The following is a 144,179-nucleotide window of genomic DNA, read 5'->3' on the forward strand; positions in this document are numbered from 1 at the left end:
CTTGAATAAGATTTGTCTCATTTCACACAAATTTTCAACCATTGCATGATTAAAATTTAATGAATGTCAAGTTTTTCTATTTTATAAAATTCCAAGAAAAAAAATGAAAATTATGATAAATTGACTGAATGTTTGCTAAGTTATCTTCTTGTAATAATTGTCAAAGTGGACCAACCATACATCACACCTCCCAAAAAAAAATTAAATATACTAGACTATAGTATTTTTGTAAAAAAAAAAAAAAAAAAGTTAAGACATACATTGTCCTATTTCATGTGAATATTTAAGTTAAAGTTTTTGTTCAATGATAATAATGATGGCGACGATTGATGATAATGATAGATAAGATATAATGGTGATTGTCATTTATTATGTTATGATAATAAGGATAGTAAATGATGTTTGATATGAAAATCTTAATAATTAGAATTCAGGTTCATAAGTTGAAAAACAAATGAAATGATTAAATTTAAGATCAAGTTTTCTTATTCTCTTTTTTGTATCACTTTTATTCCAATGTTGTGCAGCAAATTGTAGTGACAATGATAATAATCTTCACAAATGATTGTGATTTGTGAAAGGCCTTTGTAATGATCCCAACTTCCAAATGTGTCTGTCGCATTTGCCAATTGTGATAGAATTTTGCACTTCAACAACAAATCTGTCGCTACTCATTTCTCAATTGAATATTCCATTTGTTTCATTATATATTTTTTTTTCTTAGACATCAACTTTTATATTAATTAATCTTTACCTTGTTTTGGACCTCTTAGGAAAATCTATCGCAATATTTTTTAAATGGTCATTGAATAAATTCGCTCTTATACAATAGTTTGCAATCATACTTAAAAGGACAAATCATAATAAATAAGTACGATCCGAAGAGGATGATTAAAAATGCGTCAGTACGAGGGATCCATTTTTGGGCTAACTAGATATATTTAAGATAACAAAAATCAAATCTTCTTTATTAGTACCAACATGGGTTGTGATACAGTGGGTGAGGCTTTAGGCCTTTTAACTCCTCAAATTGACGTTAGATAGAGAAAATTTAGTGCGTTTTAGACACTTTGAAAACAACATTTGATGTCTGAAAAAAAAATCTTACGAAAAAAAAAAGGTATTTAATAAACGGGCATCCAACGATAAATAATAATTTAATGATATTAGAAAACTATATTAAGCATCAAATGTATACCAAATGTATGGAGATTCGGACGAACCCCTAGCTATAAGGTGGCTCCGCCCCCGCTTGCAAGCATGGGTGGAGCTAGAGGTATCATGTAGTTGAAAAGTTACAATATATATAATGTTAAATCTATTATATATTTTAAATTGTGGCTCGATTTTTTTTAAAATTTCACATGTAGAAGAGCTTTATTGTACTTAACTATCCTAATTTCGTCATAATATACCGATTCTAAACGGTTAAAGTTGGTGTATGACGTTGGCTTGTATTAAATAGCGTGCCGCGCATGCCTCTTGTTCACTTTTATAGTTTTGTTTGTATTTTTAGACATTGAGGGAGGATGCCAGTTGCCAAGTTTCCTGTACTTTTTGCTAACTACTTATTTATTTGCCAAGTTTTCTACGTAACATCCAAATTGTCCATGGCATTTTTGTCTCAAGGGTAGTGAGAATGTCATGCTACCCCACAAATATGATTGTGAAAGGCCTTTGTCATCATCACAACTTTCCAGGTGTTTCGTTTCATTTGGCAAATTTTGAATGCCAATCATACATCTTTTGCACTTTCAACTAATCTATATATTAATCCAAGATTGTTACTTACACCACTTCTTAACCACTACTCTTTATGAGATTATCTTCTTCTTCTCCCCCCCCCTTAGTAACTTTTCTATACAATAGAAGGAGTGGTTTCAGCGTATCACTTATTTGACATTAAATTAAAAAATAAAAATATTAAGGTCCTTAAAGAAAATTGTAAACTCTTATTGAAATAAATTGTGTGCTTCTTTTTATGGACCTATCAAAATTTTTAAAACAAAATCCACTTTTTTCACATTAATTACAGAAAATATCATTTAAAAAATTTACATAAATGCCATCACATATGGCTTTTAGCCTTGCATTCATTTCCATAGGTAGGCCCTCATCTATCATATTTCTTTCATAAAAATTGTATTTTTCATTATATTTAGGATGAATGTGGGTACCTACATGCTACTTTTATTTAGGTTATATAACATAAAATTATTTCAAATATATTATGTATAAACAAATTTATTAATAAGATAATAATTTATTATAATACTTAATATGATAAATATAATTAAATACATTTTATTCCTTATTTACATTTCATATCAAACATATAATTTGCTTTCTTCCTTATTTGTTACATGAAATACAAGTTTGCCTAATTTAAATTTTTAATAAATGTTTTTTTTAGATTTGTGCCAAGTCAATATATACCAACAAAAAGAAATTAAAGAAAAATACCTAATAATAAGGATAATTAGTTATTTTTATATATGCAAATCATATAATCCGTATTGGATTAAACATACTATTCCTACGAGTTAATAATTTTTTTTAATTAAAACTTTGAACATTAATTACTTGTTGGATTGTAGTTATTTCAACCACCTCAAACCCAAACCAAAAGTTTTAATATTTTATTTTAAAAAAAACTTAATATGTAAAATGTATTTTACTCATATAACTTATTTGATTAATTTGATATTTTCTCGATTTATCTAAAACCTATCGAATTATGATTTTAACTAAATAAACCTGATAATTAGTGTTCCTTTGATTTTTAAAATATCACCAACATTCCTATATCACCCTTGATTAATTATTATTATTATTATAATTCATTTATATATTTAAAAATTAATAATATTTAATTAAAAATAAAATAAACAGTTATAACATGTCTGCTTTAATCGTAATTTTACTATATAACCTCTAATTAATTATTATAAATCATTTATATATTGAGCAATTAATAATATCCGATCCGTAATTTTATCATACCACCTCCAATTAATTATTATAAGTGATTTATGTATTAAAAAAATAGTAAATCCTCCGTTTAAAAAAGAATGACCTACTTTTCTTTTTAGTCCGTTCTATAAAAAATGACCCCCTTCTTTTTTTGACAATACTTTAATTTCAATTTTCCACATTACATGTTCAAAACCACAAGATTAAAGAGCATTTTGGTACACATTTGATTCAACTTTAATTTAAGGTCACATGATTCAAAAGTCTTCTTTATTTTCTTAAACTTTGTAAGGAGTAATACTTAATTAAAAAATGTAAAATAAACATCTATGACATATCTGTTTTTGTTGCTTCCATCGTGATTTTACTATATTATCCCTAAGTAATTATTATAAGTCATTTATGTATTAAAAAATTAATAATATTTAAGTAAAAAAAGTAAAATACACATTTATGACATGTCTGCTTCAGTTGCTTCCACCATAGTTTTACTAAACATCACCCCTAATAAATTATTATAAGTTATTTAAGTATTCAAAAATTAATAATAATTAATAAAAAGGTAAAATAGATATAAAAATGACAAATTAACTCTTGATGTTTTAAATTAATTTGACATCCTATATGAGATCCACTTAAATTTTTCACGGGTATTTTTATAGTAATTTTGCTATGTCATTTATGATTAATCGTTGTACGTTATTTAAGACATTCGTGCGGCGCTGCTCAATCGTGATTTTATTATATTACCCCTGATTAATTATTATTGTCGTATAAGCATTGTGCCACTTAAATTTAAATAAAGAAATATTATAGAGCATCATAACTAAAAATTTAAATTATTTAAAAAAATATAATTGGCTATCAAACAAAACTCTGGACAAAGAGAGTAACATATATTATTCATAAAAAGTATTATAAATTACAATAGTTAACAACTTAAAATATCTAAAAATAATTTAATTTGTTATATGTTTTAAAAAACTATGTAAAAATACGATAAATCACAATAATCAACAACTTAAAAAATTTTAAAATATAAAATATTTGGTTGACTCTCGAAATTATATTAGTGCCACTTAAATTGGAACAGAAGAAAAGTGTTATAAATCACAATAAGTAAAAAACTAAATTATTTTTAAAATATAATTGACTATTAATTTCACAAAAGTTTAGACAAGAAAAGTAATGCATATTATTTGAAAATTAAATAAAAAAATTATAAATTACAATAGTTAACAACTCAAACTATCTAACTACATATTAAACGTATGATTGATTATCAAAATTATATTTGTTTCACCTAAATTGAGACAAATATACCATATATTTAACCCGTGTTAAATCTCGGATGAATCTTAGAATGTATAGGCAATCCTTTTTTTCAAAAAAATCTTTATTTAAATATATCAAAATTGAAAAAACAAGTTATAATACAACACATCAAATAGTATATAAGAAATAATATTAGTATAAATACTACCAGCAATATTACTAATACACGCATTATTAATGCTAACATTACTAATACATTCTATTCAAAATTATTTTTATACACTCTAACAAATGACTCTTACGTTTCAATGAAAGGAACATATACAAAAGCAAAGTTCGATAAAACATTTATAGAAGTATGTTTATCGTGTTCTCAAAGTGAAATAACTTAAATTAATACGACAAATTATAACTTATAGTTTTTTTTTTTTATAATTTTCAAAACATTTAAAATTTAAATTTTAAATATTAATTTGATTTATCTTTAAAGAATAAGTTAACAAATAAAAGAAAGAAGAAATGAAAGCAAATGATGTTTATGTAGGTTTAGTAGGGAATACATTTCAATTTTGGGCTATTAATTGCAACCACATGTGATATAATATGTAATGACTAGATAATCCTTTATCTTTTTCAATAATTATTCTCTATTTAATACAATAGATATCAAGTCTTATGTATCAATTTTAATCTCATATTGTATACTTAATGTATCAAATTTCAGTTGTATGATTAAAGATCTGAACTTCAAAATTGCATTGAATTTTGTTATTTATATGAGTAAGTCATACATAATTATCTTCTGAAATAATTTGGGTCCTTGAAAAATAACTATCAAATAGTTAATATATTTTGTGAATTCATGTTTTATAATTCATATTGACATCAATCTAACTTATCGTACATAATCAAATATATCTTAATGTTGGGCACGGGTCATGCTATTCTAGTTTTATAAGTAGCGCTAGTCCACCCTACAGTAATAATAGTGAGACGATCACATTGACAATAAGTATTTAGATATACGTTGTTAAAAAGTAGGCTGGAGAAAATCAAACTACAGATGTGATATCTGAAGTTATATATAAATGAAGTTCAATCATTTCTATTTAAAGTTCGTTAGATGTGAAGTTGATGCATGTATGAATGAAGTTCTGGAAAATGCTATAGTCAAATTAAAATGGCTTTACCTTTATTCATAAATTATTAAGGTTATTAAAGTAAAAATAACTAAACTTTGATCATGTATAAATGACCTTCAGTGTATGAAATTTTACCCCCAATTTTGTTAAGATTAACTTTAAACTTGCATCTAAGTGGATACATATGTAAAAGAAAATTTAAAACAAATACAAATAAAATAACGATATCAAAATCGGCTACATGTACAACTTGGTTAGTTAGTCCCAATTCTTTTGTTTTTTCTTTGTTTTCTTGGACTTGAAAGAGACAAAATGGGCCAGGGCCCATTTCTACAGAATCTATCTCAGGACTAGCTGGCCCCAGTAGATTGCTGCGGGCCCCATTTAACCTATTTGATATTCCTTGCCCCAAATTTTCAGATCGCCCCATTGGTTGATTCGGCCTGCTACTGAATATTTAAACAAGATTCCCCTATCTCCTCAAATTTTACACCATACCCAACTGGCCCAACAATACATTAAGCCTACTTGCCTACGGCCGGCCATATTTTAGTTTAAATAAAAAAAATCAAAAAATTAAATTAAAATTTAATTTTAGTTTTTCGGATTGATTTTAATTTCAAATTTTAGAAATTCGATTAAACAATTTAGTTTTCAATTTTTTTTTAAAAATGGATAAATCAAAATAAAATAAAATTATATAAATAATATATTATAATTTATATATATTAATTATTATTATTATTATATATGTAAATATACTAAAAATATAATATAATCTGATACTTCCTCGGTCACAAATTACCTGTCCTAAATTTCTTAATTTGATTTTCTCATTTTACTTGTCTTTTTTCATTAATCAATAAGAGACAATTTTTTTTTTTTTTAATATTTTACCCTTTGCATTAATTACTTTTTCTTCAAATTAAAATGTAAGCAGCATTTAATAGAGGTATTATGGTAAACTAGTCATGTTATTAATTATATTTCTTAATCAGTGTACCATATCAATTTGGGACGGAGGAAGTATAACATATAAATATATAAATTATAATCATTTAGTAACCCTAAATTCTAATATACTGATTTGCTTTAAACCTTAACAATAACGTGAAGGCTACAGTGGCGCTCAATCATCCTCATTTCGTCAGTTCATTTGAAATTTCAACATCGCCAAAGACAGTCGACAGTCGTTTACTCAGTTCATCACTACCATCAGGAGTCGCTGCCGAGTGCGGCCACTGCTGTCACGCCAACGACAACCAATTTAAAATACTTACCACTTTAATCTTTAAAATCTAAATAAAAATTCGAAATAATTGAACCCCATTTATAAAAATCGAACCAAATCGAAACAATTTTGATTTGGTTATCGTTGTGATTTTCGTCAATTCGAAAATCGAAAAATCGAACCGATATTCAACAATCAAACCGAACAAACCGATTACCCACCCCTAATTATGGAGCAAAGGCCCAAAATCATACATTATCTTTGATTTAGACACAAAACAATACATATTCTTTCAACTGGTGCACTAATAGTCCTTTATGTTTAAAAAGTGGAGCATTTTTAGTCATGACCCTAACACCGTTAATTTTTGTAATAGTAACCGTTAGTAAATTCCAGTACATTGATTAATAAACTGAGTTTTTTCTCACATTTAATCAAATCATCTACCCTTGCTCATGAGCGTTATAACATAAACAACTTTCTATACCAGTTGTAAAAGGTATCCCTCTTCAAAAACTTCATGAATGCATAATCCACCACTGTACTCCTTCATGCAGTCTTTTTTACAACACTTCATACGAAAAGTGAATTTCACCCATAGGTTCAAACGCTTAAACTAAGCAAGATGTGCAATGTCTACGATTTCGATGAGAGACATTTAACTGCTCCGCTAAAACATAGTGAACATTTAACTACTCTTTCTTGCTTATTCAGCGAAACCCATGAATTCTACTCCCTACTCCTATTCCATGTGATGGTGTTTGACTGGTTGGGGAGTTTAAAGAAATGACAATGAGGAAGTGCGGTGCGAGTTTTTTCATAGCTCGCAAATTAGATAGCTGCACCACATATCTTTTAAACCTGCATAAATCCACCCCACACACATATCCATGTGCACCTGCACCGCACCGCACTGCATTTTTTTAAAAAAATTTGTGACAGAGGGAATAGAATGACTTATTGCATCTGTGCAGTTATTCAAGATTGTGTTGTGTTGTGTAGTGAAAAAATGTCAATTATGAAACTGAAATGCACACCAAATTGTGTTTGTTTTCCCTTTTTGTTTTCATTTCTAGCTTGTTGTTAATTTCTTTCATTATTACCTTCTTGTTGCAATATGAAAATTAGTTACACTAGCATTATATCTGCTGAGAGACCTTAGCGACATCATTTTCTTTTAACGCCTTTCCAGACCAACAAGAACCAAAAGAGGTGCCAAGAAATGGAGAAAATATGTCATCTGTTGAGGCTTCTTCAAGCAGTGGTTGGGATTTGACACTATTTGAAGTAACTCCACAAACAAAATCAGGACAGCGCATGGCTAGTGTTGCTTTTAACGATATTAACAGCTTCAATGCCTCCACATTGCCATTACCATCTTTAAGTACCTTTCCAGAAAGGTAAGAACCAGAACAAGTATCAAGAAATGATGCAATTAATGGTTTGGATATGGTATTATTTGAAGCAATCCCACAATCACAAGCATCACAACATATGCCTACTACCCCTCACAACGTTAACAACTTCTATTTTTCCTATTTGGACGAATTGTATATATAATCAAAGTTCATCACGTTGTTTTTCGGATACTGTCCTAAAACCAATGCCTAATATGATCAACAATTATAATCAAATTCCAGTAATGAAACCAGCCAGCCATTGTAATCCTTTTCTACAAGGCACATCAACAGAGCAGTATGCAATGCCAAACATGCATAGTAACATAGCTACAAGCATGTTCTCCTCCACACCTTTGCCTACACAGGATATAAGAAATTATACAATCTTATCTGGTGTTTCATCTTTTAGCCCACAAAACAGATGTTTCTATGTTTCTAAGTAGCAAAAGTGTGGTTACTTGAATAATTTAGCAATTCAATGCCATGATCAAATGTATGGTAATTTACTAACGGTTACTGTTAAAAAAGTTAACGGTGTTAGGGTTATGACTAAAAATGCACCACTTTTTAAACACAAAGGACTATTAGTGCATCAGTTGAAAGAATGTGTATTATTTTGTGTCTAAATCAAAGATAATGTATAATTTTAGGCCTTTACTCCCTAATTATGCCCCTCCAATTTTTGATGAGTTTGGGTAATACATATATACAATACGAATATTTTAAGCCAATTGATTAAAGAAATCATTTACGTTATTATCGTAATAATCTCGTACCCATTATTTAGGTGTATATGTCAAGGATATAGTCAATGAATAATTTGTAGGAATAATGGTGACGTATATGTTTGCAACAAAATTTAAATTCATGAAAAATAAATTTTAACCACAAACAAAAATATGAAGAAACAAGAATTTTTTATTGATAAACGATTGTGGTTACAAATTTGTTCCTCCTTTGATTCTTCTCTCTTGAATTCGAGGGGAGATCTGATATTTTTACGAAAATTCATCAGTTTATGGGATATTCAAGATGCGAACATGTTTCCCTTTAAATAAGCGAGATTTAGGGTAAAGTAGCCTTCTAAAACTCTAACAGAATTTGAATTCTTATTGAAGACTACATAAATTTTAGATGTCTATAGTATACTCTGCTTTCATTAATCTCATTTTAGATGTCTATAGTATACTCTGCTTTCATTAATCTCTGCTTTTGAGACAGTACTAGATTTATTATTTTTGTTTTGAACTTTGTTAAAATTGCTACATAGTGTAAAAACCAAAATGTAACTCTCAACTTTAGTACCTTTTTAATGTTCATATGGATGCAACACATTATTATAACGCCAAATATATATTCAAACATCATAAAAGTAATGATCACGAACATTGTCCGTAGAGATTTCTCAAAGTTATAATAATAAGGCGATAGATCAATAATGAAAGTTGTCCCAATTCACTAATATAATTTTTTATTTTTTTTTGTAGGGCATGCCGTTAAAAGTAATTGAATGAAACTATTTTATGCTTATAGAAGTTACTAATAGGTCATTTGTGCAAATCCCCATCAGTAGGTGAATCCACAAGGCATCAATGCTAAAAATATATTCACATTCAATACCTACATTAAATCAATAGATATATAATTTGTCTTTGTAATTTTTTTTTTTTTTTCACATTCGATATCTACATTAAATCACTTTCTTTTACCACTTATTTTTAACCAATTTCGTAATGCCCATTGCAACAAGAAAGCCCTAACGGAAATCCTCTACGTAAGAGAATGTTTTGTTTTCTAATGTGAGACTTTTCGATACAAATTTAAATTTAACTGAACCCTAATGATGATACTGAACATCAAGTTGAAAATCATTCAACAAGAAATAAAATGAAAAAAAATTAAAGGCAGCCCAAGTTGCGTGTAATTGTCATGTGGACATTCTTCAAAAGGTTCATAGGAAAGCCGTGAAAGACTCGGGGTGTATTTGGTAAGAAGGAAAATGTTTTTCGTGGAAAATAATTTCCTAGAAAATGTTTTCCTGGAAAATAAGTTGATTTCTTGCTTGTTTTCTTATGTTTAGTTGGTAGATGAGAAATATTTTTCGGAAAATATTAGTATTTGATTGGTGAATGAATTTTTTTTTCTTTAAAAAATACATTTTAGTGTTTAAATAAAGCATAAAAATATATTTTAGAATTCTTTTTTAAAAAATAAATTTAAAAAATTAAATTCTTTTTTGAGAAGGGGTTGGTAGGCGGATGGGCGGGGGTGTCAAAATAGGTAGTAGGGGTGGGGTAAGAAAAATTTTTGAATTCTTTTTGTGAAAAAAAAATTTAAAAATTTGGTCGGGGGGTGGGGTGGAGGGGGGTTAGTAGGAGCTGGGGGTCAAGGTAGGGGAGTGAGGGGTAAGGGAGAAGAAAAAATTGAAATTTTTAAAAAAATAAATATATTTATTTTTTTAGGTTGGGCGGGGGGAAGGATGAGAGAGGGGGCAGTAAGGGGAGAAAGGGAGGGTGGGCGGTAAGAGAAAAATTTGAATTTTTTAATAAAATGTACATATTGTTTTGTAAGGAGCGCTGGTAGGGGTAGGGCTGGGGTGAGGGTAAGAGATGGACTAAGAAAAATTTGGAAATACTTTCTAAGACAATTGAATATTGAGGGTGGGGTAGGGGTAGGGGTGGTTTCGGGGTGATTGGGTATTCGAGGCGGGGGGCGGGGTAGATGATTTTCAGAATTGTATGAACATTTTAACTTTAAAGTGAGATTGAAAGAGAGTTTTGAAAAATATTGTCTTTACTTTTTGAAAGGAAGTCATTTTCCTTAAATTTAAGAAAAATAAGTTGATTTTGAGAAATATTTTTCAAAACACATGAGCCAACCAAACATAAGAAAATTGAAAACATTTTGTGAAAAATGTTTTCCTTCGGTACCAAACACACCCTGAAAGGCGTCACAAAGTCAAAACTCAAGTTACGTTAGCAAACTGAAAAATGAAAAAATATGAAAATGAAGAGTAGATGGGAAACAATAACTGGCCGTTTAGGTTGGCCAGCTGCCACCACATCCCCAATCAAATCTTATCACCTATTACCAATAACTACCATATTACAAATCAAATCTTATTATAATTAACAAATATAATAATACTATAATTATGGAATGAGGATATATGCACATTAATTAATTACGAAAATATAAACTCACAGTAATATTTGTTGGATTTTTTCTAATATAAAATATGATTGTTGATTGGATTATCATCTTAATCCAATTGGATAAACATGACCACCAACTGGATATACAGAAGCAAGTGAAGACAAGCTGAGTAATAAAGTTTCAAATAAATTTTCTTGGAAAAATAGCCATCCATTTCATTATCAAAGTCAAACGCTCCCTACTTCTTGACATTATCGTCAATATTTGAGCAAAAATTATTAGTATAATTAGGACTCTCAAATAATAGAATTATGGAAAATAAAATCACGCATACAGTAAGATATAAATCTGTAACATACCAATATTTCCAAGAATATATTTGCCCATTAAACTAAAAAATCATTGTTATCTTCGCAGTCCTTTTTTATGTTATTACTCCACAAAAAACCGGCTTCCACACTTATGTAGTCCTATTCTGACTTTTTCCCCTTAAGCATAAGTTTCCTTTTTACACTGTTGTTTTCAATTTTTCTGTGATTCATTCTAAGAAAAACAAGAATGTCTGGTGCAGATGTGTTCATTGGTTCCCTTGATCAAGGAACCACCAGTACTAGATTCATCATCTATGATCGTTTTGCTAGTGCTGTTGGGTCTCACCAGGTTGAATTCACTCAGTTTTATCCACAAGCAGGGTAATTAATCATCACTAATCACTCATATTTTACTTTTCTTTGTATTAAAGGTTTGATCTTTTTTCGATTTTGATCAATGGGTTTCTTGATTTTTATGCTTTTTTGATTAGAAATTTGAATCTTTTTTGGATTTTGATCATTGGGTTTCTTGATGTTTATGCACTTTTGATTAAAGATTTGATCTTCTTTTTGTGATGTTGATCATTGGGTTTGTTGATTTTGTCATGTACATGTAGATGGGTGGAGCATGATCCAATGGAAATTGTGGAGAGTGTGAGGATCTGTATGGCGAGGGCTCTTGATAAGGCTACTGCCGAAGGCCATAATGTGGACAATGGACTGAAAGCCATTGGTCTTACAAATCAGAGAGAGACCACTGTTGTATGGAGCAAATCCACTGGCCTTCCTCTTTACAATGCCATTGTTTGGATGGATGTCCGTACCAGTTCTATTTGCAGGTCTTATATCTGTTCCCTACCTTTTCTGTTTCTTGATTTTAAATCAAAATTGAAATCCTCTTTCGTTGCAGAATCAATATCAGTTTGTTTTTCCTTTAAATACTGTAATCCCACAAGTGGAGTCGTGGGAGGGTGATGTGTATGCATCCTTACCTCTACCTTGCCTGTTGAATTGTATGATGAAAATTACTCAAATGGAGCAGATTAAACAGAATTTTCGTAAAGGCAAGCAACCTAATTAGTTTGGGATTAATTATAGTACACAGTCAGACTTCTCTATGATAGCCATCCTCAATAACAATTTCTATAAGGGCCAGGTTTCTCCTCTAAACCATTTTTCATGTTATGTTGTACTGTATGTTATCTACAATTGCATTTCGCTATAGCAGCCAAAAAGATTACTGTAGCTGTTTCTTGTGTACATATTCACGCACATACTTTTTTAAGCAGTGTATTTCTCCGACGAAATTCTAAATGGACTTGTTTACTCTTTTGGAGTTTACTATAGTGCAATAGTTTCAGGCTGAGGTGTTAGTTTTTGTATGTTGACTGTGAGATGCGTCTCCACAGTTGTTTGCGTTCTCACTGATCACTCTTTTGGAGTTTTCCTCCTAATTCTTGAGATTTGAACTAATTGTGTTTGTTACTGTTAAAATCAAAGCATGTTAACTTTTGTATCAATGATTTGTCTGGTATCAGAAAATTGGAGAAAGAATTGTCAGGGGGACGTACTCATTTTGTTGAGAGTTGTGGTTTGCCTATAAGCACTTATTTCAGTGCATTGAAGCTGCTGTGGCTGTTGGATAATGTGGAGGGGTTAAATGAAGCTGTTAAAAAGGGGGATGCCATTTTTGGAACTATCGATACTTGGTTAATTTGGAACCTAACAGGAGGTGTGAAGAATGGTTTACATGTCACTGATCTCTCCAATGCATCGAGAACTATGCTGATGAATCTTAAAACTCTTGACTGGGATAAATCCACACTTGACACCTTAGGAATTCCGGCAAAGATGCTGCCAAAAATTATTAGCAATTCTGAGATTATTGGAAACATTGCTAAAGGATGGCCAATCACAGGGATCCCTATCTCGGGATGTCTTGGTGATCAGCATGCAGCAATGGTGGGGCAAGCTTGTCGAAAAGGTGAGGCTAAAAGCACATATGGAACAGGAGCTTTCATACTTCTGAACACAGGTGAAGAGGTGATTAAGTCGGACCATGGGCTGCTAAGCACAGTAGCCTTTAAGCTGGGGCCAAAAGCACCTGTCAATTACGCTTTAGAAGGCTCCATTGCCATTGCTGGTGCTGCAGTTCAGTGGCTTAGAGACAGTCTAGGCATTATCAGCAGTGCTAGTGAAATTGAGGAGTTGGCATCAAAAGTTACCTCTACTGGAGGAGTGTATTTTGTTCCTGCATTTAATGGATTGTTTGCTCCATGGTGGCGTGATGATGCTCGTGGGGTTTGCATTGGTATAACTAGATTTACCAACAAGTCTCACATTGCTCGAGCGGTACTTGAAAGCATGTGTTTTCAGGTAAAAGATGTGCTTGATTCCATGCACAAAGATGCTGGAAAGAAAGGTGAAGCTAAGAGCGAGGGAAAAGAGTTCTTACTCCGCGTGGATGGTGGTGCTACAGTCAACAACCTTTTGATGCAAATTCAGGTTTGATTACTTTTCGCCTTTAATGCGTTATTCTTCTTCTGCAGCCCCTTCAAGTGATTTTGGATATCTCTCAAAGATTTATTGGCCTTTCGAATGTGAAATTGGAGTAGCAGGATATCCAACTCATTATGAACATCTAGATATGTAATTTTGTAGTAGAATATAGTACTGTATTTTTTACTGAAAATTTAAACTGGGTAAGAGTTTTGATTCAGTTAACTCTAGTACATTATTTCCTTAAACTCATACAACAACATACCCATTGTTGTCCCATAAGTGGGGTCTGGGTAGGATGGTGTATACGCAGATAGAGAGACTGTTGTCGATAAAGTGAAGTCTGATTGTACTTGGTCCTTTGTGTCTGGGTACAATACCGAGCACCCCATGCATCTTAAAATAATGTGTGCCATTATAATTGTCAAGAAATTTCCATTGAACAGCTCATCCTACAACCCTTTCCAGGGAAGTAATGATTGGATACTCTCTTAGTCATCTTTTATCTTCATTTTTCATTCATCTAGATTTTGAATCCAAATTAGAAGGATTTACTGTTTTATTTCAATAGATTACCCTTGCTGTTACATGTTAAAACAACAGCTGATTTCCTTTGGAATCCATGTATAATTTTATGTTTTATGTAATGTAGGCTGACTTGTTGGGTAGTCCAGTTGTAAGACCAGCTGATATAGAAACAACAGCTCTTGGGGCAGCCTATGCTGCCGGATTAGCTGTTGGAGTCTATAAGGAGAATGAGATATTTGCTTCCGGGGAAAATATGAAGCAGGCGTCAATATTCAAACCTGTGTTAGAAGAAGAATTGAGGAAAAAGAAGGTGGATTCTTGGTGTCGAGCTGTTTCAAGATCGTTTGATCTGGCTGATCTATCTCTATAAGTCACTCCGATCTAACTCTTGAACTACCTTCATATCGTTGATGTTTTAGGTTCTTTTCCTTGTTTTTAAATACTAGTGTTGCTTGATTTTAATAAATACTCTTGGAGGAGATAACCGTGAGTTCCTTATATACACACTGTCTTCTTCTTTCTAATGTACTTAACTGGTAGCCACATTATGGTATGAAGTTGATAGAAAAATAAGGTTAGCCATTTGTACTTGACTGTTTTTAACTGTTTTCTTCATTTCCTGGTTGTTCTGTTCGCCATGCTATGAGAAAGGTTTCCTTTTTGATGATAGTTACTAGTGTCGATCGCGTTCTTATCAGTTCAAATTACAACAACATACCCATTATAGTCTCACAAAGTGGGGTCTGGAGCGTTCTTATCAGTTCAAATTACAACAACATAGCCATTGTAGTCTCACAAAGTGGGGTCGGGAGAAAATAATGTGTACACATACCTTACATCTACCTCATAAAGTGAGGTAGAGAGTTTGTAGAGCGTGATCAAGAAATGGACATTAAGTTTTGCTCAACCTCAAAAGCCAACTCATGGACATTAAGTTTTGCTCAACCTCAAAAGCTAACTCATGAGGAAAGTATTGCGCAAGACTATGTAAGGAGACCAAGGATGTTTATAATTGTTGTCACTGTAGAATAAGATCTTAAGAGCTGTGATATTATTCCAAGAATGGAAAGTTATTTTCTCGTTTTTAAGGAGCTTGTCTTCTTAAAAAAAAAAAAATATTTTTTCAAAAAAATTGATCATTTTAACTTCTACAAGAAAAAATGTAGACAGTGACCTTTTTTTTCAATTTTACGGCTGGAAAGCGGCCATGCGGCGTTAATTACTGCTCCAAATGTTGGAGTTGGACATAATGCATGGCCCAATGGACTATTCCTTGACCTTTACGGCTTTCTGAATGGGCTGTTTGGGCTCGGCCGAAGCCCAGTTACTCCGTCCCCACAAGACTAATAATAATAGGAAATAAACCAAAATAAGTGAGTCACTTGACTAAAAGTAGAAAAATACTGAAATCTGATTTTCTAGGTGATATGACCCTGTTTGGCCATGAATATTAGTACTTTTTTTCGGAGTTGGAGTTGGAGTATTCATGGCCAAACGCCGTGTGTTTTCACTTTTTTCACTAAAGTGAAATAATTTTTCAGAAAAAAAAGAAATAATTTTCATGACCAAACGGCTACTTACTAATAACCTTTGTAAATTAAATTATGACTCCACTTGTAAATTCAATAATTGCTGGTAAAAAATGAGTAGGTAGCTAATTTAACAAATCAAAAGCAGTAAACAATAATTACTGAATCAAAAGTGTAATTCAACAATTAAATTACTACTCCACTGAATTGATCTTCTAAAAGACATGCATTTGAAGAAGCTTAACACTGAGTTAGCAATCAAAACAATGAAATGGACCAACAGAATGAGTTAACTGTCTGCTTATATAATTTTAAGCAATCTTTGTATGTATATGGTATCAACGTTAGACTCATATTATGTTATTCACGCTAGCTCCACATGCTCATTCTTGAACATTCAGGGTTATTCAAGTTTCTCGTATCAAACCAACTTTTGGAGTTAAGTTAAACTAGACCCTTTATTTTCTTAACAACAAATTTTTGTTTGTCATAAAAGACCAATAATAATTATTTACTATCGCTAATAAAATTTACTCCTAACTAAATAAAATTTGAGACGAGACAAGTACTCGTAATGACAATAATTTTAGGATAAAATTTAGAATTAATAATAGCTCGTATTTATTTAAGATATTAATCAATTTTTGAAATTATTTTATCTTATTATTTATACTAAAATGTCGGAACTACTACTCCGCACAAAAAGTGAAATGGAACTCTCAGCAATTCTTTTCTTCAAATTAATTTTATTATTATAACAAATAGACGGTGCATGGTACTACAAATATGTACTAAATAGTAGAATATATAGAAGACGGTGTGGCTAACATTAGGATATAATATGATATGAAATACATTGTTCAAACTGTAAGGTAGAGTGTATTGAAAATGTGTATTGTTAATACCTTATTTGGTAGACTTTTGCATTCTATGTATAATTAATGTTTGTATTAGTTATACACTCTATTGTGTATTAAAGTGTGTATTACTAATACCTCAAAATTCATGGTATTAGTAATGCAATGGATCCAATACATGCATTAATATGATTAAAGACACTATTATCCCTAAAAAAAAATTCACATCTTTTCTAACATATATATGGAGGATATTTTTATAAAAAGAAAATAAAAAAATTAAAGAAATTATTTAATTAATATTATTTTTAATACATCAAACCAAACACTTCATAAAAAAAAGACAAATATAACTAATACAAGTACAGCTAACACAATCATTACTAACACACTATATTTTACGTTATTCTTATATAATCTACCAAACCACCCTAAAAATGTATGAACAATAATTAATTCTGCCGCTTTACCCTTAAAAGTCAATGTAGCTTCCTTCTCAAGTCCACCAAATAATAATTGTTTAATAGTAGTGTATCTCAAATTGAATTTATATTTGTTCTCAAATTAAAGAAAAAGTTATCCATAGTGGAGAACAGGAAACACAGTTGGTTCAATAGTTCATCAATTTGTGATTAACCAATGTGTTTGATTTAGCCATAAACGCGTTATTTAAAATGAGGATTAACTTTTTAAGCACAAATCATATGTGTTTAGGGTTAGTTAAATGTTCCATCGAATAGTGATTGGAAACGTAGTCTACTGTGCTATGATTTTGTCGTCCACACATGATTCTCATGATTATTAAAGTGTTTTTTATTATCAATTCTCAAATATTCAACGTCAACGTTTTCATAAAGTTGATGGCCCATAACTTTGTTACACAAGTTTAGTTGATAAAATATATTTTTGTTGATACACGTCTCAATTTCAAACTAGGTGAAATCGACCGTAATGCATCAGTCACCGAGTTAAAATTTTCACTACATGAAATTTGAAATATAAAAGTAAAAGCATGAAGAGCTCTAAGAGAATTCAACATGTAATATATATATGTAAAAATAATTTTAATTATATATAAATATTGTAATTTTCTGTCAAAAAAATTTGGATGAACCTCTCTAGACCCTTGCTAGCTCCGCCCTATGGTGCACTATGTCAACCCCCCCTCCCCCAATAAAAAAGAATCATATCTAGACGTGTATTAATTTTCTTTTGTTCGGGAGAGTGCCAATCCAAGTTAGGGTTCTTTTGTCCTAAACATTTATACTAGTATTTTAATATTTATAATACTAAATATGTTATGGAATAAACATCAAGAAATGAGAGAATTTTAGTTGTACTTTTATTTTACTATTTTTATATATCAATAAAAATGTATAAAGGATGACTATCTATAGACCATCAAACTTAGTCCTTAAAGTTGTTAAACTTACATCAACTTGACAAGTTGATCAATTATTTAGTTATTTAAATTCAAATTAAATAATTAATTTTTTATCTTCAAATCCAACTTGATTACTAACTATTATTTTTAATAAATGACATTTCACACATATACATGTCACATGACATTCATATTATATAACAAAATATTAATTATTAGTACCATTTGCAAATATTTATGCGTTATGAATATTTACAAACACTACAATCTGATCTTCATTGTTTAAACTTCAAGTGATATATTAAATCAATAACTTCACAATATATTTTAAGGAATCACACACGTGTCTTCGAATTTCACACAATTTTTTTCCCAATGATTTTTACAAAACTTTTATCAAATTACATATTCAATTTTAACTTTTTCTCAGCTTCAACTAATTAAAATAGACCGATTCACAGAGTGACGTGTGGATTCATCAAAAGTTAATAACTTTAATTTTGTTTGTATTTTATATATTAATATATTTTTGTTTGAATGTTAATTTAACTGTTGTCATATACTTATAATCATTACATAAAAATCTATATAAACTACAAATTGTAGATTCGAAGATTATGTATGATTAAACATTTATTTTATTTTTTAGGCCAAACTTATTGATAGCTCTCTGAACTTGACATAATCTTTTACTTTGACATCTTTAATGGACCTTGTTCACTGTGTCATTTTAATTTGAGAAATATTTTCATAATTTTTTTATCTTCCTTCTCTTTCTTCCTCGTTGTTTCTCCTTTTTCCACCATTTTTTTTTCTTTACAAGCTTCCATTGTTGAGGAATTTATTTTCTTGATATTAATGGATTTTCTCCTTCATTCCTCAAACTTTTGATAAATTTTTCATACAATTTAATTTCCTGCACAACCAAACACCAAAAAGAAAAAAAAAAAGATTTTTCATAAAAAAACAAAGTATTCAACATGCCAAGAATAATAGCACAAATTAGTAGGGAAACAACTTAAATTGATTCCAAAGATTTCATTTTTTCTGTGTAAATGGGAAGTGTGTGACGAAACATGGACACAAGCCATGATGCCCAAAATTGCCTTTTATCCTAGTTTTGTTTTGCAATTAATTGGTGAATTTGGGACTGATTCAAAGACAAAATTATCAGGAAAGCAATGACCATTTCTTGTCACCCTCAATACAGCACTGTTATTGCCATTGTTGAAGGAGATGATTTTTTTTTTTGAATTTTTTTCTGGACGAAGATGATTTTGTTGTTGGGAAGCACATATTGCAGCGTTGAGAAGATGATTTGGGGGTGGTGAGGGTGGGAGGGGGCTGGGGTGTTTGGAGAAGATGATGGGGCGTGGGGTGGGGGTGGGGGTGTTTGGAGAAGACGGTTTGTTGGGGGTGGGGTTGATTTTGTTTTTTATTTAAATTATATTATTTAAAAATTATTTGGATAAAAATGACAAATGTCATGTCATTTTTAATATTTATAACTCACTTTTTTCTATTTTAATTAAAAATAGATATTTAATATTTAATTTGGAGAAAAATAATAAATGTCATAATATTATTGATCACTTTCTATGTTATCGGCGCTGTAATACATGTACATGGTATAATTTTGTTGATTCAACAAAAAGTATTAAAATAATACACTTTAAGACTACTTAAGATGTCAATAACGAACAAATTCACTTAAGATACCTAAATGAAAGATCGTAACAACTTTAGAGGAATACCATGGATTCAGCCTACTTTTTATATTGTCTGCAGTGACATGATTGATATTTGAAAACTCCTTTTGACATTTGAAGCACAATGGGTAAAGTTCATTCATGATTTGTCTTTTCGATTATTCTAAAATTGGATGAGCCTACGTTTCCTTTGCCATTAGCCGTATTCCAACCAAACTCTTCTCTTTTTCTCCTGTCAATCGAACATGTGTTGCCATTTTGAAACATGAATCCCTCATGGGATCCATATAACATATTTAAATAAATAAATTATTAAATTTTAACACACAGATTAAGAAAAAATATTAAAGATATAAACTTAAAATGACTTTTCATTTTTACCTTTAAAAAAAAAAAAAATTGACCTTGTAATACTTTTTCAAAAGTTAATTGGTTGTCAAATTATAAGGGTAAATTTATAAAAAAAATTCAATGATTCACTTATTTTGAAACATCAATAAATACCCTAACAATTCACTTATTTCGAAATGAAGGGAGTGCATTCAACTTTCAATTTTATTTTTTTTTGTTTGATTTTGATTTCGCACAACATTTAAAAAAGTATAGAAAATTTTTAAATATTGTGGTCTTAAATTAAACATAATATTTACAATGCATTAAACTGTCATTTAATCTCATAATTTTATATGTATGAAAAGTTAAGAATTGTCAAAAAAAAAAAAAAAAAGGCATCTTTTTGAGACAGATGAAGAAAAAAATAAAACCAAGACAAACTAATTGAAACAAAGGAAGTAAGTATATATGCATAATATGCATGCACATGTCGAGCTGATATTATTTCATAAATATTTTTTATATGTTTTTTATGAAAAAGAAAAAGAAAGTACATATAAAATATAATTGGAATTGGATCGTGACATTATATTGATTTTAAAAGCTCGACAAAAAGATACTTAACCACACTCAATGTCGATGTGTATACCACATCAAAAGATTATCCTAACTTAAAAATTTTAATAGCCATAATAGTCCTACCCTAAAAAGGCTCAATTATAGGTCACGCATCTATTACATATAATATAGGAGAGAATCAACCCATTCTACGTTGCGATTCAAAATTAATCTCATGTGCTCGAGGACATGATAGTGTAGTGGACGCGAATTAGAATAGAAGGTTATGAGGTTGGGGTGTGTTCATGCTAGTAGGTAGGACTGTTGTCTTTCTTGAGGGCCTACGCTTGTAGTTTTTCGTTTTTGAATTCTTGTGAATAAATGTTATTTCCGGTAGATCGCTTATAGTATTATTTCGTGGTAATTAATATGTTTTGTTATTCTTTATTGTCTTTTGTACCCCTTTTACACCTTTTTCTTGGACTGTATTTTGTCTTGAGCATCATATATTTTACCTTTCCCTGACTTCACTGTATGGGAACATACTGGGTATATTGTTGTTGTTGGTGCTGTTGTATATATCAAGAATTACATTAATTTCATACTTTATAATTAATCATTTGGAGAAGTATCTTTCCTCAATAGACCATTTAGCCACTGTATAGAAGATTGTATTATGTCACATGATGTATATCTATACTAATGATACGTCTGGTTTCAATATAAAAGAAAAAGAATATTGTAGAGGAAGCAAAATGGAAGCTGGCACCCATTGAAGAAAGAGTAGTAAATTGATTCGAAAAAAACAAAACAAAAAGAGAAAGGCTAGCCCGCAAAGCAACCAAAGAAGAAAACCTAAGTGTAGAAAAGCAAAGAAACTACGCCATTAATTAGTTACAATAACCAAATATTATACTCCAACAAACTTCAATTCTAACTTGTACTCATACTCTACGGTCTAATAAAAATACTTTATCATGTGTTTAGATATTCAATCGAAATAAGATATTAACCTTAATTGGAACACGTCTAAGGTTTTACGTTTTATTAAGATTACTGAACATAATTAATCAAGCGACATAATTTACATAAAGAGAGTTTTCGAAGTTTGAGTGGAAGCGACTAATAGAAATACTTTATCATGTGTTTAGTCGAAATAAGATATTTTTTGAATATCTAAATGAAACGTAGTGATAAACTTAAGAAATTATTGATATGTTCCACCTTAATATAAGAAACTAACAAAGTAAAAGGAATAAAAAAGCAAAGTGAAACTTAACAGAAAAAACGCTTTTATGTCCCAAGTTAACGTAATCTAAGGGGAAAGGTGCATTTTAAGACAAACAATCCTTTTTCAAACCCATATTCTATTATTTATTTCAAGTATAAACTCTTCAAGTAAAATAATTTTTCCTTCTGAATTTTATTTTTGAATTTCACATACAGACATAGTGTAATTCTTTTCTATGTTATTAATATATTCTCAATACGATATAACAAATTAGTAGCCTTTTTTTCCAAGTTACTAAAGCTATGTAACTAATTTTTATTCTTCCTATTATTAAGAAAGAAAAGGAGATTCAAACAACAAATTTATGGAGAAAAAACAAAGGGAGTCTACTTGACTACTTTTATGGGTTGTTTGGTAAAGTGTATAAGAATAATGTAAAATATGGTGTATTAGTAATGCTTGTGTTAGCTATCTGATATTATCGCATTAGTTATGCTTGAATTTTTCCTGTGCAGTTTTTGTTCGATATATTAAAAATAACAAGAATTACAAAATTTCTAATTTTTTATTTTTCTTACGTAATACCCTTAATATATATGTTGGAGAGGATGCGGAAATTTTTTTGAGGGATAATAGTGTCTTCAAGCATGTTAATACATGCATTAGATCCATTGATTACTAATGCCATGGATTTTGAGAGATAGTAATACATACCTCAATACACAATAGAGTGTATATTTTAACTAATGTTTGCATTACTTATACATAGGGTAAAAAGCTATACCAAACAAGGTACTAGTAATATAGATTAAACTAATGCATGCATTAACTTTTCAATACACTCTATCAAACGATCCCTTATAAATATAAATAAATAATACTACTGTACATATAGCTTCTATTGAGTAAAATATTTTTTTTCTCACTACGAAAGGTGGTGTGAAGTAATATCATACAATATCTGTTCATCTTTAATTAGTAAAGTTTCAGTTTCGAGTCTTAAAAGTGCAATCGTCTTTAATATCTTTCAAAGCGAAACTTTTTTGGTACTGAAAAATAAAAAATAGGAAAAAAAATTATACTGATATCTTTTTAAAAAAAAAAATTAAAGAAAGAAAAAACGGAGGGGAGTTTACTTGTATTATTGGTGTGGTGCCAAAAAGGTTCCTCGTTTCCCGTTACAAAAATCTGTCATGATTCATCATTCATAATATTTCATAATAATAACAATAAATAATATATCTGCCAGCTCTTTCCCATTTATTGCTCCCTCTTCCCTCTTCAAATTTCAAACTTTTCAACTCCGTAACATCCATTATATGCACCTAGCTTAATAACTTTTCTGTATTACAGTAAATTTTATTTAATGCAACATTTCAACATTCAAGATAATGTCAATGAATTCATATATATATATATATATATATATATTATTCGTTTCTGAGTATGAATGTTTTGATCAGCTGATATTTTATCTGTCTTGATCTGTATATTACACTGAATGTTACTTTCATCGTAAAACTTTAAAAAATTTATAAGATAAAGTAAGATTTCATGGAATATTTGACCAATTTTATAGAGGTATAGTTAATTTAAAGAGTAGAAGATGTTGGTTATTCTTTTGGTGAAACTAAGTTTTTCAAACTTTTAGGTAGAGCTGTAAGAAAGCTCCAAATTTGAAGTTAACAATCGAGACAGATCCTTGAATTTAATGATTCAAATTTGAGATTCTATCATAGTGTATCAAGTTTGAAATAAATTATTTATATTTATTTGCTGAAATTTTATCATACCTTAGTATGTCTTTATCTCTAAATCGGCCTTGTCACTATTCAACTAGCTATAGCCAATATATAATAATCACTTCGACATTGACTTACATCTTTCTTTTATTTAAGTTTAAAAAGAGGTGTGGAACCCGCATGGAATTTTTGAGACGAAGTGGAATAGGTTTTTAACGTGCGGAGTGGAAATATCAACTTTAGTAAATTCGTCAAAACGTATTACAGTTATAAATACTTCCTCTCCCACCAAAGAATCTACTGTTATTTCGAAAAATAATGTATCTCAAATTATTTGTTAGATATTCACTATTTAAAGATAAAATTAATTATTTTTTCTCATTTATCCTCTGTAATAATTGTTTTTGGAGATTACAAACTGACAAGAAAAGTAAATACTTCAATAAATAGAGATCACCCATTTTAACATATAAATAAGGTAAATTAGTCAAACACCTCTTCTAATTAATATTCGTTCTTGGAACTTTGGTGATGCATGTTGTCGGCAATATCGATTGTAATGGTGATATTATTTTGTACATAATATGTTTTGTTTTTTACCATCGGTTGTATTATTACTATCTATTATTTCTTTCACTTCTATTTATTTTTTTAATAATTGTTTTTAACTTTAATCGAAATGTAGCAGAAACATCATATCTGACCGCGTCAATATAATTTTAAAAGTGGGAGAGTATATATTTGTGCTGGTTGGTGTCCCTATATGGCTCAAAGCCTACTCGTTGGAGTATCTGACAATTTTACAATCCTCGATAAGATGCTCTAAACCAGCAAACACACAAAATAAAAGCACAACACAACATTACCAATTTTCTTACGCAAACAGAAAAAAAAGAAAAAAGTAACACCTTTTATGCCTTAATTTCTTCCCGCATTTCTTTTTCTTTCCTTTCTCCCTTCTTCTTCTTCATCTATCACCATGGCTGACCCGAATTCATCATCACCCAATACCACTTTCGTTCAAGCCGACCCGTCTAACTTCCGGGCCGTTGTCCAAAGGCTCACCGGAGCAACCCAAGATTCTTCCACCTTGAAGCTCCCTGTAACTGGGCCTGGGCCGGCTGGGCCACGGCGGCCCACTTTCAAGCTCCATGAGAGGAGGCAAAGTGCGAGAAAGCTTGAGATCATGCTCAACAATGGAGGTGGTAGTGGTAGCTTTAATGGGACTAATATGGTGGGCCCACTTTCTTCTTCGCCTTCATCAACTAGGAAGAGGAGTTTTTTGGCTTCCCCAATTTCACCATTGGAAATGCTGACACGTGGAAGTCCGAGATCGCCGATGGAGGAAGAAGAGAAAGCTATTGCTGAGAAAGGATTTTATTTGCATCCAAGTCCATTAAGTACTCCGAGAGGATCTGAACCACCTGAACTATTGCCTTTGTTTCCACTTCAGTCCCCAACTGCTAGAAACGATTCATCGTCTACTTAATTAATCAGTAATTAGTGCTGTGTTATTTATGAATATATTTAATTATATGAAAGACATTGATCATGAATGTGGAGAATGATCTTGGTACAGACTTGATGTGATCAGATGTTTTGAAATTATATGTGTGGTACGTACCAGTTATGTCTCTCTCTCTCTCTCTCTAACGTGCCGTAAAATGTATGCAAATGTTTAAATTCCTTAGTAATTTTTCTCAAACGGCTTAAGTTTTGATGAGCAGAGGTCTATTAGTCAAAGTACGTGGAAGAAATATTTACATGTTTATGGAATTATATAATTTGAATCTACCTTTAACTCTAAATCCCGAGTTACTCCAAGTAATTACGATTGAAGAACTGGATTTGGGTTGCTATATTCAAGCTAAGCTTCTGCATTATTGATTGCACGTTTGAAGCAACGATAATTATTAATTATTCTATATTGCCTGTTTGGGATAAGCTTATCCAATGTGTCCCGACACTGGCGAAACTATAGAATTTTAGTAAATCATGTTAGATCAACTATTACTACTTTAATAACTGTTGTGTCGTTTGTTTGTCTCCGTACTTTCAGATCAAGTTTGTAGGCACAAAGCTCTTTGATTTTTGCGTTGGTACATAGTAACAAATAGTGACATGTATGTATAATTCGATGAAATAGTTAATCAGAATATGTATCTATTGGTAAGAACATCACCATTAACAAGAAAATATCTGGAAAAAGGAGGATAATATAAAGGGAGAACGAATAACGAAAGAAATAATGCAAGACATGGATTTTCCCACCAATAGGAGTTGAAAAATACTCACACCTCAATTTATGCGACACACACTTATATTACAACAAGTGCAAGCAGATCCGGATTCAAAATTTATCTTACGAACTTTAAGTTAATGATATAACTATAACTGAATTCATATAGGACTCAAAAAAAGAAGCTATTAAATTTACGTGAAGCGCAGGGGCGGACCTATGTAGGATTTTGAGGTGCTCCGGCACCCACTAAATTCGATGCAGAATAGGTATAATTACATAGAAAATATAAGAAAATAAGTATAAAACATATAAAAGCTCCCACTGTAATAAAAAGTTGGTTGGATCGACATTTAAGTTGATCTTAACGTCTTTCATTAGAAGGAAGCCCTGGGTTTGAATCTTATTGTGGTGATTTTTTTTATTTTTTTTACTTTTTAAATTTTTTAAGCACTCACTATCCTTAAATTCTGAGTCCGCCATTGGTTGAAGCGGTAACTAATATTGTAGATCCGGCGTTGAGTGCGAATTAGCCAAAGGTCTGTTATGGCCAGTGCAACGGCTAGCTAGGATCCGTGTGTTTGCATTGAATTAGGGGTGTTTGGTATCTTGAAAGCTTCTGAAATTAAATTTATTGCAAAAATCTATTGCTTACACTTGACTCTAGGTTTTTCAATTTATTACACAAACTTCAGTACATTACGAATTCAAAATGAAACAGCAAAGTACAGATCATAGAGTTGCCCAAATTTAATTTCCTGCACACCAATTCAAATTTATAAGAAGTCAACTTGCTCAGTAAATAGCTACTTACAAGTTACATGTATAGCTGAACCAAAACACAAATTGGCAAAATGAATGATCATGCAATTGTCTTCAGAGTGACAGTAATGGTTGTAACCAGCCATTGTCATCCAGGGCTTACAGGTGTATCGTTATTCGGGGATGACAAAATTAGCTCATGAAAATATGATTCCTTCAAGTCTGAAAGGGGTCAACTCAATCTATTTTAACCTGTTCAGTTGACATCTCCAAATTCACTAAATTTGACTTTATTATTTTTAAGTTACTACTATTATTTTATGTTTGAGTTCATACGAACAAATTTAAAATTCTAAATTCATTTTATGCACAATAGTGTATGTTACTGTGTGAAAACTTATTCATTACCTTTCATCCAATGGTATCAATGTTCCATTTGCTATTTTGTTTTTCTTTACTTGTTGAGTCCATTGTAATAATGCTACTGAGATTTTGAATTTCCACTAAATCAAGCACGAGAGAAAAAAAAAAAAACATAATGAAAAGTACCTAAACTTTACTACATAATAATTTGCAATTTGACCTATATGACCATTTTCTTTGGTGTACGTGTATGTATAGGGTTCGCCAAACTCATTAGCTTCCCTTCGAACTTTATCTTTATCTTAATGAATTTATTTTTTTATGTCGAAATTCTTAATTTAGAATACAGTAATAGCTTGAACCTCAAACCCGGAATTGCTAATGTAGATGTGCATAAGCTTCTTGTTTAAAATGCATATTTACTTATGGCCACGTAAAGAGTAAGAACATTAATTTACCTTAGGGAAGACACTACACATAACGTCATCCCAAGTTAGATGACAAACTAGACTTACAAGAAAAGGGCAATCTATACGGTTCGTAAATTCTGCATGTTTTTTGTAATGGTTAGTTTGCACTTGAAGGAACATGATGGAATTCAAATTAAATCAAGAAAGTACAGCTGGGAAGAGGGAGAGAAGTTGCAGACTTTCTATAATCTTTAGTTAGGAAAATTGAGAAGAAAATGCAATCAGTGTTTGTAACTCCAAAGACAAAAATTACACGTCATACGATTCAACTTATTATCGCTTAACCAATACATTATTCATTCTAACTAATTTATTGTACCACTTAATCATGATAAAAAAAATTGATGTGATTTGATGTTAATATGGGATGCAATGGATCATTCTCCGGTGCTTCACGTTTCAAAAATCAAAATCCAAAATCAAATTTTTTGCCCATGATCTATATTTCAATTCGGAAAATAAGCGAGTTTAGCAAGTTGAAACTTAATAATTAAAGTTTTTGAAATCATGATTTTCAAACATGTATTTTAGTTGGAAAAAAATTGAAGCTTTGTGAGTAAAAGTAGTTTTAGGACTTGAAAAACTCTGAGAAAAATATGATTAAAAAATCTCAAACGAAACATATTTCTTTTCTTTTAAAAAATCTTTGTATCTTAACCAACATGCACCCACTTTGTACATTGTCTATCAAGCTAAAACATATGAAAAGAAATCACGTGCTGCTTTATTTTGTCTCTATGGAAATATGATTTGACATCTCACCTTATGATTCTCAATCAGTTCATTGATCACCCGGCCACACTTTAATCTAACAAAACAGATAATTAAAGATAATTTTTTTGAGTTTGATATAAAAATTATAATGAAACGCTAGTTTTTGTGAAAAGAACATTGAGTGAATGATCAATTGAGTTGGTCGTTGAAGACTAATTTATACTACTTTTTATATCTCCAATTTCTTCCTCTCATTTGTTTATAATACTAGTGTTCTAGCATTCGCAAAATCACAAATAAGAGTTGTGAGGAAGTGATAAATATTCTTTTATTTTTACTATTCATTGAACACTGCGTAAAAAATATATTTTTTTTTTTTTGCAAAATCTATATCAAATACAATTTTATAAATTAAAATAAAACAAAAAATATATAAAATTTATGATCAAACACTAGTTAAATTTGAAATTTGAAAGCAGTACGAGTTGATTGGCTTTTTATTACTATATTTTCAATTAAATTTTCTTGAAAACCACTTGCAAGTTTCAACTCTGACACAAAACCCTTGGAGAGAGAAAGCGCGCGAAACTCCATTACAGCTCGAAGATGCCAGAGCTTCCGGAGGTAGAGGCAGCCCGAAGAGCCATTGAGGAGAATTGCATAGGCAAGAAGATTGTGAAAGCTATCATCGCCGACGATTCCAAGGTCATCGACGGCGTGTCTTCCGATGATTTCAAAGCTTCTCTTGAGGGCAAAACAATCTTAGCTGCTAATCGTAAAGGAAAGAACATGTGGATTCAGCTAGATTCCCCTCCTTTTCCTACTTTCCAGTTCGGTTAGTACTACTCTTCCTTTGTTGATAAAACCTTCACTGCTTCTCAAAAATTGACGATTTTTGTTCCCAATTCCCAATGTTGTAGTAAAAATTCCATTACTAAGAAACTTTGCTCTATAAAAATGTTAAAAAGTTGCATATTGTATTATTTCATATTGTATTGTATTGTAATGTTTCGTACTGTATTTTTTTTTTAATAACCGCGGTGTCTGGCCAGCTTTTGCGCTCCTCGACTAAATTCACCGGATACTTGCACCTCCAACCAACAATAGATATGAGGTAACTCTGTCCACCAAGGCTACGACAAATGGAAAGAAGCACTTGGTGTTTTTGTCTCTTCTGGGAGTCGAACTTGAGACCTCACACATCAACAATTTGAAGGATAAACCCACAAGAAAAGTAGGGTATGGGATACATCTAGAATTAAAAGATAGGGTAAATGACAGAATAAGATTATTAAATAATAAGGAAAGACAGAATGAGGATAAAAAAGGTAACGATGCAATTACACCAAATTGGTTGTATTATGAAATGAGACTTTTTGTCGTTAACTAATGATGGATTTAACGATACGATACAATGAAATTGCAAGTAACAATCAAAACAAACATTGTATTTAAACTAATATAATATGATAGTTTTATTTTGTAAAAGTATGAGATTCACCAGTTTGGTGCTGAATGACCCTAGTTATGGTTATCTTATACTGCTGTCTTGTGGATTTAGTTATCCTTGGTATGCAAAAAGGACAGGTTGAAGGAGTACTTGAAGAAATGGCTCCATGTATCCCTTTTATTGTGATTGTGTTTTTCTATAATGCGGGGGAAGAGGCAAGGTGTTGGGACTTGGGAGATTATTTGACATCATCTTACTTAATGCGGATTCTTCTGTGGTAACTGCCAATTAAGAACCGTCTGGGCAGATCTGCAGAAAGGACCAAGCATATAGGTTACTAATTTTGTCATGTCAAGGAAGATGCCTGTAAAACCAGTGAACTATCCTTCAATTATTCCAAATCTTAGGTAGTGTACGTGACATGCCTATGATTTGCTTGGTTTTATTTTTCGCCCTCCCTATGAGCTCTCACCTTTTTGCTCCCTTTGGTGACTCGAATCACAACCTTGGGGATGGAGGTGGAAGGTGCTTACCACATGACCAACCCCCTCTTGTCTATGATTTCCTTGCTGATTGGTTTGGTATGATCTTCTTTTAGTCCCAAAAGTTATTTTGTGGTTGTCACTGCAAGTTCCTTTTAAGGAGGACAGGATCTAAGACGGGTAGCTTAATGACATATCTCTAGGCAACTCATAAACCATAGTTGTGTGCTATATGCTTTTGCTCAAATCAAATTGCTCTCATGCACAAATATCTTTTAGCATTAAGCTATTGATGACATTCTCATAGTCATTTCTTGCATATTTTAACTCTGCCTTTCCTCAGAGGTATTCTAGGTTTTAACGACAGAATAGATCGTTAAGCTATCATATTGGAAATTATAACATTTCTGTTGCTTAATTTGTATATTTGATCTCTAATATTATATGATCAGGAATGGCGGGTGCTATATATATCAAGGGCGTTGCAGTTACAAAATATAAACGGTGAGCTTTACTGTCATGTTGTGCTGGTCAAGTATGTAGAGTTATTCGGTTTACAAACTGATGAACAATAATGGTTAAGCGTCACAAGTATCTACCCAAATTATGGAAAGTTTCTCATTTAGTTATCCTAAAAAATTGTTTTCAAAAAGGTTAATTAATGGACTGCTTTAAAAAATGCCAATGTCAAATTTGCTGCTCATCTAGTGTGTGATTAGTTCAAAGAAAAGAATGAATTCATCTTTATCACTTATCACAATTGTAATATTGTTCTAGGTCTGCTGTGAAAGACGATGACGAGTGGCCTTCCAAGTATTCAAAGGTTTTCCTTGAGGTAAGTTTCCTTTTTATAACAAGTTAATGTGTCAGCCTGTCTTCTTTTTTTCAATTGCTAATAATGTTAACAGTAGATTCATATAAGGATATTGGTGTCAGGTAGTTTTTTGGCTCAGATGGAATTTGTGAAGGAAGATATGGATGTAGAAGCATGTTTGCATCCTTTGTAAACGACGACATATGAAATTCCTCAATGCACAAAATTTAGAACCATTTTCTGTTTGTATGAGGCAGTTTTAACCTTCCCAACCCCTCTTGAAATACAAAAGATCATCCATACACAGCATGGTCCAAGCAAACCCACTTAAAATCTTTATTGTAATATGAATAGCTATCATATGGGCAAATTAACGTAGCTTTCTCGTAAGTCAGTTTCCCTTATTACTTCGGACTAGTGACATTAAAATCAACCACCTTGTATTAGTTATTTGCTCCATTTAACTGGAAAAGGGGACTAGATGGACTATGAAAACTAATTTTGCATTTTCTGGATCCTACTTCTGTATGTTAAAGAAAAGTGGATTGAAGCCTTTGGTTGTGAATGGAAATAACTTGTGACAAGGCTGAGGTGGCGATGACATTTTAATGGTGATTATGTCATAATATGTTTGCTGTTGATTGCATTCGTTCTCTTTGCAGTTAGAATACTAAATATTGATGATTTCAGAATCATCTGCCGTTTCTCCATTTGTAGTTGGACGATGGTTTGGAGCTTTCATTTACTGATAAGAGGCGGTTTGCCAGGGTTCGTTTACTGGAGAATGTAAGATGATATTATCATTCATCACCAATCCATGGATACTTCCCCTTGAAAACAAATGCTGAATATTATCTCCCAATGAATTTGTCATCGCAGCCTGTTTCTGGGCCTCCAATATCTGAGCTTGGTCCTGATGCACTGTTGGAGCCAATGACTGCGGATGAGTTCTCTAAAGCTTTGAGCAAGAAAAAGATTGGCATTAAGGCTTTATTACTTGACCAGGTTAGAAACCATTTTTTACTTCTCTGTGACAAGCTTATGAACTTTTGGAAATGGTCAAAAAGAAATTCTCAAAAATCTGGGCTTGTTTTGTAGGATAGCTGCATCCGAATTTCAGGTGCAAGCACAATGCTTATAACTTGATTCATATCACTACCTACTTTAAAGTTAATTCAGAGAAAAGAGGCAATAGAAAGTCATTTGGATTTGGAACTGGGGAAGATATGTTGACAGAAATTTGGGCTTGTTTTGTAGGATAGCTACATCAAAATTTCATGGCAAGCACAATGCTTATAACTTCATATCACTACCTGCTAGCTATGTTGCTCGGTTTTTTTAAAAATGTCGACAGGTGAGTGTTGGATCCTCCAAAAATAGTGTATTTTTGAAGGATCCATCACGGGTAAGACAACAATTTTGGAGAGTCCGAGCAACTTAGTCTGCTAGTATAAAGTTATTTGTGTATCAGCTGCTTAAAAGATTCTGCATATCTGAATGGTGACATCTATCTGTGAATGCTTTAATGCATGAAAAGATATCTATATTTCTGTTGCTTTCCTACTCTTATCAACCAACTGTTATCCATTAAACATTAGGAGCCAGCATGTGGTAACAGTTAGATCCAGTAACATATTATTGAAACTCCCTTGCTGTATAAGAAGAGTTTAATAAACAGTACTTTTTAATAAGGAAGGAGAAAAATTCATGTCACCCTTAAATTCATTAGGAGTTTTAGCCATTTTTCTAGTAGGCATTGTAAAACTTTTTCTTTCTGTTGCTTCTGCAGAGTTTTATTTCAGGAATTGGCAACTGGATTGCAGATGAAGTGCTATATCAGGTGCGTGTGACTCTTGGCCATAATACAAGAATCTTGAGGTTCTTAGTTGTATGTTTTACTGCAAGTTACAAATTTTGTTTACTTATTTATTCATTCAAACTCAAGTTATACTGTTTTTTTTTTTTCTAGTATGGACAAATTTGTGTCTTCATTTTCGCTGTAATCAATTCAAGGTGTTTGGATACAGACTGATGTTGCTAGCAGATTTTTGCTTCTCTTGCAAAGTTGACCAAATAAAGAAAGCTCCAACTCGAAATATCTGGCTTTTGTGACCAAGTTTGTCAAGTTTGTTTTGGCAGGCAAGACTCCATCCTATGCAGTCTGCTTCAAGCATATCCAAAGAGCACTGTGCAACATTGCTGAAGTGCATTAATGAGGTAGGTCGTCTTTCTTAAACTGGATGTTGCGATCAGTTATCATCTGTATAAGAATGCTTTCCTCATAGCTAGCCATCGGAGATGATACTTCTAGGTTACAGAATTTGCGGTTCAAGTGGATGCCGATTGCAGCCGCTTCCCTTCTGAATGGTTGTTTCATTACCGTTGGGGCAAAAAGCCTGGAAAAGTTAATGGTGAGATAGTTTTCTGTGTGCATCCTCATTTTGACACAGAATGTACGTACACAGGTCATCCAAAAAGCTGTTGAAGTTGGGGCAGATAGTAGTCAGTATCCTACCAGTTGGATTTTCCATTCCCGGGAAAAGAAACCTGGCAAGGCCTTTGTTGATGGTTTGGCTCCTCACCTTTAAGCTACTCCTGGTTGGGTTCTGGTTATCTCATCATTCTTGCTCATTATATCGACATTGTTGTGAAGTAGATATATTCTGCTTTCTTTTGTAACCGCCAGATGATATGTGCTCATTGTTCTGCCGTGATTTTAGATAAAAGTTTTGCAGCTTTTTATATGCTTATATTAGTTTCTCTACATGAATAACATTGACAGAAAATTATGTATTTTGCAGGGAAGAAAATAGAATTTATCACAGCAGGTGGCAGGGTATGGTTCTCTAACACTATTTTCTGGTTAACCGTGTCAAGTGTAGCTAGATAACACATTCTTTTTCTCTAATCCTAGACATCAGCCTTTGTGCCAGACCTACAAAAGAATACGGGAGCTGAATCTGCCAAAGTAGCAGGTAAACGGCAACAGTCCAAAGTTCAGAAAGTCGAGCATAACAATAGTGATGGTCAAGATGAAGAGGCAGAAGCTGGGAAGTCAAAGGTGAAGCAGCGTGGGTCAAATGCTGAGAGAGCTTCTGCTAAAAAGAAGTCGAAGGAGAGCAGCAGTGATAGTGATGAAAATGATAGTGATGAATATCTAAAGAAGTCTTCTGTAAAAGCAAAACAAAACAGGAGCTCCAAGGGAAAAAAAGATGGTGATCAAAAGAAGAAAACTAGAGGAACAAATACGGCTGCTAAAAGAAAACTAGAGGAAAGTGATGATGAAGATGATGACTATAATGATGCTAGTGGGAGTGATGATGATTATGAACAGGGCAATGATCACAAGCTCTCTAGTAGAACACAATCAAAGGGGAAGAAGACCACCAAGCCAGCGGCTGAACCCAGGCAGACTAGGAATAAGCCGTCCAAGAAGCAGAAATAATTTTTCATCGAAGTATCAAGTGTGCAATCTTGTAAAATTAGAGGAAGTGGCAGATGTTGTAGCTTTTTGTTTGGATCACAAGTTTGTAATCGCCCGTGAATAGCTACTAAAACAGTACGGTGACATGACTCTACTATTTCATCAATGGTTTAGGCCTAAGCTAAGGTTCACTGTGGGATGTATGTTGCAAACTTCTGTAACTTCCCTCAAGAAAACATTAATTAAGTCATCACTGTTAGTTTCTCCCGTACAGACATGGTTCCATCATCGCTGTACCTGAACCTGAATTTCTGACCGGAGAATCCATCTCTGGAGCCACCTTGACGCCTTCTTTAGCCAATTGTTTGGTCCACAACTTTATTCCATCGCCTCATCTTAACATTCCAGTGTAAACGAAGCAGTTTTATCACGATTTTGGGCAGTTTGATGGAGCACCATGGAGGTTATAATTTTCACATAAAGAGTCATGTATCATGAATCAGGTTCTTTATATTGGTATCCAGATTTAATACACAACAAACTGTTGAACTTTGTTATTACTTTTCTACCTGATAAGAAATTAGAATTAGCCAGTAGCAAAGGATTTCCACCTGGATGGAAATTGTGAAGCAAACCATTCTCGGTAGAGAATTGCAGGCAAGTCAAATGAGGAGTGTCGTTAATTTTAAATTTTAATAGAAGACGCAGAGTTTTTTTTTCCTAACAAAAGTGTATGCAGAATTAATTAAACAACTGATTATATTAAGGAGGCAAAATTAGTCGTATTTCAATTTTTTAAATTAATAATGGGCTGGTTAAATGAATTATTACAAAAATTCAAAATTAGGGAGATGTTAGTAATATCGAAAATCACAAATGAAGTCAAACTTGAAATGGGGTATCTAATTTATGTTACATATTTTTTTCGGTTCGTAAAAAAAATGTTATTTAATTGAATAATTTAACTTTAAAACTATCCAAATAATTTATAGTCATACAAATGGTCAAAGTGTGTTTTAGATCACAAATTTCATTTTTTTAAAACTTTATTATCAAATCAAATGGTGCCACATGAATTGTGACCAAGGGAGGAAAGCATTAATCCATTGCTTGGCAAGTAGATTTGAAAAAAGTACAGAGTAATAATAAGAAACAAACACTGAAAAAGAAATATGACAGTAAAAGCTTGAGAATCTAGCAATAACGACAATTTGATGTCTTATACAAAAGATAAATCAATAATTACGATCAAAGTTACAATCTAATGCTTTCACATTGACTAACTAAAAGAAATAGTTGATGTAAATTTTAAATGTTATCAGTGACGTCATTTTGAACGTCAATAAAACATTCAAAATTCCATCATATTTACAAAATTATATTGGACAAGTAAAGTAAAGAATTAATGAATGTACAAAAAAACACTTACTAGAAGTACATTATTATATGAAGACAAGAAGGTAAGTGAAATAATAACGACATATACTTAAGGGTAAAAAATACCTTAAAAATACTGACATTCAAATTTTAACGTCAACTCAAGTAGATCGTTCTACTATAACTTGATAGCTAATTTAATTCAAGTTGATCCAAATTAAAAATAGTTGAAAAATTTTGCCTATAAATAGAGATCGCTTTATGAGTGTCTTAGGAAAAATATAGAGAAAAGAGGGTTGTGAGATAGTATTTGAGAATTTAAAAATTATTTTGTGTGAAACTTTACTTGGAGTTTATAAGCCAATTCCATTTATAAAGAGTTTTTTTTTTTTTTTTTGGTTAAGTAAATTGCATCAAATTAGATTCAATGCTAGGGGTAGAATGCTTTGCCCGATTGACGGGTGAGATTTACAAATTTTGGGAGATCGTGAATTTTCATCTTCAGCCATTCGACAATTAGCCATTAGGGCATCACATTTAGTTCGAGCATTGAATTCTACAAGAATTACTTTATTCGGCATAAGTTCTTTAGGAATTAAGTTATTAAACATAAATTGTACAGTATATTTAATTTGCTCGGCATAAGTTTGGAGAACTTTTATTTTATCCGTCCGACGTAAGTAATAAATTATAATTTATAAAATATAACTTGTGCGAATAACTCCTATTTTATGAGTTCTGTATATTTATCGACATGAATAATGTAGGAAGTAAATTATAATTTATAAAACATAACTTGTGCGAATAATCCCCTACTATATTTTATGAGTATTCACACTTAAAAATATGGAAGAGCAAAAATTAAAAGGAAACTAAATTTAAGGGACAACCGTCGGGCCCCAAAATAAGGACATTTCTGCAGATGACCCCAAAGCCCAAGTTCTCCTCGAGGCTTTCGAAGCCCCAAAATCACCAAATGACCCGGATTCGATAGATTTCGACCCGCAATTCAAATAGCGCCGGAGTAGTTTCATTTGCTGACTGTAATTTCACCTCTCCGGCGAAATTGATTTGTAAGTTCCCACCTACTGGTTACTTGATAATCAAAGTATCGCCTTTGACTTGTTATACTTCTTCCAATATAAACATTATTCAAATGTATATGTAATAATTAAATTTGTTTACTATCTGATTACTACACACACTGAGTTTTGCATTTGAGAGAATTTTGTTTAAGAAACCCTGTGGAATTTCAGATTATGAGATATTGGTGTTTTTAGTTAGTAAATTAGGGAACTTGATGATTGATCTCTCTAACAGCTAATAATTAGAGTGGACCACATTGGCCCTTTGAGTTTAAGTTAGATTATTAGAAAACATGATTGTTAATTTGTTGTTTCTTTTGATAATCGTGGTTTTCAGGACAGCCTCGACTAATTTCTCGTGATACCTGCCACCTCCCACCAGCAGCAACAGGTACAAGGTAAGGTAAGGTAACTGTGTTAACCAAGTGTAGGACAGATGGGAAGAAATCACCGAGTATTTTTGTCTCTGATTGGATTTGAATCTTTGTAATAGCTAATAATTATAGAGTGCACCGCCTTATTCTGAAATTTGAATTTTTAAGTTTGAAGTTGATGACAGTTTTTGAAATGTCTCTTAGTGAACTATTGACTTGATTGGGGTAGTATTTTTTAATTGAACAGTTAGATGTTCTTACATTTTCCTTTATATTCGTAGTTTCCCTTCTGTGAGCAAAATCAACTGTTACTGGGGGTTTCAAATGTCATGAATGTGTGGTTCTATTTTGTATTCTGGTGTCATAATTATATTCGGTGTGTCTACATGTGAAGGGGTTGGAATCTTTCCGTCTTGTACTTCTTGTTTTACTGTTTAACTGAAATCATTTTCAAATTCAAATCATTGGAGGAAATGCTGCTTATTTACCATGTTTGCTTAGTGTGCTAGTATTATATACTACGTTTTGTCCCCAAAACTACTAATATATAGTTATATACTACACTGAAGGTGCTTCTTAGTGTTTATATCTCCAGTGAATGTCTGAATGAAGGCCAAGCTAAAACAGTGATAGTTAGAGCCTTAAAGGATGTCACTTACATTTGGTTGGATTTAAACTTTGACAAAGTAGAACAAAATCACAATTACTTTTAAAGCTGTTAATCGATCATTTTCAATCATTGGGCAGCTGGAAGCATTGTAGTCTGCTCATTCAACGAGAGTTTAGTTGAGAGTTGTTTTGCTGTATAATGTTCTGCAGAGAATGGTCAAGTAATGCCATATAGGAAAACCGATTATGCACTGTTTAACGGGGCTTGACATTCTGCTGTCACTTTCCTCTATCTATTAGTTCATCCTATGTTGAGTGACAACAGTTAGCTGTCAGTTGCTTTTATTACGAGATAACCGCTGAGACAATGCGTTTGCAATCTTAGATTTAAGCCTAGGTACGTAATCAAAATCCATGTAGTGCTACTTGATAAAAAGTTTGAGATTGCTTGTGATATAACCAAGTTCTGTACTATTACAAGTGGATAATCTGGCCAACCTTTATGTGATTTTGCTCTCTAAGTAGAAGTTTAGTTTGGTAATGTGTCTAATTTATTGAATGCATCTCAATTTCAGATGGAAGAAGCTTCTCTTGATAGTGTGCAAGATATTACTGTGCAAGACAGGAGGAAATTTCAAGAAATAGAGTCAGATGGGTTAGATGACCAGAACAGTGATCAAATTGAATCGGATGAATTATTTGTTCAAAATGGTGCGGAAATGGAGTCAGATGACCAAAATTGTGTTACTGATGGGCAGAAGGAATTTGTTGCCCCAGCGGTAGGAATGGAGTTTGAATCGTATGATGATGCTTACAACTACTATAATTGTTATGCCAGGGAGGTTGGTTTTCGTGTTAGAGTAAAAAATTCTTGGTTCAAAAGAAATAGCAGGGAGAAGTATGGTGCAGTACTATGCTGCAGTAGCCAGGGTTTCAAGAGGATTAAAGATGTAAACCGGCTGCGCAAGGAAACTAGAACTGGTTGTCCTGCAATGATGAGGATGAGAATGGTGGACTCCAAAAGATGGAGAGTACTTGAAGTTACTCTTGAACACAATCATTCCTTAGGTGCAAAAGTATACAAGTCTATCAAGAAAACAGGTGTTGGAAACAAGATGAAGTTGGATTCGAACTGTAATGCTGAAGTGCGAACAATCAAGTTATACCGGGCACTTGTGATTGATGCAGGTGCAAATAGGAATGCCAATTTTAGCGCAAGCCGGTGCAAATCTTCGTCTGATTGCCACAATAAGCTAAACTTAAGAAAAGGAGACGCACAAGCCATGTATAATTATTTCTGCCGCATGCAATTGACAAACCCAAACTTCTTTTACTTGATGGATCTGAATGATGAAGGGCAGTTGAGGAACGTGTTCTGGATTGATGCCAGGTCAAGGGCGGCATTTGCTTACTTTGTTGATGTGATCTACATTGATAATTTATATTTGTCCAATAAATATGAGATCCCTCTTGTGGCATTTGTGGGCACAAATCACCATGGTCAATCAATGCTGCTGGCCTGTGGCCTGCTTGCTGGTGAGACTAAGGCCTCTTATGCTTGGTTGTTTAAAGCTTGGCTCACCTGTTCTCTTGGACGTTTCCCTCAAACAATTATTACAGAAAGATGCAATGTTTTGGAAACTGCAATCAGTGAGGTGTTCCCGAGGTCTCTTCATCGTTTTGCTTTATCACACATCATGAGGAAAGTTCCAGAAAAGTTGGGAGGATTGCGTAACTACGATGTTATTCGGAAGGCATTGATTAAAACAATATATGAGAGTCTAAAGCCATTTGATTTCGAAGCAGCATGGAGATTTATGATCCAAAGATTTGGAGTGGGTGATCACGAGTGGCTTTGTTCATTGTACAATGACCGAGCTAAATGGGCTCCAGTTTATCTGAAAGATACTTTCTTTGCTGGGATGGCCACTGCCAGATCGAATGAAACATTGACTGCTTTTTTCGATAAATACGTGCACAAGCAAACTCCTTTAAAAGAGTTTCTTGACAAATATGAATTAGCTTTGCAGAAAAAGTTCAAGGAAGAAGCGCTTGCAGATGTAGAGTCGAGAAACTCGAACCCTGAACTCAAAACAAGATGTTCATTTGAGTTGCAGCTTTCAAATGCGTACACCAGAGAGATCTTCAAAAGATTTCAGTTAGAGGTAGAGGAGATGTATTCTTGTTTTAGTACAACACAGTTGCATGTTGATGGGCAGGTGATAATATTTTTGGTGAAGGAGCGTGTTCTGGAAGAGGGAAATAGGAGAGAGATACGGGACTATGAAGTTCTGTACAACAAAGCAGCAGCCGAAGTTCGTTGCATTTGTAGCTGCTTCAACTTCTATGGATATTTGTGCAGGCATGCATTGTGTGTGCTGAACTTTAATGGTGTGGAAGAAATCCCCTCAAAGTACATTTTGTCACGGTGGAAAAAGGATTACAAGCGATTATGTGCATCAGATCTTGAATCCAGTTCTACCGAGTCTACTGAACAGGTTCAATGGTTTAACCAGTTGTACAGAAGTGCATTACAAGTTGTGGAAGAAGGGATGATTTCCTTGGATCATTATAAAGTAGCTCTAAATGCATTTGAAGAGTCTCTGTCTAGAGTTCACCACATTGAAGAAAAAACCTAAATAAAATTTCTTTGTAATTACTGTATCTACTCTCTGTCCTTGTAATCGAAGGATGCCTGAATCTCTTTCGTGTATAGTGATTTCAGAACAAGGACATTTGAAAGTGTGTTAATTTTCAGCAACCCTCCCCTAGAAGCTTGCTTAGTGAAAATGCTCGAGTAACAAAATTAACTCGCTCTTTGGACCTGAGAAGTCGAAAGAACTGATTCTATTTGTGACTTACTTCAGCATACATAGAACGAGACTTAAAAGCATACTACTTCTTCTTCAATACGCATAAATCATGTATCATATTTTCTTATGTCACCTTGTTATACTCGATCACCCAGAATTCAGGAAAAAAAAACCGAATAATCTGTCTTATTATGTTTATCCAAATTCCTTTTCGCCATCAACCTTGTGCGTATAGGCCATTTACAACCATTTGTGGAAATAATTGAGAAGCATACAAGCTGGTTCGGGCAATGTAATTATTAAAAAAAATGCACCTTGAAAGTGTTATATCCATGATGCAATTATTTAAAAAAATGCACCTTGAAAATGATAAAACGAGTAGTAAAAGATCACCAACTATATAGGTATGTGGATGAACATTAGCCACATATCCAAAGGTTTTTTTTCCATCTATCCAAGCCTTCCGTTGTTGGTGATAGGTGGCAGGTATTCCATAAGTTTAGTTGAGATGCACGAAAGCTAGCCTTAATTTCACGATTATAAAAAGTAAAGGACTAGTTTATCATCAGTCAAAGTTCAAGGGGTATGAGCGCACTTCCCATTTTTTCTTGAAAGGAAAAAAGTCAGAATATGGGTCCTCATTTGCCCCGCTTCAATTCTCCCGCCATTTGTGAAAAAAGAGAAAAGAGGGAAAAAGCTCCAAACCCTAACTCCGCTTAATCCCTCATCGATCTGGTATGTTCCTCCCTCCCTCAAATTGAACCTCTATTTTCATTTCTATGAATTAATTGCTAGTTTTTGTCAGCTAAAAATCTCTCTAGTTGCATCTGCAATTTTTTTTTTTTTTTTGGTAGTGTTTATTGAGCTAAATGAAGTTCAAGGCGTTTTTAACAGACAATGGTGTCAACCTCCTGGACAAGAGGTTCCTACAAGCCCTTGAAAAAATGGGAAAGATTTGTCACCTTTATCTAACGAGAGATCATGCATACTTCCTTCATAACCTCCTTAACGGTGATGGAATCCAATGCATTGCTCAATTCCGTAAAGAAGCACTCTTCGATGAGTATCGCATTTCTAGTCAAAACGATGATCGGATTTCTTTTGCTATTGATCTCTCTCTTTTGCACCGCGCTCTTCATAGTATCATTAGTGTTTACACCGAGTTTAGTGCTGGGGATAGTGGAGTTCCTGGTGGAAATAGTGCCCCTAACCGTATTCAAATCAAGCTGGTGAAGAAGCTTCCTCCTCATTCTCAACAACCGATGCCTTTTCTTACTTTCGAGACGAAAGGTTACAAGTCTGCTGTTATTCAAGATGTGCCTATATCTAAGCCGTTGTCGAGGTCTGATGTGCTTGAATTACAAGCAGCTCTTGATATGGCTCAGGATTTGCCTCAGACGCTTATACAAGTTCCGGCTATGCAGCAGTTACAGAACTTCGTGGAGAAAATGAAAAATGTTGGTGATGTGCTTAATGTTTCTATTAGCAAGTATGGTGATCTGCATCTGCAAGTTTCTACTACGCTGATTACGCTTGGTGCTGAGTTTCGGAAGCTGACAGTTATAGGAGAACAAGCGCAGAGTCCAACGGAGGATCAGAATTTGAGTGCTCAGTCAAGGACGAGAATAGCAATTCAGAGAGGAGATGCAATGACAGTGCAAGTGAATGTAAAACATTTCTTCAAGAGTCTTCAGTGTCAATCAGCAAAGCCTGATTGCGCTTTCTATGGGATCGCTCAGCAGGGTTCATGCTTAACTGTCGTATTTCAGTTCTTCATCCCAGGTACACATCAAACGGACAAGGCAATCAGTCTACATTGTCGGCTACCTGTTCTCGACACTGGATCTAGTTGAAAAGTTGACTAAATCAAGATTGGTGTTTCTTTGGCGGTCTAACCTTCCTAAATTCCTTGCTGGTTATGTTAATACAGTCATAGACTCGTAGCTGATAGCATTAGTCATCATAACATGGATTATAATGTCCTTTCTGTGTAATTAAATGAAGACTTAATTATGTAGATTAGACTCTTGGTCCTGCACTGGTGAGATATATACAACTGCCTGGACTTTAACGGGTTGTGCAATCCATTGTTCTCCCCAATCTTTTGCTAGTTTTGGAAGGTGTACTATTGTAGTAAGCGTTTTCTTGATACTCGTATGGTGTGTTTTAGATTTTTGATACTTGTTTGATGTGATGTGATATAGATTTCTATTATGCTCCGCGTTTGCATGGTGTAGCCCCGTGGCAAATTAGACATAGCACAACTTAGAAGGCCTGGATAACAGAGTAGAGTATGGGTAAGGGAAGATCTTAATTTTCATCATACTTGTACTTCTCTAACCTTAGCAATGAAGTAATGATTCTCCAATTGATAATTGATTTTAAAAGGTGAAAGTTTCCTTCTTTTTTCCCTTCGCTTTTTAGGTGACAAAAGTTAATGTTATCTTAAAGTGTTCATTCTAACATTGTTTGGGACATACATATGAAATATCATCAATCTTGTTAGTTTTCTTTCCCTAGACTTGATCCTAACATGTCATGTCCACCATAGGCTCTTCTTGGTTGGTGGAATTGTGATGTCACCACAGAGAATCTATAAACGAGCCAATCAAAAAAGCAATTTGCACTCTGCTATAATGGATTTGTTTTATGACTTGTTCATCACTTTCTTCATTGTTCCTTTTTGTTTTGGTTTTCCAACCGCCTTGACTAAATTTGAATTCATATATTATACGGATCATTTTTGGAGTCACACTTCTAATTTTTTTCCGTTCATCAACGTTCAAACTTGATATTTTACGGATGTCCTACCACAACCCATGTTGGTTCATCATCCCTCAATTCTCTTTCGGATGTATACATTATTTTTCTCCTCTTTCCATTTTTATTTGTATAAGGATTTCTGCTGATCCAGTCCTTGTTTTCCTGATAAAATTAATTTATTCATTAGTGTTTTAATTATCACAGTTTGGAAATCACTTTTTTGAAAAATGCTCATATTTCTCTGATAAAAATTATTAATATAACATTAATTTCTTTTTTACAATCAATTACCTAATGTTCTGTTATTCATATTATCATAATTTTTATCCAAACTTTTTTTAAAACCGAAATGTTAGTCTTTAAGTTAGAGATGGCGATGAGGAAATATACTCATCATTTTAAGTAAACAATTCTAAAAAGCTATTTCCTATAGCTGACTGTCTATCAAACTTTATGAATATCCCATTTTAACATCTCTACTTAAATAAATGAAAAAGCATAACTAATAAACACCTTTTTTTTTTTTTTTTTGGTCAAGGCGATTGCATTAATTAAGAAGAGGACTAGGGTGGTCTCAGTAATCGTTAGTTGGGTTCAAGTACATGACAAAAATCAGCCCCCTTGTCCGGGGTTAAGTTACAAACATTTATAAATCTTGCAAAAAAAGTTCCCGCCATATCTGCCCACAATGCCTTTTGTACACACATTGGCGGAACTTCTAAAAGGTTGCTTGTCAAAAAGCATTTCCATCTGGGATCCTGACTTCGCCAAAGCATTCGCTACCCCATTTTGCTCCCTATAGCAATGTGACACCATGGGCTTTCCTAGCCTTCTTAGTTTTGACCTGCAATCATCAATAATAAAATCGTAAAATAAGTTACCATTAGCCAGCCATGATATAACTTCAGTCGAATCAATGAAGATTTCAATTGGTAAAATGTTATTCTCCTCCACCAGGCGTAGCTCTTCGTGGAGGGCAACTAGCTCCATTTGATTGTTAGTGGTCCAAGGGTAAGCTTTCGCAAAACCTAGGACCCAACGACCATCTGAGCCACGAATCACTCCCCCAATACCTCCCTTTCCAGGGTTTCCTTTGCAAGCTCCATCAGTATTGAGCATAAAGGAACCATGCTTGGGTCTGATCCATCTAAGTTTGATATCAACTTTACGGTGGCACTGTTTATTAGGAGAAACGAGAGAGATATACTCTAAGGTCACGTCATAAGTCTGTTTCAGTTAGGACGAGCATTCAAGTTGTTGAAGGTATTATGGTTTTTGTTCTTCCATATAGCCCACAGGCTGAATGGAAGGATGTTGTGTCAGCTTATCATCTTATCAAAGCTCTTGTGGTTCAATAAGGACCAAGTGGAGTGCCAATTTTGAGGGTAGAAACTGGCAGTGTTGAGCCCATCAATCTTAGAGCCAGCCTCAAAGAGATAGTCCAGAACTCTTTCGTTATGGGGCACTCAAAGAAGACATGGACAATATCTTTAGTCAGGTAATTACAGGTCTTGCAAGCAGGGCTAATGCCCATCCCTATTCTACTAAGGTAGGACGAAGTAGGAAGCCTGTTATGCTGGGCTAGCCAAAGGAAAGTTTTGAATTTTGGAGGGCTGTTGGTATTCCAGACCCACTTAAAGGGATGACTAGTATGAGCATTAGGAGCTTTTAAGGGGGTGGTAATGAGGTTATTCATGGATTTGGTGGTGAAGCAGCCACTCCCAGTGAGGCCTCAAATTAAACAATCACCCTGAATTGAATTCTGGGGTTCCTTCTAAAGGAGCCCTTCGACTGCGAGTTAAAATGAGAAACTCAAGTTTAATTGTCTGACTTTAAAAATTAGTGCAGGTTTAGGACATTGTTTGGCCATTTCTGTCGCACTAGTATAAAGGGGGCAAAATCTTCTTACTTTAATGTAATAATCATAAAATTTAATAATTGTTGTTATGAAATATAAAGCGCGAACAAGAATAAAAAGAGGAAGAGGAGAGATGACTTCTTTATTTCTCTTAAGGAACAAGGGATGATTTACAATGAAGAGAACCGCTCTATTTATAGGCGAAATTCTTCTTAATTTCTCTCCAAAATATAGGCATTCCATGTCTTGATAAATACTCAATATATTTTGATAGATATTCATTATATCTTGATAGACAATTACTAATTGATAGCTAATGTGTCTCGTTAAAATCTTACTAAAAATAATTCAATGAAAAAAAATTCAGTGAATGAAAAAAAGTATATTTCTCTAGTAGTACTTATTTCAGCTGCTAAAAAATTTATAAGAAAAACTCAGTGGATAAAATCTTAAAAGGAAAAAATTGTACAATGCGTATTGACTCTTCTTGATGAGAACACAAATTTAAAATCTTGAATCTTCGCATTTCAATCTTGTACATTATTTTCTCAAAGTTGTAGTTGATAGAGATTTGATGAATGATCATTCATATTATCACTCGAATGAATCTGTTGCACGTTGATATCATTATTTTTTTGAGCTTATGTATGTGTATAGATTTGACGACAAGTGCTTCGTTCTTTCTCCGTTCTTGAATTCTCTCTTAAATTGAGTTGTGCATGCTGCATTATCTTCACATAAAATTATAGATATCTCGCCATATTTTAAACATACTTTTCTCGAAGGAGATGTATTATTGATCTCGACCACACACATTTTCTGTTTGCTTCATGAATATCTATTATCTTAGTATTATTTGATTATCATGTAAAACAACATGTTATGACAATCACCTTTCATGACAAGCGATAGTTTGCTTGTAACGCACTCTTATATCGATCAGATGAATATTCTGTATATTCAAAAAGTTGATAATATTTGTTAGGATAAACGTACTCATACAGGAGCTTTCATTTGAAATATGCAAGTGATCTTATTTTACTATCTTCAGGAGCTTCAGGATGTCGCAATTGTTCATGTCAATTTATGAATTTTTATACTAGTAAACTTTAAGTTTACCATGACGTGTGTCTTTTGATTTAGAATTCTGATACATTTTTTAATTTACTACTTTGAAGTAAATTTCAGAATATTTCTTCTCAATTATTCTACCTACTCTGGAGGTGGGTTGTGATATCTTTATAACAAAGGCGCGTTTGAATTTATAAGCTTGACTAAATATGATCACATTCGCCCCCAAGATATAGATCCGCATTTGTAACAATTAATCTCATTCCTCAAGAATAGAATATAATCATGCTTTAAGCATATCAAATTATGATATCTTAGAGTAATCTCTTTTAAGATATTGCTACTACAAGAGCAAATTGAGGCACATGTATGATTTATTGTTACCACATTCATTTCAGAGAATGAAACATATTCAATGAGATAAGTTTCATGATTTTTAACTAAATACACATTATTTTACCTTAACTATCATTATATCATCAATATAGGGCATTGAGATACATACTTAATGTCTTATTCATATAAAGCGTCCTAGACATAATAAATCGATTGAACTTAAACTCAATATCTTATCATCATGATGTATCGAAACTCAACCAATATCTTAATTTTTTAATGCGATTAAATTTGAATCCATCGTCTTACCCACTACTCAATGATATATAGGCCAAAGTGTCATGAGACTCACTCTCATACTTTTAAAGATATTACCACTTTGATATAATATGAGACATAAAATACAAAAAATATCCATCCAACTTGTCTTTGGTGATTATAAAAATAGTCAAATAAATTTTGTTATACATAATGAAACTTAGTACGGAATTGCCACTTAAACTTGCCGATCTAAGTGAACTAAATAAGTTACGCTACATGTGTTTGACGCCATATAATTGTTTGCCACTTAAGACTTATATCTCAGGAGATCTTCCTTTATGCAATTCAATATCTAATAATTAAAATATTGCAAGTCATATCAAGTACTAAAATAATATTAAGCATATTACTTTTAATTGTACCAAGTGTCCAACGTGACTTGATGAATCTGTAGAGCAAATTTGCCAGAGGCAAATAAATGTAAAAAATTAAATTACAATCTCAAGAACATGAATTCACTATATCTTGATGGACATAAGATACACTTACTATATAGTCCAATAATTTTGATAATGATTAAAAAATAATTATGATTAATTAATCAAACTTTGTAGAAAAAGTGAGTGACGACATAAAGGTAACACTAGTCGAAAAAAAAAAGGCAACTGTTAAAGATCGGGAGCTTTGGAAATATTTAAGTCGCCCATAACTATAAAGCTTAAAGCAAGAAAAGCAATTAAAGTTAAAGTAAAAAAGAAGGGGTTCAGACTTCAGAGGCATGTGGAAAAGCAAACGATCAAAGTTGCGGATTAGACCAAATGATCCATATAACCGACCCGCATGTTAGACCCGACCCGCATGTTAGTTTGCCAACTTTTATATGGGTCATCCATCCATGCATTACTCTTACTTTCCAATTCCACCATTTCAATGGAGTTGATGAAGCGCGTTTGCCCTGATTCTCCATACGTATGTTCTTACTGCTATTATTTTTGCGTTCGTTGTGCTCCGGTACCGTGCACATAGCAAGAGCATTAGTGCTTCGGATCGTTTTTATTTTCTCTTTCTTCTAATTTCACTAATTTTATTTACTCTGTTTTCTTTGTTCCCGAGTTTATACTTTGATTAAATCTTTTTTGATCACTCTCTCGGTTAGTAGAGATGAAAATCATGTTTTATATCTTGCTACCTTCTTGTACCTTACGTTTGTGCTATTGTTCTCAGAATTCTGACGAGTTCTGCTTTTATTTCTGGCTGATCAGGTTTGGAATAGCGACGGAGTTTCACTGTGTTTCAGCAACTTATATCCTTAAATTCATGTTTTTTTTTTCCTATGCTAAGAAAGTTATACCAATTGATATTTATTGTTTAATTATTACGTTAACCATGTTGGTGTGGTCTAATGGTTCAACGAAATTGGGTTGAGCACCATGAGGTCTTAAGTTCAATTTTCAACAAAGACAAATACTAGGTGATTTTATCTATTTTAACATTGGTGGATAAAGTTACCTGCTATCTGTTGTTGGTGGGAGGTATCTGGTGGAATTAGTCAAACACAACTGTTATCAAAAAAATAAATTATTACCTTAACCATGTTCACAGTATTAGGTTTTGGATCCAATATCTTGACTATTGTGCTTGTTGCTGCAATAACAGCAGGTAAAAGGAGTGTCAAAGATGGAAAGAGGGTATGCCGCATTTTCATTGCTAGAGAAATTGTTTTCTTTCACCACTCCACTTAAATTAGATATTCAAGTTTTACTACACATTTCATTTAGGAGAAAAAGAGAAGCACATTGCATTAGTATAGTTTTTCTAATTTAGAATTTAAATGATTGAATGCTTCGTGAGTTGTTTCAAGGGCTAATGTTCAACATGGATCAAACAGGTATCCTTTCTGCTGAAGGTTTCCTTGCATCTTATACCTGCTTTGGGTGCAAGCATGGCACTCTGTGACATGGTTTTGCTAATCAAAAAGATGCTAGACAGTTCTCATGTTCAGTATCATGAATGGATCTTTAGGTTCTCACAATTCTCAGTTTGGGTGAGCTTTGAACTTCTCTACCTCATTATGAATTTATTTGCGACTCCGATTCTCATCAGGCATACTTTTTCAGGCTACCATTCTTCTGGTCTTGAAGTGTGGGTACTGCTGTGTTGTTTGCTGCAACCCCATCTTATGTATTTGGTGGATGTTGAAATTTCTTCTTTTAGTACCCCATTTACAAAGAGAATTTACTTCTCTTCAGGTACAACTTGTTATTCACAGGAAATTTTATATGCCTTTCTCTGCTCTGAGTTTCTTAAAATGATGGACTTGTTGGATCTGTGAAATTTCTTTCTCCAAAAGCTCAATTTTATGTGTTGGTAAATGCATTGATCAGTTTTAGAAATGCTCCTACAAGTAAATATGCTGGATTTTCTTGCACTTCAAAAACAGATTTAATTTCCTTATTCCTGAGGAATGCATTGAACTATTGTTTATTACTTTTAACTCATATTCATGTCTTTGTTGGGCATTGGTACTTGTTGTGCATTAACATTAGATTCTGCTAAAAATTCTAGGCTTGTCTAGTGGTATATATTTTAAGTATGCAGCAGATTACGGGTTACCACTGACTCTAATTCCAAAGCAGATTATTAGATTCTCTACAGTAAGCTCAAGCTAAAGGTGGTATTATAATCTTATGAATTTTTTTGTTCTTCATGCAGAGGAGGCTTTATTGGTCTTGAACAATTGTCCATGTTTGACTCTTGATACTTATCTTGCTTTGCTGCACAATTTATCACCTAAATTCTGCAGATAACTGAATGTTGAAAAAGTCGACTATGATTTTGCTGTTACAGGTTCCACTGGGTCTTAAAGAAAGCTTCACTGCGTTAGTGGATATAAGTTTTGGGGTTTTGATTAATATCACCAGAAGTACAGCAAGGCCTCAGAGTAGTAGGTAACTTCCTCTTCTTATTTTTGACATTATGTAGCTGTAATGAATCAAAAATTCAGCTACAGTTCTGCAATCCGTGCTCCTAGCCTCCTAGTGTAGTGCGCACATCTACATAATGATTAGATGTTACCTGAGATATGAGAAGCCGAAAAAGAAGTCATCCTAGACTCCGTGCAGGGAGTGGTAGTGGTAGCTAGTGGTAGCTGTTTAGTTTTGAGTAATTATTCAATTACTAGAACTTTGTGCCATTGATGATTATGGGTACATATACTCTAATAGCATTATGTGAATGCAAAAATAAAATAAATAATGGATGATATCTTTTCTTGAAATTAAAACAATCAAATGCAATGGATTTTAGCGTAGTACATTGCTCTCTGTGCAAATTTAATTTTTAAGTGTCGTCAACATACTTGAGAACGAATGACAAAATGAAATGGAGCTTGAAGCTGATCTCGGGGTTCACAGATGGATTAATGGAATGATCTATTTTTTGTAATTCAAAATGAACTGTGTATTTACATCCAGATTTCGTGTATCAAACCAGCTATTAGATATGCTTAACATTAGAATGTTGATAATCATCTAATCGCTTGAATGCATGTTGCTTTTGACTCAGTAAACTTTTTAAATTGTAATATATACGGAATAATTGTCTTGCATAAAAGTTCTCCTTTCTATTTAGTGCATTGGTTTGGCTGATCTTATCCATGCAGATGCATAGACGTTTTTTCCTTTTCATCTACCTGGATTAATCATCATATATACTTCTTCTTCTTCATGATTAATTGCAAATTAAACAGTTGGATGGAGGAAGAATTACTTCTGCCAAGTAAAATGGACACTGGTCAAGGTAGCTCCGGAGGAGCGGTATGTATATCTTTTCCATTCATTATATGAGATTTTTCATGCTATTTATTGAATTCCATCTTGGTATTGTTGTATATGAAGACACTGGCACCAGTTTTACCACTTTGGAGATGTCAGAAACCGCTAGTCCTTTGTTTTAATTTTTTTTTTTTAAAAAAACATAAGTTACAAATTCTGTGCTTTCTCTCTGATAAATGGTGTGGAATCCCTTCCTTTTTTACTTTGCACACAGGCATTGGTTACCTATAACATTTTTCCTTTCTGTTCTTTGTTCTTCCTTCTTCTGTTTATCCTGATCTTAGAACAATGGTTTTCATTGGAAATTAGTCAAAGGGCGTATGCAACTGCTGGAATCTGATAGCATTCAAATCTATCAAACCCGTAATGGAATGTGGAGTCAAAAGGCAGCTTGACTTTGAAGATTTACTTGAGCTACCCATTGATATGGATCCTTCATCCTGCCACTCTTTGCTGTCGACATGCTGGAAAGGTCAACAAAGAAATGAATATTCTCATCCTTCATTAATAAAAACAATATGTCGTGCATATGGATGGCAATATTTCCGTCTAGGTCTTCTGAAGGTAATATATTGTGATGACCTTTCTATGTTGAACTTGGAAAAAAAAAGAAGAAGAACCAATGCGTCCCCATGTCACCAAGTTGATGTTTCTCTGATAATCTCATTGATGTGAAGTTGTGATTATATTACTGGGTGCATATACATTGATTTGATGCTGTAAAATCTGTCAACGTCACGCTTCCTGTATATGTTGTTGTTCTCTGTGTCAAGCGTCAGCTTGCTGAATTTTCTCTATTCTTTTTAGGTCTGACCAGCTAAATACCAAATTATTCATTTATTACACCAGAAACTTAATTTAGAGAGGGATATAGTAGAGACTATCATTCTTAATTATAGTTCAGCCGGGATACTGAAAATTGCCGGATATACATTGTGACTGAAATTTCTTGTTAAGCGTGAACCCACAAGAATTTTTGAAGGTGCAATGGTTCATTTTGCAATTCCCAATTTGAAACCCCTATTCTTCCTTGTTCGAAAATAACCACAGCGCAACAGTTCCCAATCCCAAGTTCCTGTTAGAAACACTCAAAATCTCACTGTAATTGCATCTGTGGCATTCTAGTTTTAATTTGGAGTTCAAGGAAGGATTATATCTATTAGGTGACTAACTTTTTATATTGCATACCACAAGTTCGTGGTGTTTGTTTTACGTGGCATCATATGCAAAGTTTCTTTAACATATAGGGACTAGTAGATCCCAAGACCAGTATGTGAATATAATTATGCATTCTTTATTGAAAAATAAAGTACTGAACTTTTTAAAATCTTTTAGATCTTGTAAAATTTTGCTAGTAATAGATTCAGAAGTTGTTTGTGATTTCTCGATTTTGTAGGTGCTTAATGACTGTCTTGGTTTTGCTGGTCCAGTGCTTCTCAATAAGTTGATTCGCTTTCTCCAGCAAGGTTCGCATGTAGCGATATTTCATTTTTTTTTCCCAATTTCCTTCAGATTCTGAATGTAATGAACAAATTCATATTTTTCACTGGAAAAATGATATTCCAAGACAGTTGTTTTTCCTTGCTTTTCAGCTGACATAAAAATTAATGCTCTGCTAGAGTTGATTATATCCTTGTTTTACACATATGCGATCAGAAGTTTCTGAATGATTCTCTTTCCAATCAACATAATGCCTCCATAGAATTAATTCTAACCTGATATTAGGTCATGTGCTGTTAAAATTTTCAGAATCATCAATCTTGTCCCCATTCAGTTGCGGCATCTCCTCTTTTGGCTTTTTACTGCAGATGTTCTCTCTCATTAGTATGTAGCTTTTTAGTTGAAGATACTTGTTTTCTTTTCCTTAATAAGGACTGTAGTATCTTCCTGTGTAACAGTGTTATTGATAATGTGTAGCATTAATTTTGTATGTCATCAAACTCAATTTTGCATAGATCAATTAACCATTCATTTGAAAAGTCTGTCAGATGTCTTCATGACTGTTCATTGGTTCTTCTTAATCATTCTCAAGGTTGAAGGATACTTTGTGACTGTTGTTCATACTCTTTATCAACAGGTTCAAGAGACTATGATGGCTATATTCTTGCACTATCTTTGGGTCTTTCTTCTGTCTTGAAGTAACTGTTACTCCTCGTTCCTGGAATTCATTTTAAGTTCAAGTTATGATATGTTTCAGCCTCTTGCAAGTTCTTCGCAAACTACATGTTGTTCTTGGTAACTTTGTATAGGAACTTTAGTTACTGACATAATTCAGACGCCCAATGTTGTCTTGCACACACACACAAGAAAAAAAGAAGAGAAAACTCTCTGAATTCTGGGTTATTCATTTATCAGCATTTTGGATTTTAAGTTATACCTTCATGATATATTAGGTTGTCACAATCTACGTATCTAACTGCTTTAGGTTTTATGAAGAGACATGTTCATATGTTTTGTGTGAGTCTTAGCAGATATGTCATTTCCATGGTAGGATAAACGTGTGAGCACATTTGATCATGGTCCTCTTGGATAGGTGTAGACTTTTACTTTAAAATTTGCCCTTATCAACATTTTCTGAGAGTGGGACATTTCACTCTATCTCTGTATCTCGACCTTTTGTCAGAATTTGCTTTAGTTTTTTCCTTTTGAACTTGAGTTTTGGAATAATTCTCTCTTGCAAATGGGAAGTGGATTTTAATTGGAGTTCTACCTATCTCACGTTTTCTCTCCTGGGAATATATTCTTATTGTGTCAAGCTTGCAACCTGATTTTGTTATCTATAGTCCAAATACTTATCATACTAACGAGCATGCAACGTGTCTTTCTCAAATTTATCTGACCTTTTTAGTTGTTTAACTTATATTGTAAGTTATTATTAGGTTCTGATTTATGATACTGTGTAAAATGCTGCAGATCCTTCCTTGATACTCAATATACTTTTCATCTTTCAAAGCTCAAGCTCAAGCTAAGATCCAGTATCATGAGTCTTATTTATGAAAAGGTGAATCTTCTATATCAACAATAAGCTATTATGAGTTACATCTTCATCATCTTGAAGAACCTGTTCTATAGCCACATTACAGCTGTCATATGGGATCCGTATTGCATCTTTGTAGCATACTGTTTATCTTCTTATTTGGATATGTTCATTTTGTGATTTATATCATGAGTAATTTTCAGTAGACCACTGAGATGGTAAAGTGGCATTTAACCAGCCTCTTTAAATTTGGACAGTGTCAGGTGCTTCTTTCTTGTCAAATGAGGAGGGTATTGTTTGTCATTCTTTTCTGGTGAAATGAGCATACATTCTTTAGCTTTCAGATACCAGCTCTTAGCTTTTTTAAGTCTGAAGAATTAGAGATGCCTATTTCAACTGAAAAAATGTTAATGTTTCCTATTTTCTCCGCTGAATGGGTTTTGTGTTTGAAAAGCCTAAACTGGAAATTTTTACAACAATTATGCTTCAGTCCCAAACAAGTTGGTGTCAGTGATATGAATCCTCAATTACCTTATTTTTATAAACTCATTGCCAATATTATATAAATTAAAAAAAGGTACTAGAAGTTCTTTATGTTTTCTTTATTCAAATTAATTTCAAACTCAGAATATGTTTGTACTAAAATGACATTATTGACATCCATTTTCTGTTTGGTTAAAGCAAGTACATTAGGAGTTTTGAGCTTTTCAGATAGTAGGGTATGATTGACAGTGATTTGAGTATTGTTCTTATACTAATTGTTGTTGTCTAGAGTGACTCGTGAGAAATATAATACGTGGGATATTTTTGTTTCATGTAAAGGGTGTTCTGCCATTCTTTAGAACTTAAAAATTTGGTAGGAGGGCCAAGTCGCATTTGTAAAATTCAGGGAATACAGGTGGAGAGTACCTTGCCATTTATCTTTTCCATTTTTGAAGTATATGGTCATAGGGGAGAGTGATATATCGACTTTTGTTCTTCTATAGGTGTGTCCATGTGACTACCACTTTTTAAAATCTAAAGGGCTTCTGCGAAGTCGTCAAACTTCAGCTCTAAGTGAAAACTTTATATCAATAAGATATTGCTGACTAACAGTGCCTTTTTTCTTTTGAAGTGTCTTTCTGTCAGTTTGGCAGAGAGATCAAAATTTTCTGAAGGAGAGATTCAGACATTCATGTCCGTGGATGCTGATCGAGTTGTGAACTTGTGTAATAGTTTTCATGATATGTGGAGGTTAGTATTTACTATCCCGAGAAAGATCACGTAGGTGAATAGAACTTCCTTTTGCTTGCTAATCTTCTTCACTGGTGAGACAGAAAATAAACACCTGGAGTTTGTGTGAAGTCTAGGCTGTCAAGGTTCCGAGAATGCTTGTCTTTCCTTAAAAGTTTTAAGATACTGTTAGTGATTCTCAGATGTCTAATTCTTTCTGATGAATATTTGAAACCTACTTGTGATTCCTAATCTATGCCGAAACATTTTGAGAATTTCTTCTGACTGCAAGTTGTCATTTGAACTAATGACCAGAAAGAAGAAAAATGTATGAGGAAGTTGTAACCACTTAAAATTATCTTTATAGGTCAGTGAATCATAAAGATTCACTTATTGTCTTTCAATAGGTAACTTAAAAGCCACAATATATGAAAACTCTTAGTAAAATGTTGGCATGGCTTAGCAAAATTTGAGTACGAATTGCTGTATTATCAGTAGCTCACTGGACACAATTTTGTTGTCTAAATTTTTGATATTGCACTATTTACTCACTACGGCTTTTGCTTCATTCAATTAAAATTTGTTATGATGGGTTCAGGGTTCATATTTGATTTTGATGAATCTTTTAACATTTAGACTTTGTGTACCATTGTTTCTTAGTCTCTAAGCATATTCGCAACTGCCACTATTAAATTCACAATTCTGACCCTAATGTTAGTTATCTTTTGGGATAAATAGTGATGAATTGTTGCTAAAAGAGATTGCTCCTACTCTGCAAAATGTTGAACAAACTGTAATATGTGTTTAATCGGGGTAAATATAGAGAAAACATCTTTCTGTTTGTTTTTTTCTTGTTTTTCAAGATTTATGATAAGCTCATTGCACCTTCTCGTGACAAAGTGTGACTATTTGAAATGTGAGAAATCATATTAAAGTCTTTCTTCCGAGGTAACATCTACCATTCTGCCTCTCTGAAATGATGAGATCTCTTATAAAATGAAGAACGAAGTTTTCCAGCTTGGATGTTGGCCTTTTTCCTTTTCCTTGGTTACAGGATCTATTAATCATAAAATGCATCAGTTTGCCATTGCAGATTGGAATTGCCCTCTATCTGCTGTATATACAAGTCCAATTCGCATTTCTTTCTGGAATAGCTATAACAATCTTGCTAATACCAGGTACTAGATGACTCAGATATAGAGTTGAACAAGCTGCCAAATTAATTGACAATCTAATGATAGTGTGCTTGTCTAAATACGAAGCATGCATATGACAAAGAAAACTGTATGTGCTAAGTTGATGTGATGGAAATACGGTGTTGCAATGATACTTAGTTTATAGAAACTTGCTTATTGGATATTTTGCAAGTGATAAATACTGATTAGTTGTCACTGGAAAACATTGTTGATATGCTTGTCCTGTGCTTAAAACTTCTGGCCAGTAAAACTGTCAGTATTGTCCATAACCATGGAAGTTTGCAGATCAGTTCTCCTAGATGAAGGTTTAGGCCTTAGTTTAGGAGCACTTTTTGTTTTTCAACTTATATATCACATCAACATCAGTAATAAAAGCAGTAGTCCCCCATAATTTAAGACCACGTCGTCCTGGTTTGACTTAAAGGTTGATAAGTGGTTCTTGATATACCAAGGTCTTAATTGTTTAGTCAATTCTAGAGAAGGCCTGACAATTGTTATTTCACGCAGTTAATAAGTGGATTGCAAATGTAATTGCAAAAGCTACAAAGAGCATGATGGAGCAAAAGGATGAAAGGTATATGCCAGCATTCTTTAGAGCCTTGCTAGAGATCCTATGGGGCTATTATTTTGGTTTCAGTTCTCTTTTTCTTATTTTTTTATCTTCTTTTCCCTATTATTCATTCCTGAAATTTATGAATTCATTTTTGAACATTTCGTATCAAGAAAAGTATGTTCATTATTTAAACATTTCTTATCAGATAAAAGTATGTTCATTCATACTTTAAACATTTCTTATCAGAAAAAAGTATGTCCATTCCTTATTTAAACATTTCTTATAGGAAAAAAGTATGTCCATCCATTGTTTAAACATTTCTTATGAAAAAAAAAACAAATGTTCATTCATTTTTATTACATGGTCAGTAAGCTATGGAAAATTGGTGACCATGTTTGATAATTACAATTTTACAAATTTCTTTTCTACACTTGGCTAAGAGTTTGTAATTTGACTACTTGAATATGATTACATCTCTTAACATTCCTTTTGCAGTTTTTTGTCTGGTAATCCATAGTTACTATAGATTGTTTACTAAAATTAAGTAGAGTTTATCAACAACTACAATATACCCAGTGTAATCCCACCAAGTGGGATCTGGCGAGTTTAGAGTATGTGCATGCCTTACATCTACCTCAGTGGTAGAGAGATTGTTTCCGGCAGATAATTGGTTCAAGATGAAAACAGTCTAGAAAAAGAAGTAATGAAAATACAAGAAAAAATACTACAACAAAGTAATACTATAAGTAAATTACAGGAAACAAAGTAATGCTATAATTAAACTAACATGAAAAAACGTAACAAAAATCAAAAGCCGATAGTTCTAGTTGTTCAAGAGAAAATATTTAGAATGGCTATTTGTGTATAGTTCTTAGGGTGGGAAGGAGTGAAATGTCTTGGATGAACATGACGCACGATTTTTTTCAATAACAATTATAAAAGAAGGGATGAGTTATATCTTTTGAGTTTATGTAATTAACATTCTCTATATTTGTTAAGATCTATTGTCCATTCCTCTTGGCAGGATTAGAATGACAGCAGAGATTTTAACACATATACGTACTTTGAAAATGTATGGTTGGGAGCTAGTTTTTGCAAGTTGGCTGATGAAGACGAGATCGGAAGAAGTGAAATACCTTTCGGTGAGACAATATTATGTTTTATAGTATATTGTGCTTGATAGTAGCATGACCCACTTAAACTTAAAAACTTTTCTTGTTAGACTAGGAAATACTTGGATTCATGGTGTGTTTTCTTCTGGGCAACAACACCAACACTTTTCTCATTGTTCACATTTGGACTCTATACTTTGATTGGGCATCAACTTGACGCAGCAACGGTAAAATGACCGACTCTAAAAGTACTTGCTTACTTTGGCCATTTTTTGTAATCATATATTCCCAATTTTTTGGTTAATATTGCAGGTTTTTACTTGTGTCGCACTGTTTAACAACTTGATTTCTCCATTAAATTCATTTCCTTGGGTCATCAATGGGTTAATTGATGTAAGTTTTGAAAATTCTTTTCCTTGAGAAATTATCCTCCTTTATTCTATAATATCTCACTTTTTTTTAGTTTGCAGGCTGTAATATCTTCCAGGAGGCTATGCAAGTATTTATCCTGTTTTGAGAAGGAGACAAACACGGAAAACCCAAGCAATTGTTTGGTTTTCTCTTGCTCTAATAAGCAGATTGAATTGCAAGACGTGGCTGTTGGCATTCATGATGCATCTTGCACATGGTCGAGCAGTGACCAGAAGGAAATAAATTTAGTTTTGGATACTGTTAATCTTCTTATTCCGAAAGGTTTACTGGTGGCAGTAGTTGGAGAGGTAGAACTCTGCTTGATACTGTTATAAATTATTAGTTTTATAGCTGTGAGTTTATAAAGTAAGAAAATATGGACCAGCCTGCCTCATTTGACATGAAATTTCAGCATCTTAAGGCTTTGTTCTATGTTTTTCAATTTAAGGTTCCCCTTTTACCATTCACAAACTTTTGGGTTATCCGGTGACATTTTATAAGTTAAAAAATGGGCAGGCCGGTGCACTAAAGCTCCCTATGCGGGCGGGGTCCGGGAAGGGCCGGACCGCAAAGGTCAATTGTATGCAGCCTTACCTTGCATTTCTGCCAGAGGCTGTTTCCACGGCTTGACTCCCCTTCTAACATTTCATAAGTTGATGCAGAAAAAACAAACTAGATGATATTAACATTTTGAATCAAGATATATTTGATATTTGCACATTTTGTCTTAGAAATGGATAATATGTTTAGAATTGTTACTAGAAAGCCTCTGCTTCTTATTGGTGCAAAAGTGTGCTGTACTCGAGCGAGTCAGGAGTACTGTTGATGCATGACTTTCTCTTTGTGTTCTCTCTAGATGAAGTTGGAGATATTATAATTGCAGGAAAGAAAATCTGGATCTATATCTTTATGATCTTTCTATACTGTTGCTACATGCGGTGTAGCACATGCACTTTCTTCACTTTAATTCACCTTAGTTCAGCGTTTGGTGGTTTTAAAAAGAAACTAGGGTTGATTCAATACTATAGTATCCTTTTCCAGCATATAAAATGGGTGGAGGATGTGATGCACTGATTTGCTAATATAATGTTATCCAATGCTTTTACTCTGCAAGATTACTTTCCAGCAAACTGTTGTTTCACTTATTATAAGTAACTTGGTTGCAGGTTGGTTCAGGGAAGTCATCCTTGTTGAATTTGATTTTGGAGGAAACGAGGCTAATCAACGGATCTGTGTATCGGAATGGTTCTATAGCATATGTTCCACAGGTGCGATCAAACTGCTGTTAGATTTTTCGTGTTATGTAGCACTTATGATCACATAGTTTGCCCTTTTTCCAGGTTGCTTGGATTCTCTCAGGAACTGTACGTGATAACATTTTGTTCGGAAGAGAGTATGATCCAAGGAGGTCTCTTTCCTTACATTTTGACATGACACTAAGAATTTTTTGGATATTCCAGTTGCATTCAGTTGTTAGTTCTCAGTTTGCATTTCCAAAGTTCCTATTCATCTGGTTAACTTCAACATTCTTGGAGATGATATTTTGTATGCCGTGGACCCTTAGAATGCAATATATGAAGGTTTATTGAGGAGTCTTTACTTAACATAAGCTTTTTGGTTTGATTGGAACAGATACTCAGAAGTTTTACGAGCTTGTTCCTTGGACTTCGATATTTCCAGAATGACGGGAGGTGATATGGCCTTTGTTGGAGAAAAAGGATTTAACTTATCTGGTGGACAGAGAGCTCGTCTTGCACTTGCCAGGTGACATGATTCTCTCTCTTCTAATTGTCAAGATACTTGTCTAGTGACTATGAGTACTGAATTGTCTGATCTTCTGACAACTTTTTCTGTATCTGCCAGAGCTGTTTATCATGATGCGGAGATATACCTGTTTGATGATATCCTCAGTGCAGTTGATGCACATGTTGGTTGTTCAATTCTACATAATGCAATTCTCGGCCCTCGAATGAATCAGCAGACACGCATCCTTTGCACACATAACATTCAGGTTTCCTGTTCACCTACTTCCCTTTTCTGCTGGATCTAATAAGAGCTTCTTAAGGTTTCTATACATCTTTTTGAACTCATTTGTAAGTTTATTCTCTTACAAGAAATGCTGAAATTTCAGTTCACATCAAAGATTATAAGGAAAATAATTAGAAAAATATTGATAGGACTTCTATTAAGTAAAGTAATGTGTGAAGGCAGTTTTGAAATAATAACTATGGAGATGATTTGATGCTATTTTGTATAAGAAAACAAGCCATTGGTTTTTAACAGCTCATTGTATTTTCAAGTCCGAACCATTTTGCTTCAAAGAGCAGACTAGTTGACATTGATCATTGAGCTGGATAATGCACATGAATGTATCTTTGTCATGCAACGAGTTGTGTGGAGTTTTATCTTCAGTGTAATGGGTTTTTTCTTATATTCAGCTGATACTGATCGAAGTTACAGAACAATTGTTTCTTAATTCCCAATTGTAGTCAAGTATGTAATAGTAATATTTATTTCCTTTGTTAAATGAAGATGGCTCATTTTAACAAGGATCTCTACATTAAGTGTAAGATTTAATTAAAATTTACTTCAATTGATCCTTCTGCATTTCTGGAAAATCTTATATGCAATATTCTTCTTCTTTTCTGTCTAATGACATGAAGTTCAACTATCCGTATGTATGTCACAAGGTGAGTGATGTTCATGCACCAAAATTACGTTGATTAGGCAATCTACCATAGAGCTCTAGGTAAAAGAAGAACCTGAAATGCATCAATAATTAGAAAAAGGTGCATTTCTATTTTGTAATCTCTTATTCAAGAAAGAACTGAGCACTTATAATCAGAAAGATGCAGTAATCTTAGGAACAGCTAACATTTTTGTTAATAAATTGACTAGACGTTGGCAATACAGAGGAACATTCATTTAAGATATCTAAAGTAGTGCTTGTCTTCCATATACTAATATATTCTTTTACTTTACAGGCAATATCTGCTGCAGACTTGGTAATTGTGATGGATAAAGGACATGTGCAGTGGATGGGAAATCCACTTGAGTTTACTTGTCCCTCTGATGTCGCATTCTCAACAATCGATGAAGTTAGCAGTTGTTCTGAAGTTCAACAGCGGGATAAAGGATCCAATATTTCTAGTGAGATCCAGCAGAAGATTTCAGAGGATGAGTTTATATGTACTCCTGATGGAAATCAAGTGACTGATGAATCAGAGGTCCGGAAAGAAGGAAAAGTCGAATTCATTGTATACAAGTGAGTTTTTGTTTTCTTTTAGCATGAAAATAATTCTACAACAACAATTACACTTCACTCCCTAGCTAGTTGTATCCTCACTATCCATGTAGCTCTTGCTCGGACCCTCCAAAATGTTGCTGCACTGTGTTGGATCCTCCAAAAGTGCACTATTTTTGGAGGATCAAACACAGACCGGAGGTGTCGTTGAAGAGTCTGTGCAGCATAGGCTCTATTAGTATTTAAAAGATCCTGCCTCTGGTAAATTCAGTTTGATGATTTCATCATTTTACGTCTTGCAGGAGTTATGCTGTTTTTGCTGGTTGGTTCATCACAATTTTAACATGCCTTTCTGCGGTTTTGATGCAAGCTTCTCGTAATGGAAATGACATGTGGCTTTCATATTGGGTTGATACAAGTGGAAGAAACCAGAAACCACTTTCAACGACTTTTTATCTGGTAACTAGTCAACTACATAAATAGTGTAGATCCTCACCAAGACATTTTCTTGTAGATCCTCACCAAGGCATTTTCTTTCCCCAGCCTCAATATCCTTTATTGGAAATTTTAAGTATTGTTGTACGACTTCCCTGAAAATGGAAGAATATTGAAGAGCTGTGTCTTTGCGTAATATAGTGTCTTCTCCTACTCATCTCCTATTATCAAGAGAAGAGAAGATCTCATTTCAGATTCCAAGGCATGGGGATTTCGTAGAAAATCCTGTTCGGCCTAGTCTCAGAAGCAGTAACTTAGTTTGTGAAGAAAGAGTGAAATTCTTTTTAATATCATTTCGTTTTTCAACACTAAAGTTGGTACTACTATTTTTAGCTTCACCCTCTCTTCTTCTTGTTCTCTCAAATGAAAAAGGTGGAATTTGGAGTAAGGTGTGATGCCTCTCTTATGATATACAGCTCATGTCTGCCCATATAGCGACTAATTACCAGTTAGCTTGATTGTTTTATTGATGTTGCAGGCTATACTCTCTCTCTTCTGTCTGGCTAATTCCTTGCTAACTTTAGTGAGGGCATTTTCATTTGCATTTGGTGGCCTACGTGCTGCTGTTAAGGTGCATGATCGATTATTAGAGAAGCTTATGAGTGCACCTATTAGCTTCTTTGATTTGAACCCAACGGGAAGAATTATAAACAGGTATATCAGATCACTAAGAAATTAATTGTTCTTACTTTTGACACTATGTAATATGTACTGACTGGAGTATGCAGACTGTCCTCAGATCTCTACACTATTGACGATTCTCTTCCCTTTATTCTCAACATTCTGCTGGCTAATTTTGTTGGCCTCTTGGGTATTGCTGTAGTTCTGTCATATGTGCAGGTTAGCTTTTCCTTGTTGCATAACTTTAAGAGTTCCTTTTTTTCTATTTTTTTGAAGTACTGCAATCCACTTTTTGCTTTTTAGAATTTCTGCTTCTTATAGGTTATGCATGTATGCAGGTCATGTTTTTGTTTCTGTTAATGCCCTTCTGGTACATCTACAGAAAACTACAGGTAAGTTACAAAATCTCTATACATCTCACTGATTATCAGAGGAGGACCCACATAGTGAACAGGCACCTGTCCACCCTGGTTTAGACTGTAATGCATAATATCTAGGTAACTCTGATATAGATCTTTATCTTGAGCCGGGGGTCTATCGGAAACAACCTCTCTACTTCTTCGGAGGTAGCGGTATGGACTGCGTACATTCTACTCCCCAGACCCCACTTGGTGGGAATACACTGGGTTTGTTGTTGTTGTAGCACCCGTTTAGATATATATATGCACCGGTTATGTCCAGGCTTGGAACTTGGAAGGACGCTTTTTTATCATCTAGATAAGAGAAAGGGAGTCATTTCTCTTATTTGAACAAGTTATGTTTTGCATTGATATTAAAGTATCATTCGCTGAAATAGAAGCATCGCTTTGTGACATATTATTCATTTTAGCTTAGTGAAACTTGGGGTATCATTTTTGAAGAAACTAGGGATTTTCTTTTGCAAGATATAATGCTTGTAGAATATGGGGTATTCATAGATAGAAATTTTGCAGTATACAATTTTTACCTATTCGTGCTAGCTTAAAATTTGAACATTATAAAACAATCAAAGTTTCACTTTGGATCTCTTTTCATTTCTCTTTTTATGTTACAACACAATCTGAGAAGTCATGCTATTGATCCACATTGCTAGAATATCAATAAAGGTTAATTAAATGACCTTTTTCTCAAAGTCCCATATGAATATTTTGATGCGGAATGCAAAAATTTGCCACTGGAATAGCTAGTTTTACTTTCCCATACTTCGATTTGACAGAATAACTGAAGGTAAGATCTTCAGCTTTATTACAGATCAACATCACGTGAGTTGCGTAGACTAGACAGTGTATCTCGATCACCTATATATGCATCTTTTACGGAGACTCTGGATGGATCATCAACAATAAGAGGCTTTAAATGCGAGGTAATTGTATCCTATTTCTTAAATTAAATGACTTCCATAGGAACATATCTGTCTTTTCTTTCCACAGATAAATTTTCATTTCTGCTTAACAAGAGCTTGTTCTTTTGCTTACCCATTTGTGCCCTCTTGAAACAATTTTTGACTGCTTCACCTAGTGGGATCAGTCACATCTTTGATCTGAAGGAGGAATTACTTTAAGGAGTTTCTGTTGACTAAAATCTCCCTACTAAATTCTAGTCCAAAAGTTATGCTTTTCTGCTCTAACCATGGATTTCGGACAGTTTTAGCATGATATGATTGTCACACCCCTATTTTTACCGCCCCAACCCCGCTAGGAAGTTGATTTTAGAGAAAATGAGTTTTTTCAATTAAAGTGACATTTTGAAAAGGGATTATTTATTTTACAGAGCCGCCACTTGGAATTGAATTTGGGTATTTCAAGTCACCTTATTGAATCTCCGATCAAAAGCAAATTACTTTCTTTTTGGTCAGCGATCTAGAAATCCGGATAAGGAATTCTATTGACCGAGGGGAAGTGTGAGGCACCTCTCGAGTCTCGTGGTTTTAGCACGATCGCTTTAATAACTTAAGTCTGGCTTAAATTAATCTCTTGGATATATAATATTTGTTAGCCTAAAAGTGACTTCTATCCCGCTTTTATTTACTTTTGAATATATTTAAAACTTTATTGATGCGTGGCATACCGATAGTAGTACTTTTCGTCCTTACCATGAGTTTTGGTATATTTCTCACGCCTTTGTGGCATTTATGGATCGTTCCCATTTTCCCCAAGTCTAAGCAAGATTCTAACATGTTAAAAAATTTATCCGTCACGATTAGATCGATTTTAAAATGACATATTAATTTTGGTATAACGAATGGGCAGTTGCAGGGCTTTCCAACTTCATCGTTAACTTTATCTTGTATTAAACTATAATTTTTAGAGGTTAAGAACCTAACTCCCTCTTTTATGAGTTCACTCTCTTACAATTGGTTTTCCCCCTCTTTTCTTATCGATGAATATTTTAAACATGTCTAAAAAATTTGTCTAGCTTTAAAGGCGTTATGGCATCCCTTGTAAGCTCGTAACAATTTTATCTATTTGAAATGCTACCTAACATTAACAATATTTGTTTAAGGTGGTCAATTAATTTATAATTATTCAAACCTTATTAATGACAATCAAAATAAAAATAATAGAATAATAAAATAAATAAAAATAAAATATACATAAAGCTATTCATATTATGCTAATTTTTATTACGATCTTCAAATGTGATCTCTTTAAATTAATACAAATTCAAATCTATCCATTTGTATTTTTTTTCAACAAAACATTATTTGTATTACATAAAGCACAAAGATTACAAGTTTTTTGACTATTTTTTATATTAGAGTATTCAAGATGAGTAAATAAAAATAGAAATAAAATAAGGGAAAAGGCTCAAATATGCCACTGAACTATCAGAAATGACTCATTTTTTTATTTTTTTATTTTTTTAATTTTTTTTAATTTTTTTTTTTTTAAAAATAATTTTTTCTTTTTTTTATCCATTAAAAAGAATTCACGCAATTTTTTGATCCATTGAAAATTAGTTTGATCTATGCTTTTAAAATTTGATTAATTTTTCATGAATATATTCTTAAAACATTCTCGTTCGATTCGTTTTTTTTGTCATTTTTGACATATTAAGATTGTTTTCATATTTTGCCTTTAATATTAATTATTTTTTTCTTCAAATTAATTTCAAATACAATAGTAAACATCATTTAATAAATATATTATAATAAAATAGTTATTTTAATTGACGGCGCGAGTAACTAAAAGGGAACGGAGAGAGTATACACTCCGCGCTTTTTATCACTTTATTTTTTTTTTAAAAGATTCACGTTAACTAAAGCTTTTGTCATTTTTCAGTTGAAACTGAAGGGATATATAAACATCAAATATTATTATTATATTATTAATAGTTAACTTCTCATTTTGCCAACTCTACGTATACTATATATGTCGTCATGTTGTCGCCTTCCTGTTTTTGCAATGATAAATGATGATGCATAAAGTGTTACGTACAAATGTTGAATGCTGATTAGGGGCGGCTCAACCCTTTAGGAAAAAAGGGGGCTGCCTAAGACCCCAAAATTTGAGGGGCCTATTTTTGTTTAGTAATAATAAATTACAAATTTTAAGAAATATATTAAATACTATTTATAGAAAAAAGAAAAATTTTATATAAAAAAACGCAAGGCCTCCGTTTGATTTTTGACTTAGGCCATAAATTTGCTTGAGACGCCCCTGATGCTGATGATGTCATTCTATGTTTAATAAAAAAATAAAAAAATAAAAAGTTACTTATATTCGGCTGACAAAATATTTCACGTATGCTAAGACATACTATATGCTTAATTAGAATAGCGTTTGGTTATAAATTTTAGTAGATTTTGGTAACACGGTGCTCTTTCTCAATCTCCTTACGAACCGACCTAACTCTGGCCTCAAATCTTGCCTTTTGATGGACCAATTCTTCTCTAGCCCTTTCCAGATTCGTATTTAAGATGTGCAGAGTAGATTGATAGTTCTCTTCCACCTCGCGTCGAGCCTGCTTAATCCTGACCTCAATCTCTGCTTCTTGGTCCACTGGCCTTCTTGCTGACCTTTCTGGCATGGCCTTAGGAGGAGGATGGTCATAAAACCATGACAGATACCAACAGTCTACCTCGCCCTTGTCACGATCTTCCACCATGTGCTTGAAACCTGAGAGTATACATTCTCCCCAAATCTTAAGTATTTCAGACTTCCTTAGAGGGATGTTAGGGAGGAATTCATACATAAACTCTTGCATATTTTCAACTGGCGGTAGGTACTGATGTCGACCGAGTTGTCGCATGACTCTGAGTGGCACGTAAGGTTGAACACCTCAAAGACCCATTAAAACGATGAAAAGCCGGAAAGTGGACATATATATCACCTCTTTTGAAGGGAACCAATGATAATTCCACGCGATCTTATCAGCCGTTAACCCTTTCAAATACTCCTTCCAAGCTCCTATTCCTTCGGGAAAGTTTTGGTCCTTAATCCTCTCCTTATTACCATTGATATAATCATTCCATTTGACTTGAAAATCTACAGTGGGTGATAACGAACATGCTCAAGCATCCATAACTGCAACAGAATGTTACATCCTTCAAAATAATCCACCCCATTTTTGCACTTCGTCAGGGCCCGATAAATGTCTGCCAGAACCATGGGCACGAGGGTGACCTTAGAATTCTTCTCAAAAGCGGTAATGAATGCAACCAGACGTGCTGATTTTTCCTCCTCTATTTGGAAATACCATTATTCCCAAAAAAAGCCACTATGAATGCGTCGTAACTGTGCTTTTCCCAAGTCCGGCGGCACCCTCCGCTGTTAAGTTTCAACCCAAACAGCTCAAATCCATTTTTCTGACCATATCTTTCGTACAAGAACTCTAGATGAACCCATCCATTATCTAGGCAGACACCTATGTTCTTCTCCTTTATGTGTAACAGCTCAAAAAACCTTTCACCAGTGGGTGTTAAGGAGAAGAACATAGGTGTCCGCCTAGATAATGGATGGGTTCATCTAGAGTTCTTGTACGAAAGATATGGTCAGAAAAATGGATTTGAGCTGTTTGGGTCAAAACTTAACAGCGGAGGGTGCCGCCGGACTTGGGAAAAGCACAGTTATGACGCATTCATAGTGTGGCTTTTTTTGGGAATAATGGTATTTCCAAAGAGAGGAGGAAAAATCAGCACAAGTTTGGCTGCATTCCTATTGGAAATAGGAGCATTTATGGGAAAGGGAAAGAATCTTCACCAAGGAGAACCTATGATACCGAAGCATGTCACTGGTGAAAGGTTTTTTGAGCTGTTACACATAAAGGAGAAGAACATAGGTGGCTGCCCAGATAATGGATGGGTTCATCTAGAGTTCTTGTACGAAAGATATGGCCAAAAAAATGGATTTGAGCTGTTTGGGTTGAAACTTAACAACGGAGGGTGACGCCGGACTTGGGAAAAGCACAGTTACGATGCATTCATAGTGGCCTTTTTAGGAGTAATGGTATTTCCAAATAGAGGAGGAAATATCAGCACAAGTTTGGCTGCATTCATTACCGCTTTTGAGAAGAATTCTAAGGTCACCCTCGTGCCCATGGTTCTTGCAGACATTTATCGGGCCCTGACAAAGTGCAAAAATAGGGCGGATTATTTTGAAGGATGTAACATTCTGTTGCAATTATGGATGCTCGAGCATGTTCGTTATCACCCACTGTAGATTTTCAAGTCAAATGGAATGATTATATCAATGGTAATAAGGAGAGGATTAAGAACCAAAACTTTCCCAAAGGAATAGGAGCTTGGAAGGGGTATTTGAAGGGGTTAACTGCTGACAAGATCGCGTGGAATTATCATTGGTTCCCTTCAAAAGAGGTGATATATGTCCACTTTCCGGCCTTTCATCGTTTTAATGGGTCTTTGAGGTGTTCAACCTTACGTGCCACTCAGAGTCATGCGACAACTCGGTCGACATCAGTACCTACCGCCAGTTGAAAATATGCAAGAGTTTATGTATGAATTCCTCCCTAACATCCCTCTAAGGAAGTCTGAAATACTTAAGATTTGGGGAGAATGTATACTCTCAGGTTTCGAGCACATAGTGGAAGATCGTGACAAGGGCGAGGTAGATTGTTGGTATCTGCCATGGTTTCATGACCATCCTCCTCCTAAGGCCATGTCAGAAAGGTCAGCAAGAGGGCCAGTAGACCAAGAAGCGGAGATTGAGGTCATGATTAAGCAGGCTCGACGCGAGGTGAAAGAGAACTATCAATTTGCATGTCTTAAATACAGATCTGGAAAGGGCTAGAGAAGAATTGATCCATCAGGAGGCCAGAGTTAGTTCGGTTCGTAAAGAGATTGAGAAAGAGCACCGTGTTACCATGCAGCCCCTACAAGAAGACCTGGACATTGCCATTGGCACTATGGAGCAGCAGTCGAGTGATTTTGAGAAAGAGAAGGCTTGCTTTACTGACAAGCACATAGTCGAAACTTCGGGCTCAGCTAAAGGCCTCTATGGAAAGAGAAATAGCAAGGCGCTTCACGGCATTTCAGAAGGAAGTTGAAGTTGAGAAAAATCAGTGGATGACCGAACGACAAGCGCTTCACTATCAGATCGATGACCTTCATGAACAAGAAGGAGACCTGAACATACAGTCCGTACTACTCAGCATTGGGTGCGGAATTGCCATGAGAGTATGAATGAAGCTAGAGTGGAAGTACTTCAGCTCAGTGAAACCCTGATTGATGTTTATGCTAAGTATCTTCACCGGGATGACGAAAGTTTGGGTCGTCAGGCACATGCTCTCGCTCCACATCTGCCAAAAGCATTGTCCAGAATCTACTCAAGTTTGAGGGAGGACTGAGTTTCAAGATATCTTTGGAAGACGTATTGATGATAGTTTGTTGTGTCTTTTTAGGATCTGTCTTTTAGAGTCTATTTCTTTTAGGTATTTGCTTTTGCATTTTTTAAGTATGTTTGGATAATTCTAGTTTTATTTCACTTAAATCTTTGTTTTAAGGATGTATAGAACAGATTTGCATTTGCTCAATTATTTATTTCTGAAAAAAAATCACTAGCATTTATTATATTCATGAACTACGTAATGATCTAATTCATGTTAAACATGATACGTAGGCAACCCTCGACGGGTTCGATCAAAGTTTTAAGTAATAATTAAAAATGCTAACGTTAAATAATGAGAGTTAAATTAATTCACCAAAAATCGGGATGAAACAAGGGTGCTTTCCTAAGTTCATCTTAGAAATGAAAATTACTTAGGTGCATGGCATGTAAGTTGTTATCAATATTTGTAAAGCTTTAAATCCTAACATATTTGTTTTTGTTTCATAAATAAGTAGTAAGGTGGTTGGTTTGTAGTTAAGCTGGCATCGGTACAAAGGAGAAAGATGACTCTAAAAGATGGTACAAGTCTGACAACGAAGAAAACCGAGATCAGTTAATTCCACAAGAGTTTGCATCTTTGGAGGAGAATAGGTTACTGAAGCAACAAATTGCGGAAATGTATCAAGCCTGGATAAATGGGCAAGCCCAACCTTCCTCCATTCCCGGACTTTTGAAAGTGAATTATCCCATTTTTACTCAAGCCCAATCTGGTGATCCACTTTATCCACCTAGTTTTGGTCCTTATACTAACGTGTCGAGCGCTGCTAGCACCTCCAAATCCAGCTCTCACAAACAACCCATTTTTTATTCCGGTCGTGCCAACTAATATAGACTCTCCATCAATGATACAGAAGCCTGCCGACGAGCTGAATCATGATCAATTCCATCCTCCTAAATTGACGTTCAAACCCGTAAATTCATATCAGCTCGGGTCTCATATCGTGATTGAAAAGGCTATTAAGAATGAAGAACAAGAAGAGATAGCCAAAAAAGTGAGGAGTCTGGAGTAGAGTATGAGAAACATACAAGGATTAGGAGGACACAAAAGTGTCTCTTTGAAGGATCTGTGCATGTTCCCTAATGTTCATTTACCAATAGGGTTCAAGACCCCAAAATTCGACAAATATAGTGGTCATGGTACCCGGTGGCCCACTTAAAAAGGTATTGCAATCAACTTAGAGGAGGAGGAGCTGCTTATGGCTTATTTCGGAGAAAGTCTGACAGGAATAGCCTCAGAATGGTTTATCGACCAAGACACCTCCCATTGGCATGTTTGGGATGATATGGCACAAGACTTGTCCAACAATTTCAATACAATCTTGACATTGTCCCTGACTGTACTTCTCTCGCTAATATGAAGAGAAAACCATCTGAAAGTTTCAAAGAATATGCCATAAAATGGAGAGAGCAGGCAGCTAGAGTCAAACCGCCAATGAAAGACCACGAATTGATTGATGTTTTTCTCCAAGCTCAAGAGCATGATTACTTCCATCACTTGCTTGCTGCTGTGGGTAAGCCTTTCGCTGAAGCGATAAAAATTGGAGAGATGGTAGAGAATGGCATAAAGTTGGGAAAAATTATGAATCAAGCAGCCCTCAAAGCCGCTACACAAGCAATTCAGAGTGGATCGGGCGGTTTTGAAAATCGAAGAAAGAAGGATCCATGATGGCATCAGGATCGGGGAATGCCCAAAGAGGATGGAACTACCCTTATGTTCAGGGGCAACCTGGCCCTCCTCAACATTATTATCCACCTCAATTTGCTGTCCTTAATACCCAAACATGTGCTCGACCTCCTCAGCGCCCACAATGGCGGGCCCCTGCTTGACAAGGTTTTCGTCCACAACAACAAAATTTTCAAGCCCTACGTAATCCGCCTGTTAGGGCAAATTATACAAGAGAACAAGGAAAACTTCACCCCAATTGGAGAATCGTACACGAGTTTGTTGCGAAGATTGATAAAATTGGGATGGATTGAACCTATTATGCCATACAATGTGAATCCGAATGCAAAAGGTTTTGATTCAAATGTAAGGTGTGAATATCATTCAAACACTCAAGGTCATAGTACAGAAAATTTTTGGACCCTAAAGAGAGCTATTGAGAAGTTGATCGAAAGTAAAACAATTGTGATACAAAAGGAGGAAGCACCAAATGTCACTTTAATTGGAAAACCCCATTTTCTCCAAAACCAACTCCCTAGCGGGGTTGGGGCGGTAAAAATATTAGGGTGTGACAATGATTACAGACTTTAAGATAAATCCGATTTTGATAGGAGGGTTGAGAGCACGTGTTATCTTTCTTTTGAAAAATGCATGACCATTAGTTTCTCGTTTTTATCCTGTCCTTCCATAATTTCAGCACATTCATATTGATTTCAGGTGTCACACATCCCTATTCCATTGAGGAACAGTAAGGTTGCAGTGAACTTAAAACGCAGTAGCTTAGTAAAGTCCCTTGTACATCACATGATTAGGGAATGTAGTTTTTCCTATGCTCTATAAACAGCATCATGAAGAGCACTTTCTGGCCTCCTCTTATTGCCAGTCAGAAAGACCAATTTCTATGCTATGTGTGGAAAATATCTTTGAATGCGCTGTATTCCAACTTCTCCAAGGAGAACTCATTGTCCAACTTCCATGTTTCTCCATTCTGAAATTTAAACTAACTCTATTGTTGGGCAGGATCTTTTTCTACTCAAATTTAATAAGCATCTGATGACATATCAGAGAACTTCATATTCAGAAGTAACAGCAAGTTTGTGGCTCTCCCTGCGACTTCAGGTATGTCTTATGCTGTCAGTACCACTTTAGGGAAACTAGTACTGATTAACAACTGTGGTATGTGGACTTTGGTGGGTACAAATTCCTCATTTGTGTACGTAATAACTAATGCTGAAAAATCGGTGTTATCATGATACTAGACACTATTGTTGGTACTGAAAGATTTAATTTTTTCAGTTGCTGGCAGCATTTATCGTCTCATTCATTGCAGTGATGGCAGTTATTGGTTCTCATGAATACCTCCCGATCAGTTTAGGTACTCCAGGGTTGGTAAGTTTTAAAGTGATTCTTTTGCTCTTGAACCTTTGCTGCAAAGCAATCATAATCTTCTGTGGATTTGACATACCAATTCTATGTGAACAGGTTGGCTTGGCTCTCTCTTATGCAGCTCCAATTGTATCTTTACTTGGAAGCTTCTTAACAAGTTTTACAGAAACAGAGAAAGAGATGGTTTCTGTTGAGAGGATATTACAGGTGACTAAATTGAGATACATTCATAAAAGTTTTATCACACAAATTAAACCTCCTTCTTACTCCCCATTTTATAGTATATGGATGCTCCTCAAGAAGAAGATGTTGGAGGTCATCCGTTACATCCACAATGGCCACATCAAGGAGAGATCAATTTTGTCAATGTGACTCTCAAGTACAAGCCACAACTGCCTCCTGCCTTGTGTGGTGTTTCTTTCACCATTGCTGGGGGAACACAGGTCTGTTTGTCTAGCTTGGATAATTTACCATATCCTTTGAGAATTTGAATTTTGACACTTACAAAATCACACATCTATAAGATGGCAGAAAACTATCCCAAGAGATTATGGTTGGAATTAAGTAATTGTAACTTCTTCGTTTTACATAAAGACAATCCAGACTCCATTGACATTAAAGGTTGCCCTGGTACCTATCAGGTTGGTATAATTGGAAGAACGGGTGCAGGAAAATCAAGTATTTTGAATGCCCTATTTCGACTCTACCCAACATGCGGAGGATCTATCATGGTTGATGGGGTAAATATTGCTGGTGTTTCTTTCAGATATCTTCGTTCGAGCTTTGGTATTGTTCCCCAAGCTCCTTTCTTGTTTGAAGGATCGATAAGGTAATTGACATAGTTTGTGACTTCTTCAGTCATCTTGTCTTAGAACATTCCCTTCCTTCTCACCTTCTGTAACACCCAGTACTGGGCTACTGGCCAAAGCATGTGATTATATTAATGATGATTGGTAGGCAATATGGCTTCCCTTACATCTCCGCATAATAAACATCTCAGGAAAAATCTTGATCCATTGCAAGAGAACAGGGATTTTGAGATCTGGAATGTCCTAGAAAAATGCCACATCAAGGAGGAGGTAGAAGCAGCAGGTGGACTGAATGTTCAACTAAAAGGGTCAGGAACAGCATTTTCTGTTGGTCAAAAGCAGCTACTCTGTCTTGCACGTGCTCTCCTCAAGTCCTGCGAGGTTATATAATGTGTAAAAAGAGCTACTTCAGAGGGGTGTACAAGAAATGGGAGAGAGTACTGACAGGTTTATACTTTTCTGCAGGTGCTTTGCTTGGATGAATGCACGGCGAATGTGGACACTGAAACAACTTCAAAACTACAGAAAACTCTAGCAACTGAATGCCAGGGAACGACGGTTATCACAATTGCCCATCGCATTTCCACAGTTATGAACATGGACAATATCCTGATTTTGGATCAAGGGTTTCTGGTAAACTTACTTTCTTGACAAGCTTGCCTTCCTTTAAACTGTCTAGACATAGAATGAATTACAAGAATATAACAAAAACTAGCTGAGTGGTGACAATTTTTAAGTCTCTTTGGGTTAATTATTTACTATTATACTTATCTGGGAAGTAGGGGGCGACACAATGGTTAGACATTATTCTTAACGACTTAATTTTGCCTAGTCTTTCATTTATGGTTTCACCGTCTTTCATTGACATGGTAGAGGCACTAGGACAAAGATTGTTCTACATTTGAAACTTGGTTTATGCATCTTTAAGGCTCTGCTGATATGAACAACCAAACGAGTTTCAGTACTCAATCTAGTGTTCATCCACTGTATGTTGATTTGTCCACTGATGAACATTCTACAATTGCTGAATGGGTGCATCTAATAGAGAAATGACTGCCTCCAGTCTTTTTGAATTTTCATACTTACTACATTCTTCAATTGTTAAATTGGTGCATGTTATAGAGGTAATGGTGTCCTTGCTTTCATGGTACAAAGACTATATTTAAGATGCTAAAATGTGCAGGATGTCATCCAAATTCAAATTGTTCTAGTTTCTCAGCTTAAATATTTATGCTTTACAGGTTGAACAGGGCAACCCTCGGGCTCTTCTAGAAGATCAGTCATCCATATTTTTCAGCTTTGCCAAAGCTTCAAAAATGTGATGCAAGTAGATTGGCAACTGGAAGGAGCTGGCATAGTAGAGCTATTGAGAAACTATCCACCTTCAAACTCAAATCTCGTTTTACTTCTAATTCTAATAGTTGCTACTTGCTAATGTACTAATGGTGTTGAACTAATTTTCAAGTGTGAAGTTGCTCTAGGACAAAACCGGTAACTTAACTCGAAATGCTGATGTTCAACACTATTAGTGAAAGAGTTAGTTACACAAGTTAGTTATAGAGTTAGTTACACTGTTGGTGCAAGTTTGTTACAATGTACAGTGCAAGGCACGTGTAGTCTAGTTGGTTAGTTAGGTAACTTAATTAGATGAGTTAGTTAGCTTGAATGGTAGGTCCCTCTCTAGATCATCATTGTTGATCCTCAACATGGTATCAGAGCCCGCGATCAATGGCTGAATGTGTAGATACTAGTTCACTATGCATCATCATCTCTGATGATTAAGTGCAACTGAGTGGTCACAGAACGAGTGCACTGATCAAAACAACACAAGAGCTAGGGTTTACAGTTTGTAAGTAGAGATTTAGTTCGTGATACTCTTGTGTGCTAGAGTGGGAAAATTTCTCGAATACACAACAATGGCGACAACTGGAAATCCACAAACGAGCAATACAACTAGCTCAGGTGGGGGGAGAAACAGTCATCGATGCCAATCATCCTCTACATCTTTATGCTTGTGACACTCCAGGTAGCTCTCTAGTCTCAATTCAGTTAACAGGCTCTGAGAATTACGCGTTATGGAGTAGGTCAATGAAGATAGGATTGTTAGGTAAAGGGAAATTGGGCTTTGTTACTGGATAAAGCTCGAAAGATAAGTTTTCTTCATCCTTGTATGATCTCTGGGAAAAGTGCAATGCTATAGTACTCTCTTGGATCATGATCTCAGTTAGTAGGGAGTTATTAAGAGGTATAGTATATGCGAGTAATGCTCAACAAGTATGGAATGACTTCAAGGAGAGGTTTGACGAGGTTGATGGATCCAGGATCTTCTATCTACCTAAGGAAATCACTACACTAAATCAAGGTGTCATGTCGGTGTCAATGTATTTCTCTCGTTTAAAGGAGTTGTGGATGGAATATGATGCACTTATGCCATGCCCTGGATGTACTTGTGAGGAGTCTAAAACATATGCTGCACACTTTGACTATTAGAGACTGATGCAATTTCTGCTAAGGCTGAATGAGTCGTACAACCAATGTAGGAGTCAAATTATGATGCTTGATCCTCCTCCTAGTGTGAATAAAGCTTACTCCCCTGTGATGGTTGAGGAGAGTCAGAGACTGCTGGGAAAATCTACTCTAGGAGCTGGAGGATCTGCTAAATCCAGTGATGCAAATGATGCCCTGGTGTTCTTTAGTGGAAAAGGGAAGTTCACTTAAGAAAATGAAAGTTTTAAACCTAAGAGAACAAGTCATTTGCATTGTGACTACTGCAATAGAGGTGGTCACACCAGTGACACGTGTTATGCTCTATATGGTTATCCCTCTGATTGGAAAGGGAAAAAGAAAACACTCATTGGCTCAACCTCAGGAACAGGTAGTCTTGGTAAAGGTCAACATCAAAATGTTCAATCCAACAGTACCACTCTTAGACCCATACAGTTCATGCATAAACAAGGATCTGGACATTTTTCTTCCAACAACTCTTACAAAAATTCTCATGCTCTTATGAATAATCTGCAGCCTAACCAGTTTATGCAGCCTCAACAGTATAATATGCCTCCATACTCATATGTACCACAACAACAACTATCTCAGTTCTCTCCTGAGCAGTACCAACAGTTGCTACAGTTGATAGACAAAGATAAGGAGCAGTGTGATAATGGAACCACTGTGGCTTCAGCAGGTATGGTTAAGTGTCTTAACTGCTCCACAACTAATGATAAGTGGATTGTTGACTCTGGAGCATCTAAACACATGGTTAGCACACTTAACTTCCTGTATAATTCACACATGCAACAAGGATTGGTTCACTTACCTACTGGTGCTAATGCTCAAGTTAGCCATATAGGAAATTCACACATTCTTGGAGGTCTTGAGAACACAGGGGTCCTGCATGTGCCTGAGTTTAAATTCAACGTTTTGTTTATTCCAAAACTGACAAAAGAGTTGAACTACTGTGTTATTTTTTATCCTTATTTCTGTGTCTTTTGGGACATCTTCAGTAGGAAAGTGAGGGGGATTGGAAAACTTGAGAATGATCTCTATATAGTGAATGTTGATTGCTTACTGAAGAATCAAGCACCTCAAGTTAAGTCCTATGATGTGCATATACATACAGCTTCTAATAATGTTGCTACCACTACTTCTGCAGCCTCTACTAGTCAAAGAAAGGACTTAGCTCTCTGGCACAATAGACTAGGTCATGCTTCTCTTACCACTCTAAGAAAACTCAGTTGTTTCAAATGTATTTCTGCTAAGTTTGATGGTCCTGCTATGGACCTGTGCACTGTATGTCCTTTGGCTAAACAATCAAGGAAACCTTTTCCTTTGAGTACCACCACTACATCTGCTTGTTTTCACTTGTTACATGCTGATGTCTGGGGTACCTACACATGATGGTAAAAGGTATTTTTTAACATTAGTTGATGACTATTCCAAATACACTTGGATAGTTCTGCTTAATTCCAAGTCTGAAGTCATAGGGGCTCTCAAAAACTTTCTTATCATGATCAAAAATGTGTTTGATACTTCTATTAAATGTCTAAGGTCTGACAATGGTTGTGAGTTCTTCAACACTGAAATGACTACCTTACTTCTATCACTTGGTATTTTACATCAAAGCTCTTGTGTCTATACACCTCAACAAAATGGTGTTGTAGAGAGGAAACATAGACATATTCTAGACACATCCTGGTCTCTTAGATTCCAGTCTCATGTACCTCTTCATTTTTGGGGAGAATGTGTTCTTACCAGTGTGTATCTCATCAATAGATTGCCCTCTATTGTCCTTAAGGGCAAGACCATTTGAATATTTGTATCAGTCTGCACCTTCTCTTGAACATCTTAGAGTTTTTGGTTGCCTGGCTTATGCTACTGATGTAAAGAGAGTGGATAAATTTGAATCAAGGGCCATTCCTGCAGTATTTCTTGGTTACTCACACCTCCAAAAAGGGTACAAACTTATGGCCTCACACACCAGGGAGTTCTTAGTCAGCAGAGATATAGTGTTCAAGGAAAATGTGTTTCCCTTTCAACAACTAAGCTCTTCCTCACAAATCTTCCCTCCTCTTTTGTTCCATGATACTACTGAGGCTCAGTTAGTGCCCTTGGTAATCCCTGCATCCTCCATTTCTGCCACTACTGATCTTGCTGCTCCAGGTTCAACCCTCAGCTCAGTTCAAGATGTTCCTCTTCCTGCACTTGTTATTACTGAATCAGCTGGTCTGCCCCCTTCTTCTTCAACTAGAAGGGCTTACACTAGATAGACTAAACCTCCTATTTGACTTAAAGACTATCAAACTAAAAGGTCTAAAGCTAACTCTACTTGTCTATATCCCATATCTGACCATGTGAGCTATGCTGCACTCACTCCTTCTTATTGTGCTGCTCTAACAGCTTACTCCTCAGTACATGAACCTACTTCTTTTGCTGATGCTTCCATGGATCCTAAGTGGATTGAAGCTATGAATTCTGAAATGACTGCAATTGAGGCTAATAATACTTGGACTATATTTGATCTACCCCCTGGTAAGCTTTTCATTAGTTGTAAATGGGTGTTCAAGGTTAAGTATCTAGCATCTGGTGCTGTTGAAAGATACAAGGCAAGACTTTTTGCCAAAGGATTTAATCAAAAAGAGGGACTAGACTACTCAGACACCTTCTCACCACTGGCTAAAATGATTACTGTGAGATCAGTTGTTGCTGTTGCTGCAGTTAAACACTGGTCTGTGATTCGGATGGATGTTCACAATGCCTTTCTGCATGGTGACCTCATTGAAGATGTGTATATGGTTCTTCCTCATGGTTTTTGCAGACAAGGGGAGATTGGTAAGGTCTGCAAACTGCAAAATCTCTGTATGGGATTAAGCAAGCCCCAAGGCAGTGGAACTTGAAATACAAAGTCATTATGACTACTTTATATATACAAGGACAGTAGGGAAGGATCTAGTCATAGTTCTATTCTATGTTGATGATCTGTTAATAACTGCCCCTAACAGCTGTAGCAGACTGATTGATCAAACCAGAAGTGATCTCAAGCTTAAGTTCAAGATGGAAGACTTGGGCCCTTTAAAGCTCTTTCTTGGCATTGAATTTGCCAGGATCAAGGAGGGGATCGTTATGAACCAAAGAAAATATGCTCTAGAACTCATTTCTGAGCTAAGACTGAGTGGAGCTAAGCTAGTGTATGAACCACTTGATCTAAGCTTAAGATTGACCTCAATTGACTATGATTCACATGTAAACAACTTAGGGGAAGATCCAGTGGACAGGACACTGAAAGACATTGGTAAATATCAAAGGCTAGTTGGAAGGTTGTTGTATTTGACAATGACAAGAGTGGACATCTCATTTGTTGTACAAGTTTTGAGCCAGTTTATGCATACACCAAAAGAGTCATATGGAAGCTGCTATCAGAGTAGTGAAATATGTTAAGACTTCACCAGGTCTTGGCTTGTTCATGCCATCTCAAGGATCAGATACTTTGATAGCATTCTGTGACTCAGACTGGGGAACTTGTCTACAAACTAGAAGGTCTGTGACTAGGTACTTGGTTAAATTTAGGATTGCCTTGGTGTCTTGGAAGTCGAAGAAACAAGAGACAGTAGCTAGGAGCTCAGCTGAAGCAGAGTTCAGAAGTATGGCATCAACTGTGGCTGAAATTACTTGGCTTATAGGCCTGTACAAGGAGTTGGATGTTAAGGTTCATCAACCAGTAAACTTGTTGTGTGACAGCAAAGCTGCACTACAAATTGCTGCCGACCCCATCTTTCACGAGAGAATAAAACACTTTGACATTGATTGTCACTTTGTCAGGGAGAAACTGGTGCAAAAAATGATTCAAACTCATCATGTATCAACTAAGGAACAACTAGTTGACTTGCTTACTAAGAGCCTAGGCAAGACTCAACATACTCATCCTTTATCCAAGCTGGGAGTGAAGGATCTGTTTCACTCATCAGCTTGAGGAGGGGTGTTCAACACTATTAGTGAAAGAGTTAGTTACACTGTTGGTGCAAGTTTGTTACAATGTACAGTGCAAGGCACGTGTAGTATAGTTGGTTAGTTAGGTAACTTAATTAGATGAGTTAGTTAGCTTGAATGGTAGGTCCCTCTATAAATAGAGGTGTAAATAGTGTGTGACGGTTGGATTATTGTGATTGAATAAAGTGGGTTCATATTCATTCTTCTTCTTCTTCTCTGAGCTAAACTCTGCTCCATGGATCATCATTGTTGATCCTCAACAGCTGAAAGCTTGGTAAATGGCTAAGGGCATGTTAGATAAAGAGCCCGGAAACTATATTTTGTCACTATAAAGTCGCTCAAATTTTTAGATAATCTCTTAAAAAATAACTATGTCCGGAAATCAACTCAATCTCACTGGAATTGTATAGAAAAAATGTACACACGACAAGTGCCACTAAGAAGTTATTTTTTTCACATTTGGTAAAAGTTATCACCGAGTGACTTCCATTGAACCAACGTAATATGCTTGGTCTTCATTGAACTTCAAGTTATCAAATAGGAATTGTCTTTATATGTTTAGGTAGATTGGAATGAATTCACCAGAATAATTTAAATGGAGTTCCACGAGGAATGAACTCTGGCAAGCTGGTAGAGTAGAAATTAGTATCTTCATGCCACTAGGAAAGCACATGAATATCCTAACCATTTTTTCTATTAATTTACACCATAAAGGCTGCCCAACTCGAACAAAATGAAAATGATATTACCCTATAGACTAATAAAATTTTCCTTTTGAAGGAAAGAAGATACTTTTTATTTCTGCATTCTCTTCATTAGTCACTGACCCAAAAAAAAAAAGAAAAGGAGATATGAAGCCGGACTAATTCAAATTTCAATTTCCATCAATTTACCAATTCGACTAAGGTAATAATGAAACGAACCTCTACTAATTAGCAAGCGTGGAAAATTATTGAAGTATGTTGTGTTGGAATATCATGATTAGAAGCGTCTGTTTGTCACTGTTCCCAGAAGGGTAAAGCATAAAGCAAAAGGCAAAATGGTTGCTCGTGCATATTTTCGGTGAACACGACTAGACATCTGATTTTACACCGGCCCATAAAGTTGGCTAACATTAAACCAAAAAGAAGAAGAGAATTTTGAGGACAAAAGTTAAAAAGAGTTGTAATTGGCAACAAGAAATAAAAGCAATATATATAGTCTCTTGCTGGTGAGAATGGTCCCATGGCATGTTCTTTTGCTTACTACTACTACTACTGTCTAAGCACAAGAAAGCAACTATAGGTTCAATATCATTTTCAGCTCTTTTTTTTTTTTTTTTAACCCTCTCCATGAGCTTTCACTTCTTTACTTCCTTGGAATGACTTAAATCAGCAATATTAAAGTTGACGATGAAGGATGTTTATCATATGCACAACCCTTCTTGTCGTGTTAAGTGGTATTTATTGTCACAAATGGACGTTAAGTGATACTCCTTTAAAGTTCTCCTTTCAATTTCAAATTAATTTTCACTTTGAATTATTCAACCAATATCCATGTATACTCAATATATAAACTTCTACTCAAGGGTGGTGTGTTCGATCTTGCCATTATACTGATACCTACCACCTCATGTGTGTCTTCATCAAGTATATACATGAATACAGCCAAATAAATCCTTGGTACACATGGCCACTAGCTATCACAACCTATATTTTACATCTCCACAACAAAACAAAACAAAATAAAACCAAGTAGTAATAATAATACAAACTAAGGAGGCCAGGGTGACTAATCATCAAGTCAATCAGTAAAATAATGCAAATACTATAGTATAGTAAAGTAGCTTTGCTTGAAAAGCAAAAATAGAAGTGGGCTTATATTATGGAGATAGAGACATGCACAATAGCATAGACAAAATTAGAGAATGAAGATAAGGAGACAAAGCATCTGCATCCATTCAGTTGCCATATGCCCCTTTACAATTTCAATTTGCTTCTCTTTTAGGATATCCAATTATGACCCATCATCTTTTTCCTTTTTTACTTTTCACCCTCCCCTCCAAAATGCAAAATCATAGTTTTGTTTCTTTTAGTTTTACTTTTACTTTTTTTCTGTTTTCACTACAATATTCATGCATGGATCCAATGCTCATTTTAGACCAACTCTGACATCTCCATATCTTTTTTCGCATTAGTTTAAAAATGGAAGAAACAAATAGTTGACACATTAGTGAAAAAATATAAGACTACTATGTATGAAATTATTACAAATAACAACAAATTTTTTAATAATTTCTTTGTTTCTATTCATGTGTTGTAGTTTGACCGAATATCTTATTTAAGAAAGAAATGAAGATTTCTTAAATTCATAATTTAAATGTGTCATAATATTGTATAGTAATTATAAAAGTTGAGTTTTTTCGAATAAAATTGAAAAATAATGTAACATAAATCTTTTCGTGTTTTACTCAAGTGTTTTTATCGTACGTGGTTGCATTAGTATGACTAACCAATGAGAATAAATGATAACTCACATGAAAGTAATTCCTCTGCCAAATTTGGAATTTCAGAATTGAAGAGTGTTGGTGCAATAATTACACCAAGACAAAGTCATCACCTAAAGTATCTGGTCCTCATCAAGTTCAAATCATAAAGATCTGCAAAGAAAATTCTATCTTTAAAATGGAGTAGTATATTGTACTCTCATAAACAAATGAATTTAGATCCTAATTCAAGATTATATAAGAATTAAGACCATTCATTTATCAACCGATGGGAGAGTCTTCAACATACTTTAGAAAGAACTTTTTACGTCATAATATATATTTAATAAATTTGTCTTAAACAGAAAATGAAAGTTGAAACAATATCAACATAGTATTAGTATTAATATGCTCTTTTGAAAATCTTGAATAGGTGCTTTGCTATATTACAAACTTAATAACATGCACATCTGTTCTTTCCATTCTTGTCTCAATTTGCTTAAGTCGTCCTTTCACTTCATTAGTGGGAAAGCATCTTATAATAAACAACATATATAGTGACTCTATTTGTCAAGATTTTATCTTTTCTAAAAGTTAGATTTATGTGCTTACTTCAAAAAGCTCTACCTTTAAAGCCTCAAACTTTTGTCTTTACTATTCTTTAGTAAGTTCTTAAAATTAATCCAACTAAGATCTGAACTAAACAACTAGCTAGTATACATTAATTACTTCCACTTATATGTGTATTTTGAATCATCAAAGACAAGATATTATTAGATACTTCGTTGAATCTGAGATTAGTCTTGGATCAACTAGGAACAGTATCATATAGTTTTCCAATTCTTTAGAAGATTTAACTTATATGCAACTAGAATGTAAAACAATTTCCACATTATCAGATCATTACATTTTAACAGGTACTTATTACCAAAGAAGTTGTAAAGTAGTATATTGATATGTAAAATTCTTTGTACTCTAGTCCTCTCCTAGTGATATTTAAAGGGATGTCAGTAGATCTCCTTCATCTAATCCCTTCTCAATCGAGCTCGCCGTAAATAAAAAGACTAGTTTACCCCCAGAATCTAGATGGCACGTAGGCCACAATTTCCTGCAAACAAAAATAAACAAAACATGCACTCAGAGCACTATACTCCCAACACACCACAATCACTTTTATTTCCCCTTGATACTGCAAATTCTTTCTTACTAGTCAAAAGCATTTCTGGCCTTCTGGGTCCCCCCTTTATCCCCCACCCCAGCCCCACCCACCCCCCAAACTCCCCACTGTTTCAGTATTTCACCAGGGAAAAAGACTTTCACTAATTCTCCTTTGCTTTTTTAATCATTATCATCCCTCAAACTTCAACTCGATCAAACTAACATCATTAAAGTAGTACAAGTAACATAGAAAAAATTCAAGACTCTTTATTCTACTACCCAGTAATTACTATTCATTATACTATTCCATCAAGAACCATTTATGACATTGTACTAATCCTCAAATGATTATCCAACTGTAAAGCAAAGAGAAATCTCTTATACTCACCCCTTTCAAAAATATAACTTAACAAAAAACTCTTCAACCTAAGCAAAATCCTCAAAGTTCTCAACTTTCATCTCCATTTCTTGAACCTTGACAAACAATGACTTCAAGACAGCCAATTCCTTCAAATCCAAAACCCATGTCAAGCATAATTTTCCTCATCATTACAACCTTAGCTTCACTTATAATCTTGTTTGCCATTCTTTATTTTCTTTACTATCTTTGGTACTCTTTGGTGCATCGTTCACGTACTAATCCTTTTGATTCTAATGCACCCCTTGTTAAGCTTCACAGGTTCAGTTACAAAGAGCTGAAGTCAGCAACTGAAGGTTTCAGTGATGCCACTTCTATTGGTAAAGGGGGATCTGGAACTGTATTTAAAGGAATTCTTAAAGATGGGAAGTTGGTTGCTGTTAAGTTATTGGACTCTGGTTCATTCCAAAGTGAAAGGGAGTTCCAGAATGAGCTGAATATTCTTGGTGGGATAAAATCTCCTCTTGTAGTTTCACTTCTTGGTTATTGTGTAGAGAAAAGTAAAAGACTTGTCGTCTATGAGTATATGCCTAATAGAAGTCTGCAAGAATCACTTTTTAATGAGTCAAGTTTGTGTATGAATTGGGGTAGAAGGTTTGATGTCATTCTTGATGTTGCTAGAGCATTGGCATTTTTGCATCTTGATTGTGACCCACCAGTGATTCATGGGGATGTTAAGCCTAGCAATGTGTTGCTTGGTTCAGAGTACAGGGCTAAGCTTTCTGATTTTGGGTTGTCAAGATTGAAACTTGATGAGGAATTTGGTGTGGATATGTTTAGTCAAGAATTGGGAAAGAGTCAAGACCTTTCTGGGAATTTAGGGGGAATGACTACAGGCACTGAGACTCCAACACCAATTGGGACACCTATGGAGAGTCAAGATGAGGTAGATTTTGCGATGGCTTTACAAGCCTCTTCATCTTCCAAAGGTAGTAAAATTTTCCAAAATATTAGACCCTTTGGCTTCAACTCTGCTGCCCAAAGTTTGAGTTTCTTTAATGAGAATGATGCCACAACTAGGAATGCCAAGGGGAAGGAAGTATCAGTTACTGAAAATGGGGTAGCAAGTTGTGAAGAGGAGCTGAGCAATATTGATCATAAGAAGGAGTTGGACTTGGGTGGTGGAGATGATAAAGCAAGAAATATGAAACAATGGGGTAAAGATTGGTGGTGGAGACAGGATGGTAGTGGTGAATTATGTAGCAAAGATTATGTAATGGAGTGGATTGGAAGCCAGATTTGCCCATCAACTGATCCTGAGTGGGACTTAGAAAAGAAATGTTCTCCTCAGAATGCCAATTCGGATGTTTCAGCACCCCAGAGTAAATTTGAGGAAGTTCAAGAAACCACATTACAAGAACAAGAGCCAGAAACTCCAAAGAAAGAGCCTGAGAAGGAGATAGCGGGGAAAACGTGTAATAAGAAGCCTAGGAAGATGAAAGAGTGGTGGAAAGAGGAGCACCTTGATGAACTAAGCAAGAAGAGTAAGAAGGCGAAGAAGCTAGGAAGTTACTGTAAGAAGCGGTTCAAGATTCCACATCTTGATATTGGTAAACGCTTTCGATTCAAGAGAAAGAGGAGAAAATTCGGAATGCAGGACCAGAATGAAGATGATCCAGATGCAGAATTCAGTTTTAGAAAAGGTTGGAAGAGAAAGCATACGCGTTCAATGGGGAGCGATATGTGGAGTGGTGATCTATTCAGTCGAGAGCTGAGCAGCACGACGAGCATGAGAGGTACATTGTGCTATGTTGCACCAGAATATGGAGGGTGTGGATACTTAATGGAAAAGGCTGATATTTACAGCTTTGGAGTTCTTGTCCTTGTAGTAGTCTCCGGTAGGAGGCCATTACATGTCCTTACTTCGCCAATGAAACTCGAGAAAGCAAATTTGATAAGCTGGTGTAAGCAGCTAGCTCATGCTGGAAATGTGTTAGAACTTGTTGATGAAAGACTAAAAGATGACTACGACAAAGAGCAAGCAACTCTTTGCATCAACTTAGCACTTGCTTGCTTACAGAAAATGCCCGAATTGCGGCCTGACATCAGCGACATTGTCAAGATTTTGAAAGGTGAGATGGAGTTACCATCTCTCCCTTTCGAATTCTCTCCCTCCCCGCCTTCAAGAACGTTCAGCAGATCAAGAAGACGACAGACAAGTTATGCAGAATAGGCTTGTTTTCGAAATTATTTCTCCTTTTTGAGAAAATTTAACGTGTGTGTACGTTGAGAATCAATTGTTTTTAATGTAAATATGATGAGTGTTCTTGAAATTGATTAATAACTGCAGTCAACATTGTTGTAACATAACATAAAAGACCATCCTAACTTGTTAAAATTTCAAATTCCTTTAGCAGAAAACTTCTAATTTGTTCTATTTTCTTTTACTAATGTACAGTAAAAGGAGTGTTAAATGGAGGGAAAACACAACACATTATTAGCTTCTACTTTGACTTAACTTCAAATATTTTTTTTCTATGATGATAGTTTGGTCCACTTAATAAAAATATCCACAATTTATGGCAGTTCCTCAATTACTTCATGTTTGGTGTACAATTTTGTTTTGGACCAGTGGCGGAATCAGATTTTTAGTTAAGGATATTCATATTTTTCTTTGGGCAAAGAACTGTTTAAAAAACAAAGAAAATAAAGCACTGTTGGACCTGCCAAGGTTCAAAATCGAGTTGTTGATGCAGAAATGCACACTCTTGACCACTGGACTATGCTTCTCTACCTTGTCAAGGGTGTGCAACAACATGTATATAACCATAAATATCTATATTTAACCTATATATTCGAAAAAAATTCCAACGAAGGATGTTCATCTGACCGTCCTTCATTGGCTGTGGCTCCACCACTGGCCAAGACCAGACAGGACCACTATAAATACTAAAAGAATTCGATCACCTAACTTCTTAATTCTTACAAATAAAAAAAATCCAGTAGCTTCTTCTTCTTTCTTTTTCTAATTCAAATTTGCAAGGAGTGTAAAACAACAACATACTTAGTATAATCCTACAAATAAGATCGGCAAAGAGTAGAGAATTCTTGATAGATTCTCGGCTCAAAAAAAGTATAATTAAAATTCAAAGCAGGATTGAAAGGAAACTAAACTAGCAAAATAGCAAACATACAAAGAGCAAATGAAAATTTATGAGTATGAACGGGAAAAGACTATAGATTCTTAAAATCAAACGAAATCAAATTTATACATAATTGCCCATTATTAATTGCAGAAAATATTGTTTATGCGTTAAATAAAAATATTTTAGACTTTTTCTAGGGTGAGTAATATTCTCTAGTTATATTTTTATTATATTGATAGTGAAATATTAATGTTGACTATTACATGCGTTATCTTCTTATCCTTCGAAAAAGAATGTCAAATGACATCTAATTATATTGTGTACTTATTAGCTTAAAGTAAACGATGATTAGGACATTTCAAACAAATCTAATTAATTAGTTAGTTAAAAATCTTTTTAGCAGATCTGTTTTTGGTGATACTGGTATGCACATTGGAGTTCTACTGTTTACTTCAAACTGTAATTAGAATATAGTTTGGTAGAAACAAGAGTTGGTAGATGAACTTTATAAATTTTGTCTTGGTAAAAGGATTTCTTGAGATTCTATTAGCATTTTTAATTCACTTATCTCCCATATATATGCTGTTATTTGATAATTTGCATTAATTATAATACTACTAAATCCTTTCTTGATATTCCATTAGTCTAATTAATAAAATATTATTAGGAGACTAATGGCGTGTGAGTTTTCAAGATAAGCACGCAACAATTAAGTTATTCATGGGGTGAAACACTCAGCTTAGTGGATGAGGGTCATTTTCTCTTAAATTAATAATAATACATTAGTAGTAGTATTCCAATAGAAGAAGACAAGTCTGAGCCTTGACACTATTTCAGAATAGGGTAGCTATTGTTAGAGTTTTTTTTTTTTTAGTCTGATTTTCTTACTATATTTAAATTTTATTTTTTTTAGAAGGAAAATAAAAGTTACCATAATTACTTTTAAATTTTCTGAAAGAAAAAATATAATTCTTTTTCATATTTGGCTAACCTCTTTCTTGGAGGAAAGGTTTTGGACCCCTTTTCATACCATAATACAATAGCATCCACGATTTAGTCTTTTAGGGGTCGTTTGGTAGAGTGTATTGGAATGTTTATGTATGCATTAGTTTAATGTGTATTAGTAGTACCTTGATTGGTATACCTTTTTACCCTATGTACACTCTATTGTGTATTGAGGTGTGTATTACTAATATCTCAAAATTCATGGCATTAGTAATGCAATGGATCTAATGCGTGCATTAACATGCTTAAAGACCCTATTACCCCTCAAAAAATTTTCCGCATCCTTTCCAACATATATATTGAGGATATTATGTAAAAAAAATAAATATGTAATTCATATTTTTTTTAATACATCGAACCAAACACTGCATAAAAAAAATATAAGCATAACTAACACAAGCATTACTAATATACCATATTTTGCATTATTTTTATACACTCTACCAAACGACCCCTTAAGATTTTCGTTTAGAAATCTCTCATTAGTTTTATGTTTTTTAATATTAGATTTTATATGTAGGCCAATTGCCCAAATCATATAATAAAATTATGTTTTTAGAATTGTTTTTCGTTGTCATCTTATTTATCTTCTCATTGTCTGCAACAATTAACTTCCGTATGACGCCCTCTTGATTTCAAACCCAACAAGTGGTATCAGAGCTTACGGTTCAATGGTCCAATGGTGTGATGAGACGAGATTAAACAGGTTCAAAGCGATTTCAAAATCAAGCTGCAACTAATTTAATGATAATGAGATATATGTCCAAAAGCTACATGTGGAGATAATTGTCAATCATATTTTCAACAATCCTGTTGTCAGATATTTGAAAATAAAGCTCAATTTTAATCCTGCAAAAGGGCTCCAATATTTTTAACCCGAAAAGGGCTAATATATTTTTTAACCCCAAAAGCTCTGTTTTTAAACATGTCAAATAACAGTGATATATGAAGAATGAATATCATGCACAAGAAGAAAGAGGATCAAGAATATTTTGAAGAAAATCAAGCAAAAAATGAGAGATTTGTTAGGGTTTTTGCCCTGATTTTCTTACTATATTTAAGTTTTATTTTTTCTTAGAAGTAAAATAAAAATTACCATAATTATTTTTACTTTTCCTAAAAAAAAAATACAATTCTTTTTCCATATTTGGCTAACCTCTTTCTTGGAGGAAATAGAAGACCCCCTTCTCATGCCATAATATAATAGCATCCACGATATAGTCTTTTAAGAGTTTCATTTAGAGGCAGATTTTCTCTCTCATTAGTTTTATGTTTTTTAATATTAGATTTTATATATAGGTCAATTGGTCAAATCATATAATAAAATTATGTTTTTAGTAATATTTTTCGTTGTCATCTTATTTATCGTCTCATAGTTTGCAACAATAGCTTCCGCATGACGCCCTCTCGATTTCGAACCCAACAGCTATCACATTAATGGTTTATATTCGAAGGCAAGCATGTGATAGTTTGCAATGGATTTTACATGTTGTATTTTGTTTTTGTTTGGACTATGTTAATTCATTATTGTAATATTTCATGCGCAAAAACGAAGATCTTACAATTAATCCTAATCCTCTATATACTAGTTCAACGATATTAATTATATTTGAGATGGCAAAAGAACTTTGTTGCGAAAAAAGTATATAAAGTCAAATAAGGATATTTTTATAAATAAATATTTCTTTTATAGAAATTATGTGAGATATATTATTTCTAATTCATCAAACCAAACAATGTATAAGAAACAATATCAGCATAACTAATACAAGCATAACTAATGCACTATATTCTGCAATTCTCTTATACACTCTATCAAACGACCCGTAATGGTTTATATTCGAGGGCAGGCATGTGATAGTTTGCAATGGATATGCACTTTTGCCCCTATGTTATTTAGATCTTTAATTTTTACTTTTTAAGGTAAATAACTCTTTCATAGAGCATATATTTATATTTTTGCTTCATAATATCTCACAGGTTATATTTCGCGACTTGTGTCCGACTAATAAACAGAAAAACAAAAAAGTAAAGACCAGCCTATTTAAAGCACAGACTACGAGATTGTAATAAGTAAAAATAACATAAATCTTAATCTTATTAGAATTATTTACACTCTCTTCCACTTCCTTAATTACTTTACTCTCTCTCCCGATTCATAGACATAACAAGGGCAACATATACATAGAAACCTTTGTATATGACAAGGTCGGCATATGCATAACAAGACTGATTCTTACACATAACAAGTATGACAAAGCCGACATAAACATAACAGGGCTGACATATACATAGAAGTTATGTATATGTATTTTTAGAGAGAAATGAGATTTTTGTAATATATTTGGAGAGATAGAATTTTTTTTGTAATAAGTGAAACTTAAGTTGTGGATTTATGTTCCACGGCTGAAAATGGGCAACATTTAAAGATCAAGTTTGAATGGGCCCATCTATTAAATGGACTTGGACTAGAATCACTGGTATCAAGTTCTTGCACGGGTTGGCCATATTTTGAGATGGTCTTTAAGCTTCAAGTTTGTTCAGTAGTAATGTAGGCCCTAAAAAAAAAATAGGAAAAAAATTCATAATACCACTTATCTTAATTAAACTACATAAAATTTCTCTATTTTTTATTAATTACTCAAGTTTTTTTTTTTTTTCAAAACAGTCGAATACATCTATCAATCCATAATTTTTCAAATACATAATTTTAAATATATATCTCCTTTTGATCTAATTATTGTATTATGTATTTTGATCAATAGTTTTAGAAATTGATGTACCTCAATAATCAAAATTATATATTTTAACTTCATAATTATGTATCCAAGTAAAAATTGAAATAATTAATTGTTACATTCTTAAGTTCAGAATTATTTATCTCAATTTCAAAATCATGTATTCAAATTATATATCCAGATGCTAATTATATATCCAAAAATTATTAAATAAGAGATTGTTTGTAACTCAACAAAGGCCAAAGAGTAGAGATAGAAAGTAATTAAGAGATGAATTTATTAAGCTTTCCCAAAAAATTAAGATCACAATTTGAGAGGCAAATATTGAAAAACACCCAAAATAGGGGTAATATTACGAATGACTCCTCGGTATCAGCTAGTATAATTTTCATTGGTTCTCTATGGAATAATTGTTTGGTACATTTTTTTATTTTTACTTTCTCTGTTTTTAAATAATTGAATATTATTGACTTGATACTTTTCTTTAGAAAATATTTATTAGGGAACTTATTTTATCAGATTAATTTTATTAATTATGTTTGAAAATATAAATTTAATTACATATATTTTATGTCATTATTTTAATAATAAAATAAAATTAAAAAATATTTTTTTAATTTTATAAATGAAAGACTGGTAAGCTAATGAAGTAAAATGATACATGGAATAACTATCCCGTCTATCCGGCTTAAAGCATGTAATATATAGTAAGTGGTTTTTCTCTTTTGCCTTTTTTTAATAAAAAATGTCATTAGATTTCTTCTTCTTAATAAATTTGGCCATTTTAATGGGGGGTAAAGTTGAGAGCACATTTAAAGAAACAATAATTAAGAGAAAACTAGCAAGAACAAAAATCCCTTGAAATTAAAGAACAATAAGTGAATGAATAATAATATAATAAAAAATCAGATCCACACTTGATAGTTGACACTTCATAGTTCGTGGTAGTTTCAGAATTCAATCGAGCTAACAATCTCAAATAAAAAAGGGACCAAAAACTTGCTAGATCCAAACTGAACCGCATAATGTCAATCCAAAAAAGGCAAAACTCATCGCCAGTAGTGACCGAAAACCACGCGCCGCCGCCGGAGCAGCAGACTTTTCGGAGGAATGCCTAGGGACAATTGCAGACATCGGAGGAGTTGGAAGAGGATGAACGACCACCGAAACTTTCATGCCGTTTAAGCAACCACCGGTGCCACAAATGAAGTAGTACCTCTCTGTTTCGTTCAGCATAATGAAGTCTTTTCCGCTTGTCCAATTCCCCAATGCACCTTCTATAGTGCAGTTATCGTATCCAGTCTCATTCACTAAGAACACATTGTACTCCGTCTTCTTGTACCTAAAAGCTGTCACATATATACAGAGAGAAAAATTAGAGAAACAGTGGGTGGCTGTTCAAAATATGAAGGGCATTCAGTTCGGATAAAGAAATACTACTAACAAAGAGTGAAATATGAATAGTATTTGCAGTGTGATACGTACAGATATAATCACCAGCATAGAAGGTTTGGTTGTTGGCCCAAAGAGTGTAGTTGATGCCGGGGTTCCAGCCTTTGTTAGCTCCGACAATGTGGTCGGTGGCGTTGACGGTGGTGGCAACGGCGGCGAGGAGGAGGAGGAAGAGAACAGAGAGATCCATGTTGAGAGAGACGTTGACAGGAGCAAGTGATAGAGGCTCTGAGCTGGACGTGATTGGTTGAAGAAGCAAAGCCAGCTGAGAAAGTCCCACCTTTTGGCTGTACTCGACCCAGTGGCACTATTATATATGGATCCAAAGCAAATTAGGTGACCGTTATCTATAATACCCATATTCTGTTATTTTTATGGAAATAAATTATATTCTTTCCAAAAGTACAACAAACATACTCGGTGTTGGTGTTGTCCCACAAAGTGAAGCCCAGGAAGGGTGGAGGGGTAAAGAGGTTGTTTCCGTTATTTTAATTTCCAAAACTAGTGCTATTGAAAATCATTTTGTTAAAGACTCTGGAGACCACCAAAACATTTGGAATCATCTAAAACATAGTAAAAAAAATGACATTTGAACAACGCAAGCGGGATCACATTCAATGAGTATTGAAATTGATATTATCACATTCAATGAGTATGGTAGGACAATATCAATTTCAATCAAGTTGCAGGGACAGATAAATACTATACCAACTTTCAACAAGCTCAGTTATCCCAACCCATGTGTTTTATCTAACCAATTTGATCTCCTTTCTTGGAATATATAAAGACCCACGAACCAAAGACGTGGTCCCAGTGCTGGCATTGGTTACTGAAGCGAGATCAAGTAAAGAATGAGCACAAAAATGTCACTGATATGAGGAGCGATGAACCATGAAGGGCAACGCAATGCCAAGGTTGACAATGTAATAGATTTTGGCAATTTAAAGATGGTCTTGGAACACTTTTGTTTTGGCAGACCACATGTAATTAGTTCTGCATGTCCTCCAAAAGACATCTCTACTAGGCCACTCAGGGTATCTATATGAACCATCTAGAGAATAGTAACCAATTCTTTTTAGAAGCAACCAAGTTCGTAACCAACCTGGTCCAGCATGACAAATTTACGTATCAGGCTCGGATGAGCTACAATCCTTTAACCATCATTTTATTACCTTCTATATTTTTCACTTCTGACCACCTTGTGTCTCCCATGTTTCACCAGTTTCCCTTTTCTAGTATGTTCAGGATTTGACACATCTCCTTGTCCTCTTGAACCAGTTGGCTGAAAGAACTTTTGGAGACTTGGGTCATCAATTCCATTGGATTTCATCTCTGCATATAACTCTCTTGCCTTGGAAAATAACCTGTGCTCTAGAAGTCCACCCACCAAGAGAGAATAATGCGCAGACTCGGGCACTACCTCATACTGCTTCATCTCTACCCACATCTTCAATGCATTTTCAGGCTGCTTCAACTTCATAAATCTATCAAGAACTAACAGAAGGGTCCCCCTGTTTGGACCAACTCCAGCTTTTCTCATAGTGTTAAGAACTTCAACAGTTGCTTCTAGACTAACACTTGCAAGAAATGCATGGTACGTTTCAATAGTTGGACTGATATTGTCTTCCTCCATCAGAGCTAATATACTTCTTGCCTCACCCAACATAGATGATTCACATAGAGGACATACCATTAAGTTGTATGTACTAGAATCAGGACGCAGGCCCATATGTTTCATTTTGTCAATAATCTTAAGAGCTTCCTTCACACAATTCTCACAAGTCAGTACATATATCAAAGCATTATACACCTCCAGGCCTGGAACCCAACCCCGTTTCTGCATTTCATCATAAAGTCTTAGTGAATCGAACAAATTTCTAACCTTGGAGAAGCAGGAAATCATGTGGGCATATGAAGTACCATTTGGTTCAATACAACACTTGGACATTTCTCGCCATATTCTTTTGGCTTCAAATATATCAACCACTATATTGCACCATCCATTGAGAATAATATTAAAGCCATCAACTTCCAAGGGGAATAGCTTCTTATTGACAAGCATGAATTCTTCAGCTTCTTCAATAAAACCATGCTTGCATAGAATATTCAAGAATGTCAGTAATGTTCTCTGATCAGGAGACATACTGCACTTCTCCAAAATCTGGAATGTCTGTATAGCTTTACCCGAATTATTGGCAGCAGCATATCTGTTGGAATATCATGAATTACAACGTCAAACAACATCTCAATCAATTTATCATATTAATGAAACTATAGCATGGCATTTCATAGGTAATTTTTTTGGGAATATCTCTATATAAGTAGTACCTTAACTCTGAAAAATTGGACGAATACACCAACTATAACTATGAAACAGCTTTTCTAGCTTGATAGAGCGATATAGAGTAATATTTTCCGGTGAGACTAATGATATCTACCAAATGATGCTAAAATTCAGTGAGACGGTTAACACTGGCTTCTCAGCAATTGTGTAGATGAACTCACAAAAATTATAGAAAATCATGTCAAAAGTTACTTTGCAAGAAAATGAATTAGTTCAAATTCCAATCAACGGTATGCGTCAAAAACATTGAAAGGAGAAACAAGAGATTAGCTTTTTACCTATCAATCATGATGAGAACAGCTTCTTGAACATTTGTTGACATCTGTATACGATCACGGATCAAAGACCAAGCAGAACTAAATTTAGCACGATTGCCCAGAATCCATATCATCAAACACCACGTGTTTTCGTCAAGGCATTTGCATTTCTCACACCATCTGAATAGCAAATAAGCTAACTTCCACTGGTCTCTCAACTCCCAAATCACCAAAAATACCAAGTCGTGATTCGGCTTAACCCCACATTCATCAAGAAACAACATGGCTTCATCTCTAGAACCAAAATCACTGGCCTTTTGTACAATCCCAACAAATTCGCCAACGTCAAAATCAGTTCTTTCACGTAATGTATCCACACACTTATCGAAATTGATGATTTCGTAGCAAGTGGAATTGCCGGAGCTAAATAAAGTGTGCTTGGGTGGTACAGTAGAACAATGCCTAACAGATGGTTGACGAAATGCCACAAAGAAATGGCGCGTTAATTTTGCCTGTGCGGCAAACAATGAAGAATGCTGATAGCTGATTATATGCTTAATAGTTACGGGACGAGCACTATAGAGCTTTCGCGCTAGAGAGAGCAACCGCATTATTTCTCAGCTACAGAGGTAGTATTTTTTTTATCTCCAAGATATAAATTTGAAATCAATTAAGCTTTTATCATATTTTGGTACTATTGTAATTTGACTAAATATGAAATCTAAAAACATTCAGAAGGTTAATAGTTTAAAATTAACTTTTAAGTTTCGTAATCTTAAACATGTCATTTTATCTTTATTAAAATGATATCCTTAAAGGTAGAATATAAATATTTAAAATTTATATATAATACTAAAAGAAAATATTCTTGATGGATGAGACCAAGAAAAATAAAATATATACGGAAAAATTAAATGTAATGACTCTCACGGTCATTTTTCTTGTTCTCATATATTTTTTGATATTTAGAGATTTTTTATAGCCGTCCCAAGGTATTATTGACTTGTTGGGATTGATAGTTCGATTTTCAGGCGATTTGTTTCAGAATTTTAGTAACATCTAATATATTGTGAAATATTTGATTTAAATTGTCATTTGGTAAAAATATAATTTTGTACCCTTCTAAAATATTTTGATATTGGTAAAATTCTTTAAGTGATGATATATTTATATTATTTTATAATAGTAGTTTTTATAATGTATTAATATTTTAAACAAGGATAGTAAATCTAAAAATATTAAAATATCATTATTATATAATAGAGATTTTATTATAAATAACTTTCTATTAATTATGATATATTAAAAACATTATAAATTACTTTACCACGAAATGATGCAATACCAGAATATGAATATAACAGAGAGAAAAGGATGTTGCCACATCCCTCCACGTGGAATCTATGCCAAAAAGACACCAACTTTAAGTGGTGTCTTTTTTTTGGTAACCGGGATATATATATATATATATATATGTGCTTCAACGTCTTACAGGAAATTGTATGTTGGCAAGCCAACTGTACAAGCACCAGCAGTAGTAATAGTACACCTAGCGCTAGTATTTACAATCTGACAATTAGGATTAGTACTAGTAAACAAAATTTGGTCAGATGTATCTATTCTAACCCATCGGCAACTCAAGTTTCCATTTGCACCAACTCTCAAAATATCCTTTACGGATTCAGGAGGTTCCTAAAATAGTTGCATAGTAGTAGTAATATTCATCCGTGCCAGTGCATTAGCCAACTTATTTTGTTCTCTGTACACATGTTCCAGTAGCGGATTACCTAGTTTAAGCATCATGTACCTGCAATCAAACATTAAGGGTGAATCATCCTATGGTAGATTAGATACAGCTTGAACAATTGAAAGGCAATCCACATTAATTTGTAGTGGTGTAAAACAGTGTTGAATTGCAACATTCAGACCCAAAAGCAAAGCCTGAAGTTCCGCCTCTAAGGGGTTGGGGCTAAAGACCTTACTACTAAATCCTAGTAACCATTCACCATTTGAATTCCTAAATACCCCTGCTATATTAGTCATTTCTAAACTAGAAATAAAAGCCACATCCGTATTAAGCATAATAAAAGAAGATGCAAGAGGCTTCCACTTAACATAGATAGGCATAGTACACTTGATAGTTTTATGTTTGCCCGCTAAAAACCAATATTCTGTGGATAAAGCTAAGACATGAGCAACAGAGAGTTCAAAAGGAATATTCTGAAAAGTAGTTCTATTGCGCGCCAACCAAATAGACCAAAGGCAATAGGCTATGAGCACCTTGTTAGGAACATAAGATATAATTGGTTGGTGAGGCACCAGATTAATTAGGCAATGAAGCCACATGCCTGGATGTTGATACTCGAAAATTACCTCCCTGAGATGGTGAACTTGGGTTATGATATTGAGTTGTGCCCATAAGGGATCAACCGATTTGCAGTGGATGAAGAGATGGCTTGCGGTTTCTTCGGTCGACGAGTTACAAATCAAGAAGCACGATGAATCGATGCAACGAATGTGATAGAGGTAAGAAGCAGTTGGGAGTCGATTATGATTTAGAAGCCAAAGAAAATGCCTTAGTTTGGGTGGAACATCCAAATTCCAAATCCAGGAAAAGTCAACAGTAAACATGTTGGGATGGGTTGAGGAAAAGATGCCATTGTAACAGGAGCTGACAGTAAAAAGTTTTGAATTTGTCAAGCCTCATGCAATTTTGTCAGATAGAGTACTATAGCGAGATAAGTGGACGAGGTTTATGAGCGAAACAATATCCGTGGGGAGATCAAAGGAGAGGCGCGAGAAGGACCAACTATTAGCTACTCTATATTGAGAGACTTTGGATGAGATTTCATGCTCAGGAAGCGGGCCATGAATCAAATTTCGAAGCGGCGTATTTGGCGCTATCCAAGCGTCCGTGAGGAAATTAATATGCTCTCCATTCCCAGGCTGCCATTGAAGTCCGATTTGGCATTGGGCGTAGCCCAGAATGATTAAGTGGTGTCATTGTTATTTTAATGACAAATTATGGTAGGTATAGATATACGTGTTAAGAGATATAATATTTCACAATATAAATTGTATTCAACATTAGTTTAGATATTCTGTCCGTAGGAAATTATTATTATTATTGTTACTATTTTTTTCAAAGTTGCAAGTCGATGAACTTTCTCATTCATGTGTGAGTGTATTGTAAAGTAAATTTTAACATACTACTGCATTTATTCAACTTGAATTTTAGCGGGATACTATCCGGAGGCTTCGCAAAAAGACATTTTTAGCTTTGGCGTCCAGGTAGGTTAGACTTATCGTACTTTTAGATTGAGCTTATATACTAAAATTGTGAACTATGCTAGCTTTGGATAAGTGCTTGTAATTGCGTATCATTTGATATATATGTCTTATTTACCCAAATTAGGACCGCGTTCTAGTAGATTTTGATATTTTGTCTTTCAATACAATATAGAATCTATCACTTTAGGACGTGAAATTAAATTGCAAAAACCTTGAATTTGTCCCTTTAAAATTAAGATATGCGTATAGCAATTAGACGCATTTTAGCTTCTGTTCGGGTTCAGTATATATTTTATTTCTGACATTAATTATGAACTTTTGTACCACGTTGAAATTATTAATATGGTATGGTATGGATATTAATGTTACAGTTGAGTATGATTACTATGAGTTCCGGTTCGAGTCCGGCATTTGATTATTATGGTTACTATGAGTTCTGGTTTGAGTCCGACATCTGATTATGATTGTGGTTTCTTTGAGTTTGGGTTCGAGTCCGACATCTGATTATGAGTTCTATATATGTGGCCTATCGTTATTACTCACTATGTTCGATTTGAATTCGGCACGTGTCCTCTTGTTTATTATCTATCACTACCGGTTTGATTTCGGTATCTGGCTTCTCATTACTACCTATTGGTGCCGGTTCAAGTCCGGCGCACATCTGGATAACTATCATGATTTCCTGGGATTGGCTCAGTTACAAATTATTTATGTTATTTTCTTTAATTACTACTTGTGTGTCCTACCGGCTTATGTGGGTATGGTTGGGTTAATTATCTTCTTCAGTGTGTCTAGCGGGCTTATGGAGGCCTAGTTAGGTTATGTTTGATTTGTTTGTAATTACTGCGTTATTTATTTTCTGATAGCTTATATTTTGTCCTTTATTTGATTGGCGTAGCTTGGCAGTTATTTACCTTTCTGCCCCCACTTACTGTTGACTTAGATTACATCCTTGCATTGTAGTTATATCATTTCTGTATTGAGATCAGTCGACCGATGATGCCTACTGAGTACCTATTGCTTTGATACTCATACTAGACTTCTGCATTTTTTTCCTGATGCAGATCCGGGTACTAGCAGTCAACGTTGACGTGGTTCCTACCTTCCAGTACTGATTCGGAGCAGGGTGAGCTTACTGTCATTCGAGGCCGATCCTCCTCTTTCTACTATAGTTTAGCCTTTTGTACTCGAGACTACTTGTATATATTGGGTATATCTTGGATTATGTCTAGTACTCTGGGTTTATTTTAGTAGTGGCTCTAGTACCGACCTTACCAGGTCTTGAAAAGGATTCTTTTGTGTATTTGGTCATTTTCCTTCCCTCGTTTTAGTATATGAGAAATGTTTACTGTTTGTTTGTTACTTGTTATTACTATTGCTACCATTATAAGTGATCTTTTCTAATTTCTGCCTATTAGCCCGTTACCTATTATTTCGGGCTATAGCTTGGCTTGCCTACTGGAGGGAATAAGGTAGGCGTCATCATGACTTAAGAAATCGGGTCGTGATATTAAAATTTCTTGATAATTTGTAAAACAAATAGAAGAAAATAATCCTTTTAACATTTCTCATAAAAAGTGAGTTTCACGCATTTTATAAAACATAAAACATAACTCCGATCGTTTATAGAAAAAGGTATCACTCACTTTTCTTTAATTAATTCTTTTTTATATTAATTTAAATAAATCACATACTTTTTCCGTCCCATTTTATTCGTTTCAATTTGATATTGTAATTGATTAAGAAAAATAATTAATAACATGGCTACTTTACCATAGTGTCCCTATTAAATGATGTTTATATTTTAATTTGGAGAAAAAATCATTAATACTAAGGGTAAAAAAGGAAAAAAAATTGTTGTCTTGATTAATGAAAAACGACAAGTAAAATGAGAAATCAAATTAGAAAATTTAGGACGACTAAAATGAGACAGGGGGAGTATTTTGATATAAGTGATTGGGCTATTTTGATTGGCTACTCTCGGATGAGAAATTGTGCACTATTGTCATGGAGATCTATTGAAGTATGAAGAGAAGAATGGAGAAGTGTTGAAGTGTTGTGAAATATGAAGAGGAAGCAAAACTGAGAAAAGACTAAAATAGACTAGTTCAAAAATCTTTTATAACTGTCTAGTAGGTAGTTACTCTAACGAATAGTTAGTTAGTTAGTTGGTACATTCACAAGCCTATAAATATAGATGCCTATGTACATTTCTGAATAATGAAAATACAACAAAGTTACTCCTTCTCTAATGATCTCTCCTTCTTCCTTATTTCTTCTTCTTCTTCTTAATCTGTTATTCATTCTCCATTACTGTGATAAAAAAAGTATAGCACTGCGTGATTAATGACATGGTATCAAAGTTTTACTCTCTAGAAAACTAGTAAGCAAGATCGATTCTGGTGTATTAGTTGCTTTACAGTAAAATCAAGAAGTCTTGAATCAAGAACTGCTTATCTTCAACAATGGTGAATCAAAATGCTGTTGTAGATTCTGGTGAAGCTTCCAGGGTTACTCCAAGCACATTGGATTATCAAGAACCCAATAACCTATTTGATGACCACTCTCGGATTCACTACAACAACAAGAATACCAGATATAAATGTGTATTTGACACCAAAACAACCACCAAAATGTGATGAACACAAGAATATAGACAATAATATGATAAGATCAATAATAACAACTAACGGCTTACAATAACAAGAACACAACAACTACACAAGATTACAAGAAATGGAAAGATAGTAGTGTGACATAAACTACTACAAGCAATAAGAACTAAGATGTATATTAAACATCAAAACCCATAGAACATGTAATAGAAACTCCTACACTCTTCGTGGACACAAGAGGGACCTCGATCCTTCAAGCACCCCACGTTCTAAGCCAAGAACAAACAACACAAGTGAATCCACACTTGGTGTTCAGCAAGAGAGGACTTGTGTTTCAAAGTTTCTTATGACTTACAACATCATGAAAAAACTACTGATGAAACCCTAAGAGGATCTATTTATAGCTATCACAAAATAGAAACTAAAATGTCCAAAATGCCCTTTAAGAGCTAGGCGCCCTTCAAGTGTATTTTAGGGGTTGCCTTATTGTGTTCCAAGGCTTCTCTTTACGCTTCAAGTGTGAGATTAGGGTCGGTTTGGTGTATTTTAAGTCCTTCACTCGCACACTCCAAGTCTCGTATTCATTACACTCTCACATACATCCATCTCCGTGGTCGTACTTGTATCAACCCCTCTGATATGAGTGACATTCAAATCATTTCCTTCCAGTTAACAGGTGTTGAGAATTTCTCAATTTTGTTTAGATCAATGCGTATAGATCTACTAGGGAGGGATAATTTGGGCATGGTGGATGAAACATGCTATAAAGATAAGTTCTCTACTGAACTTAGCAATCACTGAAGAGAGTAAATGCAATTGTTCTGTCATGGATCATGAACTCTGTTTCTAAAGAGTTTCTTGGTGGAATTATGTATGTATCTGTGGCTAGTGTTGTCTGGAATGAACTGTTTGAAAGGTTTAACAAAGTGGATGGGGCCAGAACATTCAATCTGCACAAGAAAATTGCTACATTGTCTCAAGGTACAACCTCAGTATCTGTGTACTTCTCTAAACTTAAAGATTTATGGGAAGAGTTTGAGGCTCTTTTGCCTGCACCTGGATTTGATTGTGATAAATCAAATGAGTATGTCTTACATCTGCTAAAACTGAAGTTGTTTCAGTTTCTTATGGGTCTGAATAAGTCTTACACACAAGCAAGGAGCCAAATCTTGCTTATGACCCCCTCCCAACTATTAACCAAGCTTATTCAATGGTAATTAGTGATGAAAGCCACATATCCATTGTAAGTTAGGCAGGAATTCTGGGCATGAATCCTGCAAGTACAGGCAACAATCTTGAACAAGTTAAATATGCAAGAAATAGAGTAGGTAGAAGCCAAGGTCATAAATTCAAAAGAAATGTGCAGGTGCAATGTGACTTCTGTAAACTCAAGGGACATACCAAAGAAAACTGCTGGAATTTGGTTGGTTATCCTCAAGATTATAAGGCTAAGAAGAAGCTCATGCATGAAGGATCTAACACAGCTTATAATGTAGCCTTGGGTTCTCATGAGTATTAAGTTGATCAAATGGGATGTTATACTAAAAATACAGGTCAATTAGTAAGTGCAGGTAATCAGTTGACTCAACTAATTCAGACTGGAAATGCAACATTCACCAAGAACAATATGAGCAAATCTTGCAACTGATAAACAAGAACAACTCTGTCAACACATCTACTAAGTCTGCAAATGTAACAAGTACAGGTACTTCTTTTTGTTTAGCTTCTTTTGGTTTACAGAAATGAATTATAGATACAGGTGCTACCAATCACATGGTTGGTAATTCAGAGTTGTTACTTAACAAGACAGTTACAGAATTACAAAATCTAAAGAAAGTATATCTGTCAAATGGTGATACTACTATGGTTACACATGTGGGAACCAGTTTTCTATCAGAAGAAAATACCATAACAAATGTTTATCATATCCCACAGTTTTCATGTAGTCTCCTATAAGTATCACAAGTGACTAATGAATGACATTGTTCAGTGAACTTCTTCCCTGATTTCTGTGTTTTCTAGGATCTTTGTACTGGAAAGGTGAAGGGGATTGGGAATCTTGATAGAGGCTTATATCTACTTGAAGATCAGTCAAAGGATGAAGTAGTTGTAGTAACTAAAGCAACTACTAAAGTAACTGTGGAAAAGACACAAGCTGAAGTAGATTTGTGGCACCAAAGGTAGGGACATGCTTCAACTGGAGTGTTAAAGAGGATTGTAGGTCAAGGAGTACAAGTCATAAAAGATAAAATAAAGCAGTGTAGCATCTGTCCTAGTGCTAAACATATTAGATTACCATTTTTGTCAACTAATATTCATTCACATGGATTTGTGGGGACCTTACAAAGTACCAACTATGAATGGCAATAAATATTTTCTAACATTTTTTGATGATTTCTCAAGGTTTACTTGGGTGTTTCTGATCAAGCTTAAGTCAGATATTTTCTTTCAAATAAAACAGTTTCTTATGTATGTCAAGACACAGTTTGAGAAGACAGTCAAGGTGATCAGAACTGATAATGGCACTAAATTTTTTAACTCATTATGCCAAAAGCTGCTTCAAGGCAGTGGTATAATCCGTCAAACAACATGGCCATATTCTCCTCAGCAGAATGGTGTGTCTGAGAGAAAACATAGACACATCTTAGAGGTAACAAGAGCTCTAAGGTTTCAGGCTGAAATTTCAATAAGGTTTTTGGGATATTGTGTTTTAACTGCAGTCTATCTCATCAATAGACTACCTAGCTCAGTTATTAAGTTCTTAACTCCTTATGAGAATTTGTATGGTAAGAGACCAAACTGTGATAATCTAACAGTTATGGGGTGTCTATGCTATGTCAAGGTACTAAATGAGCACGATAAACTCATGACTAGAGCAAGAACAAGTGTCATGATGGGATACTCTAGCACTTACAAGGGATACTTGGTATATGATATATCAACTAACATCTTCTCTGTGAGTAGAGATGTGTCTTTCAGAGAAGATGTATTTCCATTCAAACTTCTCAAACATCAAACTCAGTCACCACCCCATATCTTTTCCTTAGAAGATCAATACCAAATACTAGATTGTGAAGAGACAGGCCTACAGATCCCAGTAATCATGGCACCACAAGGGGTTCCCTATCAAGTGAGCCAACAAGAACAACCACTGCAGGATACTCCTAGTCCTGCACAGTCCATAACTAAAGTATATCAAAGAAGTTCAACTAGAGCTCCTTCTGTCCCAGCACAGTCAGAACCAGTAACTCAAGTGTATCAAAGAAGAGCAACTAGAGGTCAAGGGGTTCCTAATTCAACTAGTCAACATGAGCAACAAGTACAGGTGGTTCCTGCTCTTGCACCCACAACAACTGCTACTCTGGACAAAATATAATACCCCGTATTTTTTCTAGCTTAAATTCGTCCCTAGAATGTTAAGAATTTAATTCAATGATGAATACCATTTATTTCATGTGGTATTTTCAAGATTTTGACTTTTTATTATGTGGAAAATTGAATAATCTTTCCATCGATACCAAATTTGCCTAAATTCGATACTCGATGAAGGAGTTATGGCATTTTTAAGTTGACAGTGTGTCACCTGGACTCTCAGCGCATCGCGGAGGAGGCAAAAATGGAAATCGTCAATTCCAGTGGGGCATCGCAGAGTGGTCCATTTTCTCATTTGTCAAAATCCAGTAGCCCAACGCGATCTTACCGCATCGCATTGGTGGCCAAAATGGCAAAACGATAGGGTACCGCGATAACTCCGCATCGCGGAGAAAGCCCAGTTCCCACTCATCCTTTTTCCAGTGAACCACCGCGATAGTGGTGAGTCGCGGTGGCCCAGTAAATCGGGACTTTTGGTCATTTTTTTTAGTTTCGTTTGGGAGTTTAAAAAGGGCATTTTGGTCAATACCCAAGCCCCAATCCGTTCAAACATAAGATTTAAGCCTATTCTAAGCACTTTAGGCTTATATTCATCAACTTTCTCTCAAACAAAAACCCTAAAGTTCAAAACTCCTTCTCAAAGAAATCAAATTCCACCATGGTTTCTCTAAGAAAGTTTAAGATTGAGGATCCCCAAGGCAAGATAATCAAGGATCCATCTTTAAGAACTTAAATAGGAATCAATAGATCAAGTTTCTTCATCTAATGTTCAATCAAGGTATGTGGGGTTTATGAACAAGGATACTCCTCTCTTCCTTGTTCCCAAAATTAATTTTCAATTACATATTTACTTGTTTTTGACTGAAATTACATAAGATTTGAATTAGGGTTCATACCCATTATTTCTATTTACAAGATTATGAGAATTCAAGTGACTTATGAGTTGAATTACATATTTATTTTCATATTTTCATGCTTATTAATTTTCAGATTTTAAGATGAATTATCATTGTTTTATTATCGAGCATGATTATTATGATATTTTGACATGAGTTTGATACATGGGTTTTTAAGCCCCAAGTTTATATGTTGAGATTTTGAGAAAACTGATACTTTAAGAATCTTAAGAGCTGATTATATCAGATTTAAAATAAAGTTTTGATTTTTTGATCCTCAGATGAGTTTTGGAATTCACTTTACAGATTTCTCACAGATTTCAGGAATCAATATAGCTTCAATTATAGATTTATTCAGATAAATGCATAATTGGTTTCATAATGAACCCTTATACGAGTTTTAAAGTGTATTTCTACGAGATGAGCATAGCTAATTAAAGGGAGTAGTATTTAGTACCGAGTTGGGTATGATTCCAAGGTCTCATGCCCCAAAACTACGTGTCATCATAGGATTGAGATTAAGTAGCCATAGTGGGCAGAGTTTTGATCACTTAACTCCCTGGCAAGAGTATGACACCTCTCCCCAACGTGAGGTTCCTTCCTTAGGAGGGCAAGAGGTTGGACTCCATGTAGCTCGCATGGTTTTTTTCGGTTAAGAGAACCTCCCTACTAATAAAATTAACAATTTTCAGAATAGTTTTAAAGTATCTCCCTTCAGATAAAATATTTTGCCTTAAAAGTTTTAAAGCTTACAGACTACGAATTTTAGAACAGAAAAAGTAACAGAAAATCTTTCAGAAAAACTAAGTGTTAAGGCTCACAAGTTTTACTCAGATTATGTTTTACAGAAAGATATTAGCTACAGTTTTCAGCTTTCAGATTTTAGATTTAGAGTGAGTCCTTTCTATACTTAGACAGTATGATTTAAAGGGGGAATACAAGTACAGTTTTTAGAACTAAATGTTATGACTCACTAGATTTATAAAGCATGATTTGCTTCTCATGATTATTATTTTTAGCATTTTAGATATTCCAGCTTATGTGAGCCTTTTACATTTAGCATGCATTATTTTGCAAATTATAATGATGAGATGATGTTTATACTTATGCATTCACCCTCTTATACTCATTAGATTCTCAAAGTACTGATCCATATATATGTCTATGTGCTACATTGTCTCATAATATAGGTATTAGCTCAGTTGTAGCACGCATACCATATTCAGACAGCTTGCAGATTCCAGCCAGCAGATGACGAGTCCTTCTACTTCGGGGACTTTAATTAGATATTATTGATGTACTTTATTTTCTTATTCTTATGTATTGATTAGTGATAGTTAGGGTCGCGTCCTAGCTGTTTATAGTCAATATAGTAGAGGCTTCACAGATGTCAGTTAGAGTTAGTTATGTATTTTTAGTCCCTCTTTCAGATTTCATCAGAATGTAAAAGTTATATCAGTATTATATTTTCTTAGATTCTATTATTTTTATGTTTCCGCACAGTAATCTCAGTCATTTTATACATATTATTCAGTTGCTTATGAGTTATGTCAGTAGTAGAGTTAGGTTGGGACCACTTGTGGTTCTAAGCACCATGTGCCGTCTCGGGACAGATTTTTGGGGCGTTACACCAAAGAAAGTCAACTGGAGGCAGAAAGACACCAGTCTGGATGAATGTTTTTGTTACCAAGACAGCAAAGAAAGTACCTCATGCTCTTGTTAATCATGTGTCATATGATAAACTCTCCTCTACATATAAAGACTATGTGCTGAAAACCTCTTGTGTCACTGAGCCTACTATAATAAGGCCTGTAAATATCCTAGATGGGTGGAAGCAATGAAAAATGAGATAGATGCACTAAATTCCAATAACACTTGGGAGATTGTTCCTTTACCTAAAGGGGAGAAAACTGTTGGTTGCAGATAGATCTACAAAGTGAAGTATAAGGTTTCAGGTTAGGAGTGTATAGGTCGGGTTGGTTCGGTTTTTATTAAAAAAAAAACAATCATGTCGGTTTATTAAAACTATAAACCAAATCAAACCAACATAAAATTAATTTTTTCGGTTTAGGTTTTAGTTGGTTTTTTCGGGTTTTTTCATTTTTTTTAATTTTTTATAATCTTTAGTTTTCGCAATTATATTGTGATCGAAGACTAGATCAAATATGTTTTCACTCATGTACTAATGAAAAACCATAATTATGAAAAAATGAGGAGCGAAAAACTCTCTTGAAACTAAAAAGTGAGATAAAGAGTGAAAAGTTTAGGTTTTAAGTTTATATTGAGTTTTCGATCATTTAATTAGCAATTAATGGATAAATATTACAACTTAAAGGCTCGAATCTAAATATATAACGGGAAAAATTCAGAAATAGCTTAATTATGAGTTTCATAGCAACAGTTTCATAATTACATAATATAGCAAGTTGTATTTTGTATCTTTGCAAACTGTTGCTATAAAATAATAAATACATATGATTTTTACTGCCCTTATGATCGATATATATTTTGTATTTTTGCAAACTGTTGCTACAAAAATACAAATACATATGCTACAAAATGTAATTCGATAAAAGTGTTGCTATTTTTTGTAATTTAATACTTAAGTATGCTACTTTATGTATTTTTTCAAATATATATCTACATCTACTTTCAAATTATTGAAATTTACAAAAACTAGTTGAAAAAGTATTTAAAAAGTAGATTATAATTAATATTTTATGTATAAAAAGTTTGAATATATATATATTATGTCGGTTTGATTCGGGTTCGGTTTGACTTTTTTTTTGTTAACACCAAACCAAACCAAGAATGATCGGGTTTTTTTTCTAACGCCAAACCAATCAAACCAAATCATAAGTCGATTTTTTTCTCGGTTTGATTTGGTTCGTCGGTTCGGTTTGACTTGACGGTTTAGTCTATACACCCCTATTTCAGGTGATGTTGAAACGTTTAAGGCTAGGCTTGTAGCAAAAGGTTATGGACAAAGAGAAGGAATTGATTACAAAGAAACCTTTTCACTTATTGTAAAGATGAAGACAGTAAGGACTATACTTGCTGCTGCAGCTAGGAAGCAATGGTTTATACATCAAATAGATGTCTATAATGCATTCTTGAATGGTGATCTCAATGATGAAGTCTACATGGACCTACCCCAGGGACTTGCTAGTCAGGGGGAGAATGTAGTATGCAGACTACTCAAATCCCTATATGGACTAAAGCAAGCACCAAGACGGTGGAATAGAAAGATATCGGAAGTGTTATTAAAGTCTCAATTCACTTAGAGTCAATATGATCCATCATTATACATTAGGAAGACAATAGAAGGAGTCACATTGGTACTGGTATATGTTGATGACATGCTGATCACTGGAGATAGTCTAACACTGATAGAAGAAACTAAGGCAATCCTACATCAAAACTTCAAGATGAAAAATCTAGGTGACCTGAGATTCTTTCTTGGAATAGAATTTGCAAGATCTGACAAAGGGATTCTGATGCACCAAAGAAAGTATGCATTGGAACTACTATATGAGCTAGGTTTAACAGCAGCCAAACCTGCAGCCACTCCTATGGATTACAACATCAAACTGACATCTAAACAGTTTGATGAGCATGTCAAGCAAGGGAAATCTACTGATGATCCACCAGTAGACCAAATTGCTTACCAGAAACTAATCGGTAAACTGCTATACCTAACCATGACAAGGCCAGACATAACCTTCTGTGTTCAAACATTGAGTCAGTTCTTTTAAGATCCTAAGAGGTCTCACATAGAAATAGCAATCAAAGTTATTAAATATGTTAAAAACCAACCAGGTCAAGGTGTGTTATTATCTAGCAATGCAAATGACAGAGTAAGTGCTTATTGTGATACAGACTGGGCATCATGTCCTCGTACTAGAAGGTTTGTAACAGGCTACTTTGTGAAGGTTGGAAAATCAATAATTTCCTGGAAATCAAAAAAGCAAACTACTGTTTCCAAGAGTTCAGCTGAAGCTGAGTTCAGAAATCTTACAGCAGTAACTGCAGAGCTGGTATGGATCCTAGGCTTAATGAAAGAAGTTGGGAATGAAGTAGTTCTACCTGTGGATGTATTTAGTGATAGCAAATCTGCTTTGCAAATAACAACAAATCTAATATACCATGAGAGAACAAAAATATTGACATTGACTGTTTCTTTATCAGGGAAAAGATTGTTCAAGGGATGATCAGAACTCATTACATTGCAACTCAAGATCAGCTCGCAAACATGTTAACTAAGGGGCTGACAAGAGCACAACAAGTTCATCTGAATGCCAAGATGGAAATCTATGACATCTTCACACCTTCCTAGCTTGAGGGGGAGTGTTGAAGTATGAAGAGAAGAATGGAGAAGTGTTGAAGTGTTGTGAAATATGAAGAGGAAGCAGAACTGAGAAAAGACTAAAATAGACTAGTTCAAAAATATGTTATAACTATCTAGTAGGTAGTTACTCTAACGACTAGTTAGTTAGTTAGTTAGTTGGTACATTCACAAGCCTATAAATGTAGATGCCTATGTACATTTCTAAATAATAAAAATACAGCAAAGTTACTCTTTCTCTAATGATATCTTTTTTTTCCTTATTTCTTACGTTTTCTTCTTCTTCTTCTTAATTTGTTATTCATTCTCCATTACTGTGATCAAGAAGTATAGCACTGCTTGATTAATGACAAGATCCCAGTACTTGATTGGCATTTAATGGTTGAAGGAAATCTCAAAAATATGGTTGAGGGTGCGATCCCAACATATGGCTAGTTCTTATTTTAGCATACCTTGACTTTAATTCATTTCTCAATTAATGTAGAATTTTTTACCCATTTCAACACTCCCTTCACGTCCAAGGTCTAACTGACTTATGGATCAAAAATTCAAATAAAAATGAACATAACTTTGATACCATGTTAGAACAAGAATTTGTTTACTTTCACGTCGTTGCCTGCAAAAAGAAAAAGGAAAAGAAATACTACAACATTGTCGAGTGGAAATTTTGGGTTTAAATAAGAAAGCTAGAGGCAGAGCCAGCCCTCTTTAGGGGGTTCGTCCGAACTTCCTTTGACGAAAAAATATACTATTTATATATTTGTATAATATACCACAAATTACAATAATTATTACAGTTGAAAATAAAATGAACAAAAGTGAAGAAAATAAAATAATTTTTTTCTTGGCTGAGGCGCGGATATCTCGCTTTCTTTAAAGAGATTCAAGCCCACTGCGGTATAATCTACACCGATTCAGCAGTATATCTCGTGACTTGTCCCCTCCAGGATACAACAGCCCATCAACAATGTACAACTCAAACAACTCCATATTAGTTGAAGAGTCCAAAGCTCCACCATAAGAACACCTTCCTTCAACATATATTTTTTGTATAGTGAATATAGTTAAAGACTTCAAATATTTTTTTTGTCTCAACTCTTTCTTTCACTAATATAATTACTATTTTTTGTATAATGAATATAGTTGGAGACTTAGAATATTTTCGTTGTCTCAACTCTCTTTCACTAATATAATTTTCACACTTAGAATTTTTTCTACTTCAGATTTTCTTGTACATCATACTTCAACACAAAAGAAGAACCACCACTATTTATAGGTGTAGTATTTTGTATTGAATAGGAAGAATGTGGTATAGTAAAGTGGGTACATGAATGGTTGGATGTTACATGAGTTACAAGCATAATTACATAGTATATTGAGCAAATAAAGACTTAGTGGTTATAGGAGTTTCAAGAAACTCATGACCACTTCTTCCACTAACAAATATAAATAATAATACTCATAATACACAATTTATACCCAATAACATATGCACTTAACATATTAATTTAATAATAAAGTGCATATACACCAATATTTCTCCACTCATTTTAATATTAAATTATGAGAGTTGACCAATTTAGTTGAAGGTATATTATTAGCATAATGAAGGTGTGCTCTGCATTGAACCTCCACTTAGTAAAACAATAACCTTTACTCCAGAGTCAGTAGTGGTCTCAGACTTGCACTATGACTGCTTAGGGAAAATAAAGTATTACTGCTTACATACAATAATCAAGGTATTGACATAAGTTTTAATAGTCAGTACATTAACGTCATGTGCTATCTCTATTTTTCATGAGCGTTTTTGAGAATAAGCCTCATTCTCATAGGAAGCGGCCTACTTCCACACTCACATAGATGAAATCTGTCAAGGGTGGTCCTGTAATATAGACATCCCACTCATACGAAATACAGAATTTCATTAAGAGTTTTTTGACTCAACCTTCACAAATCGTACTCACATCATAGGAAGGATTAAACAATAGTGCAATCCACTTTAAGTCATCATATGATTCGTTTTTCCCCCTGAACCTGGTTATAGGATCTCTAGTTCCTAGGTTGGGTTTTCTCATATATGACTCATGATTTTTATAGGCTTTCTTTCCTCCCCTCGACGTGATTCAGACCTTTTATCTTGCCAAGGCCTTGACTAGTCCATCTGCAAGATTATCAACAAATTAACACAATTAATATTGGTATGTCATTGATAATATGATCTCATAATATTGTGTTTTTCTCCTTATGGTCTGAGTTTACCATTATAATAATAATTTATACTCTACCACTAAATTTTGATGCTATCACAATAACTCAAAATTAGAGAAATTAATTTCTCAACATAAAGTTATTGATCAATTCACCTTTTCAACAATTGAAGCTAAAATAGTATGTTTAACCTCCATAATTGAGTTAGCAAATCATAATTTATTTCTTCATTTCAGTAAATAGCACCAAGTTTTTTTTTTCATTTTGTGCTATCACAAACTCTTTTAAGTACAATAGGATTTATTTTACTAAATCAAGCCACATTTTTTTTCAAGTAAATATACCTGATTTGCTTGTGTAACCTGTTTAAGTATTTTTACATAATTTCATGTCAAGTACAACTAGCCACATATCTCATATTTTATTAGGCTAGTAACACCCTTTTTTTCACATCACTTTCACATATTTGAATCAAAATGAGTTGCATGGCTCATACAATCAACAAAATGTATTTCATAATTTTTCTTTTTCACCATTATGTGACATGTCAAGGAAAAGTTCATCACATGATTTAGGTATTTTTCATTCCTAGAATGAAATTTATCTCACCAAAATATTTAATGTCAAGTTGGCTATTCAATCTATCATTTATTTGATAACATGCATGTTAGAGCCTAAGACATTAATAAATATACAAATAGTAACATGTGATTTATTCCAAGACTAATATATGCACTTGTAATTTTTTTTCAAAGTATTCTCAAAAATTCAAAATCACATTTTTCGTGGTGATTTTTTTCATTTCATTACCCCCCACTATTTCGAGACTTTAAGAAAATGGACTTTCATGGAAAGTATTGTTTCATTCATGAAAAATAATAGATAACTTTTTACCTTTCCTCCACAACAAGTAGAAAAGCTTTTACCTTTTTTTCACTTAAGTTGAGGAGTAGAAAGATATTTTACGTGGCTATCCCTTGCCATCCGTCTTTTAAGATCACTTAGCTTGATATCCGCGATTTTTCAAACTGTAACAAAGCATGAATCTCCTTAAAATTATTGGTGTAATATACCACAAATTACAATAATTATTATAGTTGAAAATAAAATGAACAAAAGTGAAGAAAATAAAATAATCTTCTTCTTGGTTGAGGCGCGAATATCTTGTTTTCTTTAAGGAGATTCAAGCCCACTGCGGTATACTCTACACCGATCCAACAGTATATCTCGTGACTTGTCCCCTCCAGGATACAACAACCCATCAATAATGTGTAACTCAAATAACTCCGGATTAGTTGAAGAGTCTAAAGCTTCACCATAAGAGCACCTTCCTTCAACATATATTTTTTGTATAGTGAATATAGTTAAAACTTAGACTATTTTCTTTACCTCAACTTTTTCTTTCACTAATATAATTACTCTCTTTTGCATAATAAATATAGTTGGAGACTTAGAATATTTTCTTGTCTCAACTCTCTCTTTCACTAATATAATTTTCACACTTATAATTTTTTCTACTTCAGATTTTCTTGTACATCATACTTCAACACAAAAAAAGAACCACCACTGTTTATAGGTGTTGTATCAACTCTTGTATTGAATAGGAAGAATACGGTGCAGTAAAATGGGTACATGAATGATTGGATATTATGTGAGTTACAAGCATAATTACACAGTATATTGGGCAAATAAAAACTTAGTGGTTATAAGAGTTTCAAAAAGCTCATAACCACTTCTTCCACTAATAAATGTAAATAATAATACTCATAATACATCATTTATACCCATTAATATATGCACTTAATATATTAATTTAATAATAAAATGCGTATACACCAACATTATACATGATTAAAATTATTTTTTATGTGATTATAATAGGTATTAAACCCTTTCGACTAAATTTTCTTTGAATATTGCCCCTTTTCTAAAATTCTGCCTCCGCCTCTCAAGAAAGCACTTGCAAAAATCTAATGCGTCTGCACGTGGCGAATCTCACTGTTTCTGGCTCTGTAGAAACAGAGACAAAAGACTTGCTCCTTTCTGCAAGCACGTGCATGATCGGTGTTCTCAATTTGACCATGTCCACTTCTTCCTTTTAGTCAATCCAAGAAAAGGAGAGGGGGTTTTAGATATGTCGTACATACCATTAATAAATAGCTAGCCAAATCCTTTCCATAGAATACGGATCTCCAGATTTACGGTCTTGGTGTTGGGTGGGTTGACTTTTTTGTGTTTCCCTGAACACTCTCACACCCAACCTCGTGTTTATGGGTGAGGAGGAGGGAATGGTGACTCATGTTGTCAAGAACACTGCAAATGATAAGAACAATCCAAAACTAACTTTACTGCCTCTTATTGCTCTGATTTTCTATGAGGTTTCTGGGGGACCTTTTGGTGTAGAAGATTCAGTTAAAGCAGGCGGTGGCCCTTTGTTATCCTTGCTTGGTTTCTTGATTTTCCCTTTATTTTGGAGCATACCTGAAGCTCTAATCACAGCTGAGTTAGCCACGAGTTTCCCTCAAAATGGTGGTTATGTCATTTGGATATCATCAGCTTTTGGACCTTTCTGGGGCTTCCAAGAAGGCTTTTGGAAATGGTTCAGTGGTGTCATGGATAACGCTCTCTACCCGGTATTGTTCCTCGATTACTTGAAGCGTTCCATGCCCATCTTTAATCACTTGATTGCAAGAATCCCAGCCCTGTTAGGAATTACTGTCTCTTTAACATACTTAAATTACAGAGGCCTGCATATTGTTGGTTTTTCAACTGTTGTTCTTGCAAGTTTTTCGCTCTTACCCTTTCTGGTAATGGGAATTCTCTCGATTCCTCGAATCAGGCCGAGACGGTGGATTGCTGTGGATTTCAAAAAGGTCGAATGGAGGGGGTACTTTAATACCATGTTTTGGAATCTGAATTACTGGGATAAGGCAAGTACTCTAGCAGGGGAGGTCGAAGACCCTAGTAGAACATTTCCAAAGGCGTTACTCGGGGCTGTACTTTTGGTGGTTTTGTCCTACATAATTCCACTTCTTGCCGGAACAGGAGCTTTAAATACTAATCCTAGTGAGTGGAGTGATGGTTATTTTGCAGAAGCTGGAATGCTGATTGGCAGCTTATGGTTAAAATGGTGGATCCAGGCTGCAGCTGCAATGTCTAATATGGGGTTGTTTGAAGCTGAGATGAGTAGTGATGCCTTCCAACTACTTGGGATGAGCGAAATGGGAATGCTTCCCTCTATATTTGCTTCAAGGTTTGAGAAAATTTCCCGTAAATTCTTAATGCACGTCTTAAATAATAAGCATTTGAACATTACAAGCTAGAGATTTTACCTTGCATGACCTAGAGATATTAGAGCTTCAAATGTTCTATAGCAAGAGGAAATGAGTAGTGCATTCCTACTTCCTTCATCTTAGATATTCAACTAAGGTAGATCCATCATCATAGTCATCAAATAATTTACTTAAAGAAGAAAAGTCCAGTCTTAGGAGCTGTAGGGAGGACCATATCATGAATATATATATTTTGTGAAAGAAATTCTTTATCACAAAACAAGTTATTACTACTACAAATATTGCAGATCAAAATATGGGACGCCCACTATCAGCATCTTGTGCTCTGCAACGGGCGTGATATTTCTGTCATGGATGACTTTTCAAGAAATCGTGGAGTTTCTTAACTTCCTCTATTCAGTAGGAATGCTTCTTGAGTTTGCAGCCTTCATAAAATTAAGGATAAAGAAGCCAGATCTTCACAGACCTTATAAAGTCCCGTTTCAAACAGTTGGAGCAACCGTGCTTTGCCTGCCACCTGCTCTGTTGCTTCTTTTTGTCATGAATCTGGCTTCTATAAAGACGTTTATAGTAAGCGGCTCAGTCATTATTCTAGGACTCTTCTTTTATCCTGCCATAGTGCATGCAAAGGAGAAAAAATGGTGTCATTTTAATACAAGAGAACAGTTGAATGATCTTCAGGACCGATCAGCAGCAGCTTTCGAACTTGATCAGGTTGCTGCTGATGATGCGTCTCTTAGCCTACTCGGACACACTGAAAAAGTACAAGATTCTAAAACCTTGTCACAAGAGATCTCAACAGCTGATTAGAAGATACTTTCATATTTTGTGTACATTTTAAACCAGAAGGGGGAGGGAGCATTGTTGCAAGTATGGTGGTAATGGATTCCAAGTCGTGGAAACAATTTCTTGTAGAAATGCAAGGTAAACCGGTGTAAAATAGATCCAATGTGATCCAACCCCTTCTGAATCCCACACTTGGATGCATTAATCTTTCTCTTTGCGCAGACCACGTTCTTGATTTCCCATTAGATCCTAATTTACCGATTTATTCTTGTGTATAGTCTATGTCAAGAGTACCAGTTTCATCCTCCATTTGAACATATAGATAATTATAGCATGTATCTATTTGAAACATGTTGAGTAGTATGCAGCATCTCCATCTTCATGTGCCTAAACCAAATCCCCCAAATCATTTAATGGGGCCCTAGTTTCTTTATTCCCAGCCCTTAGTAGCCGTTTGGCTATGGAAATTATTTCTTTTTTCCCGATAAATTATTTCACTTTAGTTAAAACACAATGTGTTTGGTCATGAATATTCCAAATTCAATTTCGAAAAATTATTTGGAAGAGTGAAAAACAAGTTTTACTTGTCTTCACTTTTTTCACTCATACTTCTCACAAAATTTCAAAAACAACTTTAATTTATATTCATGGTCAAACTCAACTCCAACTCCAAAAAAAAAAAAATTTTCATGACCCAACGGGTATAAGCTTCATCATTAATATCTCATCATTTAATTAATACTATTATACGTACCCACGCGATGCGCAGATAATATTAAAGTATTAATCGTTTTATATCTGTTTGTTCATCCGAGCATATTAAATCATATTACCTCAGAAAAAAATTCAACTATCATATCAATTTTAAATGAAATGCCAAAAAAAAAAAAAAAAAAAATTCCCTTCCCGACCTCCATCCCCCACCCCCACCCCTTTCCCTCTCAATTTTTTATAATAAAAAGAAAAAAAAAATTATCACCCTCCCATCTACCCCCACCACCACCACACCATGCCGCCATCATCTCCCATCCCATCTATTACCAAATTCATATGAAAAAAATTGTGTAACTGTAAAAATAATATATATGTTTCGTATTTTTTTTAATAATATTATTCACATTTTAAAGGTATTAGATTGTTAATATTTTTCCTCCACCCATTCACCATCATCACTACACGCCACCTCTAATCAAATCTATATGAGAAAAACAAAAATGTAATTGCAAAATAAGTTTTAATGTTTCAGATTTTTCTTTTTTATATTGTTTACGATAATTTGAAGATTTCAGATTGTCAAAAACAACTTATATTTTTATTCTACCATCTCCTCATATCTTTCGTTTAAAACTTATAAATAGTAATATGTGTATTATCTAATTTATATTCTCAAAAAAAAATTCACCCCTCCCCCCGTCCCCACACAAAAGTTGGTATACAATTTTTTTTTATTGTATTCAATTATTTTACTTTTCTCTAATTTAACTTTGAATGAAATTATTTTTTATGTTATACGCATAAGCAATTGTGTTTTCTTCTCTCTTGTCTCAAAATAGACAAATTAAAATAGATAAGTCTTGTTACACCAAAATAAATAAAAAATAGATTAGAAAAATACTCTAAAATATATAATATATTAAAAATAATTATAATCTAAAATTAAAGTTAAAAACTTTCACATCTAGAGATATATAATTTTTTTCTCATATTCTTATTTTCTTACTCAAGATTCAAAAAAAAATCATTAATTTGTCCTAAAAATTAAAAGAAATTTCATAATGCATGCAAAATTTTGGAATATTATTTTTTGAATATGAATTTTAAAAGAAAAATTAAAATAATAATTTATTCGATGAAAACAAATTTTAATGTGCAACCGTGTAGAATATATTTAATTATATTTCAAGCCACAATATTAAAAAAATTATTTTTTAGACTATGATTTAATATTCTATTTTTTTCAATAAAAAATTTAAGTGATAAAAATTATTGGCATAAGAAACTATCATTGTAAAAAATTTAAGTTGTTGCTTGTGTTTTAGTCATCATGACTTTTTTAAAAAAAAAAAAAAAACTCCATCTATTAGAAATTTAAATATATATGTAATTTTATCTATAGCATTACCTTTCTTAGCATCAGAAGATTATCATCTCACATTCAAATAGAAATAGATAAGCTATGACAACTTAAATTTTATCAAGTATTTAAAATTGTTTAAATCTGATTTAGATTTTTAGATGAAAAAATTATTGAAAAAAAATTAAAAATATTTGACAATAATATAATTATGCAATATTGACTTAATTTGTGTACATATATTAAATAATTCGTTAAATATTTAAAAACAATAAATCTAAACCTAATAAATTGAATGATTGATAATGTAAATTTCAAACCTGAACTCATATTATTTAAGTTATGAATTTACTTCTATTCAATGTTTTAAAAGATGTGGTAAATAATCTATTATAATAGAGAAAAGTTATATTTATATGAAAAGTTTTTGCTATAACAATGTGTATATGTAATATATAGGTTAAGCTAAAAGTGCATGAAAGCAATAATTGCTAAGATAATCATATGTTCCTCCAAAATAAATAAGAATAATTAAATCATATATATACTATCAAATCAACAATTATGACTTTTAAGAAAAAAAATTCAACTCTTGATATGTTTATAATTTGCCTGAATTAACCAAGAGCTAGCAAATAATGCATTATCTTTGCAATATAGATTATCATTTTAATTAATTTCGAACTTACGGTAAATAAAATGTCATAAGTTATCCTTATTGAAATTAAATATGCGAATAACATTAAATTTGATTGGTGTTTTAGTACATTTTATTGTTAATCTTGAAATATGTAAAAAATCTCACGACATTATATTAAAAATTATCACATAAAATAGAAACACACAAAATATTATGAGTATTTTTTTTAAATAATTATATAAAAATAATAACAAAAGTTAATGTATACAAAGAGTCAACTTAATTTCTCAATTAAAAGTAGTTTTATTTTGTATCTACGTAGTAAAGTTTCTTTTTATTAGAAATCAAACAAACAGAAAAATATTACTTACTTGTATTCAAGTTTGGATATAGTGAAAATAAATTAGACCGTAATAGCACCATCACCCATTTACATAAAAATAAGAGAAAATGGTCAAAAGCCCCTCAACCTTTACCCCAAATTTCAACTACACACTTATACTTTGCGAGGGTTCTATGACCCCCTTGAACTATTTTAAAATAAAATTATTACCCCCCAACACTGACATGGCAAGAGAGTGAGAACAAAAATAATTTATTAAAAATTTATTTTTAATATTTCTTTAAATAAATATATATAATTTAATTATTATTTTTATTTTTTCTTCATTTCTTCTTCTTCTTCTTCTTCTTCTTCTTCTTCTTCTTCTTCTTCTTCGATGGCATCCAAGAACTCATCAATGACATTTCTTCTTCTTCCTCCTCTTCCTCTTCCTCTTCCTCTTCTTCTTCTTCTTCCTCTTCCTCTTTCTCTTCCTCTTCCTCTTCCTCTTCTTCCTCCTCTTCCTCTTCCTCTTCCCCTTCCTCTGCCTCTTCCTCTTCCTCTTCTTTTTCTTCTTCGTCTTCTTCTTCTTCTTCTTCTTCTTCTTCTTCCTTCTCCTCCTCCTCCTCCTTCTTCTTCTTCCTCCTCTTCCTCCTCTTCTTCCTCCTCCTCTTCCTTCTCTTTCTCTTCCTCTTCCTCTTCCTCTTCTTCTTCTCCTTCTCCTTCTTCTTTTTCTTCTTTTTCTTCTTCTTCTTCTTCTTCTTCTTCTTCTTCTTCTTCTTCTTCTTCTTCAATGACATCCAAGAATTCGAATTACGTGAGAATGTTGAATCAATTTAGATTGAAAAATTCGAATTAATTTCTGGGTTAGAATCATTCCTTAGCTCCCCAAAAATTGATTAACGTTGAGAATGTTGAAATTCATCAAAAAAAATAAAGTCGTCGGAATTTTGAATTTTGCCGGCGCTGTCACTGTCCAGCGTCGATGGACATGGAATTTTAAATGTTGAAACAATGTCGAATTTGGTGAAAATCGAATATTTTTGGACATTAATTGTTGATTTGATTTTGATAAGATTACCTATCGTGTGAATTCCATATGATTCATTAGAAGAAGAAGAAGAAGAAGAAGAAGAAGAAGAAGAAGAAGAAGTTGATAAGATTACCTATCGTGTGAATTCCATATGATTCGTTAGAAGAAGAAGAAGAAGAAGAAGTTGATAAGATTACCTATCGTGTGAATTCCATAAAAAAATTAGAAGAAGCCATTGAAGAAGAAGAAAAAAAAATAGAAGAAGAAGAAGAAGAAGAAGAAGAAGAAGAAGAAGAAGTTGATAAGATTACCTATCGTGTGAATTCCATAAAAAAATTAGAAGAAGCCATTGAAGAAGAAGAAGAAAAAATAGAAGAAGAAGAAGAAGAAGAAGAAGAAGAAGAAGAAGAAGAATTGAACGACATATGATGTGGAATTAATTTTTTATAGTAAAAAAAAAAAGTAATATGACATGAAATTATGTGGAATGACACGTCGCAGCGCGTGTAAACCACAAATTAAAATAAAATCTGGGTATGGGAGAAGAAGAAGAAGAAAAAAAAAATAGAAGAAGAAGAAAAAAAAATAGAAGAAGAAGAGAAGAAGAAGAAGAAGAATTGAACGACATATGATGTGGAATTAATTTTTTATTGTAAAAAAAAAGTAATATGACGTGAAATTACGTGGAATGACACGTGGCAGCGCGTGTAAACCACAAATTAAAATAAAATATGGGTTAGATATTCCACTTTAAAATAGTTCGGGGAGGGGGGGTAATAATTCTATTTTAAAATAGTTCAGGGGGGTCATAGGACCCCCACAAAGTATAAGTGTGTAGTTGAGATTTGGGGTAAAGGTTGGGGGGGCTTTTGACCATTTTCTCTAGATAAAAATGTAAAATTTCTAAAAATAAATAAATAAAGAATATGAAGAATGCAATAAATAAATTTACGAAAAAATTTAATGATCAATAACAAAGTGGGAGAAGAAGATTTAATATTATATGTCAATGCAGGAGAAAGTGTGTGTATATATATAAAAGAGAGTTTAAGAGGTTAGAAATTTATTCCAACTCAAATTCATTTAAATTGAAATTCGGTACCATATCAGTTTGTTATAAGAATATTAGGATATTAATTGGATAAATATAGATATAAAATTTTTTTTAAAAAAAAGAGCAAAAACATTTAGTTCCTATCAAGGTGGAGGATATACTATTAAAAAGGAACTCTCACACCAAGTAAACAACTTATTTTTAAATTTCAAAGTAATTTTTATCAGCTAATTGGGAATAAGGAACGTCTAGGTTAGTTGTTGTTGTTTTAATTATTATTATTATTATTATTATTATTATTATTATTATTATCATTATTATTATTATTAATAATAATAATATTAAGGTTACTCCTACGTACTTTTTGGTTTGTTAGTATATTGCCACTACTAATGATTTAATACTTATCAATTTATTATTTTTATTATTATTAGTATTATTATTAATATTACTACTAAACAGAATCCGTACTACTATTGCTACTATTTTTGTACTATTTATTATAACTAGTCTTAGTATACGTGTTTCACGCGTGTAATTTGCTTCAATGAGTTTAATTTTATAAAATCACTTCGATGTGTATCTTTCGACGAGAAATAATTTGTGTTTGACTAATAAATTTAAAGGCAGAGCAACTATTAGTATTTGATTAAGTTTTTTAAATTGATTTTAAATGTATTTTTCTCAAAAATACTTTTAAAACAAAATTTCTTTTTTTTAGGTTCTGAAATAGTAGAAGTTAAAACTCGTTTTGTTTGTTAGATTTATTTTAATTCAATCTCTCATCCTTGGATCTATGGTATTTCCAAACATATACTTAATTTAATGCGTATGTAACCACTATGTCTTTCATGTCACTTAATCTAGGACTACATGATCAATTAATTTTTTATTTAGATCATTTTTATTATTTAAATTAATTTTTTGATGTGTACTTTAACGTAGATTGCAAATTCTTGTAAATGGTGAATATGATTAATTGAGTAGCAACTTAAAAATGTAAACTCAAACTAATGGGAAATTTTTACTAACGTGCAAAAAAGAAAAAATAAAAAATTGACCTCATAATCCTTTCCACGAGGTATTAACATACGTTATAATTTAATACATGTCCACACCCACATAAGAAATTTTTCAATCGTTCTATTAACCAAGCACAAATAAATATAAATATTTTTGTTCATAAGAAAACAAATTTGAAAATCATAAAATTGAAGATCCATTAACAAAAATTACAGCTCTAACTCATAAAGTTCTATAAGCAAAAATATACTCGTAAACCTAGAAAATATTTAAAGTTGAAATTAAAAATAACATGACGTTATGCGAAATTCACATTACAAACATTCACAAAATAAGATTACAAAAAAATTATAATAAAAACAACATAATATTTAATATGCTTTAGTAAAATGACCTACATATTGAAAAACTAATATTACAGATACAAACCTAGAGTGAATAAATCTCTCCAAAATAAAACTCTTTACTTATGGATGTTATGGTATTATTTGTAGGAAGAAAAGATCCTCAATTTATAGAAGTCCAAAAGGGCTAATCAAATATGGAAGAAATATTTTCAAGAAAAGAAAATATTTTACATCAAAAAAACTTTAATTATAGTAGAAAATTAAAGCAAATCCTAATAAAAAGAACGTGATAATTAATATTTATTAGGAGTCAAAGTCTTATTTAACCTTCCTTAATAGAAAGTCCTTAAACTCCAAAATCAGAAGTTTATAACCATATAAGATAATATAAATGACTTTGAAAAAAACTCAAGTTAAATAATATTTTAAATTTATCATATATTTTGCTCTTAGATTTATTTTATCACATTCTTTTAAATGAAAATATAAATGTTCCTATACTGCATTGACACATTAATATTTGAATTAAAAGTAAGTGAGCATTTTTGATCCCATAAAGATACAGAATTTAGGTTCAGTTAATTATAGAACACTTTGTTGTGAGCTTGAAATTTAAATTTCATCATGCATAATTTATATCATCTTTAATATAATCACTAAGCCATATTTTAGGATATTGAATACTTGTATTTTTTTGGATGTTATCGAAAAACTTTTTGATCATTCAAGCTCCAAATTTGTATTTTTTTTCCTCCAATTTCTTAATTACTTGTTACACGTAATCATATAAGAAATCAACCTTTTATTACAATAATATTTCATAAGATTATTATAACTATTTATACCCATAGTAATGGACATACTTTGTTACCACAAATTCATATTCTACTAACACTTGATATTTACATTAATGACTTTAACTTTTCAGAACAATCCAAGTATAATTAGAAATTGTCAGGCCGAGTGCGCTTCAATGCATAATACACCAGTGGCATGAAACTTTGACCCATCAGTAACATTATTTTTCACTCCAACCTATATGAAATGTGATCTTTTATGCTTGATATTGTATTAGGACTCCTCCATATGTCCATACATATATACTTGGGAGTCTATTTGGCATGATAGAAAATGACTTCCAACGTATTCTTTGATGGTAATCGCATCATTTTAGTATAAATGATGGGATAAAATAATCTCGAAATTAAGTAATACTTTATACCAAATATGAGATATAGTTAATTCTTAACTCTATTCCGAGATTATTTTTCTTATCCCTTCCACCAAACGACTCCTAAGTCCCCTTCCCATATATTTTTGGAGTCTACATCAATTCTCGTAAGAACTCTTATCAATATATTCCTTATTCACTACTTTGGCATACAAATCTCTATCCAAATTAAACACTCTTAGCAAACACAGTGGCATAATTGTAAAAGAATATTTCAGAGTAACTACTACACATAGACACATAATTGCACATTAAGTTGCAAAAACAATTGATAAAGCTGATGAAATACTTGTCTCTGGATCATTAAAAGCGAAAATAATATTGTAGGAACACTTACAATCAAGTAAACACGCTGAATTTGATAATAAAGTCGATAAAATTTCAATTCCGCTTATTCTGACATTTTTCCAGCAATATTGGTATACCAAAAACTTTGTAGCATGTTCCACTCAATTCAAAACACTTTTTTCTAACTAAGCAGAAATTCCACAAGTAAATTCTTTTAATATATAATCATGGTGTCTAGGCCCGTTTGTACGCACTTTGACTAATTTCACGAAATACCTATCATCTCCCGCCAACAACATGGTAGTAAGTAACTCTGTCCATCAAAGTTAGAACCGACACATTTTTTTGTTATGCTAAAAAAAAGTACATGTCTTCAAAATCGTATGAAAATACAACAAAGAATAAACAAACAAACATGTTTTTATTAAAAGAAAGTATACGTCTTTATAGTACAACAATGAATCGCATGAGATGCCTAACTTTTCAATGTTAGTGAATGTGCATGAAGACATCCAAGCACTACTCTAGAAGTGTAAAAGCGAAAAATGGGATTGGCAATTTCACTATGCCACACACTTATTTTCTATATGCCCAAATTTCCAACCGAAGAACACGACATTTCATATATGAAGTTATGCATTATATTAAGGATGAGATAATCGTGAAGAAAACTAATTATAACAAATTGAAGTTAAAGCACAAGCACTTCTTGTAACCATGAATCAAGCTAAATACACATTGAAACAATAAAAGTAGTGTCTTACAAAGAAAGTCGCCTTGGCTAGATATTGAATTCACACAAAGAGGCAGAGAGATCAGATCTTGTTTGCAAAATTTTGGAATTCACATTGTATTTATGCAAATTTTTTACATGATTTTTCCTTCCATGTTTTTCTTTCTTTATTCCTTTTTTTACGTGATTGTTTTTTCAGTTTTTTCTTTCCATATATTCCTTTCTTTATTCCCTTTTTGTACGTGATTTTCCTTCTTGATTACTCTCCTTATTTTTACATGACTTGCTATTGTGGTATGTCTATTAAAATTATAAGAGGAAAAGGACTCCTAAAATCAATTATCACAAATTCTCGGACTTTTTACATCATTCAAATAAGGAAAAAAATTAATAAGTAAAATTTTAGTTGATTTTAAAGTCTTAAATATTATAAAGAGAATTGAATAATAATATAACAAAAAAGATGAAAAGACAATTTTGTCTATTGTAGAATATTTTAATGAAGGGTAAAAAAGTTCAAATCACTTTTCTAAGAGTTTGCACACTTTTAATATATTATAGATATAGATTATAGATAAATATAGAAGATTACTACGCACTATTACTACTAATTTTACTGCTATTATTTATTATTAATATCATTATTATATTTTTAATTTTTATTTAATATTTACATAAATTATGTTAGATAGTTTTATAATATTTATTTGAATTATTAAAGAGATAAACATAAAAGAGTAAAAGTTCATTCAAAACTTTTTAATCGTGAGTTTCTATTTTTAAGCTAATGAAATCTTTTTTTAAAATAAAGAATAATATATTTTTAATTTTTTTTAAAATAAAGACTAATAGATTTTTAAATTAAAATATTTTAAATTTTTTAATATATTTATTTATTTATATTATTATTATTATTGTTATTATTATTACTACTACTATATTTTTTTGGTTAATATTATTATTAATACTACTCCTATTACTGTTTCTATTATATGTATTGTTACTACTACTATTTACTTATTATTATTATTAATATTGTTATTGTTATTACTACTACTACATTTTTTGGTTAATATTATTATTAATACTACTACTACTCCTATTACTCTATTACTATTTCTATTATATGTATTGTCACTATTATTATTATTATTGTTGTTGTTGTTGTTGTTGTTGTTTATTAATATTATTATTATATTTTTAGATTTTATTTAATATTTACATAAATTATATTTAGATAGTTTTACAATATTTATTTGAATTTGTAAAGAGATAAACATGAAAGAGTAAAAGTTCATTCGAAACTCTTTAACTATGAATTTCTATTTTCAAGCTAATAAATTTTTTTTTTTCAAATAAAGAATAATATATTTTCAAATTCAAATATTTTAAATTTTTTAATACATTATTATTACAACATTAGTAAGTTATGTCCTAAAAATTGCCACGTGGCTTTTTAATATCTTGCCACATGACTTCTTGTCTTGCTTTAAATTTTGCGCTTATATATATGTATAGAGAAAGAGAGAGAGATTACTTTGTGATCAACTAATGTTTAGGCAAAGATTAGATGAGTCGGTCGACAGCTTAATAGTAGTATATAGTTACGATCCTGAAACAATTTAGAAGAAGGAATAGTATAAAATACTCCGATCGTCCCATATTAGTTGGACACTTTCACCATTGCACAATCCTTAAGACTTCATAATATAGGTAATTTTTACTAATCTGTCTTTAAGCCATTCCTTTGAAAGGAAACTTTTAAACATGTTTAGGTTTTCAAAAATATTAATCATAGGGGCAAAATAAAAATTTGCTAATTAATTTTGTCTTGATTTGAAGAATGGACAAGTAATTTAAAAGTATTATTTACATTTAGGTGAACAATTAATATGAGAAAAAGAAAGTGAAATTAGAAAAGATAAAAAAGAGTCAAGTAATTTAATACTCCTCCATTCTATGTTAGTTGATCACATTATTTCCTCTTACTTTGTTCACTTTTACTCGTCACTAATTTCCTATTTATAATTTTTGACATATCAAGAAAAAAAAAATTGTTTCTATTTTACTCTTATCATTTTATATTTTTTCTTTAAATTAATTTCAAGACACAGTGTTAACACCACTTAATAAGAATACTATGATAAAATAATTATGTTATTAATTATTTTTCTTTATAGGTGTGTCGTTTCAATTTGTGACGAGTAAATCGAACGAAGAGAGTATTAAAAATACATATCTCAAATTACTTCTCCACTTACTAAATTATGATAAAATTAATTAAATCTTTTTTATCTTACCCCTACAATTAATACTCTTTGAAAATGTAAAAATAAATTTATAAAGTTCCAATAAAGTATATTAAGGTCGGGGTGAATTATTATAATTATCCTTATTTATGATTTCTTAAAGAGCGTACAAACGTAAAAGTAATCAAATAATATCAGGACAGAGAGTGTAATACTTCTTAAAGAGCGTGCAAATGTAAAAGTATACTAGATGTCAACAGTTTGTACTAGCGGGGCTAATATATATGAGTTTTTTTATCTCAATTTATGTGACACAAATAGCACTTAGATTATCAATCATTAAAATAATTGAAGTTTTTAATTCGTATGCTTTATAATACTTTTTTTCTAAGGAAAGGGACATTCTATAACACTTTTTAAAACAAATAGACCAAGTTTGAAAACTTTCCAAAAAAGTGGTCAATCAGATATATTATTTCATCTTCATAGCCTTTTCCTAATTTGGGTCATTCTGGCCTACGTAGTCCCTATACAGTCCATATACAATACTGATACAATCTATATACAATGATGATACATTATTCAACTTGGGCAATTCGGCCCCTTTAAAAATATTTCAATTTTTTTTTGCTATATATTTTTTAACTGATCAAATATTTTGATTTTTTTACTGTTTATAAATAATACTTAAATTGTATAAAAATGATATAATTGTTAAATAGAATATGTATTTATATAAGATATATGTATAGAAATTGTATAGTTCTATCAAATATGCATATGTATAAAATATATATAAAAAATCTATAGAAAATATATGAAAATTATATAATTGTTGCATAAAATGTGTAAAAAAAAAAAAAGTGCAGTTATTGTATAAATTGAGTATCAAAACTGTATAATTTTCGTATAGAATATTTATATGTATAATATATATATAAAAACTGATGGGTATCGCCACGTGGCTTAATCCCGAATCACTCCTTAAGGAATAGGACACAATAATATATAGCGACATCAGAGAAGAGATTACCCTCTTTATTGTAAGATAGGCCCCCCGCGTCCTTTCTTAAGAGATGGAGCAATCCTCACTCGACAGCTCAAAGCTGACCGGTACAACCCGCGTGCTTGCCTACTCGTCTTTCACAGGCCTATTTGTACCCAGCTACATGATGGAAGTCCCCTCGGCCAATCCTCACTCGACAGCTCAAAGCTGATTGATACAACCCGCGTGCTTGCTTACTCATCTTTCACAGGCCTATTTGTACCCAGCTACAATCTCTTCCCTTATAAAAGAAAAAAGGACCCCTCGGTCAATCCTCAATCGACAACAACTCCGTCCTAGAGAAGTAAAGTCTCTGCCCTTATCACTTGATTGATCTAATCAGACACTGCTCTTCCCTACTTTTGACAGAAGAATAAGAGCACAAGTTATCCTTAGTAGAAACAATATAGAACAAGCCAGTAAATTGAAAAGGTTAGAAAGTAGAATTTAAATTTCAAGGCCATTTTCATGGAAATAATTTAATTTGAAGTGTCGCTTATTTCCTTTTTCCATTTTTTTTATTTCAATTTAAGTGATTGATATAGTTTCGAGAGTTGGTCAAATATTTATATAGCTTTTAAATTTTTTAAATTATTAATTATGTGATTTTTCTAATGTTCTTTAACATAATTTTTCAATAAGATATGAATATTTTCTCGTCCCAGTTTAGTAGCATAAATAAAAATTCGATAGCCAATTAATTTTTTTTAATATTTTATTAAGTTCTTAATTATTGTCATTTACAGTACTTTTTACCTCATTTTTAAATAATAAATATTATTTTTATGTCTTTCTCTGTCTCATCTCAATTTACGTGGTACTAATGTAATTTCGATGGTCAATCAAATTGTTTATGTTGACATATCATTTGGTGTCCATTTTATCCTTTTTATGAAATATTATTAATTTTGTAATACCTAAATGACCCTAATAAATAATTATGAGTGATATACAAAAATAACGATTGAAACAACGAAACAAATATATCTTATATGACTTATAATAATTAATTACATGTGATATAAAAAAATTACTATAAAAAAATACTTATGAAAAAATAAGTGGACCTCATATAAGAGCGTCAAGCTAATTTAAAATACTAAGAGTTAATTCATCATTTATGTCTAGTTTTTTTTTTTATCAAATATTATTATTTTTTTAATAATTAGATGACTTATAATAATTAATTAGTGGTGATATAGTAAAATTACGACTGAATTAACTGAAAGAGACATGTCAGAAATATCTATTTGTCTTATTTTTATTAAATATTATTAACTTTCTAATACATAAATGACTTATAATAATTAATTAAGGGAGATACAGAAAAATCACGATTGAAACAGCTGAAGCAGGCAATACAAACAGATATGTCGGCCTGCTGCCTGCTTCAACAATGAAACTTCCTCTTATAATTTCGATAGTCAATCAATTTTTTTTCATGTTGACATATCATTTTGCCTCCATTTTACCTTTTTAAAATTTATGAAATATTATTAATTTTTTAATACTTAAATGATCATATAATTAATTAGGGGTGATACGTGATATAATAAAATCATGATTGAAGTAACGAAGTAAACATATCTTATATACTCATAATAACTAATCAGAAGTGATATAGCAAAATTACTATAAAAAATACTTGTGAAAAAAATTTAAGTGGGCTCATATAAGATGTCAAGTTAATTTAAAACATTAAGCGTTAATTTATTATTTTATGTTTATTTCATTTTATTTACTAAATATTATTAATTTTTTAATACTTAAATGACTTATAACAATTAATTAGGGGTGATATATAAAATTATGATTGAAACAACTGAAATAGACATGTCAAAAATGTCTATTTTACTTTTTTTTAATTAAATTTGTATTATTATTTTAATACATAATGTATTATAATAATTAATTAAAAATAATATAATAAAATTACAATTAAAACAGCTTAAGATTACATATAATAAACTTACAATTAAAGTAATTGAAACATACATATCAAAATTTTTTGATAAATAAATGATTCGAGCATCATCAAAACGTGAATGCAACAATATTTGTGGAGAGTCCAACATACATAAAAATCTACTATACAAATTAAGGCCTTGTTTGGCCATGAAAACATAATTTTTCGTAGTTGAAAATAGAGTTGAAATTGAAGTTGGAGTTGTGCTTGACCATGAATATAAATTATAGTTATTTTAAAAATTTTGTGAGAGAAATAAAAGTGAAAACAAGTTTTTCTTATTTTCATTTTTCTAAAATATAATTTTAAATTATATTTGATTTTTTCATGGCGAAACATTATAATTTTTATTTTTTTCACTAAAATAAATTAATTTTTCAAAAGTGAAAAAAAACTAATGACCAAACCGCTACTAAGAGCCCATTTGGCCATGAAATTTTTTTACTTTTTTCCAAAAAAAATTTCCGAGGTTGAAAATTGTGGTGTTTGGCCATGAAAATTCGGAAAATAATTCTGGAATTTTTTTCTGAAAAGGAAAAACAGGTTTTTGGTGTTTTCACAATTTTTCAACTCCAATTTCAACTTTTATTATTATTACATATAACCTCAATCTTTTAAATTTTTACATAAAACTCTCCTTATAATTGTAACTAACTACCAACAAACAAATAAAAACACTTTCTCATCCATTTGCACTTGTATTCTATTCTCATTCATTTGCAGTGTACATACGAGCTTATTTCCAACTGTTTGACAGTGAATACTGTTGGTGGATCTAGAGTGCAATACTCAACCCTCTATGTTTACTTTCATCTAATGTTGTTTATAGACTCTTCTGCTGGCACCCTGAAATTGCCAATCAGCTGATTGATGTTAGCACATGATACTCCTTACCTTGGCTATTTATTTTTGCTTTTATATTAGATTTCTTTATACAACAGATGGAGAGTAGTTTAAGTTGTATATTCTGGTTGAGGGGGGGGGGGGCATCTTCAACCGTTACGTGATCTAATTGCCACTAAAATTTGGTAGAGTTGGAAATGCTATGGAGATGATGTTTTTCATTTAAAAGAAAAGTTGTAGCTTGCATTTTGTCGATCTTAATAGGATGTAGAGATTTTGAAGTTTATTTATTTTGGATGTAGATCAGTTATTGAAGTTAATGGTTCCTTAACATTCCTTGACTTGATTGTCAAGCAAATGGTTTAACTTCTTATATAAAAGTAAAAAAATAAAAAACAAAAAAGATATGATCAAACACAACTCTAACTTTAATTTTAACTCCAACTTAAACTCCAATTTCAAAAAATTTTAATTTTTATGGCCAAACGACTACTAAATATTTTGGGGTGCTAATTTCACTTTTGTACATCCTACAAATCTCCTGTAAATGCGACACGCGAATACAGTGAAGCGTTGCACCACGAGCAAGTCAACACGTGCAGCATAGAGTGGATGCCCAACCAGGGACTCTAAGGGGTCGTTTGGTAGAATGTATTGAAAAACTAATGCATATATTAGTTTAATGTGTATTACTAATATCTTGTTTGATATACTCTAGCACCCTATGTATAACTAATCTTTTCATTAGTTATACATTCTATTGTGTATTAATTTGTGTATTACTAATACCTCAAATTTCATGGTATTAGCAATACAATGGATCCAATAGACCAATATATGCATTAACATGATTAAAGACATTATTAATCCTCAAAAAAAAATTCAAATTATTTTGAAAATATATACGGAGGATATTTTTGTAAAGAAAAAAAATTTAAAAGAAATTATTTAATTCATGTTATTTTTAATACATCAAACCAAACATTGCATAAGAAAAATACAAACATAAATAATGCAAACATAGCTAACACAAATATTACTAATACAAGCTTACTAACACACTATATTTTGCATTATTCTTATACACTCTACCAAACGACCCCTAAATGAATAATCATTTTTTGTTATATAGACATAAATATTATTCAAAATATTTTGAAATATATTTTTATTTTATTATAAAATTTTAAAATATAATTTTTGATTTTTTGAACTCAACTTTTTATTACATTAATTATAAAAAATATATTTAGAATCTAAAATATTTTTAAAAATACACTCAATTCTAACTCTTTGTTTTACTTTAAAAATAAATAAAGTAAATAGTTTATTATTTTCCTAGCCAAACGGTTCCTTAAGTTTGTTGTTTGGAAAAGAAAATCGATTTAGGAGGTTAGGGGTTTTACTAAGCAAAATAGAGAGAGTCACAAATGGAGAAGAATAGAGCAAGTGAGACGAAGAAGATGAATGGAGCAGCGGCAGGAGGAGGAGGATTCAAGGCCAAATTGGAGCATGTCTTATATAGCGGTGAAAAGAAGCACGTCATAGGTGGCATCGCCGTCATTGGCGTTCTCTTCGGTGTTCCCTGGTACTTCATGACCCGAGGTAACTCATTCTTCTTCCTTCCCCCTTCTATTACATCAATTTATTCCACTCCCCTTGCTATTAGCACTTGTTTTTTTAGCTCAATAGTGCAACAATTAATTAGTGTATATGTATGAATCCTTCATATCTAGTTCTCCCACTATTCTATACGAAGTTGCAATTTTTTCCCCATTTTATTGGTTACCCTGCTACTGGTATAAGAGATTGAACTTTTCCATCTTCTTTTATTACCTTGGTGTTTGGGCCAGCTTGATTGTACCTCCACTAATTCCATATGCCATCTACTAGTACAACTCATTCTGTCTAATCTAAGCTTGGATACATGGAAATAAATCACACCAGTAGGGATTTGAATCTGAGACCTCGTGGTTCTGTACTCACTTCATTGATTGCTAGACCGCACCCTTGAGTTCCCCAAGATGCAAATCATCAAAGATCACGTATTTGCGTGTAGGTATTGTCATTTTTCACCTCATTCAAGTAGCAAATAAGCGTACTTCCACTGGTATCTCACATTTAAAATCAATCACCAAAAAGATCAACTCTTGTCTCGACACTTAACGCCATATTCATCAAGAAACAATATGGCGTCATCTCAAACTAGTTGGGTCTTATGAATACTATCGGAGACTACTAAAACATGAAAAACAAAAAGAGGATTCTCTTGTAACAAGCATCAAACAAAGTTCAAATATTTACTATAGTTTAGTTAATAATGCAAAAATGCCTCTCAAGATAAGAGAGGTTACCAGTTATTGTGAGATTAGGTAGTGGCAATGTCACTGTTTTCTCCTCTTGTGTCCCGGCGTGTATTACCTATAGTTTCTCGCAATTCTGGTCTCTTCGCTTTACCAGTAAATAAAATAGAATTGGCAATAATTACTTGTAAAGTTGTAATAAGGCAAATAATGATGGTATTGTTTGACGTTTCCATGTGCTAAAGCTGTTAGAACGAGCAGGAAGTGCTGGTGTTGAGCTATCAGCTTTTGCATATTTGGTTGCCTCACTTCAAACAGATGTTATTTCAAGTGTGCTCCATAAGAAGATAAAACATCGGATTTTTGTTCTTTCGTTTTGGTGGTGGGTTAGGGAGGAGTCTTTAGCGTTGTTCTTTTATTTCCTTATGGACAGAATCTGTCAGGAGAAACAGGTTTGTGTAGATGCAAATATAAGGGGAACACAATACCTTTTTTCAGATAACTGAGAAATCCCCAAGGCCTAGTGGTGCATGGTTTGAAAATCAGCTGTTAACGTCCCCACCTCTCTCTCCTTTTTCACTTGACAAGTCTAAACTGTTATTCGCTCTAAAATAAGACTGAAATGTGAGGAACCACTCCATTTTACGTAATTGAGTGAAACCGGCAGAGTTGAAATGCATATAGTAAGAGAACATGAGAAATGGACACCATACGTACCATGCACCCAAATATTCACTCATAGAGGTTCTAAAAATCTTCACGCCATGAAAAGATTTTTGATGAAGCTGCACGACGCTCATCCCAGCTAAATAAGAATTTAGAGGTTCGTTGTTGTAATGTTTTGTTTCATTTTGGCTTTACAAAAAAAAGGATTGTGTTTCATTTATTGATCTTAAGGTTATGTAAGCTATGGAGTGTTAAATACAACAGACTATTTAGTATTGTCTGATTTTGTCTGTCTATGGTTTTTATGGGAGTTGTTTGGGTCAAATCATTTGAAACTTGAAAGCACCTAGCCTACTATTGTTCATTAACTAAACGATGGAGTACCAAGGGTATAAAAGGAAATGGATGTGCCATGTACAAGCTATATATGAATCCTAACATTAGCTACAAGAGTAATGCTGTCCAAAATGCTAGTCCAATCATGTTTGCCTATGATTATGCTAGGCGACTATTTTCTTTATCTATTTGTATGGAGTACATCTTCATGCGATTTCAAATGGTGAGTTCAGCTTCTGGAACCAACTTTTATGCAATATATTGGACATGGAAGTGTTGGTATTGTGAATTTCCTTTTTGCTGGATGTGAGTATTCAAATATAAAGGATTAGATAAGGAAATAATGAACCGGTAAACAATGCCTTGAACATGTTCACTATCGATCCTACTAAGAGTTCTTTTGATACTCACTTGCCGTATGACCCTTTTGAAGGTTTCTTACCCTTTCCCTCGCCTCTTCTTGCTTTTCTGTTCTAGTACTACTTGTGTCGAGAAGGACGATCATACCACATTACGAGCTATATACGATGTGTTGTATCCATTTGTTGTACTCCTCTTTAATTTGTTATCTGCTGCGGATGCATTATTGTCGTAAAATACATCCTTGCTACTTCCACTCCACTTCATCTGTGGATATCAAGAAGGGTGGAAAGCTGATGAATTTTTTCTTTGTTTTCCCTTTTTCTTTGAAAGGCTCCAAGCAACAATCTCACCAAGATTACATGGAGAAAGCTGATAAGGCACGGAGTGCTAGGCTCTCTGCTGGTTCATCCTCAACTAAATAATGAAAAGGGTTACTTCAACCAGGTTTCCAGTGCCAGTTTTTTCAGGCTTTTAAGTTAGGAGCATGCTGTGCCCAAAGGACTTATATAGATGCCTCTTTTGGACAAACTTTTGTAGTATGAACTATATTTTGCATACAACAGGAATACCTAGTTTGTGTTTTTCTATCTTCAAGTATGCTGGAGGTTGAACATGAGGAAGTTTATTAGTTTTTTATTGGCTTCGGATTGTGAAATACGTTGTACTACTGATTTAACAGTCGTAGATTAACTAACTACGAACGATGTACTGAGATTTGCTTCATTTAGTGGTGTGGTGATGTATATCATCAATTTGAATGTGCAGGAATTATTGAAAAAACTAAGAGAACCAACATCTCAACAACAACATACCCAACAACATACCCGGTGTATTCCCACTAACCCGGTGTATTTTCACATAGTGGGATAGAGGCTGATTCCGATAAGACTCCGGCTTAAGACCGATGACCTAAGAGAACCAGCATCTATCAGCTTTAAATTGGTAATTATAAGACTATATTTGCCAAGGGGAATTTTCTCTTTCTTTCATGTTGGAATAGGTCGTTTTTTCGGATAATTTAACTAGTTGCGGAAGTATTTAGTGCCATATTGAACTAAGATGTTAAAATTACGAACTACTAATTTTTTACTCGGGTGGAATAAGCATGTACAAATTTCGATTTTATGTTGGTGGGAGTAAAATTAATCCGCGTAGGTATCATCAACATTGTTGATGCTACAAAGTCGTAGCTGTTTGTGTCCGCGTAGGTATCATCAACATTGTTGCTGCTACAAATTCGTAGCTGTTTGTGCCAAATATAAGACTTAAAGAAATTTAATCTTATATTTATCAATGAGATGCATCACATCACCACAGTTGACAAAAACAAAAGAAGGGGAATCCCAAATATGTACAATGGTTCACTCTTGAATATTTACAACAACCTCAAACCATCTTTGATTTTAAAGGAGATGGGTGGGTCTTAAAATCTTGAATTTTCGACTGATTAAAGATAATCCCCAAGATATTAGGTGAGGATCAGATGTAAGGATTAACGTGCGAAGTATAATCACGGATGCCAGCACCTTCCCATCCCATCCATTCTTCCCATAAATCCCAATCTGGTTCATACATTCCTCTCATTGAATCATCATTACTATCATCATACTCCTCAATCATCTCCAACTCTGCTCTTGTTTCACCTCTCAAGTTGCTCATCACAACCTGCACCCCACAAACACACACACATTAGGAGAGGAGCTTTTTTATGATAAAATATACTAGCAAACTACGCCCCAATCCCGAATAAGTCTTGTCTTAATTGTTTGAATATCCAAATTCCTTTAAACGCCCCAACCAATCCCGAACAAGTCTTTTTAAGTCTTAATTGTTTGAATATCCAAATTCCTTTAAACAATAAGAGACAAAGGGACCAATTTTACAAGTTGACTACGCGTTATACACTTGAGGTAATTGGCACCTTTTCAACTTTTAGTGAAAGAGACATTAAGGTTCATCAAGTGAAGCCATTGGTACTGATTAAAGTCTCTGTCTGTAGGCAAAGAGTCATAGTAAAGCCTTTGGTTTATGCAAAAAGTCATATTCCATTCAAGTCAAGGGTCCATCCACTTTGATTTATTATCAAGAAAAAAACCTTACCTATTACTGTATCCAATTACAATACTATTAAGTATTATAGATATTTAATTTATCTTGTTTACTCCTCATTCATATTCTTATATGTTAAATACTTCAATTTAATTAAATGAATCAAAAACACTAGATAATTCATCCTACTTCAACTTGAATTAGAAATTAGATACTTATTCATGTCAACTAAAATAAATATATGTCCAATTTAAAAATCAACGAATAATTTATCCATTAGTACTCATATTATCTTCAATATTAAATATTTTTTTTTAATCTAATTTATTTCTTGAAGTACTAAATTTATTATTATTATATTTAAGAAATATATACTAAAATTATTCTTTCTTACGATATGTATTGACATACATAAAAGCTACCAAAAACAAAAATACACAAACCGACATAAGATCTAAGCAATATACAGAAAAAAGAAATAAGAACTTACATCGTACGCTTCATTGATTTGGTGAAATTGAACATCACAATTGTTTCCTCTGCATACATCCGGATGATACTGTTACCCAATCAAACACAACTCATATTAATCACTTATTATACACAGACATAAGTGAACAAAAATACCAAAAACAGATAGAGAACAAAGGCGTCTCAATAAATACCTGAAGAGCAAGTTTCCTAAAAGCCTTTCTAACTTCAGATTCAGAAGCACCAGGTTGAATCCTCAAGGTCTTGTACGGATCAGCAACAGCAGATGGTGAATAAACACATGAAACCCTAAATCCATTTTTGTTGTTTTTCGTCTTCTTCTTCGCCGAGTTCCTCAATCGAAACAGAGATGCAGACCCTGCTCCACAACCTCCAATACCCCCCAACATTCCCATAGCACTAGCCATTTTTTTTTAGATAAATTCCAAGCAAAAATGAAATTATATGTCTAATCACCCAATGATAAAAACAAGCACAATCTAGCAACCTTTATATAGATTACACAAAAATATCTTAATTAAATACTTTTTTAAGGCTGGTTAAGAAGCACCAACAATCAACAAGTTGTTAAGAAGAGAATACCAATGAAAAATGGAATGAAGATGGAAGAAGGCTTCACAATATATTTATAAGTACAGAGGAAGGGAAAAAAAAAAAGGTGTGGTAATTAATTATTTTTTCTTTTTTTGAGGTGATAATAATGGTGTGGATATGGAGGATGACGTGTCGGGCTCTTTTTTCGAGGTGACGTGTATGTCCGGGAGCGGTTTTAGTTTTATTTGAGTGGTGTAAAAGACGTGATAAAAAAGTGAGGCCCATTTTTGGCCCAGTCTTTTTGATCTTATCCGAACTTTTTTTTTTTAACAGTGTTGGTCTCTTTTTGGAATCTTGTTTAATTCAAAGTATATGCCGATTCTTATGTTTTTGGACTCCTTAATTATCCATTCGTTTAAATCGTATATTTTGACTGAATTGTTTTTAGATTTGATATCTCCACAAGATCAGTGAATCTCTTATCCTATTGTAATTATCCTAATTAATGACTTTAAAGTATATTAACAACTATATAACTTTAAATGAACCTATCGAGATGGATAGATCACAATATTTACTTACCTCATCTATAATGATTTATTTAGTAATGTTAAGTGATTTAATATGGTGAATTTACTCATGATAAATTACATCAAGCATTAACGAGTAACTGAAAAAATGAACCTATCGAGATGGATATATCACAATATTTACTTACCTAATCTATAATCATTTATTTAGTAATATAGTAATGTTAAAGTGATATAATAAGGTAAATTTACTCATGATTAAGAGATCTAAGTTAGTGCATAAACACATATCATAACAATAATTGTAGACTTTGTAGTATAACCATCCATCCATCAAATGAAAACGAATACGCCTTACTTTACTATTTTATGTGTTTTCATTTTATTTTTAATTCATTTTAAAAAGAATGTTACATTTATTTAGTAATTATTTGAAGACATAATGTCACTTCTACTTTTATTGATATTTTAATTAAAGATAATAATAATTTTTTTTATAAAGAATAATTTAATAAATAACATTAATTTTTTTCTTATCTCTTAAATTTTATATACAATTAAAGTATGCAACATAAAAAGAAAGAAAGAAAATAATATATTACTTTCTTTTTATCTAATATTATTTGACATATTTATTTTTTACATAACAATTATAAATTGATTAACATGACCATTAATATGAGGGAGTAGTACGTACACGAAGATCTATAGAAAAAATAGTAGTTGAAGGAGATCAAAATAATGGTAGAGAGAGCATATGAGGTGTTTCCAAGTCATCACATGTGGTTCACTCTGGAATTGTAGTTTTGTATGTACACTTTGGGAAGGGAAAAAACTTACACGCAATTGATATATATATTAAATTAATATATATGTCATGTATTTGAAGTTTATGTTATTTAATTATAATTAATTAATATATATTTTATTTAATTAAATTATATAATAATTATAATAAAAATATTAATTTGATACATAAACATATAGTAATTCTTTTTATACTTTGCGAACTGTGTGAAGATAGGGCATAGTAGTCGTCGGTGAATGGCCACATATTTATTTTTGTACTGGATAATTTAAACAGAATTGTAACGCATACACGCTTTTGATTATTGATTAACATAACATGCGTGGCATACATGCAGACTAAATCGTGCATAGTTGGTAGTATATTTTATTGTATGATAAGAAGGAAAGTAGTGGGAAATTACTTGACTCCTAGCAGGATGCCGCCTTTCGGTTACATTTTTTTGGTTTTATTATCCTAAAATTAAAATAAATACGTAATGGATGTATTATAATCTGCAAATTTGAATAGATAGGATTTTAAACTAATTGATCTTTTCCCATTCCGGGTTTTTCGACCGACTAGTGATTATTTCCGGCCACAAAAGGAAAAAAAAAAAGAAATAACATGTAATTGTTGTCAGTAATTTCTTTTGTTTGTTGAGGAAAATACAAGAATGTTCAGATAGTGAGAAGTGAAGAGTGGTGTAAGGACTTCAAGAACTTTGAGTTACCAACATGGATTGTCAACATGGATTGTGGTGAAACGAATGGGGTTACTTCATCCTTAATTACAGGACGACGGTTTGATTTTGGGTATGGAGAAAATTCTGTTGGGAGCACTATCCCCCGAATGGGGCCCTACCCGGCGTGAATTCGGATTAATCAGGCTCCAATGCGGGTACCGGACAGTGATGGAGCCAAACTTTGATTAAGGGTGTTCATATTTTTTCTTAGGCAAAAAACTGTTTAAAAAACAAAGAAAATAAAGTACTGCTGCACCTGCCAAGGTTCAAATTCGGGTTGTTGATGCGGAAATACACACTCTTGACCACTGGATTATGCTTCTCTAACTTGTCAAGGGTGTGCAACAACATGTATATAATCTAAAATATCTATATTTAACCTATATACTCGAAAAAAATTTTCGACGAAGGGTGTTCATCTGACCGCCCTTCGTTGGCTGTGGCTTCGCCATTAATACCAAACACCGAAAAAAAAAAAAAAAAAAAAACTTTGAGTTTGATATATGTTGATTGGATCCTATGTCTATTGGGATTTAAAAATGGCCTTTGGATAATTTTAAGGGTAAACAACATAAATCTTAACACTTTACTACCTAATTATCCCCTCTTCCAATTTTTATATTAATTACTTAATATCCCGGATATGATACATAAGTTTGGTCCGGATACATAATCAACAGATACATAACTAAACTTCATTTAAAACATCTGAAATTATTTTTGGGACATAAATAAAGTTCAAATAAAGTTGGACGTATCGGATCAAGAAAATAATACAAATCAACTTCAACATTTACTATGTATCAAAAGTAATGATATATCTCATACTTATATTATGTATCATACTCATAATGTTTAATGTATCAGGTGTAAAATAAACTAAAACTCACATACAATTTTCAAAATGTATCATATAAATCTAAAATCTCGACAAAATTAGATCTATGTATCATAATAAGTATATTACATGTATCAAGTATAAAAGTGAACCATAATCACATATATGTTGTATTATGTATCATAAAGAATTAGCTTTGAATCTATGTATCAGATGCAGTATATTGGATGTATCATATCTATAAAGAAACAAAAATCACATGTAAAATTTATGATGTATCAAAACGTATGCATTGTCACGAAAATTGATTTTTTGTAACTTACTTCTTCCTCTTTACAGATGCAATAATCGATAACTTCGTCATCATAGCCGGGTCATTTTGATATTTCAATCAATTTTCACGAAAATTAATGTCTTTCATATCATAATGAAATGATGAAAATTAAACAGATACGCACACACTCAAGAGAGAGAAGAGAGATCTCACCATTAACACAGCTTATATACACACAGCTTCAGGCACACATCGAGAATCGACCATTTTCTATTAGACACTCTATCACCAGCATCGAGACTCACCCAGATAACAACAACAACACAGATTCCCTTCACAATTCATCGCACACACACAATTGGAAAAGAGAAAAAATGGAGAGAGATTGAGAAACATCGGAGAAAGAGAGATTCGAGTGAGAGAGAGATCAAAACAGGGAGAGGGATCGAAAGATTGGGAGCAAAGCATAAAGGGGAACCAACTGGGAAGGATGGTCGTGCGATCGGATTCCGGCAACGTCCACCGAAATCGTGGTTGTGTTCGGTTTTGCTTGAAATCGGGTCGGGCGCGGGTTTTGTTTTGCATTCTGTTCTTGGTCAATTGTTATTTTGGACTGGATTTTGTCGTCGTTCTTTCTAAACTAGGCGAATCGGTCGTTTGAACTTGGTTCTGGTGAAATCGGTTGTGGGTTTTCGTTATTACAACATTTTGGTCTGATGTGGTGATTAAACCGAGTTTGGAATTGAGGTTGTTGGTCGAGTTTGTGTCCGATTCGAGGTTCTTTGGCACGCGGATTCATATTCTTGTTCTTGATTGACTGATATTTGGAATAAAATCATCATTGAGCCGTCGAACAATTTGCGGATTGAAATAAAATTGAGGTTCTGCTCGGGATATTCGGACGTGGTCTTCATTTTTTTTTCACTCGATTAATATTGGAATTTGAAAGCTACGAATCGAGGTCCAGTTCTATTCCCCTCTTTTATTTCATGTTTATTATATTTGATGTGTTGAAGTGAATATTGTGTTTGGTTGATGATTGTGACGTGGTGATATGTTTCGATATTGTGTTTGAGAAATCGCGATAATTGTGGTTGATATTGATTGATTGATTTACGTGAATGAAGGAATTGAAAGAGTTGAATTCATGTGGGAATAAGTGGGCGAGAATTGAAAACTTGATATAATTAGTGAACTTTGATTAGTTTGATTCATTAGTTGTTTGACTTGAAATAAACGTTAATTGAATTTGGTAGTATCAAGATACGCTGATTGGAATAGGCAAGACGTAGGTCGGGTAGGCAAATCTAGAGATTGTGGGTTGATTGAGTGTTTGAAATTTGATTGAATGGTTTGATTTTAGCACTTTTGAATCAATTGTATAATTTGGCCGGGGAATGCCCCAAAGTATCTGTATATATTTATTCACCGGGGAATGCCCCGAGGTATCATGTACCCGGAGGACATTCGTGGTGAAGGCCCGAGGCGTCGGGTAGAGCATTAGTTCAGGATTAGCGTAGGTTTACTTTCAGTCCCTCTTTATTTCAGGTTGTAATAATTGAACTGGACTTTACATTTCGGTGTGTTTTGTTTTTGTTTGATTATTTTGCGTGCTTCTTGTGAGGTTCATACATTTCTTAGTGCCAAATAGTCGATACACTCTACCAAGCGATCGTGGTTGAACCACGGGATCGAGAGGTGCCAAATACCTTCCCCTCGGTCAACAGAATTTCTTAGTCGGAATCTCTGTTCGCAAACCAGTTCAAAGAGTCAAACGGTTTTGAAAAGGATTTTCTAATGGTGACTTGGCACACCAGATTATGCCAAGTGGCGACTCTGAATAAAAAATGTAAATAATCCTTTTCCGAAACAAATTTTCATTTCTTGTCACTTAAATAATAAAACCCTTTCGAACTAAAAATATAAATCGTTTGGAGTACGAAAAAGGGGGTGTGATAGCATCTGGCGACTCTGCTGGGGAACTGTATGAGAATTCGAGCTTATTTTTGAGTCGTATCGGCTTTGTTTGGCATTATGAGTGTATAAGCATTGTTTGTGATTATTGTTTGTGTTATTTTTTTCCACTTTTGTGCGTTTTCGTGCTCTTTGTTTATAGTATTTATCCTATGTGTTACCGCTTTATATCTGTCATCAAGAGTCCACCCCCCGACCTTCTTTCTGCAACGAGTCTGTAGTACACGTGTTGTACACAACCTCTAGTTGAGTCACCCCTATTTTAGGGGGGGGGGAGCCGTCGGTGTTATGGAGTAGGTGGAAAGCAAAGCAGCCACTATCGATCATACGCTCCCCCGAACAGCCTTGTTAGTGAACCACAACGTAGGTCAGCCTTTAGGTCATGCTTATATGCATTATACTGAGACCTAGCGGGACCCACATGGTTCTTTGTAGGAGACTTACCTCTAAAGCATCCCTACGTGCTAAATGTTGTATCTTTGAGGATAACGTGGTCATTTGACAGACTGATTTGGGAAAAACATGTGCTAGAAGTAAAGTGTGTGGGTAATGAAAAAAAAAACAAGCAAAAAATAAGAAAAGAGTTTTGTAGTTTTTAGAGTTTTTTTATGGCTTTTATTTTTCAAAATTCAAAATTCAAAAGGACTTTTTTACCTCCCACACTCATTTTCTCAAAAGCATCAAAAAGATTTTCCTTTGTCTCGTTTAGCATGCATTCACAATTCGAAAACTTCAAAAAGATTTTTTTCATTCATAGGATGTGTTTATAAAAGAAAAGTGCAAAAAGAAAAAAAGATGTTAGAAATTTTTTACATTTCGTATAACGAAAATACCAAAAAGATTTTTCTTTTATAGTTGTTGATGTCATTTTTCTGTGAAGTATCAAAATGAAAACTCAAAAGATTTTATTAACATGGTTCATTGTCTGTCTTTGGTCGTATCTCTTAAGTCAGGGTCTAGCCTGTTATTTAATCATTAATTGTCCAATCTGGACGAACTACGCACCCCTGATTCTCCTCTTTCGGGAGTGAGATACGTAGGCAGCCTATTGTTGGTTCGGGGATCTTATTTAAAAAATTAAAAAAAAATGATTTTCTTCACTCTTCATTTAGAGTAGGTGTTTCATGTACATCTTTAAAAGAAAACAACAAAAAAAATATTTCCCTTTAATAGGTTCAGGTTTCATTTTTCGCATGAAATTCAAAATAAAAAATCCAAAAATATTTTTTCGGTAATCATAGATTTCATTTTGTACAGAAATCTGAAAATTCAAAAAGATTTTCTTCACTCTTCACTTAGAGTAGGTGTTTCATATACATCTCTAAAAGAAAACTACAAAAAGATTTTTCTTTAATAGTTTCAAGTTTCATTTTCCTATGAAATTCAAAATCAAAAACCCCAAAAGATTTTTCTTTGTTAATCATAGTCTTCATTTTGTATAAGGATGTTAAGCCTAAAAATGCAAAAAAAAGATTTTTGTCAGTTCTTTTGACAAATTGTTATTTTCTTTTCTTTTTAAAGTTTCAACAAGAAAAAAAAGAAAAGAGTTCAATTGGCTATTTTGGCACGACTTCACGAACTACGCACACCTGATTCTCCCCTTTCGGGGGTGAGATACGTAGGCGCCCTTCTTGGGTTCGGTGATCTTTTCAAAAAAACAAAAAAAAAAAAGAGGTTTTGAAAAACTGTTGAACTCTAACCATTTGCTATCTCTTGTCCAGTTAGTTTAAGGTGGTTGGTTTGTGGCATTTTGGCTGGTCCTCCATATTG

General features: G+C 33.4%; 12 protein-coding genes across 23 annotated transcripts; 9 read left to right on the forward strand and 3 right to left on the reverse strand.

Annotated features, from left to right (window-relative positions):
• The first annotated feature begins 11,232 nt into the window (after positions 1 to 11,232).
• On the forward strand, positions 11,233 to 15,103 carry LOC107862040 (glycerol kinase). Its single transcript, XM_016707475.2, has 4 exons — positions 11,233 to 11,869; positions 12,106 to 12,327; positions 13,027 to 13,993; positions 14,640 to 15,103. The coding sequence occupies exons 1-4, from the start codon at positions 11,736 to 11,738 to the stop codon at positions 14,883 to 14,885; spliced, it is 1,569 nt and encodes a 522-aa protein (XP_016562961.1). The 5' UTR covers positions 11,233 to 11,735; the 3' UTR covers positions 14,886 to 15,103.
• Positions 15,104 to 24,616: 9,513 nt separating this feature from the next.
• On the forward strand, positions 24,617 to 25,496 carry LOC107865859 (VQ motif-containing protein 11). Its single transcript, XM_016712052.2, has one exon. It carries the CDS (start codon positions 24,838 to 24,840, stop codon positions 25,345 to 25,347), a length of 510 nt encoding a protein of 169 aa, XP_016567538.1. The 5' UTR covers positions 24,617 to 24,837; the 3' UTR covers positions 25,348 to 25,496.
• A 3,402-nt stretch (positions 25,497 to 28,898) lies between these two features.
• Positions 28,899 to 34,847, forward strand: LOC107862041 (formamidopyrimidine-DNA glycosylase). 5 transcript variants are annotated; one of them, XM_016707479.2, is made up of 11 exons: positions 28,913 to 29,241; positions 30,791 to 30,842; positions 31,116 to 31,173; positions 31,870 to 31,938; positions 32,032 to 32,157; positions 32,942 to 32,992; positions 33,292 to 33,369; positions 33,464 to 33,563; positions 33,631 to 33,720; positions 33,954 to 33,988; positions 34,067 to 34,847. In XM_016707479.2, the coding sequence occupies exons 1-11, from the start codon at positions 29,013 to 29,015 to the stop codon at positions 34,595 to 34,597; spliced, it is 1,419 nt and encodes a 472-aa protein (XP_016562965.1). In that variant the 5' UTR covers positions 28,913 to 29,012; the 3' UTR covers positions 34,598 to 34,847. The 5 variants fall into 5 exon arrangements, with proteins under 5 accessions (XP_016562963.1, XP_047265892.1, XP_047265893.1 ...); XM_016707477.2 differs by lacking the exon at positions 33,631 to 33,720 and having other exon boundaries at positions 28,899 to 29,241; XM_047409936.1 differs by lacking the exon at positions 33,631 to 33,720 and having other exon boundaries at positions 28,901 to 29,241; positions 33,471 to 33,563; positions 34,067 to 34,251.
• Positions 34,848 to 36,772: 1,925 nt separating this feature from the next.
• Positions 36,773 to 40,754, forward strand: LOC107862042 (protein FAR1-RELATED SEQUENCE 6). 5 transcript variants are annotated; one of them, XM_016707481.2, is made up of 3 exons: positions 36,773 to 37,026; positions 37,376 to 37,436; positions 38,597 to 40,754. In XM_016707481.2, exon 3 carries the CDS (start codon positions 38,597 to 38,599, stop codon positions 40,658 to 40,660), a length of 2,064 nt encoding a protein of 687 aa, XP_016562967.1. In that variant the 5' UTR covers positions 36,773 to 37,026; positions 37,376 to 37,436; the 3' UTR covers positions 40,661 to 40,754. The 5 variants fall into 5 exon arrangements, with proteins under 5 accessions (XP_016562967.1, XP_016562966.1, XP_016562968.1 ...); XM_016707480.2 differs by having other exon boundaries at positions 36,803 to 37,026; positions 37,376 to 37,441; XM_016707482.2 differs by having other exon boundaries at positions 36,803 to 37,026; positions 37,381 to 37,441.
• Positions 40,755 to 41,275: 521 nt separating this feature from the next.
• On the forward strand, positions 41,276 to 43,007 carry LOC107862043. 2 transcript variants are annotated; one of them, XM_016707484.2, is made up of 2 exons: positions 41,276 to 41,569; positions 41,729 to 43,007. In XM_016707484.2, exon 2 carries the CDS (start codon positions 41,779 to 41,781, stop codon positions 42,685 to 42,687), a length of 909 nt encoding a protein of 302 aa, XP_016562970.1. In that variant the 5' UTR covers positions 41,276 to 41,569; positions 41,729 to 41,778; the 3' UTR covers positions 42,688 to 43,007. The 2 variants fall into 2 exon arrangements, with proteins under 2 accessions (XP_016562970.1, XP_016562969.1); XM_016707483.2 differs by having other exon boundaries at positions 41,317 to 41,569; positions 41,689 to 43,007.
• Positions 43,008 to 47,780: 4,773 nt separating this feature from the next.
• On the forward strand, positions 47,781 to 75,030 carry LOC107862044 (ABC transporter C family member 13). Of its 3 annotated transcripts, none has more exons than XM_016707485.2 (36): positions 47,781 to 48,092; positions 48,386 to 48,426; positions 48,724 to 48,811; positions 49,012 to 49,167; positions 49,241 to 49,372; positions 49,971 to 50,071; positions 50,872 to 50,938; positions 51,266 to 51,520; positions 52,353 to 52,422; positions 53,034 to 53,094; positions 53,870 to 53,957; positions 55,048 to 55,166; positions 56,226 to 56,323; positions 56,849 to 56,915; positions 57,919 to 58,036; positions 58,117 to 58,233; positions 58,319 to 58,399; positions 58,477 to 58,725; positions 59,584 to 59,685; positions 59,758 to 59,825; positions 60,050 to 60,181; positions 60,281 to 60,428; positions 61,402 to 61,682; positions 61,964 to 62,120; positions 62,635 to 62,810; positions 62,885 to 62,996; positions 63,116 to 63,169; positions 63,997 to 64,119; positions 72,285 to 72,383; positions 72,561 to 72,653; positions 72,747 to 72,857; positions 72,932 to 73,093; positions 73,292 to 73,479; positions 73,651 to 73,840; positions 73,925 to 74,092; positions 74,701 to 75,030. In XM_016707485.2, the coding sequence occupies exons 1-36, from the start codon at positions 47,964 to 47,966 to the stop codon at positions 74,779 to 74,781; spliced, it is 4,482 nt and encodes a 1,493-aa protein (XP_016562971.2). In that variant the 5' UTR covers positions 47,781 to 47,963; the 3' UTR covers positions 74,782 to 75,030. The 3 variants fall into 3 exon arrangements, with proteins under 3 accessions (XP_016562971.2, XP_047265896.1, XP_047265897.1); XM_047409940.1 differs by having other exon boundaries at positions 47,781 to 47,983; XM_047409941.1 differs by lacking the exons at positions 47,781 to 48,092; positions 48,386 to 48,426 and having other exon boundaries at positions 48,724 to 48,782.
• An 8,535-nt stretch (positions 75,031 to 83,565) lies between these two features.
• Positions 83,566 to 86,276, forward strand: LOC107862045 (putative receptor-like protein kinase At1g80870). The gene has a single exon (XM_016707486.2). It carries the CDS (start codon positions 84,050 to 84,052, stop codon positions 86,153 to 86,155), a length of 2,106 nt encoding a protein of 701 aa, XP_016562972.2. The 5' UTR covers positions 83,566 to 84,049; the 3' UTR covers positions 86,156 to 86,276.
• A 5,414-nt stretch (positions 86,277 to 91,690) lies between these two features.
• On the reverse strand, positions 91,691 to 93,392 carry LOC107862046 (lamin-like protein). The gene is made up of 3 exons (XM_047409943.1): positions 93,366 to 93,392; positions 92,297 to 92,570; positions 91,691 to 92,160 (listed from the first exon to the last, which is right to left on the reverse strand). The coding sequence occupies exons 1-3, from the start codon at positions 93,375 to 93,377 to the stop codon at positions 91,814 to 91,816; spliced, it is 633 nt and encodes a 210-aa protein (XP_047265899.1). The 5' UTR covers positions 93,378 to 93,392; the 3' UTR covers positions 91,691 to 91,813.
• Positions 92,875 to 95,631, reverse strand: LOC124897221 (pentatricopeptide repeat-containing protein At1g80880, mitochondrial). The gene is made up of 2 exons (XM_047409942.1): positions 94,886 to 95,631; positions 92,875 to 94,470 (listed from the first exon to the last, which is right to left on the reverse strand). Exons 1-2 carry the CDS (start codon positions 95,473 to 95,475, stop codon positions 93,432 to 93,434), a joined length of 1,629 nt encoding a protein of 542 aa, XP_047265898.1. The 5' UTR covers positions 95,476 to 95,631; the 3' UTR covers positions 92,875 to 93,431.
• A 17,961-nt stretch (positions 95,632 to 113,592) lies between these two features.
• Positions 113,593 to 115,945, forward strand: LOC107862047 (probable polyamine transporter At3g19553). The gene is made up of 2 exons (XM_016707489.2): positions 113,593 to 114,844; positions 115,172 to 115,945. Exons 1-2 carry the CDS (start codon positions 113,862 to 113,864, stop codon positions 115,692 to 115,694), a joined length of 1,506 nt encoding a protein of 501 aa, XP_016562975.1. The 5' UTR covers positions 113,593 to 113,861; the 3' UTR covers positions 115,695 to 115,945.
• A 15,918-nt stretch (positions 115,946 to 131,863) lies between these two features.
• On the forward strand, positions 131,864 to 134,944 carry LOC107862049. The gene is made up of 2 exons (XM_016707491.2): positions 131,864 to 132,123; positions 134,517 to 134,944. The coding sequence occupies exons 1-2, from the start codon at positions 131,949 to 131,951 to the stop codon at positions 134,606 to 134,608; spliced, it is 267 nt and encodes an 88-aa protein (XP_016562977.1). The 5' UTR covers positions 131,864 to 131,948; the 3' UTR covers positions 134,609 to 134,944.
• A 507-nt stretch (positions 134,945 to 135,451) lies between these two features.
• Positions 135,452 to 137,433, reverse strand: LOC107862048 (chaperone protein dnaJ 8, chloroplastic). Its single transcript, XM_016707490.2, has 3 exons — positions 136,901 to 137,433; positions 136,726 to 136,794; positions 135,452 to 135,851 (listed from the first exon to the last, which is right to left on the reverse strand). Exons 1-3 carry the CDS (start codon positions 137,132 to 137,134, stop codon positions 135,666 to 135,668), a joined length of 489 nt encoding a protein of 162 aa, XP_016562976.1. The 5' UTR covers positions 137,135 to 137,433; the 3' UTR covers positions 135,452 to 135,665.
• Positions 137,434 to 144,179: the final 6,746 nt, after the last annotated feature.

This window comes from Capsicum annuum, chromosome 3 (assembly GCF_002878395.1).
Source record: "Capsicum annuum cultivar UCD-10X-F1 chromosome 3, UCD10Xv1.1, whole genome shotgun sequence".
Classification (NCBI taxonomy): domain Eukaryota; kingdom Viridiplantae; phylum Streptophyta; class Magnoliopsida; order Solanales; family Solanaceae; genus Capsicum; species Capsicum annuum.

What these genes read in the sequence shown, in the direction of transcription:
- LOC107865859 (XM_016712052.2), top strand. Translation starts at nt 24,838, where the DNA reads ATGGCTGACCCGAATTCATCATCACCCAATACCACTTTCGTTCAAGCC.
- LOC107862043 (XM_016707483.2), top strand. Translation starts at nt 41,704, where the DNA reads ATGAAGTTCAAGGCGTTTTTAACAGACAATGGTGTCAACCTCCTGGAC.
- LOC107862042 (XM_016707481.2), top strand. Translation starts at nt 38,597, where the DNA reads ATGGAAGAAGCTTCTCTTGATAGTGTGCAAGATATTACTGTGCAAGAC.
- LOC107862046 (XM_047409943.1), bottom strand. An exon ending in CTATGCTGGTGATTATATCT is followed by an intron (nt 92,161 to 92,296) that starts GTACGTATCACA and finishes TATATGTGACAG; the next exon opens with CTTTTAGGTACAAGAAGACG.
- LOC107862044 (XM_016707485.2), top strand. Translation starts at nt 47,964, where the DNA reads ATGTTAGACCCGACCCGCATGTTAGTTTGCCAACTTTTATATGGGTCA. An exon ending in GTCGAATTCATTGTATACAA is followed by an intron (nt 61,683 to 61,963) that starts GTGAGTTTTTGT and finishes TACGTCTTGCAG; the next exon opens with GAGTTATGCTGTTTTTGCTG. An exon ending in GTTTAGGTACTCCAGGGTTG is followed by an intron (nt 72,654 to 72,746) that starts GTAAGTTTTAAA and finishes CTATGTGAACAG; the next exon opens with GTTGGCTTGGCTCTCTCTTA.
- LOC124897221 (XM_047409942.1), bottom strand. Translation starts at nt 95,475, where the DNA reads ATGCGGTTGCTCTCTCTAGCGCGAAAGCTCTATAGTGCTCGTCCCGTA. An exon ending in GTTCTCATCATGATTGATAG is followed by an intron (nt 94,471 to 94,885) that starts GTAAAAAGCTAA and finishes ATATTCCAACAG; the next exon opens with ATATGCTGCTGCCAATAATT.
- LOC107862049 (XM_016707491.2), top strand. Translation starts at nt 131,949, where the DNA reads ATGGAGAAGAATAGAGCAAGTGAGACGAAGAAGATGAATGGAGCAGCG. An exon ending in CTGGTACTTCATGACCCGAG is followed by an intron (nt 132,124 to 134,516) that starts GTAACTCATTCT and finishes TTTCTTTGAAAG; the next exon opens with GCTCCAAGCAACAATCTCAC.
- LOC107862045 (XM_016707486.2), top strand. Translation starts at nt 84,050, where the DNA reads ATGACTTCAAGACAGCCAATTCCTTCAAATCCAAAACCCATGTCAAGC.
- LOC107862041 (XM_016707479.2), top strand. Translation starts at nt 29,013, where the DNA reads ATGCCAGAGCTTCCGGAGGTAGAGGCAGCCCGAAGAGCCATTGAGGAG. An exon ending in ATTCAAAGGTTTTCCTTGAG is followed by an intron (nt 31,174 to 31,869) that starts GTAAGTTTCCTT and finishes CTCCATTTGTAG; the next exon opens with TTGGACGATGGTTTGGAGCT. An exon ending in TGCTGAAGTGCATTAATGAG is followed by an intron (nt 33,370 to 33,463) that starts GTAGGTCGTCTT and finishes TGATACTTCTAG; the next exon opens with GTTACAGAATTTGCGGTTCA.
- LOC107862048 (XM_016707490.2), bottom strand. Translation starts at nt 137,134, where the DNA reads ATGGCTAGTGCTATGGGAATGTTGGGGGGTATTGGAGGTTGTGGAGCA. An exon ending in TTAGGAAACTTGCTCTTCAG is followed by an intron (nt 136,795 to 136,900) that starts GTATTTATTGAG and finishes ATTGGGTAACAG; the next exon opens with TATCATCCGGATGTATGCAG. An exon ending in AAATCAATGAAGCGTACGAT is followed by an intron (nt 135,852 to 136,725) that starts GTAAGTTCTTAT and finishes TGTGGGGTGCAG; the next exon opens with GTTGTGATGAGCAACTTGAG.
- LOC107862047 (XM_016707489.2), top strand. Translation starts at nt 113,862, where the DNA reads ATGGGTGAGGAGGAGGGAATGGTGACTCATGTTGTCAAGAACACTGCA. An exon ending in CCCTCTATATTTGCTTCAAG is followed by an intron (nt 114,845 to 115,171) that starts GTTTGAGAAAAT and finishes CAAATATTGCAG; the next exon opens with ATCAAAATATGGGACGCCCA.
- LOC107862040 (XM_016707475.2), top strand. Translation starts at nt 11,736, where the DNA reads ATGTCTGGTGCAGATGTGTTCATTGGTTCCCTTGATCAAGGAACCACC. An exon ending in CAGTTTTATCCACAAGCAGG is followed by an intron (nt 11,870 to 12,105) that starts GTAATTAATCAT and finishes ATGTACATGTAG; the next exon opens with ATGGGTGGAGCATGATCCAA. An exon ending in ACCTTTTGATGCAAATTCAG is followed by an intron (nt 13,994 to 14,639) that starts GTTTGATTACTT and finishes TATGTAATGTAG; the next exon opens with GCTGACTTGTTGGGTAGTCC.